At 41.5% G+C, this 144,179-nt stretch overlaps 1 protein-coding gene, 1 long non-coding RNA gene and 2 other non-coding genes across 7 annotated transcripts; all 4 read right to left on the bottom strand.

The window, feature by feature from the left end:
- Positions 1-29,825: 29,825 nt before the first annotated feature.
- On the bottom strand, positions 29,826-34,810 carry LOC102792777 (uncharacterized). The gene is made up of 8 exons (XR_015719049.1): positions 34,609-34,810; positions 34,405-34,522; positions 33,407-33,497; positions 32,982-33,080; positions 32,098-32,203; positions 31,423-31,512; positions 30,168-30,410; positions 29,826-29,998 (listed from the first exon to the last, which is right to left on the bottom strand). It is a non-coding gene; the product is annotated as an uncharacterized LOC102792777 (long non-coding RNA).
- On the bottom strand, positions 31,635-31,748 carry LOC118454423 (small nucleolar RNA SNORD67). The gene has a single exon (XR_004843724.1). It is a non-coding gene; the product is annotated as a small nucleolar RNA SNORD67 (small nucleolar RNA).
- On the bottom strand, positions 32,771-32,875 carry LOC118454422 (small nucleolar RNA SNORD67). Its single transcript, XR_004843723.1, has one exon. It is a non-coding gene; the product is annotated as a small nucleolar RNA SNORD67 (small nucleolar RNA).
- A 1,239-nt stretch (positions 34,811-36,049) lies between the features above and the next one.
- On the bottom strand, positions 36,050-142,318 carry lrp4 (low density lipoprotein receptor-related protein 4). Of its 4 annotated transcripts, XM_035909096.2 has the most exons (39): positions 141,977-142,318; positions 96,549-96,695; positions 74,872-74,988; positions 69,232-69,345; positions 69,007-69,123; positions 68,444-68,572; positions 64,087-64,206; positions 63,795-63,920; positions 63,010-63,135; positions 62,026-62,160; positions 60,907-61,032; positions 60,195-60,425; positions 58,143-58,299; positions 57,330-57,547; positions 52,540-52,716; positions 51,182-51,307; positions 50,327-50,535; positions 49,957-50,038; positions 49,732-49,837; positions 49,447-49,648; positions 49,070-49,259; positions 46,274-46,405; positions 45,853-45,993; positions 45,663-45,749; positions 45,407-45,578; positions 45,145-45,307; positions 44,755-44,980; positions 44,224-44,527; positions 43,867-44,085; positions 43,504-43,638; positions 43,298-43,406; positions 42,813-43,005; positions 42,228-42,341; positions 41,956-42,067; positions 41,574-41,635; positions 40,754-40,841; positions 40,486-40,627; positions 40,195-40,256; positions 39,305-39,363 (listed from the first exon to the last, which is right to left on the bottom strand). In XM_035909096.2, exons 1-38 carry the CDS (start codon positions 142,035-142,037, stop codon positions 40,215-40,217), a joined length of 5,457 nt encoding a protein of 1,818 aa, XP_035764989.2. In that variant the 5' UTR covers positions 142,038-142,318; the 3' UTR covers positions 39,305-39,363; positions 40,195-40,214. The 4 variants fall into 4 exon arrangements, with proteins under 4 accessions (XP_035764987.2, XP_006793835.2, XP_035764989.2 ...); XM_035909094.2 differs by lacking the exon at positions 40,195-40,256 and having other exon boundaries at positions 36,050-39,363; XM_006793772.3 differs by lacking the exon at positions 40,195-40,256 and having other exon boundaries at positions 36,050-39,363; positions 42,813-42,957.
- Between the last annotated feature and the right edge of the window lie 1,861 nt (positions 142,319-144,179).

Below are 144,179 nucleotides of genomic sequence, written 5' to 3'. Positions count from 1 at the left end.
ATCTATGAAGCCCACATCGTTTCTGGGACACCACTCAGACAGCCAGCAATTTAAGGAGAACATGCGGCTAAACATGTCACTCCTGGTCTGATTGGGGAGGGGACCAGAGAAAACTACAGAGTCCGACATTGTTTTGGCAAAGTTGCACACCGATTCAATATTGATTTTAGTGACCTCCGATTGGCGTAACCGGGTGTCATTACTGCCGACGTGAATTATGATTTTACTGAATTTACGTTTACCCTTGGCCAGCAGTTTTAAATTTCCTTCAATGTCGCCTGCTCTGGCCCCTGGAAGACAATTGACTATGGTTGCCGGTGTCTCTAGCTTCACATGTCTGAGAACAGAATCACCAATTACCAGAGTTTGACCACCCGGCGGGTGTGTCGCCGAGTGGGGAAAAACGGTTCGACACATGAACGGGTTGGTGGTGTACCTGGGGCTTCTGTTTAGGACTATGCTTCCTCTTCACCGTCACCCAGCCGCCCTCTTTCCTCAGCTGCTTGGGGTCTGCCGGGGAACAGCTAGCGGGACCTACGCTATCTTCGGCTGCACCAGCTACAGGGGCCTGGCTAGCTACGGGTGAATGAAGGGTGCGAAGCCGAGTCTCCAATTCAGTAATCCTGGCCTCCAGAGCTGCAAATATGCTACATTTGTTACAGATATCATTACTGCTAAAGGAGGCCAAGGAGTAACTAAACATCTGACACAATGAGCAAGAAAGTGCAGGAGGGACAGGTGAAGTAGCCATGGTGCTAACGAGTCGGCTATGAGCTAAGCTAAGCTAGCGAAACAGTACAGAGACAGTGAGTGAATACTTTGGCTATAAATTAGGTAGTGAGTACACAGAAAGTGTGCTTCGGATGAAGCACGTGAAGATTATACTCTGAAAAAAGAATGTATTTTAAAGTTGTTAATTAAATTGCTAAGCAAATAAGCTACTCAGAAACACCACTGTGTTTGAGCAGGAACAGGAAGTGATACTCTACCGCAGAGCGAGCGAACAAGTGACAGCGCCACCAAGAGTGGTAGCCTTTGATTGTTTTAAAATCCAGTGTGGTGATGTAGAGAGGCAAAATTCGAAACCAAACGAGGTTATCCAAAAACTTAAGAAACTCCTTCAGTAACTGGCAAAGCACCAAACACTTGTTGTGAACTTTGTTTGTCTCAAATAAGTGAGACAGGTTTAAAACCAGTAAGATCCCTTTGTAAACAAGCAGTAAGTGAAGAGAATGCTGAGTGAGCAAATGCTTCAGCATGTCATTTATATACACTAACAAACAGTTAGTGTGTGAAAGCGGTTGTTCTTATAGAATCACAGATAATGTTTTCTCTCTGCAGTTCAGCTTTATGACATATTTTTGCATTTTTGAGCTGAAGCATTTGGGTTTTAAGCCTCCATGGTTTGGGATCATTCTGATTGTTCATCAGAAATGTTACCTAAAGCAAAGGCCAGCTAGTTTCAGTTAAACAGCACTGTAAAAAAAGCAAAAAAAACCCCAACTGTGTTAAAAAAAAAAAAGGAGAACATGTTAGGTAATTTCCTGCCGGTACATTATCAATTTAACTGAGGTTTCTGTAAATGGTAAAGCGTAAATGGTAAATGGTCAAATTCATTTTTTGTGGTAAAAAAAATAAATAAATACTGAAAAAAATAACCTTAAAATTTATAGAGAAAATTCCCTCATTTTAAAACAGTACATACTACCATATTTTTTACACATTTCTTTTGTACACTAACTCGGCTGTACACTAACTTCCCATCACCAAATGGCAAAGCTAAACATGAGAGTGAACACAGAGAAGCATCAAGAAGCACATGAACAGAATTTCCTCTGAAACAGCACTATAAGGCGAGTGAATTTGGAGTGGTACTTCTGAAGTGACCATAAATGTGGCTTTAAATGAATGTTAATGTGTCTACTGGATGTAGATACATATTATGATGTGTAAGTACACATATCCATCCAAACACCTTCCATTAAGCATTCAGTGCCCATAACTGAGTCTTTCAGTACCTCAGGTGAGAAACTGTATCACCCTGAGGAACCTTATTAATGAAATCATTGTGTATTGTTTTCAAATGTAACTTACATTATTCAACAACAGGGTTTTGGCAAATTACACTGAAGACTTCTGGGTCTGCCAGAGTCATCAGTGGACAGAATATTATCTTACCTAACCTAAAACGTGCAGAGTTGATAGATGGTGGAGCCTATGGATGAGAAATCAATTAAATATATAAAGCAAGCCCACTGTGAAAAAAAAATGGCAAGAAGAGGCAAGAAATGCTCAAACTAGCCATTTTTATAGACAGTCAGGAGATGAGCATTCTGAATTCATTAAAAAATAAATTTAAAACGATCGCAATTGGCTTCATTCCTGATCTGATTAAATAGGATATGCAGCCAGTGCAGGGCTCCAAAGCTGGACTGGAGTTCGAAAATTAAACTCATTTCTTTTATTTCTGTAGACACAGATTAATTGTAGTGCAGTTTCATTTGATGCATTTCTGGAAATTCTCTTAATATCACACTTCTTTCACTTTCAATGTATTAATATAAATTTCACTCTGTCATGTTGTTGCTTCACCTGCTCCTTTTTTTTACCCACTATGTGAAGCACAGAGACTCTCCAGTAAAGAAGCAACTATAAGTGCAGGTTGTTGTTGGTTAAGACTGGAGGCTACGTTCCTGCTGGTTTCAGTCCTCTGACTCACTCCATGGGCCAATATGTTATAACTGAGACTACACACTCATTAACACACAAAGAAAGTACATGCATCCCTTGCAGGATATCTCACATGCAGTGGTAAGAAAAAGGCTATTGTTTCTAATGTTTATATAAGGTCTTGCTCAAAAGTAACTTTTCTTACTTCCATTTATTTAAATATATAATAAACCATCACATCTGTGATCGGAGATGAACAGTAAGAACATGCAAAAGCCAAACAGAAAGGCCCCAGTTCCAATCAGTCTAACAGATGTCTCCAGTTTTGTTTTTTGTTCTTTTTTTGCTTCTTTTTTAAAAATTCTCTTCTGGGAGCCATTTGTTTCAGTCAGCTCTTCAGATATTTCAGACGTGACCAAAGCAGTGTTGTCACTGATCTTGCCTCAGACTTTAATTGCACTGAACAAACGACTAATCTGGGAGCTCAGACTCACCAAATATTTAAGAGTCGATATATTTAAAATGTCCCAAATCGAGGACATTCATGTTCTGGGGTACAGCCACAAAGAACTTTTTTTCTTTATTTCCATGATTTATGGATATCATGGATCACTTTGAGGTTTCACATTGCAAAGTTAGGCAGTTTAAGATAAAATACTAGACAAGTCTCTTAAAGCTGGCCTGCTTTCACATTTGCTCCAGTGTGTGATAAGTGATTACACTATTGTCTTTTCAGAGAAGTTCACAAGTGTAATTTGGCCTAAAGGTTTGTGTAATGTTCAAATGACCCACAGGAAACCTATCTAAACCTCCAGTTTGACCTTAGAAACACTCACAGGTTGACTGTGTCTTATTTTTAATCACTCAATCTGTCATCTCTGATTACCCTAGAAAAATAAGTCACGGCAATTTAAATGCCACAATCATTAAAGTTGGGTTTAAATGTCATTGTTTATTCATACAATATGGATGAGTAATATGGTTTCTAGTTCTCTTGATAAGAATGCAGCAATTCCCATCGCTGATTAAATATATTCCAGCTCAACTGTGACCAGTTTTTGGAGACAATTTCACTGCCCAAAGGAGTGAGTGTGAGCACCGTAAACGTATACCTCTACTGTCGACTGTACTTGATTTGCTGGGAGTATCCCCACCTCTCATCCAATGCTTGTCGGAGTAGACTTCAGTGGCTTCCAGCTCTGAGTAATACAAGCAGTCTGAGAAATGGATGGATAGCCGGATCTCTTCAATATATCTTCTCACTGTGCAATCTGCTTTCCAGTGTGATGTCACACCTCAGCAGTGTTCAAAGAAAGCTTTTTCCAATTCAGAGTCAATCAGGGAGAAAATGGAAATCTCACTGGGCTGTATTATTTATACAAAGAATCCTGCTTTCTTCATGCTGGGATCAGCATTTTGCCCTGATTATGCACGCACACATGCTAAGACAAAGAAACATATTTTGTATGGATATGATGTCAGATAAGATATCCTGGCACCCTTTTATTTTTGTGTTTCTCTAAAATATTGTTGCTTACCTGTGAGCAGTCCAAGACCTACTCATCACCTTCTCTGTCATTCTTTTAGAATTAAAATTGATTATTCAGTAAAAATAAAAGAATACAGATGGAAAAACAAATAAATATGAAATGTTTTGCCGTCAGTAATGAGAATAAAATCTCACAATATTACTTGAAGATACTGCTATCGCATAGTAACCTGTACCCTTTAGACAAACTTCTCAATCACTTCACAAATGATGAAAAATACTTTATGTTACTGTATTTTTTCTTTTACTATGACAGACAACCTAAAAGCAGTTCTGTCGCTGATGTTAGTCTTTGTATTGTCCTAATATTTATTTTATTTAATGGCTTCTTAGAGGTCAATGCATTCACTTGGCAAGCAGAAGGTCACTGGTTTGATTCCAGCTGACAACACAAATCTGTTTTGGGTTATGTCAAGGGCATCGGGCGTAAAACAAACACATGGAGATACCCGCTGTGGTGACCCCTTTTGGCAAGGGAGCAGGCAAATGTAGCTTAATGCCACTTTTCTCTGTTTTCAACCCACGGTGTCAATTACATTCCTGTGTAACAGTATCAAATCTGAAATTAATATTCAGGTAGTGTGACAACTCTAGTCCTTACTCATTTTTTTAATGCTGACACAACATTGGCTAGTTCAGCGCGTGGTTATTCTAATAGTATTTTTAAGCTGTTTCCACAAATCATATTGTTTGGTGGTCTACATGATTCCATGTCATCGCTAAGCTGCATTTAATACCAACATGTCTCCATTTGGCCTGAATTCTTTTTTCTTTTTTTTTACCCAAATGTTTCCAGCTGTCATCATGACCTACTGTTACTAAGACACTGCAGAGGTTCTGAAATATAGGAGTTTGAAAGGACATTTAGCCAGTCGACTTATGTAAAATGCTGAATGTGTCACAGCTAGAATTACAGCAAAACCCCAGCCATGGCTATAGTCATTATCTCACTGTTATGTCATCCCAAGGCTGAAGTCCATGTCTAATCTATAGTTTAACTTGTCAGACATTGGTGAAAGAACCAGTGAACTATCTCCTTTAGTGGAGACTTGTGTCTGACAAATTTAAAAAAAACTTTACAAAACTTGGTGAGCTAATACAAAAACAGTCCACAGAAAATTCCTTTCACGAACTTTAACGGGATCAATAGGTAAGTAAGAAAATGTGTTATTTGGATGAATCGACCCCTTGGAGGTCAGTTTGGCTCATTCGTTCAGCAGAATCTTTGTTTGCTGCCTCCCAGGCCTGATATTTAGTCAACTGGCACATGAAAGCTAGTTAATAATCGGTCAGCTAATTTGTTCTCCTTGAATGAGCACCATTTCTAATAAGTACCACTGATGGAAAAGTTTGGGGGAAAAAAGTTACCCTAACTGACACTTTAGCCCATTGCGAGGTGAATCGTTACAGCAATTAATTTCATGGATCTGTGTTTCTGCCACATCAACTGGGGATTAAAGAACAAAGGGTGGAATAAAGTAAAGCGAGTGCGGGGTTTAGAGGACGACATGTCACTGCAGCGGGGTCTTAAATTCTGACGAGGAACAGAATATGACAGGCACCATCTCCCTGACACTAGAGAGGTTTAATCATCTCTCATGGTTTCACACATCATCACTCCTTCGTCCAGATTAGATAAATCACTCCTTTTAATAAAGCTTTTCTGGGAGTTTGCAGACTCTAAGAAGAAATTGTGATCTATAGTGTCTCAGACTGCGGTAATGTCAAATATATACATAAGCTCCTTACAAATAATACACTCATGTACCGTTATTACCTTGTTGGTGACAGGAGGTCACAGCACTGATGACTGTTACCACTTTTTTTTCTGCATAAATGAGGCTGGTGGTAGAATCAGACTGGCAGCTCTGACACACAGACTGCGTGCAGTCATCAAACCCCACCTGCTTGCATTTAGGAAAAGCCACTGGTGGAGTTATTAGTTCACGTACTCTTTGTAATCAATAAGGTGACAGGAACCTGTCAGGTGGATTGAAAAGGAAGTCCTGTTTAAGTTCATACTGTTTGCATTGAACTTTTTCTGCCCCAAATCCCATTATAACTCTAACAATGCAACGAGACTGCAAACCGTAAGTGTGCTGTCAGGTAAAGGATGTCAGTGTAAGCTCTCATTTTGCTCTAACTCGTGTCTACCCTCTCTCGTTCATGGAAGGTCATATTCAGGTCAACTGAGTTCCTATTCAGTTACAATTCATCCATCCATTGTATGACACCATACATAGATGGTTTGGCAACAGCTTGTCCAAACGTCCTTTATTTAAGCTGCAACCTCCAGGATCCCTCAGGAAATCCCAAGATCCCCCATCCCTGGATTTTCATACATTATCCCACTGTTTTCAGTTCCATCCACTTGTCTCCTACTAGATACCAAACCACCACATTCAAGTTTGGATAAGCTGCACAGATACTCTGAGCTCCCCATGGATGAGAGCACATAATCTACAACTCAAACAAGTTTTGGCCTTTTACATTTTACAATTTCACTGTTTGTTTGAAGCCAGAGTCAGTGCAGAACAGATACTGATAAATTGAGACTCTCCACTTGAGCTCTCCACTCACAAGCACACTTTGGTACACCACATTCATCACTGCAGACATGGCACCAGTTGTTTAGCAAGAGTAATTCATTCAACAGAATGTCAAAACATGGGCAGGGCAGCCAAGCTGTAAGAAGTTCAACAATTTGAACACTGGTGTAAAAGTTTCACTGTGTGTCTGTAATAGCTGCTCTTCCAGGCAATATCCTTCCCCTTTGGATTTGGAAACGGGATCAACTGTCTTGCAAAGTTTGAGTTCAAATCAAATCAAAAAGTCTTTTGTATTTTTGTAGACTTAGATCTGCCTAAGGCTATATCTGCCTTCAGTTGTATATGTGTCACTTGCGATTTCTCGACAGTTTGTACCACATTCATTTAAAAAGGATGGAAAAACTGCATATCACGCACATTATAATACATTGTCCACCATTCTAAAAACACAGTGCACACAGGGGAATTAACTTTCTACAAAGAAAAAGGGAGAATTAAGATGAAGGTAGGGGTGGTCTGTGACTTGCTTTAATTTTGAAGGATTTGTACTTGTGGGTGCAGTTAAAATTATTATTACAAATGAGAAACAGATTAAAAATACTTTCTATCTTATACACCTTATTACTATATTATCAGCTACCAGATATTAATACACAAGAAAAATCTATTACTTGATAACTTAGAGTACGGCTAACTCTTTTCTGTCAGCTCCAGCTGTGAGAAGAAGTGCTGTCACTTCAACAATTTTTCACCCTGAGAGAATCTCCACAGCCAAAGAAGGAAGATGTACAGTGAATCATGTCCAACACATGAAATCTGTCTCGCTGTCCCTGAGGAGAGCTTAGACAAGATGAAGGGAAATATGTGAAGCAAACTGCACACTACTGTGGCAGTTTGAAAGACGGTGCACATCTGACAGCAGGTCAGAATAATTCATGTTTTATCATGGCGAGACAAAGGGAGAATAACAGATGAGACCATTGGCTACTCTCCACAAAGTTTTTACAATATTCTTGTTTCTCTCTGAGATTATCAAGACAAACAACTGTCTTTGTTCGCGACTGGAATTTCATGCCAAGTAATTTAAATTTGCAAGGACCCAGTGGGGCAAGTAAAATGTGGATTTTAAGAGCCAGAGCTACATTTTTGTCTGTTCATTTAGCACTGATTAAAAAAATCAAAGTCAAAACTGAATTTTGGAGGTGATATACGTCACAGCTTCATACTGTACATATTAACATTTAAGGGACATAAGCTATAGCTGATTTATTTGTGCAGCGATTTTGTTTGACAATACATTCTGTAACGTTAAGTTTACACATTTGGAAAGAGTGGCAGCACTCGGGCCCACACAAACAGTTCACAGGAACAAAAATCATTCATTTTTACAGTCTGTTTTCACCATCATCTACTAGCAAGTTCTAACATCGAGATGATGGCAAGTTTGATGGTGACAAATTCACCGTCTCGGGAATGTTGCTGATTTGTATATTGCCAGTGTTGTGATAAAATTATTGTAATTTCGAAGCTTATGTCTTCTATGTTGTGAGATGTGATAATTCATGTGCTATGTGCTAAGGTGGGTTTTTTTTATGTTCTCAAACTGAGCTCCCTGTTGGAGCTCAGTCTGGGGGGAGTTGTTTTTTTCTCCTCGTATTTCCTCCTGTTGTGCATTTTCTATGGTTTCGGTTCGGGTCGCTGCTAGTGTGGTCGACCGGCCAGTGCTACCTAGTCTGTCCTGTCTCCCCAATGTGAGGTTTGTGTATTGTATGTATGGTCGGCAAGGTATCATCTATCTTAATTGCCCTTTGGGGATAAATAACGTTTTTTGACTTGACTTTGAAAAGAATGGAGCGTGCATTTGTTCAGACGTGGGTTGTTTGCTGTGCTGTTGCTTAGTCTCACCTCCAGGAGTCAAGATATTTCTGCTGCCAATTTACGTGAAAGGCAGAGAGGTGCGAGACAGACAGTCAAGGATTATGTGAAAAGTCTTTAACTCTACTGTTTCTGTTCATTCAAAACAGACTCATTTTGAGTAGCAGCCTGTAATAAAAGAGGCAACCAGCTGGCAAAGAGAATGGAAAAGACAGATATTTCCTGCAAAGGGGGGGGAAACACGACCAAAAATGAAAGCAAATGTAATATTGTAAATTCTGCTGCAGGTTAGAAACAATGTCAGTGCAAAAAAAAAAAATCGAACAAACAAAAAAATAAAGGATGCATCATTAGTTGTCAGCTGTATATGATGCATGTGGATTCAGGTGAGCTCAGACTGTTATGAAATATGTAAACCATGGAAATGACGACCATGTCGAGGAAGAAAAAAGAAAAGAGGAGAAGCTAAGCCATGGCCTGCAGCCAACCTTACTGTCTTTAAAGATGAAGGTGACGTTGCCCTTCGGTCTGAGACCCAGATGAAAGAAGCATTCGGGCGCTGAGAAAGCTCAGTTGGGAAAAATATCCTCTTCACGTTAACTGTCACAGCTATCACAGCTGTCAGCTGTCATAATTATCACAGAGGCCTTGAACCAGTTGCCATAAGGTGATATGAGGTTTTCTATGTCAGACATATTCAATATGAGACCTATGCTACGAGGGTTGAGTAGGTAGATATATATTTTAAAAATGTAATTATTATTAAAATTATTTCTTTAAAAAACACTCAGAGCTGTAGTTTTTTGTTTATACCGTAGCCGACATCTTCCCCATGTGTTTAAAAATGTTTTACTATGTTATTTATATAATGGCAACAAAGTCGAGGGTAATATTAGTGGTTAAGCTAAGTTACAGCTAGCCATAGCTCTCCACGCCTTAGAGCACTTTTGGCTAGTTAGAAAGCAGCTGTTGAGTCATACGTCTTTGCCATTATATATTTTTTTCATTTATTCTTTAACAAAAATAAACCCCCTTGAGATAACACAGTAAACATTATGGACAACAATAAATGATTAAGTAATCACATTCAGATATTTTGCTAGCAACAACATTAGCAATCCAGCTAGCCATTCTCTGGTTCAGGTTACCAAGGGGACACTCTAAGCAGCTCTGTGAGCAAATCTGTGAGAATGTTTTGCCCATTAAAAACATTTTTTAGACTCACCTATTTTTAATGCAGCTGCTCACACCGCCTAGGTGAAGTCGCTGACAAATGGCATTTCGAACCAAGCATGGATATTGAAGGAAAGATGACAAGCATTCTGCCACAGCTGTCACACTGTCTTCGTTGCTCAGCTGTAGGCAGAGACCAAGCTATCATCACCACCGATGATCGTTCACGTGGAATTTTGATTTAAAATACAAGTTGATGTTTACTCTGCACGTATTTGAGGCAATCAGAGCAGTACTTGAAGGAAATATCTCTTATCTCAAAATAGCAGCTGTGCTGGAAGTTGTCTAGACATTCCTGAGAAGATGACCTTGGACTTTTATGGACCTGTTATCAGAGCCTGTAATCAGGACTTTTAATTTGGGGTTTTGATTTTGCATCTTCTACTTAGGGCTTAGGGGTTAATTGGCATGGAAAGTTTAATGCTGAGGAAAGAAACTCACTTTTACAAACCTGAATACTGGGAATAAAAGCTAAACACACTGCCAGCATCAGGCTCTTGTTTTCATATAAAACAGTGGCCAGTTGCACACTCCTAGCACCCAGTGATGCCTTAATGCGCTGATTGTAACCTGGATGTATTGTTTTAGCATAACCATAGAAAAAATGCATAATTTCTGGCCCCATTTGCCAGAGCCACAGGAGTAACAAAAAGTTTTTATAAAATATGCAGTCAAACCCCAGGTGCTACAGTTACATGGTGTGTGTATAAAATGGACCCACAACTGTATACAAAGCCAATGAGACACCTGAAGATCCACTGAGCACTCAAAGAGCCCAACTGGATGTCTAAAGATACTTAGCTGAAGGGCTGACATGGAAAGAAATATAAGTGACAAAACGTGGACAGACAGCTATAAAGAGTGGAGATGATGTGATGATGAAGTACAAGACACGAAGAAAGGGATCACAAGACAAACTAAAGGTTAAAGAAATTCCATTGTTTCTCATTTTGCAGTCTTATGTTCCTTGATGTTTGCCCGGGCTGTTGATATGGAGTTCAGTAGATGATAATCTAGTTTTCATCTGCAGAACTGAAAGTAATCAAAATGACCTAAGAACAAAGGAAAATGCTCGGAGAATGCATATAGATATATTCTCAATCTTCTTGTGTTCCTTGATCCTGACGTTTCTATCACTTGGTAGCTCATGTTTTGTCCGCTTATGTTTTGTCCCCCCCCGGAGTTTAGATGCTAGTGGTGGCAGAGATGAAGCAGGTGGAGACTTGGACAAGGACCTCGCTCCGGCCAGAATGAGATGAAGATGGAGAAGAGGTGGGTTTGGATGAATGACAGAAGAGCTAATATTTAAAGCACACAGGACAGAGGCTGACTGGCTCGCAGAGGGCAGGCAAGAAAGTGATAACGACAGAATAGAGTTTGACAGAGCATTGTCCTCAGACTTCTTAGGGTCATTTTTAAGGATAACATGGGTTAAACATGTCTATGCTGGATCAAATCCTTATGAAATTATACAAAATTTTGAAATGTATGCCTTTTAGACAATCCTGTTAATAAACGCCAGCATCTCTCAACAAAACAACACAAAGCAACACATGAGGGTCACTTCCTGTCTCAGTAATTTCACTCTGACTTAATAAGGAGACATACAAAAAAAAAGAAATGGCGTTCTTCTGTTAAGCCACAGTCTTTCTTTCACTTACTTCATAAAATGGTTAATTTATTCACTTTATTTGCCTGTTTTCTTGTTTAACATCCCAGCCATGCACAGAACCAGGTCCAAAAATAAATTGTACTCCCACTCTGGTGTGGAAGCATTCAAACAGCCTGCACAGAGCCCTGCTCCAAACACGATCCAGCTCCTTTAGGATGAACTAGAACGCCAACTGTGAGGCTGGCTTTAATGTGCAACATCACTGTCCACCTTAACTAATGCTTCTGGGGCCGACTGGGAGTAAATCCCTACCGCCAAGATCAAAAATCCTTCAGAAAGCCTTTTCAGAGGAATGCAGGCTGTTGTGGCAGGATAGTGATGCTTCCTCGCTGTGTTTGAAAAGTACAACCACCACACAGGCACAGTCATTTTGTACTATTTAGCGTACTTAATATAGTCACTGGAAAAACAATGGCGAGTCATTCCACCAGTCATATTCCATTGCATATGCATTTGCACAATCGCAGTACAATAAATAAATCATCAGAAAGAAGGCCGAACAATGCACTATACAGCATCTGAGTGAATTGCGTGTATCGGCTTTCGCCATGTTTCCCTCTGTCAGAGCAGTTCAATTCTTCTCTAAAGGTCTGGCATCTCATGCTGGAGAGCTCATTCTTATTGACAGTCAGGGCAGCTTCATTTGAGCACATCTCACTGCCAAGCTCAGCAGTTCAGCCCAGATGGCATCAAATATACTGCTTAAAGTCATCATTCACTTTAATGTTGTAGCTGCCTGGCTGGGGGAAGGCTCCTTCTCTCTGTCTTATTCTGGACACTAAAAAAGTTACCTGTGTTTCCCCACTGACTCACAACAACCTGCTCTGTATTCTCAACCAAGGCCGAAGGACAGGAACGCTCACCTCCAAACCGAACAAAGAACAGTCGATTTTCTAGCAGGCAATTCTGCATGTTTGCCTGATATATGGTCAGCAGAAATAACCAGTTGCCCACTAAAAGCTGTCGTGCCCCCTTTGGAGATACACAATGGGTTTTTGTTTTTTTTTTAGAGAAAGGTCTTCCCAACTTTTTGTCTTGTTCAAATACAGTACTTAGTCCATTATTCTCTAGTAGTTAAAGACTTCAGCTTGTATGAAAAAAGAAAAAAAAATCCACAACCTTGGATCTAATTCTTAGAAAAACACTTTTCCATTCTTTCAAAATACTTCAGCTTGTTTTGACCTTGAACTTCATGGCAGCTCTTTTGTTCACAGAAAAATGCGGCGTGCACTTTCTTACAATGCCTTGTAAGACGCACTGCAGCCTCATGAAGGTGTGATATTAGCAGCGTGTGTGACTCAGAGAGATAATCCTCTCTCTGAAGTGATGATTCATCTGGATGTGGGGGGCTTAAAGAAAGAGGGAGAGAGAGAGAGCGAGAGTGCTGGAGTGTCCCCGCAGGGTTTAAAAAGAAGATGTAGGAAGAGAGACCAAACACACCTGCAGTTTGACTTCACTTCCTTCTAATCACTCAGCGTCTGCACCTGGAAACTCAGAATGAAAGAACGTAATTGAACCAAGAGATTGAAAACTAAAATGAAATCCTTTGTGTAATATGCATTTCACACTGGCACATTTTAGGAATCTCAATATCCTTGCCTGTTTTTCACCTGGCCTCTTCGACAGCTCTGTGATCGCTACGTCATGAAAACTCGTAAGGCTGACCAGCTCTTGCCTATCCCAGACTGAGAGCTATCTTCCCGAACAAATCCATTTTTAAACAGAAGAAAAAAGATATATAATGTATTTAAATGGATATTGTGGCTGGTAATTTCAGCCTGCCTCTTTAAATTATCACTGCAGTGGGCAAATCTATTTTAATTCCCCGTGTCTATGACCTTCCCTCCATAAGATCTCCAATCCAATCTACTTAAAAGCTCTAAAGAAACAGACAATACAGTGGTCCAATGAAAATGCTAAGGTGGGTCACCTGCATTATCGGACTGTGATTATAATAATTTAGAGTATATATCATGTCTGAGGGTGGATTCCAAAAAGATTAATAGCCTCTAATTACAAGTAGTGAAAGTAATGAAACCATCACCTGGCTTTATAGTTCATTCAGCTCCATAGAGTACTGCAGGCTCTTTCAGTTTATTGTTTTTATCGTTATTTACTGCTTTGGTTTACCTAGTTCCAGTTCCAGCATAATTACCCACTCAAACCTAAGGCAAAACAGCAACAGAAGCAACTAGCTAGTGAGTAAAGAGGAGCGTTAACTGAAACTAGAAGAAAACTGCTCTGAAAATAAGACAAAATGTTAAATACAATTGTTTCATGTTAATGATGATTTGGTTTAGTATTTGAGGGATGTGGTAGTGACGGGATGTCAAACGGGCTACATGCAACGCACTTTGGTCTATGAGAAGGCCGGACCAGTAAAAATCCAATTTCTGTCAATGTAAAGAAGTTTATCTGCACATTTAATCCCTGCAATAGATCAGTGGGAGAAACCAAGAGCAATTTCAACAGCATGTGACGTCTCAACTTTACTACATAAGAAAGAAACTGTGTTTTATTTAATGAGCATGACTCTTTGGGCTTAAATTATATTAAAAAAACACCCCTGTGTTATCAGCCATATTACCTTGGGTGATAGAAATAATGGCATGTTTACAGGTTCATTACCTTCTGTTGGCTTCTCCTTCACCTGCAAGAGATCATCACAGATAATCAGTGTGTATATTCTAATCTGGACAATTCTTACTCGGTTGCCCAAGGATTCACGTCTCCTCCTGGTCTCAAACTGGGGATCTTTTGCATGGACACAGGATGGAATAGAGCCCTGTGTTTACAGCTTCAGTGAAGCCCACAAATGAAGATTGTCACTCGTCATTTTTTGTTCAGACAATAAACTAACCTTGCTATAGGAGGCCAGTATTGTCGGGTGATGTAATGAATCTGTGATTTATTGTCAGTATAAGAGGTAGTCAGTGTTACACTATTATATCTCCACCACAGAGGTTATGATTTTGGTAACATTTGCAAGCATGTGTGTCATTCTGTCTGTAAGCACGACAGTCTGTAGAATGAATTCTGATAAAAACTTTGTAATGGTGTAGAGTGGACTCATGTTAACGGTCCATTCAATTTTGGTCCAATACATCCACAAAGGTCTTCAAGGTCAGCTCAAAGATGTATTGGACCAAAATTGACAGCAGGCCTTAGACCTTGATTCTCACACCTGTGTATGTATTGTCAACATGTAGAAAGATGTGTAAAGATTTCAAGTATCATGCCACATCTGACCTCTGACCTCTCCTTCAAGGTCAATACATTGATCTAAAAGTCAAAGTGATAATATTTCTATACAGAGCTATTTAAAACTATGTTTCTTACTGCCATTGTCTGTACTGAAAACAATGACATATGAGAAACGATATATGGGGATTCTAAATATCACATTACTTTAGACCTCTGACCTCTTCTTCAAGGTCAAATAGGGTCAAACTTTCCTCTTATCTTTAAAAATATAATGAAAATTCGGCTGTCTTTGTTTGTATTGGGAGCATTTAGGCAATGGTACCTGTATATAGGCAGCACGGTGGCACGGTGGTTAGCACTGTTGCCGCACAGCAAGAAGGTTTGCATGGAGTTTGCATGTTCTCCCCGTGTTTGCGTAGGTTCCCTCCGGGTACTCTGGCTTCCTCCCACCGTCCAAAGACATGCAGTTTGTGGGGATAGGTTAATTGATTGATTAATCCAAATTGCCCATAGGTGTGAATGCGGGAGTGAATGTGAGTGCGAATGGTTGTCTGTCCCTGTGTGTTAGCCCTGCGACAGACTGCCGACCTGTCCAGGGTGTACCCTGCTTCTGGCCCTATGACACCCGCGACCCTGAAAAGGATAATCGGAAGCGAATGGATGGATGGGTACCTATATATGGTGATTCTAAATATATGAGTGCTTCTTGGTTAAATGGTAAATAGTCTCATTCACCTGATCACACAGCGCCTTTATCTATGCGTACGCGCATTCTAACATTTCAACCTACATTCAAACTCAGTATCTTGCTCGAAGATAATTCAGCACATAGTCCAGAGGAATCAGGGATCGACCCACCAACCTTCTGATAAGTAGAATCAGAGTCACAGCGCTTTCTCTGAACCTTTCCCATAACAAGCCTCACTCTATGAGGCTCTCTGATGCATACCGTGCAGCTCAAGAGACCGATGACTGAATGATATACATCTAACTGAGCCACCTTCATTAGTGTTTTGTTTTTTTTCGTGATACAGTTCTGTTGCACATTGCCAAGAGGGGAATTTAATGTGTTTTTATTGTAAATAAACTGTGGACAGTACACATAGGTGACAAACTAAAAGGAAAGCCTGTACCTGCAGTGAGTGAATCTGATGACTCTGTTACACTGTGAGGAGCATTTCACTAACATGATTATGGTCCACTTGGCCTGTAGAGTGAAGGGTCATTTTAAATCAACACAAGTTCTTCGGAGTCACCGTTATCACATATTAAAAGATTTCAGTCCCAGTGACACTGCCTGCATCCATGGGGCAAATAGGAAACCGTGAAACTCATATGAAACCTGCCACAGTGGCCTGATCTCAACACAGTTGAACACCTATGTAAGATTTTAACTGTTTCAGAGAGCGCATTGTCACCATCATCAAAACACCAAAGTGGTAACATCTTTTGAAGTACCAACACACTTTCACAGTAAAGCAGAGTACGTTAGAGCCCACAACCTTGATCCTGACTTCAAAGTCTTTGTTTGAGTCAGACGTGCCTGGCTGGATGTTTCCCAGGTCACCAGCATGGCATGAATGTGCTGTGAGATGGCAACCAGACTGAGCTGAGGGCTCCCGCCGCTGCTGTTTGTGCCGGGGACTGACCTTGAGAAAGCAAGGACGTGAAAAAGCTTAGGACACAGAGCAGGGAGTCAAAGAAATAAAAAATACCAAGAGACTATGTTAGGATATCAGGTAGGCAGCAGCACAGCAGGACTGTGGTGCTGTGTAACAATAGGTAGTGCAGCGATCTGACCACATGACGCAGTGTGAGTGTGTGTGTGTGTGTGTGTGTGTGTATGATTGGCGGAAAAGGTAAGATGGTGCAGGTAGTTGAATAAGTCAGTAAGGGTCAGATTCCCCTGTATAACTTTTCATCCCTTTTCACTGTGAAAGCCTCATTCACAGTCATACAGTTAAATTAAATATTACATGCAAAAAATACAGCATTACACTAATACATACTGCAGGTTTCTTGCTTCATACCATAATCTCATTATCACATTTGAGAGATTTTTTTTTGCTGAAGTCACTGACCTATGAAAGTATGCAATTCGTTTGGACACTGTTGTTGTGACACTGACTTAGACAAGTTGCTTAAATTTTTGCATTTCTTGTTAGCAGTGTTGGGAAGGTTACTTTTAAAATGTATTCCATTACAGAATACAGAATACATGCCCCAAAATGTATTCTGTAACCTATTCCGTTACGTTACTCAATGAGAGTAACGTATTCTGAATACTTTGGATTACTTAATATATTATCATGCTTTTTACAACTACATGAATGTACTATTGCTGTGTGATTTATTACTGTTACTGAAGGTCCGCGGCTCCGAACCGTAGTAAAGGGACCTCTGGCTAATACGGTGGGTTCTGTGTCGGACTCGTAGCCGAAAAATAGCTTTACTTTGTTGTCTGGGTCAACTTTGCCAGCGAGAGACGGAGAGAGGCGTTGAAAGGCTGCTCCAACGGAACTTCTTGTTTTTGGAGGAAAACACGAACACAGCGTACAGTCGAGTCTTAATAGCTTACTTACAACTGGGCTCGTCAGGCACTCTTCTTGGCTGCAGTGGTTATTATTATATTTACATGCTTCCAGCTCCCGTTTTTGCTCAATGACAGCTCGTACTTTTCCTTCTTCTCCCTCCCTCGCTCACAGACACATAACGTGTATGGCAGTCCATTCTCCCTGCAGCACGGACTACACTGCCTATGATTCTACATTCTTTAGAGCTATACCTGTAGCATTCTGCCTATTAGCTTAGCACAACAACAACAAAAAGGCCTCTCTCACCCAGGAAACACGCAGAGAGAGAGCGTCACCCTGTAACCATGGCAACCGTAACGCTGCCACCTGGAACAACAGAACGTAGCTGTCAAACAAAACCCAAACAGGCCTGACCCGCCACAATATGAAACAGGAAGTACCGCCATGTAATCCATTTATTTCAACAAAGTAACTGTATTCTAAATACCACCTTTTTAAACGGTAACTGTAACGGAATACAGTTACTCATATTTTGTATTTTAAATACGTAACGGCGGTACATGTATTCCGTTACTCCCCAACACTGCTTGTTAGCTTAAGCAAAAGAGAGAGCAAGGGAAGCTAGTTGAAGTACAGTCACCTAACAATGGACCGACCCATCGGTTGTATTGACTTTAATTATAGCGTCTTTGATATAGCTTCATTGCTCTTGCATTTAGTTAGGTCTGTTTGTTGAGCAATTTTTTTGTTGTGGTTGAACTGTCTTTTTTTTTTTAAAAAATATTACATTACACCGGTTCAGCTGCTTGTTAACACAAATATCTATTCAGCCAATCATATGGTAGCAACTCAATGCATTTAGGTATGTGGACGTGGTCAAGGACACCTGCTGAGGTTCAAAACGAGCATCAAAATGGGGAGAAAAGGTGATTTCAGTGACTTTGAGTGTTGCACAGTTGTTTCCAGTGGCTCTGTAGCATAGTGGTTTACACATGTACCTCTTAAAGATCCCCAGCTCAATCTTAGGAAGAGGCACAAATCCTTCAGGATTGTGACAGGAATGGTATTCTGTGTAAAACTCTGACAAATCAATCATGCAGACTGACTGTGAATCACTCCTTGTGAGTAAGGGAGCAGCCAAATGGACTGGTTTGAGTGTTTCAGAGATTGCTGATCTACTGGGATTTCCCCACTAAGCCATCCCCGGGGTCTTCAGAGAACGGTCTGAAAAAGAAAAACTGTCCAGTAAGTGTGCTCAACACCTCAAACATCGAAGCAGACGGGCTAAAGTGGCAAAAGACTACCCCTGCCCAACAAATGGACTTAACCGGATGCCACTTCTGTCACCTAAGAACTGAGTCTACAATTTGCGTGGGCTCACCTAAATCAGACAATAAGAGACTGGAAATTTTTTTCTGGTCTGATGTGTCTCCATTTCTCCTGCGACATTCAGACAGTAGGGTTGGGCTGGTGATGCTGTAATAGTGTGGGGAAAACTTTAGGCGACTTAGTACTGACTCAGCATCATTTAAATGACAAAGCCTGCCTGAATATTGTTGCTGACCATGCCCATCCCTTTATAACCACAATGTGCTCATCTTCTGTTGCCTGCATACCACACACTATGTCACAAAGCTCCTGGTGGAACAGGAGATTCATATCATGTGCAGCAACTGTGTGTGTCTTTGTGTGTGTGCATACAGCTGTACATATTATGTGTCTGCTAAACTGTTCCAGTGTGATTTGTTAAAATTCTGCTATTTCCTTACATTCACAGCAGTAAACAATATTGGACGTTCTGAGATTTGGTGCTGTGCAGATCCACTTGCTTTTCTCCCAGTTACTCCTCTCTTGTTCTGTCTTGCCTTCCCTCCGCCTGGTCTGGTCTCACAGCGTGGCTCATAACAAGCTGCAGTCACAGTCTGCTCCCCATCTGGATTCAGAAGGCACCACTGAAGGAGGGTGGGGGCACAAGAAGGAGGAGAGGAGGGCAAAGCGAGAGGGGCAGAGGAAATTTGGGTCACGCTTGAAGCTATAATGATGGCATAATGCACCTGCACAATCTCTGCGGCACCGAATAAATCATGGATGCAACACCCTTCACAGATAATAACTAATGACTCCTCTCGACACCCCAAGCCAGAGCACAATATGAATTTACGCCCAACAAGTTAGACAAATGAATCTGACATGTGACACTGAATATCCACAACCACACGCTTGCACACACCCTCACCTCTCAAACTGCAGCCAATGACATTTCTCAACTACCTCCCAGGCACCCAAACAAAGATTGATCAGAGCAAAACGTATCAAGGAGGAGATTACGGGACCGGGTTCCCTGAGTTTCCATTACTGGCCCCTTAATCCTGTTATAAGGATATGCTCTTAATGGGCATGAGCTGTGAGAATTCCGTGCGTTGTGTGTGAAGGAGAGGTCATCCATCACGGACAGACCTCTGAGCGGGAAAGGGGACAGCCGGGAAGGTTAATGTCAGCCCGGATCTGACTGAAGCTTACATCTATACAACATTCAAATCTCCAGCGACGTCGCTGAGCGGTTTCACTGACTGCTTCTCCTCCTTATGTGGATTTCTGTGATAGATACAGGTATAACCAAAAACTGTTGCCATCTTTGTACCTCACCGCAACAATCCATTGTTCTTCCTACAAATGAGCTGAATTTTAAAAACCCTTTATTTTCAATCATGCAGAGTAAACCATAGATGCTGTAAAACAAGAGAAATTCTATCGCCTTTAGATAAATAGTGAAAGCAGCTTGTTGTGTGTGCTACGCTGAACATGAGCAAGGGAATCAGAATAGAAAAAAACACTTGGCAAGTGTGGTCAAGATAAAGGGCATAAGGGCATCTCCATCTCCTTATGTTCCTGTTACCTAACATTGTTAGGTCATTTCCTGTAGGTTACTGTAGGATCTTCACCACGTTACTTGGAGTAAAGCAATCTGACCCCAGAGTGAATCAGGGGTAGTCTGAATGGTAGAGGACTGCAAAGAAAATTTGAAATAAATACAAACTGAACTCCAAGATCAAGCTGTGCAGCATCATGAGCTGCATTCTGAATCAAAGTCACTCAGTAACATCCAACTTTGAAGGCGAACAGTGCAAAAGAAGTTTACTACAATGCTTGGTGACAAGTCACAATACTTCTGGGAAAATGTCTTTTATACAAATGAAACAAAACTTCAGCGTTTCTGGTAAAGCGCATCAGATTTGCTCACAGAAGGGGAAAAAATGCTTTTAAAAGAAAAAAGCAAAGCACCTCTATGAAGGAAACTCAGTTAACTTGTAGGGTTTCTTTGTGCGTCTGACAAAGATTCCCTCTAATCTATGCCGGACACAATAAAGTTTATCAGTCTGGAGTGACACATAAAGGTCTGAGCTCTGTTCCTTATTGTTCCTTTAAACACACTTAGTAAACACTCACAGGATGTATAAAACATTTACTCTAATGACTGCTATTTAGGCTACTCTTCCAGTTAAGTATTTATTCTCTGGTTTGTAGAGGTGTGTCTATAAATAAAATCCTACAAAGTCAGGTTACTGACAAAGTCGGCTCTGCTCAAGAAAGACAAGCCACAGCGAGCTATGTCTCAAAGCGAGTAAAGGTTACAAATGCAATTTGTGGCTCTTTGGAAATCAATAAAAGAGTTGATGAATCCAACAGCAACACACCTACAGAAATCTCCTCAAAATGCCTAAATCTTTGTTCTTGTAGCCACCATAGGAAAAATTGAGAATAGTGTTATTGAAAGGACAGCATAAAGAAAATCATTGTGCTCCTGCTTTTCTAGGTCCTGATCTTAACCCAGTTGAGATGCTGTGACATCACCTGACAAGTGCTGGTCATTCAAGACTCTCCCAGTAATATTGATCAATGACACCATCTGAAACAGAGGAATGCTCCAAAAACGCTTTTCATTATTGTGCAAGACTCACAAGCAGCTGCATGAAACGCCAGATGGAGGTTAACGCTGCCAAGAAGTTCCACTAAATTCAAGGTTAAACTTTCTTTTCTTTTTCACCATGCCACATGAGTGTTCGCTACAGTAACCCCGAGAGGTCAAATGCAAAACACCAGCAAAGAGAGAAATGCTGCAAAAACACACAAAACAAAAGAGAAACTGATTTAAAAAACAAAAAACAAAACAGAAGTTGAATAAATAGAAACAAATATAACATAAATAGTGAAAAAAACAAAAGTGCAAGTGCTTTTGGGGAGTCAAAAATGTGACGGAAACCAAAACACTGCAAAGAACTGTAGTCAGCCACATTTAGAAAAATCATAGAGTTCATCAGTGTTGTTAGGGACAAAAGGATGCAGGTAATGAGTGTTTTAATACTGTAGATCACTGACTCACTAAGTGTCGGACAGGGCCCCCTGGTGGGCCGTAAAGGTACTGAAGGTCAGCCACGGTCATGATAGAAATCCAGTTTGAAATTGCTCCCAAGCAGGCCCCAGCGCACCGGCCCTACAAGCACTGACAGCAGCCCATTGGTTCAGTTTCATAACTAGCACTGGATTGCCCAATCAAATCTCTTAACACAACTAGGCGCTGGCCTTTCGCTGCACGCTCGTGCAGCTGAAAAGTTTAGAAAGCAAAATAAAAATAGACAAATAACTGCGGCAAAATGTGTCAAATTAACCGACAAGTTAGCTGTCGGAGCTGCTGCTGCTGCACCGTGAACAGTTGTACCAGAAACAATTAATAACTACGCCTTGCAATCACAGGAGCTACTGTTGCTAGCATTAACCTCGGAGAAGCCCCAGTAAGAGAGTAGGAAAGGTGGAGGAAGGTGATATAAAAGTGGAAAGAAAATAGATGAGAGGACAAAATTAGGAACTAGTTCTCAATTCTTTTTTCAACAAAGATATGAAAAGAACATGTGTTGGTGGGCTTTTAGACAAGTACAGTGATGCCATCACTGTATTTGTCTAAAAGCCCACATCTGACCACATTCTGTGACAAATCAGAAATCCAGGTCATTCCACTGAGTTCATAAAGATTTTGTTCCAGCTGTGCATATAAAAGCAGTCAAGGCAGGATTTGAAAACTCCTGATCTTAGTTCATTGGAACATCTATTAAAAAACAATACAAAAAGACAACCATTAAACCTGAGAGAACTGGACCAGTTTGCTTGAGTGTGAACCAGATTAGCTTCGAAATCTCATTAAGAGGTACAAAAAGCATTGAGTGCTACAAAATACTGTGTCCCAGTATTTCTTCGCTTCTGGGTCCATTCCCACCTCTTGTGCTATTTAAGATACGTTCAGTCAGTTCCTTTCAATTTGGCTGCTCTCAAATTCAGAATTTCCTGGGAATACTCGAGTTTCCCAGGCTCCCTCAACTGCCCACTTGCTGTTACTGCTTCACATCTCTGGCCTAAAAACAGATAAGATAAAAACTTATCTGGAGCTGGCCATCTCAACAAACCGCTACCTGCATTTGATAGGTGTCAATTTCACAGATTTCTAAACTCCTTTGTCTCATCATCCTCTCTGCTGAGCTCCTAATCAGTTTATAAACAGACATCCTTATACCTGTAAGAAATCTCAGCCATGTGTCTTCTCCATGTCCGCCCTGCTGTTTTAATCTACCTGTTCACTTTCAGTGTGTTTAAATTTGCCTCCATACTCTGTTTACACTACACATTTTTCAGTGCATCTATGCTGGAACACATTTGTTTTAAAAAAGAAGAAGAAGAAATCCTTTTCTGGCAGCAAACATGTAACTTAACATCTCCAAACTCCCCCATCACCTGTCTGCCTTCACCACGGCACGTGATGCACAGAAAGTCATGTGTGCACAAGCTTTCTTTTAGCAGATCTCGCCATAAAACTACAACCGACACGACACGGTTCCCAGGCAGCGACATGCTGCAGTGTTTCTGAAAGCCTCTTTATGATCTCAGAGCATGCTCTCATGGTTTTCGTTTGCCAAAAGGCATAAGCTTTATGAAAATAAATGGCGTGTCTGTGAGCAGGAATCATGGCAGAACACAGCCTGCTAAATATCAGCCTATTTTAGTTGCATTTTCCTGAGGTGGTATAAACAAACACGCTATTCATTTGTGTGCTCCCTTGTGGTTTTTAGAGCAGCTACACCGGCACGGTGCTTAATACAAATCTGCTGCATGCTGCTTTTATTAAACCAGCAGAACTTGAGCTGAAGGCGTTAGCTGTTCCTAATTATTATTAACATTTTTTTTTACCACTTTCCACTTAGGCTTTTGATGCTTCATATTCAGATAAAAAAGTATCCAGCCTGTGGTCTTGCCCTGTACATGTGGGTCCCAAAATAATATCCCGCTCTGTTTTTCAATTACAGAAAAGAATAAACTACCAATGTGGGAAGATAAAGAAAAAATGCAAAGCAATGACTCATCTGCACATGTCACACATTTCTGTGAGTACAAAAAGAAGTTTCCAATTAAGTTCATCTGCTGCATTCTTTTTTTGCGTGTCATTGTTGCTGAGCAGATACAAATAAAGCATACAGGAAAACATGCAACCACATTAGCATTTCAATCTGTTGCTGTCTGTATTATTTAGATATTTCCATGTATATGGAGAAATGCTTGAGGATATACACTTTACTAAGAACCTTCCAGGTATCTGAAAAACCACCTTATCAGAAGCCGCAGCGTTACACGAGGCAGCAGCATAGCTTAAAAATGGATTGGCTGCAAATTGAATTTTGAAACTGTTATCAAATACACTGAACAAGTATGATACAGAGGGGTGGCGGGCCTGCTGGTGTGTTCAGGCTTTAATGGAAAATCTCCACCTTTGAATAACTGATAACGCAAACATGCTGTTGATGCAAACAGCAGTGTAATGAACTCTTAATTAACAAGTATTTTAGATTACATAAGTCTTCAACAGCTACTTTACTGTCACTTACAGAGTCTTTGTGAAGGCTCCAGCTGAAAAATCCCTGTTCGTTTTACCATAGCAGGGTGGCTGTGGTTCAGGGGGTAGAGCAGGTCATCTACTAATCAGATGCTTGGTGGTTTCCTCCCTGGCTCCTCAGGTCTGCATCCCAAAAATCCTTGGGCAAGATCCTGAACCTTGAGTTGCTCCCAATGCATTTATCAGAGTGGGTGTGTTAGATAGAAAGCACTGAGACATTGAAAAAAAAGTGCTTTTCTAAATGAGACATGTCATATTAAGTACCTTGAGTGCTCAAGTACAGTAGAAAAGTGCTATGTAAGAAGCAGTCCAGTCCATTTACCATAGTGAGAAAGAGCTCCTCAAACCTGTGTAGACATGAATCAATGAAGCGCAAATTGAAATTTGATTTTGGACCAAAAAACCCCTGAATTTTCCAGGCAGGTGTCATTAAAACCACTGTAAAATATATCGGAACAATTTAATTGTGTTGATACAATCCTTGATGACAATAATGAAAGCATGTTGTTGTTGATATGTCTGTTTGTTTGTTTTAAATAACAGATATTTGATGTTCTTATTAGCTGCTCGTTTCTGGTGTCAGTGGAAATTTATCCTAATAAGCTGTTTTATCTCCCTTCCCCCTCTCTATCAGCCAACTTTCCTTTGATTGGCTTCTCCTCACAAACGGAAGAACAGCAGGTGGGTGGGGCTTCTCTGCTCATAGCCAAAGCTGTGCCTCGGGTAAACATATCAGGCACAGTTGTACTTGCCCATACATTTGAAACCTTAGCCATGCTTAATATGAGCATCCACCATTTTTTTATGACCCATATATAGAAAAAAAACCCCACTGATATGTGATTTACTACATCAGACCATTAATGTGAGACTGTGTAGAAGTGTTTTCGTTTTTGGCAATCAAAACCCACTCAAAGACACAGTCAGACTTATCCTGAAGCCACTGCAGCTTTGTCTTGGCTATATGCTTTGGTTTAGTTTCACATATTGAAACTGTTGCTCCTGTTGCAAGCTGCTGGCATCATTCTGGAGCTGCTCTTTAAGGTCCTCTTTATAATTGATACTCAGGGTGAAACAGTGGAGAGAAGATAGCATTACTGAAAATGAAGATGCACACACTCAGTTAAAATGAGACAAGAACATATACATTGTTTAATTTCTTCTTCATGGAGAGGACATTGATAAATTTGAGGTTAGCATTAGATGAAGAACTGCAATAAGATACACACTGACTTCCTTTATCTCACAATAGTAATTTATCCCTAAACCACTGGATTATTTTTTTTATTTGAATGTTACCAGAATTATTCAAATTCAAATCAAGTAATATTTGCAGGTGACTCTATAGTGTAGTTTCCAAAGATGCAGACACAAATCCCATCATAGAGGCATGTGAGGATAAAAATCTGCCAAACTGAATATGCAAAGCTACCCACTGTGGTGACCCTGATTGAAATCACTGTGAAAAGCTTTACCCTTAAATTTAACAGACAAATATGTGTTCTTATAATTATGCTATTAAGTATATGTACAAAAATATCAACGTTCAGTTTGAGTGTCTGCGGTTGAAGAACGCTACAAATGAACTTAATTAAATCAGAAAGCTTCAGATTTTGAGCTTTGCAGTAACTGTTTTTTGTCTTCTTCAGTCTGCCTTTTGTGCCGTACACTTAAATGAACTCTTGGCATGTGGTGGGCTTTTTCAGGGAAACATTTCAACATGAGCATTTTAAATCACGCCCACGATGATGTGGCAGTTTTTCTTTTGCTTTTGACTGCAGTGTGAAAAATGGTGAATATGCTAGCTTTATTGTAGTTTCTCCTGTGATTCAGGTAAATGTTTGCCTGTTGTACGTAGTTCCTGTTCAGACATCAAAACCTGAGCTCTGTCTCATAAAGCAAGATTTGTCAGTTAGCATGTTAGCATTGGGGTTAAACGTCTCTTTTGGCTGGTAGTTAACAACCTGCTGTTGCTATGGTGCTGTCTACATGAGCCAAAAATGTTTAAATGAGAAAATCTGCAATGCAGCCATTACACAAAATGTTCTTCCTGCATTGGTACGATCTTTTAAGGCACTAAACAAACATTTTCGTGCATTCAACCACTTCAGACAAGAAATGTTAATTGGCTTTTCATTACCAGGGAGTATGAGTGCACCGTGACTCACTGACGGGGAAGAAAAAACTACCTCCTACTAATAAACATGTGTTGGTGTAGCATGTGACAACAATGTGTACATATTTATGTGCACACTGGAGCCTGGGATCTGAGATTATCAGTGCCTGAACAAAAGATTATGGCATCATTAGCAAAAAATGATTTCAACTTACAATATAATCCCTTCCTTTTATCTCACATCTACAAAGCATCCTGTAAAAATGTCCTCTGAGGACTGTGACAGAGTTAGTTCCCTCCAGACCTCCGCACTCACAGGATGGCCTCCTCAGGCTACACAAACCTGTTTATCTCTTAAGAGTTCTACCCCTCTCCCTCTGAAGTCTTGGACTTCTCCCTCTAACCAAAACTCTGGAAACATCTGTGAGAAGCTGGATGTTCCTCAATTCCCCTGTGGGTACAGTTAAAAGCAAAACAAGCCCTGCCTCTGGTACCACAGTCTAGTCATTCAGCCATCTATGATCGCTCCCCTCGCTGCTGTCAATCACCGCTCTGAGTCACAGGGAAAGGTGATGCGAGATAGCAGGAGGAAAAAATTATATTTTAAACCCCCGTGGGAATGTGTGAAAGCACTGATTCTTTTTTCCCCTACCTGTAATATATTACATAGTGATTTTAAATATACATATGCAGTGAAACAGGCAATGTGAATCTCAACAATAAATCTGTCAGTAAGAACACAGATTGTCTGTTCCTCAGCTGCAGTGGTTTATATTTGCCAGCTCTGTTCTGAGAGCTCCCTGTTCATGCACAGAAACTCATTGGCAGTGAGAGTAGTAAAAATCCCCTACCTCATACAAAACAGACCTTGGCAATGACATCATGATATCAATCAAGTCATGCATAGCATGGAAAGGTGCTGGGGTGGACGTTGTTTACAAAGCAACTGGCAGGTTAAAGCAACCTAAATATCTGTCCTTTGAGATTTCTCAGTGGGTGGCATAGAAGGGCTATGAACTGACCCATTAGTCTGATTTGCTTAAAATGATAAAAATCCAATTTAATCTTATTCAGTTTATGTACTGCTGATTCCCCTGAATGGTCCTCTAAAGGTACTTTATATATTGTACTGTACAGACCCCAGCAATTCAATGAGCCTATATGAGGTGAAAGTGGGGAGAAAAATGGTCGCTTTAACAGGAAGAAACGTCTGGCAGAGCCAGGGTCAGAGATAGCAGCCATTTACCACATGCACTTAGTAGATGAGGAAGAAGAGAGGGATGAAGAGTGAGCAGGAATGAAAAAGATAGGTGTGAAGGAGAAGAGCTCAGTACATCAAAGGAGATCTCTCAGCAGTCTGGGCCTCAAGGCATCATAACTAATGGCTCAGTCACACTACAGCAAATATAAGACAACTTCCTTGCAACTAGGAAGGAGGTGGCTGCAAGGAGATTCCAATGATTGGAATTAGTGACCAGTTACAAGGAATTCCATGCTTGCACATTTAAATACATGACAATTACACAGATCACCGTGTCGGAGGCAATCTGCTTCCAAACAATCACAGCCTGACTTGGGCTGACTCAGTCGCTCTCCGATTGGTGAAGGTTTACAAATAATTGCCATCTAATTTATGGATACAGATTTTGCAATCTCTTTGCAATAGAGGAGTAGAATAGAATAAAGGATGCCAGCTGGTTGTATTCTGAAAACAAGTTGCAGAGTACCTGTGTAATATTGCAGTTAAATCACTGTCCTTCAGCAACCATGTCACAAAGAGGAATTTGAGTGGTAGGAATTTGCAAGTAGCCGATGTGGAATTCTGTGTATGCAGACAGCAACAGATTTATTAAATTCCATGTAACTGCCAGTTTAAACCCATTCAATCACAAATTGATACATTTTCTTTTTCAATAATGTTCGGTAATCCTGAACACTGTTTTTCTTAATGTGACTGTAGCATAGTGGAAGGTTGAGCCAATCATTTCAATAGCTTCAAAGTTACAATATTTTTTTTAAAAAAATGAATGGATGACATGTAGTGCAACATCCAAACACTTAAAATCATTTGTGTTCAAACTGAGCAAATACCAGGTCACTATGTTCAAAATATATTTGATTACATAAGCATCCCCCAAAACATTTGAATTCATCTGTTTTCCACTTTAAATTGTTAAACTTTTTACTTTAAAAGCTAGAAGTGTAGCAATACAGTTGAGGTAATGGCAGTCTTACACATTTACATTAAAACAATGTTAAAACACGTTTGTGCGAGAGCAATTGTGAAGTTCATTTCCACAGAATCCTACATGGCGAGTGCACCACAGGATACGGATGAAAAACGATGCTGCAGGAGTTATCAGTGTGTGCAGTTTTGAGGCGCTAATTAGTCCAGTAAAATGTGTTACCTCATTATAGGCAACAGACTGGAGGTGATCACTGATATTCAACTGCCACCTGGTGGTTAAAATTCTACTATACAGCAGAGATGGGCAACCATGGAGAACAGCAACTCGTCACATGTCTGAATTTAGTTTATTTAGGTCATGTTGTCATTTCATTCTTCAGTGTTGACTGAAAACCAAACAAAAACAACAGATAGGAATGTGATACTGAGAGGATGTACACATTTTTAATTTAATACCAGGAGCACATCTTTTTTTTTTAATATATATTTATATTCATTTTTTTTTCTTTTTCTTAAAGTGAAGTGGCCCCATCTTCACTTTTCCCCCTTTTCCAATTACGTGTAAATAAAGAAGCCAGTTCTCTATAATCTATTCATATCTGGCCGATACCACAGTAAGATGATGTGTACTAGTGCCAAATACCTACATTACATATGTCGGTTAGCAATTACGGTTTATTCAAAAGAAATCCATGTGTAAACCACTGATACTCTACAGATACACCAAACCTGCAGAGCCAGTGTAAATCAGTATCTAAAGGTGTAAAAATACACCAGTGATTTCATTATCAGTATAGTTACAGCTAACTGGGTGAACAGCAGGATATTGTTAAGTTTAACACCAACCATCTCAAGTTTGCTTCCTGGACAGATGTTGCGGAGAATCTTCGATGTTACAACTATACAGTTACTTTCTCTGTTTCCTGGGTACATAAATATCTGAATACAGATTAATTCAATTCAAAGTTATTTATCTAGCACCAAATCACAACAACAGTCACCTCAAGCCACTTTATATTGTAAGGTAGACCCTCCAATAATACATACACATCATAGTGCCGGGCAAACAAGCTTCTAACCCTGCTGGATGACAAAACAATAGAACAAGCAGATATTTAAAATGAGCTGAAGCCTCTGATGATGCAAGGCATTCACTGAAACTGTAATCGTTCTTAGGAGTCCAGTTGCTGTCACCTCTGCAAAACACTTTCAGCAAAAGTGATTAATGAACCCTCTGCTGCTTTAATTCAGCTATTCGAGAGCTGGATGTTATGACCCCAAAATCAGAACTGCGAGAGATATGATACAAGTTTGTGCCATTTTATTACAGTATTTGCCTGGATGATTGTTGCTGTGGTAAGAGTGAAGGAAAATGTTCAATTTACGCCAATAACACAGATCTTCCAAGGTTGGTCATGATGCTCCCCAACACTTTGGATATTTCTTCTGATGCAAAATCTTGTCCGATTCCTCGCTACAGAAAGGAAAACACTTTAGTAAGTAAAACTGGCCTCTGTAGAGCAACGTATTGGCAAAGCCTAACAGATGAGACAACAGCAAGACAACAAGTAGAGAACTACTTAAGTTTTCCTGTTCATCCGTCATGAGATACATTTAAAAAAAAAATGATAATAATATTTCACCTGTGCACGAGGCTGCAAGCTGATGTTTCAGTCATCAAATAAGAAGGGAGAGGTTTGGATCCTTAGAGAATTCACTACTGGAAATTGTTTTCCAGCATTGGGTAACATTGTAACATGTAGGTCATTCTGCAGCAGCTCAGTGACTGGTGATGTGCACAACTAGTGAAGGTCCACAAAGAGCTGTACCAGTGACTGCAGTGTCTGCTGCTGTAGGGCTGACAGAGTGTTCTGATATTAAGCTGCCTGCAGAGATGAATAAAGGAGAAAGGACAGAAAACTTTAATAGTAGAACCAATGATGACATTATGGCAGGAATCAGGACCCCGCCTCGCCAAAAAAAAGAAAACAAAAAGAGAGAGAGCAGCAGGAAAACTGTTATGGGCAGTCTGGGGTTGAAAGATTCCCTTTATCACAAGGGCCACTGATCAACTGGACTTAGTTTTAACTGGGTCGTCAGTGACAAACAGAGCAAGTGTCTGTTCATCAAAACTGTTAAATTATATAGAAAGAAATCACAATCTTCTAGCTGGCTAGCCTGATACTCTAAGAATGGAGAGCATTTGCTGCACACACCAAAGCTGCTTAATCAAATGTCTCCTTTTCAATAAAGTGAAAAAATACAACTGACTTAAACTTGACTTTATGAAGCTCTGTCATGATCTATTGGGCTTTATGTTTACTGTGACAGTGCAAATCCACTGAGCAAGAAGAAAACACATTTCTTGCATCATGTGTGCGCACCTAAAATGTATGACAAACTAATATGCAACTTTAAACAACAAACTACCAAAAATGTCACAAAAGCAGCAAAACTTAGTAAAGGGGTGACGGTGCTGAAGCTGGAATGAAGTTAAAATGAAGTAAACTAGAGCATGGTTATCACTTCTGTAGGCAAAAGTGATAAAAAGGAAAGGAGGCGATACATGGTATTAAGAACTACAGTATGTAAACCTGATCAGGGTTATTTGGGTAGTTATGATTTTAAAAGGGCAAACAATCATTTAATAAATGGCTTCACCCAACCACTGACCATGAGTGAAAATTGTTTCATATTCTCTGAAAAATGGCCAAAAACAACCCCATTCTGTAAGTGTGACCACAACTGTACACACTTTTATTGCAGCAAGACTGAATCACCATTTGTCTTTTTGATTACATTTGTTAAATAACAACACATGCACGTTTTTAAACTATGATAATCCACTGTAAATTTCACATCTATAAAAGATGTATGATTTATGCCGTTTGTGCTCACCAGTTTTGGGGTCCTTCCTCCTCCACCTACTTTTGCTGGCAGGATATATTTGGGTCATCCCATGTAAGCATAAGCTGTCTATTTTTAAGACTGAGAAAATAAGGAAACAAACAAACAACAAAAAAAGGAGAAAAAGAATTGCAGTTGAAAAAAAATCAAGCGAGAAAATACATTAAGGAGCCAGCCACTATTTTTTTCCTGTCAGGTGGGGAAATGACTCAGATGGCCCCTGTGCACCTTGAGGTGTCACCACAGCTTGTCAGGACAGGCTGGCTGTGCCACTGCAATCACCAGCCTGACTGATAGTGCAACTCATCACTGTCACAACCCCACGTGAGAGAAAAGAAAAAAGTGAGTTTACCTGGTTCATCTCATGGTGAACAGCTGTATTAACTGTCATCACTAAAAAAGCTCAGCTGACCATAGGACAAGTATGATGAAAAAATTTTATAAAAGCAAATAAAGCCAAAACAAACAGGTAAACATAATCTATGACAAACCAATCAGAGTACAGGGCTAATACTTTTTTAAAATGTTATACCAGATGCCATGTTTCTCATAAAACATGACTGATTTAAAGAAACTGTGCAGTTGACTAAAATGACAGCATGCCCTTTGGAAACAAGAGAAAATCATTCCAATAGCTCAGCAAACAGATGACATTCAGACACAGACCTTAAAGAATGAAGGAGCTCATGTCATCAGGTCATGGAGCTCGGAGTTCTGCCTTGGAGAGGGGGAAGAGGACCTTCCATGACATCTACACCACAGCATCTGTTGCCTTGTCAAAAAATAAAATAAAAATCTGAGTTAATACGACAGGTGACATTAATACGGACTTTATTAAACCATGATTTTGTTCTGAAGATGTGACTTTTTTAGAGTATGGCATCATCAGCATTATGTAAAATGGGTATCAAGTTTACGTAATGCTTTCTAGGGTGATCACACCTGCTAATAAACAATGACATATTTGTAAATTAAAGAGTATATTTAATGTAGTACTGCATGAATTCTCATCCCTACAGTCTTCTGTCAGGGTTTACAGTGCATGCCAAATGCTGCATGACTGTGGCTCCATGCAAAACCCATAGATTTCATTATCCAGCACATGGGAAAATAAACACAGACAGTCAAATGTGGAATTATTAAAGCAGGACTGGGGTCTGACCTCAAAATGAGTCATTACATGAAGAGACAGAATTCACACAATGGCAATAAGTGCTCCAGGATGCCTGGGACAACCTGCAGAGAGCTGTAAGCTTTTTGCTATGTGGCCAGTTGTTTCTATGTGTGTGTGTGTTTTAACTTGAAAGAATCATACAACACATGAGTATAGAGGAGCAGGGTTGGGTCAGATGGCCCCTGTGCACATTGCGTGTCCTCAGGTTGGATCAGACTGAGGCAGTCAACTCGACACCCCAGCTGATTAGTGCAACTCATCACTCCCACACCCAGCACCGCTTCCACTTTAACATGCAGTGTTTGTTTTGTGCAGCACACAATCGAACTGGGGACCCAGCAACCCAACCACTAGATAATCGGCACAGTCATCTTACTGGGATTTGTGTCCATGTTCCACGTCGTCATCCACGCGGTATCATTCGCCATTGCCGCTGGCATGGGTCTTCTGTGTGTGACAGGAAGTAGTGCAGAACCTTGAGTTTAGCAGGCACAAAAATGGTCAATCATTTAGATGATAGAGAATGGAAAAGGTTCAAAATGCAAGTTAACTTGGATTCAAGCCCGGATGGCGGATTATGTTACAAACAGTAACGCTGGTCAACGTAAGGTTAAATAAATATAATTCTTTTAAGCAGAGTTAGCTTTACCACTAGCTGTTTAGCAACGTTAGCGTCTAGCATTCGGTTAAAACCTAAGTGACTGTCATAAGTGAAACATTTCAAATCAAAAAAAGTAATTTATCACTGTGCCTCCCATCAAACTACAAAAAATGTCACAAAAGCACCCGAGTAAAACTTACAAAACCAGGTGAACTCTCTTTCTCGTCTAGCTTAGCCGAGTCTCTGCACATTTCAAACCCCGTGTTCACGCAGGGCGCGTCGCTGATTGGCCTAAAAGCCGGAAAAGGTGTGGGCATTTATTGGAGGAGCCACACTCCAGTGCAGCAGGTGGCGGTAATGCACCACTAAGCTGGTTTACCAACCACTATAAACTAAAAAGAAGAAGAAGAAGCCCAGACAACGTCGATGAACAAAAGCGCAAGAAAAACTTGAGCACTAAATCGCGCTAAAGTTTTGTGCGCGTGTCTTCTACATAAATGTTTACTGAATGGTTACATATATGAGCTTGCTGCATGTAGTGATGGGCAGATGAAGCTTCATGAAGTACCGAAGCTTTTCATCCGATTGGTTCACCCCAGCGCAAAGCGTCTTGAAGCTTCATTTGCTCTAGTAGAACATCTACTGGACATAAAAATATTAGTTGGCATGAATTTGAAGAGTGTGGCCTTTTGCACACAGCCTGTAAATGTCAACAACTAAAGGAGTGTATAAAACATCTATATTGTAGTGATGGCAGTATACTGTGTATATTTATACTGGCAGTATGGAAAATGATTATTTGGAAATGCTTAAAATGGAAATGATCATTTACCGTGAGGTAAGGTGTGGACAGTGGTTGTGCTTTTGTAACGTTGAGGTATGGACAACCCACATTTTATTCTGTAAAAACTAAATTTTCACTGCTTTTATGACCTTTTTAGTGGGGAGAACATAGCTAGGATTTAATGATTTAACAAATCTTTTAAATCCTTTGTCCTCCACAATGCTAAATGGCTGGGAGTCCTCAATCACCATGCTAACCAGGTCTTCATCTATTTGAGATTGTTCTCCTGAAAGACAATAAAGACAAAGCACAAATATAAATATCACACACGTAACTTATTACAGTTGTATAATATTGTTATATCATTTAGTAACATTACAGCATGCTATATTATCATTGCATTTGATGGCTCACCTGGTCTTGCTCCACAATCGGTGTTCCCCTTATTCTCATGCAAAGCTCTGTAGTGCCTAAGCATGGATGAGGTGTTGTTGTTATATCCCAGCTCCCTGGCACATAGCAAACACTTCACCTTGTACAAAAGTAAAGACAGCTTAACATAAATTGTATTGCACCATCATTATTATGAAAATACATCTTCTGTAGAAATTTCCATACCTTGTTGGGAGGAAGAAAATCTGGCTGGCTCCATTCTCGTCTGACTTTCTCTCCTCACTCTCCTAAACCTCCAAACTGTCTCCAAACTCTCACTAACCGCAACTCTCCATCAAACACCTACATTTTGAATGAACTCTGAAGGGTTTAAATCGCTGTCATAGCTCGCGGCAAAGTTCGAACCACTTCCTGAACCAGTCACGTGGTACAGCCGGGCAGCGAGGCTTCGGACGTCATCATTTTCAGCTCCTCCCATAAATGAAGCAAGCCTCGATACGCTCATCGCGGAAACGCCCCCTCAATTACTCGACACAAGCTTTGAAGCCTTGATACAGAACGTCACATCACTAGCTGCATGCTCCTCTGCAAAACAAGTGCAAAAATGCCATTTTGATACTGCACATTGCTTGTAATTTGTAACATTTATACATCCCGCATCTTTTATACTGAATACTAATGTCATGAAAGCTCAAGAATGGGTGAAGAAGATCTACATCCACCATACTGATACCTGATAAAATTATAGGCTTGAAAGGATGATGGTGTTGTATAAGATGACTGCTATTTATTTATATTTTGTTACAAAAATGTCCAATGAATTATATAAATAACAGTTAGCACTGTTGCCTCACCGAGAGAAAGTCCTAGGTTCGAACATAGGGTTTTCCACAGTCCAAAGACATGCAGTTAGTGGGGTTAGATTAACTGGGATTCTAAATTGCCCATAGGTGTGAATGATGTGTGTCTCTCTGTATTAGCCCTGCAGTGGACTGACAGCCTGTCCAGGCTCCAGCCCCCTATTGACCCTGAAATGGATAAGTGGGACAGAATGGATGGATGATATGTTTGCAAACATGCATGGAAACCAGAGGGGAAACAATTCTAACCAGTTTGAAAGCCAGTATGTCCACCTTTGCTTCAACACAGCCTGAACTCTCTTAGGCAAGCTTACTTCTCATTTCTTTAGGATCGCCTGGCTTCTTGAAGGACTTTAAAACCTTTTCGTTATATGTTGGCTGTACCTTGTTCCGCTCTCTGTCAACATGATCCTGCATGCTTTGAAAGCATTTGTGCTCAATTAGATTAGAAAAAACACTATTTACCAGTCCACTGTGTGTATTATTATCAATTATGCTTTTACTGCATTGGCAGTGTGTTTGGAATCATTGTCATACTGAAATGTGAAGCTGCTGCCAATCAGACTCATGGCAGATCGAATTCGGACCCAACTTCTCCTCACAACTCTGTTTTGACAAGATCCCCCAAACCACGTGATTAAATCTCCATCACAATAGTGCTGAATTAGCACCTGAAGATTTTAGCATCCCCTTTCATTGCTACACGTCAGACGAGGAAACAAGTTTGTCTAAAAGCAACGAGCGCACAGACGAGTGAGACGAAGGTTTCATTGAAATGCAAATGCAATTTTATATTAAAAGATAGCAAAGGGATAATTCACTATATCACACAACACAGCTTGTTAGTACTGCCATACATATACAGTCTTTTCATATTTACACATCAAGTGACAACGAAAACGAAAATCATAAATATCTCTTTTTGTTAACTTTACAACAGCTATACGTGACCAGTATTTCATAAGATAAAAGAGCACTATTAAATAACTGGCATCTTCCCTATCATTTACAAGGCTTGGGAACACAGTGGTTAAAATAATCCAGCAAAAACAAAACAAAACAAAACAAAAAAACCCAAAAACATTGTTCTTTTCCAGTGAGTAAAATTAATACAAGTCTAAAAACGGTCATGAAATCCCTTTGTACAAAAGACTATACAACTCAACCCAGTATCAACAAAAATGTTTGCTTACATCCGCGTGATAAAATCTGTACAGTTTTAGCATTCCTGCAGCAGAGTTGGAGGGACTGTGAGTGTGGATTACTGGATCCTGGGTCGCTATGATGCTCTGTAGGCCTGCCTTCGACCAACCATCAGAGACTGTAGTCATGTAGCTGCCAAGCCCCTCTCTCATTGGCCTCAGTGCTTCGTCTAGCAGCAGATCAGCATGTTGCTGAGCTTGTAGCAGATACTTCAAAATACACGATTCTATAATGTGTCAAAGATATATTTGTCCATATAGCAATATAGTATTTTCATTTGCGCCACAATCGACAGGCAGAATGGGGCGCTAAAAATAAAGCAATGCGAGATAGCCATTAAATTCACTTCTCAGTAAGCTGTCTGATAAATATTTCAACACACAGTGTGCACAGAGTTACCCCTTTTGTTGCACTGTGCTGTGGCAGACACTGTGAGCGCACCTCACAGAATCCGATATGATGGAGTTAAACTCAAACGACCAAAAGCACAAATTTTCTCATTTACTTCCAAGTGTTTCTGGCCGAGCAGATACTTCTGGTTGTATGTGCCAAGATTTAAATTTTTTTTTTTTTTAAATATATCTTTGCCTCTGAAGCTTGGCTGCTAATAGAAAGTGAAAAGTGGAACTTTGAGGAAGTAAGAAAACTGAATTCACACTAGAAACTTTATATAACACTGGCCACAAATCTATGGGCTAATTTTGAAATGCTAAAGATGGCAGCAGTGCTGCGTCTGCCCCCAAAAAGCTAAACTTCTCATAAGCACTGACCCATGAACATGGTAAAGGTGCAAGCCCCCACAGGCGTATAAGGTGTGGGTAAGATACCTTGTTAAAAATCTTTTATTGGGCTTACTGTATTCATAATCTGAACGAGCAGCAACAGCAGCAGACACGCTGATCGTGTCAGCAGTCAGAAGCAGATAACAGAACAAAGTTAACCAACGTTTTTTCCAGTCAGATCTTCATCAAAAATCTGTTCACATGGCTTTTTACGGCCATATGAACATAGAAGTTAAGGACGAGGGTTTCTCCAGATACATTTACATAGAGTCTTCAAAATAAATGTTCAAAGATGGCTGCTGAGAGGCAAGACTTGCTTCACACTGTTATTTGTGGTGATCTAAAAATCTAAAAAGTTTGTTACTCATGATTTGTTCATCTAATATTTCTGTTATTGTTACCTGCTATCAGTTATCAAGCAGAATAAGAATGAATCTCATATTAGTGGAGAAGGTGAGAGGATATTACACACACTGGTTACAAAAATGTGTTTCGCAAGTACATCAGCAATGGGGGAAAAAAAAAACAAAAAAAAACAAATCACCTACTTAGAAAGTAAACTCTTTTCTTTCGGAAAGACCGACGAAATAAAGTGGTTTCAGAGAAACCCCCGGTGTTTTTGGACAGAAAAAAAAAGAGACATACGTTTAATACCTGGATTCATACAACCTTACAAGTATCTGCATCGCTCACCAGCTTTATCTGTGGAGTATATAAGTGAGAAAATGCCATGTGCATCTGAGGAGAAATAAATATACAGCTGAAGTGGGAAAAAGAATTCAACATTTGGCACTTAGGCTGTTACTTCATCGAGGTGACTTCCGCTCTGCCCGAGGATCAGCGATAACTGAAGTATAACTTTAAACAGAAAATGGAGGGCCTCCTGCAGCCAACTGAGAGAACCTGCTACAGTCATTTCTCGTTTAATCCCTTGGAGGCTGTAAAGAAGCAGATGCCAATACTGAGGTCTCCCACACCAGTGAGGTTGAGGGGGGGCAAGTCAGAGGAAACAAACATCCCAGAATGAGAATAAATCTCTGTTGAAGTGTGAAATGGAGAAAGAAGCATGGAGACTCTGAAGCCCCACCCTTTGGCACTGTCATAAATACAACTCTTGAAAAATAAAATTAATTGAAAAAAAACAAAAAAAACAGGTGCTGCTGCACAAAAATAAAACTTCTAGCTTAGCGCACTCATCATTCTCTGAAAGTCAGCAAACCCACTCTACAAATTTAAAAAAACAAAACAAAAAAACCCACAAACATGTTCATAAATATAGTTCATAAAGACATGAGTGGCATTAGAGGGAACTCTGTGGTTACGTCGTCCGGGGGGTATGTTGCTTTAGCTCCGTCCAGGATGAAAAAGAAAGAAAAAGAAAGGTGAAGTCGTATACAGAGAAGCGTCACACTGAGAGTCTCTATCCTTTAAAAAAAAAAAAAAAGGTTCCACGTTAACGCTTGTGTCTCTCTGTTCACTTCCTCCCCAGAATCCTTTGTTTTTCTTATTCCAGCACGCTCCACTTTTGCCTCGAGGCAGCAGCACTGAGGATACTGCACTGCACGTGTGGACAAATAGGACGGAGCCCCAATTTTAAAGACAGGACATGTGTGTTTTGTAGCTTAGTTGTGTCTAACCAGGTTGATATGTACCATTAGTTTACATATGCAGCTGTTACTGTGTTCTGTACCTATTCATCTTTGTGTGTTTGTACCAGCTCTAAATACAGGTGACTGCATGTGTATATTAGGTAATGATGGTCGAGATAAAGCACAGAGGGCGGGGGGCCTCCTTCACACTTCGCTCTCGGTGGAGGGCTTGCGTACGGAGACCCAGCCGGTGTCGGGCAGGCTGTGCTGGGCGTGACGCTGTGGGGTGATGGCAGAAGGGGTCAGGGTGGTTATGGACGAGCATTCAGACGCCTCCTCCTGGAGGAGCTGCTCCGTCTCGCCGTCGTCTAGCGAAGCGCTGCTGGCCTGCAGGGACACGGTGTCTGTGCGCATGCAGGTGTGCAGGCCGCCTCGAGACGGCTTGATCTGTTTCAGGTCGTCCCAGTAAAGCTCATCATTGGACAGGAGGCACACGCCCTCCACGATGCGGATCTTCTCCTTGGTGTAGCCTCCGTCCACTCCCCCCTGGACAACAACAACACTGTTAGTGATTGACTCTGCGTCGGCAGTTCAGAGAGATCATCCACCTTTGATGTGTCAAGTCATGCTTCTTTCTTTCATCTGTAATGCTAACCCTTTGCTCTTTTTCTTTTTAATTAAAATGTATTAACATCAGGCAGAAAGCTCTCAGCCTGTTAAAAGGTGGACGTACCTCAGGGATAAGTCAGAGAACACTCCAGAACAAAGTGTCACATTCAAACCCACAAAACTCATGCTGCAGGAGCTCTGCTTGCTCCTGGAGTTAGCTTTTTTTTTTTTGTTTTGTTTTTTTACACATTTCTACATACATTTTTAGAATAAGGTGCTACAAGTACGTAATTAGAAGAAACAAAAATCTGGACTGTTTTACAGAATAAAAACAGGAAGTTGGTGCATACTTTTCCAAAGCAAAAAGATTGATGAATACTGGAAACTGCTGCTAGCTTTAGATTTATTTTTACTAAGAAATAACCTTTTTACTTGTAAATTACCAGCAGACTCTATGGGAAATACAGTATGAGCCGAACAACTGCTGTCAGCTTGACACACTGTGTACTTAATGTTACTATTGATACATGTAGCACCTTTAACAAAATCCACCCACACATTTGGCTTTGTTGCCAGTTTCAGTGTCAATTTCACAACACAGTCACTCAGTGGGATAAAAATCATCATGCTGCTGATCACAGAGCTCTGAAACTACATCCAAAGAAGGAGGTTATTCATTAAGATTTTTCAGGCGACATGCTGTGAAAGGCAGAAGTAAAACAAAGAGACGGTTTAGAATTACACGACTCCTTCATGCTGTGTAACTACCTCTCCACAGGACAAGTGGGTCAAAAGATAAAGGGAGAGAGGGAGTTGTAGGGGTGAGAGAGCTGCGGTGAGGGAGAGAAAGGAGGGGAGGAGAAGATGAGCGCTGGTGTCTGTGACCTACTCGTGTCACATGTTACAATCATTCTATTCACAGAGACAAACAGTAAAGGGATTTGTCTCTGTGCTTAGACACAATACAGTCTGTGATCATCCTATGCAAACATCATGGATTCATGTTAAATCCATTATGTGTCCTTTTCAACTTCTCACAGATTGCGGACCGTTCGTTACCTCTTTCTTATATCGAAGCTGGTTGTATATTGGAGGCTTCTGAGATGCCTCGATCTTGACCTCTTGTGTGGACGTCCGGTACGAGGGGTTACTGTAGGTCAGATTGCTCACTCCTGGGTCAGCAAACTTTGACTTTTTGTGTCTGTTGATCAAAAATAAGACAATAAGAGCAATTACAATTTAATTTAATTTACAGGTTTACCTATCCTCTGTGTCAAATGTAGATAATTAAACATTCTTTTTAAGCAATGTTGTGCAGGACACTGACCTGTAAATGATCAAAGCGGCAATGAGGATCAGAATCGCCAGAATGGTCAGAACCCCACCGATAACATAGCTGACATGAAGTCCCTCTCCTACAACAGACAGGACACATGTTATAGGGGTGGTTAACAGGCTTTGCTTAAACTGATTTGCTAGAAAGTTTTACACAAACATTGCAGGTCAGTCATTAACCCAGCTAACCCCATAATACCCAGTGAGAAACGAGCTTGAGATGGTTATTGAATATTATTTTAAGTCTTTCAGACATAGCTGTATGTCTGCGATGTTTGTCTTGAGAAGTAATTTCGTTTAGTAAAAATAGCCAACGCTTATCACTGAATAGCTTTAAAGCAAAAGTAGCTTTCTATTGCTGTTTTTTGTTTTCTTATATCTTACATTTTTATTCACCTTCACAGTCATAACTGGTCTTTGGTTGATGCGAATGATATATTATTTAAGTCCCACATTCAAACATTACTGATGTCCAACTCTGAGTAGGGGGAGAAACTATTAGCCTAGCTTCAGAGCTGTTTTAACATTAGCTAGCTGGCTGGTAACCAACAGCTACAACCGTCTTTGTCTACAAACACATTACATTTACATTTCTGTTCTGAGTCCTTAAACAATACTCTGTCAAGATCCTGTTCAGAGGTGTACTTTATACTAGTCGCACAGCTATGCTAGCAGTCTTTGTGAGCTGCCAGTCTTTGAACCAAGCTCAAGCGTAAACTCAACCTGGATGTACTGTATCTCGCAGAAAGAGTGATGCCTAGCTTTTCTCTTTTCCCTGTAGGCAGACTTTGTGAATGTCTCGGTGTACTGACCGTGAGGAGCTGTCACCACAGTGTTCATACACCCCTCTATGTTTAGGTTCTTGTCAGTGCAGCTGTAACGATAAGGAGGAAAATAAATATTAATTTACCATAGACTGCAACACAGAGGACTTCATATGATTTGTAACAACTTTGCTATATTTACAACTGTGTATTAACATTAAATCTTTCAGATTCTGTGGATTCTAAAAATGTGTAAGGCAGAAACAAGCACACAAAACAGATCCATTGTATTCCAAAGTTAAAATGCCAACATGGCAGATCGACAAGTCTACAACTGTGTTCATTAGTGGGACAATGGGACAATTTCATTTAGATCAAACACAGTTTGGAGCTGGGAATGTGAACCATTTAATGAACACAACAGACTTACTTGACCAGTGAGGGTCCTCTCTGTGGGATGTCTGTGGGAGCTTTAGGGATCTTGTTAGGGACAGGAGTGCTGCTGGGCCCTCTGGCAGGAGAGGTGGGGATGTAACCTGAAACTGATCAAAGCACGAGGAACAAGGGCCTGAGTGGGCATTTCTTGGTTTGTCATTTTAGTGTTCTTCTGCTATATAAAACCTATTTGTGACTTTTTCAGTTAAAAAGTTCAGTTAAAACTTTTTAACTGGTACAGGCTGAGAAATTACAGAGAACACTTACTTGTGGAGCACGGTCGCCCGTCTGGTTCATCAGGGCAGGCGCACACAAAACTGTTGGTCTTGGCAAAGCAAAGGTGAGTGCAACCGCCGTTATTGATCCCACAGAGGTTAGTACCTAAAGGGAAGGAGAGGGGACGTTCACATTTATGTTCAGCTCAAACTAACTGAACATAATTGAAAATAATGAGCGTTTCCTCCGTTACTTTGGTCCATTTATCAGGTTAGAACTGAGAGCTTTTAGTTACGATGGCATCAAGTAACAGCACAGTGATGAAATTAAAATCCAACCCAATTACCAGAATCTGTGTCAAGTAAAATAATTTATCTTTTTTATCTGATTATACTAAATGCGCTGAAAGAAATCCATCAGCCTTATCAACAAGAATCAGATTTCTTGCCATGCTGGAGAAAGGGTTATCTTACTTGCACAAGCAAACCATGTGAACGTCATATTGACAGACCAATTATCTAGCTCTGACAATATTTCATAAATCCACAGTAGCTTTGGCTCCTTCAGCAAAAGGTAATAAACACCTTTGGCCTCTTCCCCGTCAGATGGAGTTGTCAGGAGAAAAATTCTCCTTACCTGTCTGTCTGTTAGGAGATACCACTATAATGTCCATGAGGCCCTCCACGTTGGCCAGCACGGTTTCCTTGTTACGGCCGGTGTGTTTGTCCACCCGCTGGATGGACTTAGTCTGCCAGTCCGTCCAGTAGATCCAGCGGTCTTGCTGCGAGAGTCGGGAGAAAGGAGTTAGAGGGGAGGACACCGGCTTCGACTGGGGAAACGAGGGAGAAGAAGAGAGGGGGAGGAAAAATACACGGACAAGGAGAAGGGGGCGAGAGGAAGAAAGGGAAGGGGGGAAGAAGAAAAATGAGGGTCAGAGTGAAAGCGAAGTAGAAGAAATGGTTACGTCGAATGGGTTCAGTATGAGCTGAAAGATGGAGAGAATCACACGGTGAGCTGATGAGTGAAAGAGCGGGTGATTGGAAGAAGCAGCCAGGGAAGAAAAGGGTCAGCCTAGCATATGACAGCTGAGGGTGAAGAGGAGAGGGGGGGGCTGGGGGTACCTGTGTGAGGGCGAACGGGTGGGACACCGGGCTGACGAGAACCTGACGCAGCTTCCCATTTAGGTCAGAACTCTCAATTCTGTCCAAGTGGGCATCTACCCAGAAGATCCTGCAGGATTCATTACAAGTTATTGCAGAATTCTTACACAATAAACTTTAAAGTCATTTACAGGACATACAGATATCTCAGTCATGCTTCAGCTAACCTTCGTGTGTCGTAGTCTAGTGTTAGGCCGTTGGGCCAACCCAGGTCTGTATTGATCAGAACCTTCCGGTCTGAGCCGTCCAGGTGAGATCGCTCAATCTTCGCGATGTGGCCCCAGTCAGTCCAGAACAGAAACCTGCAGAGGTGAGGTGAGCCTGATAAGCTCATGTCTTTCTATGGTACAAACAATTCTGCAACTATGTGATTCTGTAATTCTGTAGTGTAAAACAATGAAAACTTCGTGTTGACAGTCAGCCTGTTTGTCTGCCTATTTCAGTGCAGTCTATTTCTGACTTTAAGAGTTACGGAGACCAAACATAACCTTTTGTTTGTCAGTGAAGCCCAGTGCACTCCTCTCTCTTACCCTTTGCTTGGAAACACTGCAATAGCTCGGGGTTCATCCAAGCTGTTGTTGACTAGGACTTTGCGGCTAGTTCCATCCAGGCGGGCCACCTCAATGGTGTTGCGCCCGGTGTCGGTCCAGTACATGTTTCTGGCAACCCAGTCCACAGCGAGTCCATCTGTAGTCTTCAGGCCCTGGCTGATCACCGTCTCCATGCCACTGCCATCCAGGTTAGAGCGCCTGAAAAACAAGTTAATGTTGGACGTTGTATGATAAGGGGCTACTTCAACTTTACTGTGCACAACCCTACCACAGTGGCAAACTTTATTCAAAATGTGTGCTTTACAAAATTAATATCTCAAAAATTAGCATTTGCACCTTATAACATCCAGGGTGACATCGGTGTAGTAAAGTTTCCCATCAACGCTGTCATAGTCTAACGAGATGACGTTGTGCAGCTCAAGCACCGGGACGTGTACGTCAGTGTGGTCATTGGTGTCCAGAGAGATTCTGCGCACGCTCACGCGGTTGGAGAAGAGCAGGTATGTCTCCGGGGAATCGTCACATGACCTACCATCTCCCTTGAGCAGAATCCCAGTGGGACAGGCGCAGGAAGTGCCGTTGGGACGAGGAAGGCACAGGTGTGTGCAACCTCCGTTCCTTCTGCCGCACTTATTAAAGCCTTAAAAGGACGCAGGGTGAAGAATTAGTGCAAAGAGACAGGAGTGCACTTAAAACAGGAAGACACACATGCACACTTTGTATGTTGACATTGTTCAATCACCATGTGAGTTGAGAAAAATTCAAAAATTCAGAAGTCAAGGAATCATAAAGATCTTTAATGTGACCTCCACTTGGTTTTAGTTTGATTGGGCAAAATTAAATCCACTTCCTGTCCTCCAGACTCACCGAGTGGCTTCTCCCTGTCTACAGCCTGGATGTCCATCAGGCCTGGAAGGTTGGCTCGCACTGTGATGGTGTTGGCCCCGGAGTTCTTGTCGGCTCGCTGGATGCTTCGGCTCTGCCAGTCGGTCCAGTAGATGTGGGACCCCAGCAGGGTTAAACCGTACGGGTGTTGGACTGGAGTCACAAGGGTGTGGCGGTTCTGCCCATTGAGGTCAGACGCCTCGATACGCTGCAGAGGACCAGTACCACATGTGGGATCACCACCATGACTTCATAACATCTGACGCTTTCATGCTCAAAGCTTTTACATCTTATAAAACTGCATTATTAGCTTTTAAATCTTTAACTGTGACTTGTATCCACTTAATTTTATTCTTGGAAGCATTGAATCACCTCAGTGTGTGCATCAGCCCACAGTAATTGAGAGCCAGCCATATCAATGGCCAGGCCATTAGGCCAGCCCAAGTTGTTACTGATGAGCACCACACGGTCTGAGCCATCCATCGCTGAGCGCTCCAGCTTAGCATGCTCTCCCCAGTCTGTCCAGTACATATATCTGGAGGACGGGAAGATAAAGAGAACACAGAAGATGAAGTAACATAGAACAACCAGAGATTTGCTTTAATTGACAAGGTCGTCAAACTATCAGGCTCACCCCATCTCATGGTAGAGGGCGATTGCTCGAGGGCTGTCAAGATTTTGCCAGACCAGAACCTTCCTCATGGAGCCGTCCAGGTTGGCTACCTCGATGCGGTTGGTTCCTGTATCCGTCCAGTAGATCTTCCTGCCAACAGCATCCACTGCTAAACCATCAGTCGTCATCAGCCCTACAGTGAGACAGTGAGAGATGAAGTCATGACACTCTGACGAGGCGGAGTCACAAGACTTTATACATGTAAGCCATCCTTCACCTGTAGATATGATGTCTTCGTGTGATATCCCATTGATGTTGGCTCTGCTGATTTTCTTCAGCGTACTGTCAGACCAGTAGACTTTTCCTGCATGAGGTGCCACACATGCAAACACATACACACAGCTGAGCACTTTATTCCTACATCGGTTATATTTATGAAACAAAAAAAATTAGGAAGACATACAAACCTTCTTTGGGGTCAACACCAATAGCAATAGTATTTTTCATGGTGCTATTGATGGCCAAAACCACATCGGCATAGTAGGGAATGTCCAGAGAAACCATCCTGATGTCAGTCCTACGTGCAAATATCAGGAAGCTGCTCATGCCTGCACACAAAAGCATCACACATCACAGCGTCTTCCTGTCGCAACACAGAGAGCGGCTGACATACTTTTATCTTCTCGGTCCTTTAAAAATTGATTTTCTTTATCGGATTTCCCTTTGAGATGGACATGTTGTTTAAAGCATTTGTTTCTGACAGAACACATTGTAAAATCTTAACACACGCTTGTACGTGTTAAACTTTTAAACTGTGAAGTGCCGTTCTTTTTTTTGTTTTGTTTTTTACTAAATGTTACTGAGATGTAAACAGAGTTTGTTTTATACCAGGTGTGCAGGTCTTTCCATCCGTCTGCAGGTTGATGCCAGTGGGGCAGGCACAGCTGGAGGCTTTGGGAGCAGGGGCCAGGAGACAGAGGTGGCTGCAGCCTCCATTATTCACCGCACACGGGTTATGCACTACAGGTGGAGAGGCAAACAGACTCGGGTCATTTCCTGTCCTACTTTCTAAGTCAGCTTGAAAGCAATGAATGGGAGATGCATGAAAGAAATTGAGGGGGGGTGAAAGAAACCCAAAACAACATTGGGGAAACAAACAGCAAAAACCCTTCTAGCCACCCAACAGAGCCAAATACATCACCGAGATCAGACAGGCTTCACAGGCTCTGTTCTCTCAGCCAATGATCTGGGTTCAGTTTACCTGTAATTCCCTAGTGTCAGTAGATATATTGGATGTGAGCTCAGAGAAAAGCCAGCACACATCAGAGAGAAGAGCTTCCTTTGTGTAAGATACATATTTTTATTTGTATTTTTTCTGTGTACACACTGCAGCCTTTATACCTTTGTGCCTTTATAATGAAAAGATGATTTACACTTGAAAAACGTGATGTGGCTTTTGACATCTGACTGGCTCGCCCTGGTTTGCACTTTGGCTGCTTTAGCTAACGCTAAAAGAACAAGGCTGGCTCACAAGTCGGCACCCTGCAGTCCCATTTGGCGTCCTACAAATTCCATCAATTAGCTAGAGCAGGGGCGTAGATTTGGCATGGACGGAAGGGACATGTCCCCACCAATATCCAGCGATTATTGAATTGTCCCCACCAATAATTTGATCTCTTCGAGTAAAGAAAAACAAACTCGATAGAAAGAAAAAAACGATCTGTCAGCGTCTCATTCACCCAGCGGTGCAGAAAGAGTTAAATTACGTTCTCTACTGGAGTCCTACCGCATGTGACAAATATGGCCAATGTGATTGGCTGTGCCTTTCAGGGAGCTCTGTTTAGTTTTAGCAGCGGCAAGCCTGCGCTGCGAGGACCTGCAAGTAGGAGAGGAGGATGGCAGCAACAAGGAAGAACCTGGATATAAGAAAGTATTTTTCAAAGAAACCTGTAAGTCACTTAAAGTCAAATTCACTCATAAAATGTGTCCGTCATAATAACGTTACAGGCTATGCTAGGCTTTGAATAACGTATTTTGTAAACTAACTGCACAACAGGCAGCACTATTAGTTATCTCAGTCTCAGAGCAACATTTCTAATTTTGATTGAAGCTGTCAGAGAAAACGGCAGCCTCGAGCAAGCCAGGATATTAGTTTACAGAGGCTGTTAAAATTATATGTCTAACGTTAAAATGTTGGTGACACAATAATTTCATCCTAATGGCACTGACATATTCATAGGGTTGATTTTTGAGACAAAATATCATGAGGTAGTCATGATTTTGCAAATATTCCACCTTGTAGTGCAGTTTGCACAAATTGTTTTAAAAATGCACTCACGCTACAAACATTACTGATGAGTCAAGATCTGCACAAACTGACAGAAACACTGAAGCAGCTACACGTTTTATTCTTATTGTCATGTATGTCCTATTTGTCAGGTGACAGAGGCAGCTCTGCCATGTTGTGGCTCGGACAGAGGTGAAGATGCGAGGTCACAGGTGACTGACTGATGATTTGGTGCTATAGATTAACTAGTATTTATTATCATAAAAATTGTTAGGCTGCTGATGTAAATTGATTCATTAGTGTATATTTCACAAAGAATCTGAATTGACATGTCTCACTTTTTATATGGCACGAATCAATGTGCTATTTTATCAGGTAGCAATATGTCCTAGTGCAGTCAGAGGGGAAGAGCCAGGGCCAAAGGTGAGGCACATCAAGCACATAGTAATAATTTTAATCTGAGGATAAAACGCATGTACTTAGGATGAAAGATACTTCAGTGATCTCAGAAGACTAAAAAGATGGCTAAGGTTAACAATGACTCAAATGAGATTAAACAATGCTGCTGTATGTCCACCAGGAGAGACTGGACAGTATAGATGTAAAACAAATATGCGAGCAGTTTATCTCAGTTAACGAGAGGAGAAGGCATGTGTGTGGCCCCTTCACATAGTGGACATCGAGTTGTTGTGTGGGTCACCAGTAGTCCATGTCTGTTGCTGTAACAGTAGTTCATGTTTAGAATAAAAAGTCCCAGCTCACTGATTTGATCGGAGCAATAGTGCCTAAACTGTTGCATAATTTTGCTGAGAGATCTTTTACTTTGTGGTAATCTTAGATGAGTAGTTTTATGGACAAAAACCACCAGGTCAATCAGTGTTTCCTTAGTGCTAATGTATAAGAGATGTTGGTGTACTATAACTGAAGTAATGTTGTTAAGTCCTTAAAGTCATATTCTTTTATTGCCATGACTGTATTTTAAGGTATTTTTATTTTTGTATGATATCTGATTTATATGGAATGTGGAAGTAAACTAAAGCCTAAAATACTTAGTCAGTCATTTGTTTAATAGTAATTTAACATTATATAATTCACATATAAAACTATGAATTGTAATTTTAAATGGCTTAAAAGCATGTAGAATAGCATATGTAGGCAAGTATATTTCTCCTTTTTTATCAAGAAGCAAAGACAAAAAGGAAAAAAAAAAAAAAAAAAAGAAACGGCAGGGTTTGGTGGTTGAATCATCCGTCCCTAGCAATGCCAAAACCAAATCTACGCCCTTGAGCTAGAGGTTTAACAGTATTCAACACTGTGGTTGTAAATATCTGTTTAAAGCTGCAAGTCCAATTCTCCTTCACACACAAAACTCTATGCTTTAGTGGACAGACACACACCTGTCTCACGGTGTCGATGGAACATATGGATGTCCATTAGATTCTCTAGGTTTTCAGCCAGTGTGTGGCGCCCCAACCCGGTGAGCTTGTCAGCGCTTTGAATGCTCTTGGATTGCCAGTCTGTCCAGTACAGCTTGTCCTCATGTACAGTTAAGCCAAAGGGGTGAGGCAGCTGAGTCCCAATCAAAACCTGTGTGCAAAAACAACAGCAGAGGTCTGATGAGCTCTTTTAGAACATGTCTGAACAGGCATAATCCCAAACACACACACACACACACACACACACACACACAGTGTGAATGATAACAGAATAAATACTTGACATTTCTTCCTTTTCGTACTTCAAATGTTTTCTCAGAAAAAACCTAACACCTTACCTGTCTGTCAGAACCATCAAAGTTGCCATATTCAATAGTTTTCATGCCAGCATCGGCCCAGTACAGGCGTTTGGTCTCATAGTCAATGGCGAGCCCATTGGGCCACGTCAGATTGGATGAAATGATGACAATTCGGTTGGAGGCGTCCATTCCCGCACGCTCGATCTTAGGGTTGGCCCCCCAGTCAGTCCAGTACATGAAGCTGAGGAGAAAGAAGGAACAAGTTAGAACTCCATGTGTTGTCCAGGTTCACAAGCTGTTTCTGTTTAAATGTCATCATCTTACCCTCCGATCGGATCAACTACAATGTCCCGCGGTCGGTCCAGGTTCTCCCATATCAGGACAGTCCGCATGCTCCCATTGGCATTAGAAACCTCGATACGATCAGTACCTGACACCCAAAAACACGAGCAGGTTAAATTGAGGAGCACTCCCTGCTGAACTGGTCAATGAAGAAAATTGATATAAAATGATATTTTAGGTCAGAATACATGAAATGAGACTTTTTACCAGCATCAGTCCAGTAGAGCTTGTTGGTCACCCAGTCAATTGCTAAACCTGCTGGACTTTCAAGACTGGTTTCCACCACCACCTGTTTAAAAAAGAAAAAAAGAAAAAAAGAAAAAGATCAGCTAGGATCCATGCTGACAGTTACTGTTTACTGCTTTCATGGCAATATTTTCATGTCTGAAGGCTGAAGGCTGCTACATTCTACAGAGGATGACCAGCTGTTGCTCTTTCACCTCAGCCCCAGTAGATGGCAGTAATGTATAAACCTAAATCTGCTGCCGTCCTCCTCTGCTCCTTTTTTAAGTATGGGACAGATGAGAAATGACGAGATTGCAGTACTGAGTTCAGTCAACCTGCAGGTATCACTGACCTCTTGCTTGGTGCCGTTCCACAGTGCTCTGTTGATGGAGTCGGTGGTGACGTCTGTCCAGTAGATGTAGCCGTCTTTGGAGTCCCAGTCCAGTGCCACGGCATTGCGCACGTCAGCCAGAGGAATGACATCATCGGACATGTCCTCGGTGTCGAAGCTGATTCGTCGGATGTCCGTCCTTCGGGCAAAAAGCAGGAACTTGTCAAGACCTGATTAAAGACCAAAGGTCTTCTGTCAGTCTTCTAGGTTTAACAGTGGGGTCAGCATTAAACACAGTAAAACAGCTCTACCACAAAGACATGTAACCACTGATTAATATCACAAATCACACCCTCTGCATTAACATAATTAAACAAAGTCATGAGAATACTTGTTATTCAATTTCAAGGAGCATGTCTTTATAGTGGGGAAAAAAATGAAAACGCTGCATTTTAGCTTAAATGTTCTTCAGCTGCTCAACTGTAACATGCACTTGAACTCACTTTAAATGTTCCCTAAATGAGATCTCACTTTACAGGCAGTAGGTGTCTTATAATTGTCTGCACAGGCATTTTTCATCTGAAATTTTGATTCCTCTGACAGCCTACACCTTATTCGTGGGGCTGATCAGATTAACCATGTGTTACAGGATTATTTTCTCTTCATTAGTGTGAACACACGGTTCATTAGTCAAAACAGAAGACAGAGCTTTTTTTTTTTTAAATTTAAGATTCCAATTTATTGGCTATTAAAATGACTTTAGTATGAATAGATGCCGCTAAAAACTACTATAATATTAATATAATATTAATTATAATATAATATAATATTAGCAGTATTTCTGTACTTTCCACAACAAACAGTGGAGGAACTCACCAGTGGCACAGCTGTAACTGTCCACCTTCTTGAAGCCGGTGGGACAAGCACAGGTGTACGTCTTGTTGCTGGGGAGACACAGGTGGCTGCAGCCTCCATTGTTGGTGCCACAGCGGTTCCTGCCACCTAGAGAAGAGACAGGCAGACACAACTCAGTATATCACATGTAAAGTGGTTCAAAAAATAAAAACCCCTCAAATCCACTTTTTCCTCAAACCCAGGGCAACAAGACTGTCACACTTCCAAAAATGTCTGCCTTCTCTTTCGCTAAAAGGTCACAGCGTGTGGGCTCTGTTCACTTATGTTCTGAGTCGGATTTTCTTTTGTTCTGATCAGACATGAACTCACATGACTTGACTAAATCTTGTCTAAAAGTGCCTGACCTCCCCCTGCCAACACGGAGGCAGCTCACAGTTCATGTTAGTGTCGGGGCTGCTGCAGTATTTTATCAGCACGTTAACAAAAACTTTCTCTTGGCCGGACGTCAAGTTCAACACGGTTTGTTAGCAAAGAACACAAGTCTTTGCTATCATGCTGATGAAAAACACACATCAACTGGCCGGTTCACGGCAGGGTCTTGACACTGGTGCAACAAATCATTCTATGGTGGGGTTCGCCACTGTGTGAGGCAAATTTTTCATTTCTGCCTGCAATGATATCCTCAGATAAGTCTCCCATTTCTGCCTTCAACTAGCTCATCTTCCTTCCTCTAATGCTGATATTGTGTTTGATGTTTTGTTGCTCACCATTTAGCACATCATCTACTGCTACAAGCTGCAAACTTGGATACTTTAAAAAGAGAGTCATTGCTCCCAGATCTGAAATAATGGGAAGTAAACGTATCCAAATATAATGAGATTAGACTAGACTCCTTCCTTTTGCTTTTAACTCAAGCTGAAGTTATGTACAAAAGAGCTAGCACAGCTTCCTGTTGCTGCTGTGTGTTACTGTCCAATCCATGAACCCAAAACTGCAGTAACAGTCTCAACTGAGAAAAACCTACACAGGTAAAATGCAACATAATCGATACAGACACTTTACTTTTCTTTGTTTAGACAAGATCAATGCAATGTTTTCTGCTGTTTCACTGTGATGCTATTGATTGTTCTGATTCAAGCTGCTGCTTTGTGACCTTGTAGAAAGTTGTAAACAGCTGTCTGCTGAAAAACGAATAATTCAGAGAGAAAAATGTGAAAAATAGTCTATTTAGTTTGTGTATCTGCAACCCATCCCCAGATAAGGCCTTTATTTAACCAGACAAAAACCTTATTGAGAACAAAAATATCATTTTCAAGTTTTGTACATATGTAACAAACATCAGTCTGAGTATCCAGCTGTTGACCCAGCCCGATACTGACCTGCAGGCTGCCTCTGTGGGTGCAGTGTGTGGATGTCCATGGGAAAGTGCAGCTTGTTGCGGATTATCTCTTGGTTCTTTCCTGTGAATTTGTTAGCGCTGTTGATGCTTTTGGTGTGCCAGTCAGTCCAGTAGAGGCTGTCCTCAAACACTGTGATGGCAAACGGGTGAGGAAGGCCTAAAGAGAGACAAGAACAGAGTTTAGCAAGGCGACAGTCCAAAATGACATTTATGCAAACAAAAAAACAGGAGAGAAAAAAGAACCCCCCCAAACACAGAAGCTGAGTTTGTCACATTTATAATAAGCAAAGTAATGATTCGATGAAGTTTCAGTCCTAACACAAAGAATGGAAAGAGCACATGCTACATTTGGCCTGTTCCACTAACCCTCCAAACATCCTTCCATTCAGAGCTGTGGGCTTGGCTGATGTCATATCATCCCCATTTTAGAACTGCTTTCAATTACACTGCCTCAAACCACTCTGTAGTTGGTTAAGTTGTGGCAAGAGTGTCCAAAACCAGAGGCGCTTCGTAGGTTTTCCATACATAATGTGACTTTTCCATCCGGAAACTAAATGTAAGAGAACACCCTTAAACCAGATCAGACTGATGCAGACTAGTTTTGCTCATGTGTCCACAATAAAACTTTACTCACAGATTTTAAAGTGAAAATTGAACCAGGACAGGACATGTGTCAGATTTCTGAAGGAGAGATCGATGCCTGCTCGATGTTTAACATCTTTAACATTGTTTTTGTATTAACAGAAGTACTCTGGCAATAAGACAAAAAGCTTAGCTTTTTTTTTAACTAACCACTCAGATTCACTGCTTAAATGGAAGATTTTCCTTGAACATCTGCGGCTGAATATTTAAAAATCAAAGTTCAAGCATAGCTGTTTGATGAGGCTTCATCTCTTTGTTTGAGAAAAGCCTCTTCAAAGTTCGTCAAAGCAGAGAAAAGAACAAAGAGAAAATGCAAATGGGATAATCAGTCGTGTCATTTGTTGTTCCAGTCCTCCTTGATATTAATGTTTACACGTGAAAGCTAACTGCTTTTATTAAGATTGGAAAAATTTGCTCCAAGGCTTTAATTCTGTGGCTATTTCTGTTCCTTACACGAATAGTTGATTTGTACAGGGGAACCTGTACAGACATGTCTCCTGTGGGAACATCACCCTAGGGTGACTCCTCCACACTTGTCCAAATCAATGTTCTTTTTCTTTCACCAGCCTTAATCTTCCTCCAGCGCAGAAGCCGCACAGCCCAGTCGGATGGGCACGCCGAACGGATGGAAAAAGTGATTTCTGCTGCCACACAGAGCCTCAAAGTGGTGTGGCGAGTGTGCTGGCGCACAGCTTTTAAAAACAGCGCTGCTAGTTTAATGACAGTGTCGTCACAGCAGAAATGTCAAGTGGTAAACGTCAGAAAACTGGAGCGAGATCACAGCGATAATAAGCCACAAGGATCAGAGTATCTGGGTGCGTTTTGTGTGACTATTCGATGAGGTTTATTCAAGAAAACTGAACAAAATAAATAAAATAAAATAAAACAGCACCTCTACATTTGCCCTCGTCTCTTCTTTTCAAACAGGTCCAGGTGTGTGTGTGTGAAATGATAGTGGCTCAACGTGTGTGTTTTCTGATCTTATCTCAACATGAGGGAGACAATAGTACACCCAGTTCTCTCCTCTTAGTCACCAACATCTCAATGATTGTTTTGATATGATCAGCTTATTCCTTGTCATCTCTGCTCCTGCTCCTTTTTTGTTCTCCCCGGGACAGCTGCAGGAGCAGCTGCAGGAGGACAGGGCATCAAACATCCCACCAAGCCTTCACAGCTATGTCCTCTTTAACCTACACGTGGCACCTCATAGTCCTCTCACAGCTTGCCTGAATATGTCTCACTTCCTGTTATAGGTCACCAGCAACACAGCAAGGCCTCCGGCTGGACAGAATACTGCTCCATAGTGTGATGGGAAGTTTCAGGGTTAGGTTTTTCCAAACAAACAAAAAAATCTATAGTGATATTAGGAATACCACTTTAATGCATTTTATCTGTAAAGCTGAACCATATTATAGCAGAATCTGGTTTGTCTTGCTGAAACAAGTAGGGCCATTGGTTAAAAAGACATCACTTGGACTAGCAACATATATTGCCATGTGCACTAATGCATATCAACACAGATGGATTACACAACAGTAGGAAATACATTTCCTTACAGTAGATGTCTTACTAAAAGTGCTGCAACTAAATTTAATAATACAATTCTTTCGTCTTCAATACCACGTGTCAACACTGTAGAGCAGCTACCTGAAGGCCGATTATCTTGTTGTGTTATATCACAACTGTGTATGACTGTGGATACTGTGCCTCATCTGAAAAAGAAAGCTTCAAATCAGAAGTGCTCGACTTCGTGAGCCTGGTTCTGCCTGAGTTTTCTTCTTGACCATTCCTTCCCATTGTCCCTAAGTGGTTGCTCATAACTCGTAACTGTTGGGGTTTTCTCTGCATTACTGTTGGGTCTTTACCTTACAATTTAAAGCACCCTGAAGTTACTGTAGTTGTGATATAGTGCTATAGATATTAAATCTAATTCATACCTGTGAACTAAAGTGTTGTCCACAGGGGCCATTATTTCATAGTTTCATTTAAGTCTACCTACATATACCCTATTGGGTATATTAAATGTCCAGTCTTCTGCCATACAGCATTTGTCGAGTCCAGACAAAAAATATAAGCACTCCCCCACCAGCACACAAGTATGCAATACCCTATCTCTTCCTGTTCCCTACCTCGTGGTGTACAGGTGTGCAGACAGGATAGTGGTGATTACCGTGACAACCGCCTGTGCTCCAATTCCAGTTACAGAGGAGCTGGCAGAAATCCAGATAGTGTGCGCACACACACACACGCACACACACACACACACGCACACACACACACACCTATAGGTTCAGAGATGCTTGTTAACATTCCTTGACGTAGTGGCTCAGAATGTAACCATGCACACAGTCAAAGACACACACAAATGTCCTATTTTGTCCTGTGTGTTGTCTGAGCAAACAGAGGCTGTGGAGGAAGGACAGGGCCAATTACAGCCTTTTATCCTGAGAGCACACATCATTAAGGAGAGCTCAAAGGGCTGATGGTGTGCACATACACACACACACTCATCAAACAGTCCCCCTGCCACTCTCTCTCTCTCTTTTCAAACTCTTAAACCCTCTTCATCATCACTGATGTGCTTCCACACACTTTTTAGTTCATCAGCGGAAAAAAAATCCCCAAATTGAAAGTGACTGTCAGCTAAGACCTGCACTCATCCTGATTCAACTTGTGTTGTGTAATCGCTGCAAATTGCCTAACCTTTATATTAAAAAAAACAGCAAATTTTGAATCTCATGTCCTATAAAACTGTGACTGTCAAAATGCTTGCGGACTTTAGAGTCCCACCCATAAATCTAATAATTTCTTGTTTTGTTTTTCCACCAAGCTTTACAGAAATCTGCAAGCGCAGATTTGCTTGAATGAAAGGATCATTTTGCAAATACAAAAAAGAACATGGAAGTCAAGACAGCTCTCATCCTGCCTTAAAGTGTTTCTGTCACCCTTTATTTACCGACCCCCATCAAAACCTGATATGGTACCAGTGCCACTCCTGGCACGAGTTTAACATCAAACCACAAATCTGCAGTGTACCAGGGTACTGGCTACTTGTTTGCTGACATAAAAATTACAAATGCAGCAAGAAAGCAACAGAAACCATCATCTAGAACCTGAGAAAACAAACACGAGGTCTTAGAAGCTGGTGTGTGTGCGTGCGTGTGTGTGTGTGTGTGTGTGTGTGTGTATGTGTATGTGTATGTGTATGGGAGTGAGTGAGTGAGAGAGAAAGAGAGAGAGAAAGTATCCTGCCTGCTTACACTGCAAGAGCTCCACTTTTAGTGTGCATATGCACTTCTCAGTTGGAACCAAGAACATAAACAGAGCCACACATTTGGCTTTACGTCGTAATTTATAGATTGTGTGTGTGTGTGTCTACACTTCAGCGGTAACCACATGTGCTCTTTAATGGAAATATGTTTTTGATTAACGCCACATGGCATAATGGAGTAATGAGGCATCAGCGTGCTACATCCGACATCCATCCCTTTGTTTACCGCATGTGTGTTTCTTAGCGTGAGTGTGATAATTAATGAAAATTGAAAATGAGAGCCTGAACTCCAGCCAGACCTCTGCGCACCACATACAGCATCTCTTCTGTTTCTCCAGCCTCTCTCAGAGCTTTTAATAAAAAAAAAGAAAAAAGAATCCTTCAGCAGCTTGTGAGGTTTTACTGTAGGTCACATGAATTATGAGCAGTATGTGAGTCATTCCAGTTTGAAGAACTCCTTTAAAGACTTGTGCATTATCGATCCTATTCACTCTGGTGGCAAAAATGAAAACTTTTTTAATCTGTTGAAGCTTGAATCTACTGTTGAGCTTCTGGTCCAAACATAATGTGTGTGTTTTTCACTTCACACGTACTTACACTTGGAAGTTATGTTGTCTTAACTGCTGAAATTAGTCACTCAAAAGTGCTTAAATGTAAAACGTTGCCATCCTTAAACCTGGTCACTTACAGAGGAAGACGAAAGAGCCACAGCAGGAATAAACAGGTAAGGAGCTGAAAGCAAGGCTGCTCAAGAGGCCCATCATTTTTGGGTAAAGCTTTTGACTTTGCAGCCCCACTCTTTAGGCAACTAAGCTAGCTCCAGCAAACGTGTGTAACAGTCAAGACTAGGAGTGTACCTTGGCTGATGACGGCTTTGCGGTTGCGTCCGTCCAGGTCAGCTCTCTCAATGACATGGTGCTTGGCATCCACCCAGTACATGCGGCGGCCAGCGTAGTCTATGGTGAGGCCGTTGGGCCAGAACAGGTGTGTGTCTGCTATGACACGACGGTTTGAGCCGTCCATGTTGGAGTACTCGATGCGAGGTGTGTTACCCCAGTCGGTCCAGTAGATCTTACTGAAAAGAAAAATGGGGCAATCACGCTCAGTTTGTTTGTTCACAGCGGCAGACTAGATGGGTGTAAATTAGTTGATAGTCATGGTGTCCATTAAAGACAAGCGGCAAGCAGACGGCTGTCAGGATTCTAGACACAACAGATGCCTGATTTAACAAGAAAAGTCTCCTCTGTCCTCATCATTCATGTCCTCCCCATCAGCATTCATCTGTTCTGTCCGGCGTCAGAGGGAGGATACACTTTTTTTTAAAAATATAATTTTCAATTATCCCATGCAAATGAGCAACCTAATAAGCTGAATGAGTTTTCTAGCTTTAAATTTCTCTGGGGGTTCATACAAAACTCTCTCTTGCCACTGCAGCTCATGAAAGCTAGGAAGAAAACACACTTAGCTGCTGCCCCTTTCATGAAAGACTTGTTCCACACAGATGCTTGCCTGTGGGTATGGCTGTTCCGCCAAACGTTAATCCCTGCTCTGCTGCTACACTACAACTGGGACACATCCAGAGGGGATATGTATATATGAGTGTGTGTACATTTGGAGCCATCTGTGGTGAATTATAGACTGCATGTGCGTGCGTGTGTTTGGACTCATACCCCTCTATGGGGTGCAGTGCAATGGCTCTGGGCTTCTCCATGTTCTGCCAGATCAGTACTTTGCGGTGTGTCCCATCCAGGTTTGCCACCTCAATACGGGACGTCCCAGAGTCTGTCCAGTATAACTTGTCATGGATCCAGTCTATGGCCAGTCCACCTTTAAAAGGACAGAAGAACATTCTGAGTTTGGTTTAAGTATGAACCAATATTTTGTTACTAATGTTACAAGTAGAATACAACACAAGCAATGCATACTCTTTAGCTTTTTCAATTTGCTTTGTCTGATAATTATTTGTGTAGCTGTTAGTTCTTATTTTTGAAAGTGTTCTGCTGGTAGAACATCTATCATCTTGCTAGTAATAGTTAATCTAATAAACCTTCATCACCTATTATAATGTCTCTTTTTTTAAATCTCAAAAAACCCCAACAAAGTCAAAGTTGTGGATTTACTGGGATCAAGGTGCAGAACTATTTCTTGATGAGTGGGTTGAAGGACCTGTGTTGGACTGAAGCCAAATGGTGTGAAAAATAATAATAACAACAACAACAACAATAATAATAATGGATTGCATTTATATAGCGCTCTTTGAGACCCTCAAAGCGCTTTACAATTCCACTATTCATTCACTCTCACATTCACACACTGGTGGAGGCAAGCTACAGTTGTAGCCACAGCTGCCCTGGGGCAGACTGACAGAGGCGAGGCTGCCATATCGCGCCATCGGCCCCTCTGGCCAACACCAGTAGGCGGTAGGTGAAGTGTCTTGCCCAAGGACACAATGACCGAGACTGTCCGAACTGGGACTCGAACCGGCAACCTTCCGATTACAAGACAAACTGCCAACTGTTGAGCCAATTTGCATATCATACCAGTTGCAGCAGATGGACGGCCGGAGGTTTCTTCCTGTTAAAAGGGAGTTTTTCCTTCCCAATGTTACCAAAGTGCTTACTCATAGGGGGTCATATGATTGTTGTTTTTTTCTCTTTATGTATTACTGTAGGGTCTACCTTACACCTTGAGCACCTTGAGGCAAGTGTTGCTGTGATTTGGCGCAGTATAAATAAAACTGAATTTAATTGAATTGCTGTGTAAATAAACTGAATTCATAACAATTAAAAACTAATATAGATGGGGACTTTTTAAGCCAATTAAACAAAACTATTAGGCAAATTACTCCTTTCCATGTTTTTTTTCTTTCTCTAAAACCGACTCATACAACCTGTACAGACATCATCTGCTTCTCAGGTGCAAACGCTTTAGCTAGCAAGACATTGTGGTGTCACTAGTGCAGCTTTAAAACCAGCTAAATCAATGTCATGATGTAGCAAAAAAAAAAAGAAAAAAAAAGAAAGGATGTAGCAGCAGATTTGCCTTTGTAGCCTGACTGTAATCACAGCTAACCTCTGGTACAGCGAGAATCACGATACTACTGTATCAGTAGAAAGAATAAATCATAATTAATAAAATAATAATAAATAAATAAAAACTGCATAATTGATACTACTAGGACAAGTTAAATACATAAGATACAGTGTGTTAGCTGGTGAGCTGTAAGCCAGTCAGGCTAGCTTTTTCTCTTTGTTTTAAGCAATTATGGTAGGCTAAGCTAAATCTAATAGGACTCTAGCTACATGCACAACACTTGTGCTAGATGATGATCCTTTTAACTTTAAAGAAAGCAAATAATATATTTTTTAGAAAATTTAGTGGTGAAAGAGATTAAATAGGACAGAATAAGACTAAATGTAACGAAGACAAATATGTATACAAAAAACACAGAGTGAAATAGAAAAGCAGGGTCAGGGTTAGAAATAAAAGGAACCAGAGAGAAACTATAAATTAAAAAGACAAGAAGAAAGCACCAAAGACTTTCAAGTTTCACCAGTATTGATGTTATGTTGCTTAACTCATTTATGAATAAGGTGATGAATGAAGTGAAGTGGGGCAGAGTATAGTTGGACAGAAAGCAGCAGAGTCCAATAATTGGAAACATGATAAATGAGTCTGTTGTCCTACATCTGAACCTGCATCCCATTAGCTGTTGTACCCACCTGGGCTCTCCAGACCGGTGGAGACGACCTCCTCCACATTGGAGCCGTTGAGGTTAGCTTTCATGATGCGGTCCAGAGTCACATCTGACCAGAAGACTAGTTCACGACTGTGATGGAAGTCCAGAGCGATGGCGTTTTCCAGGTTGTTGAGCAGCAAGGTGTACTCGGAGCGATGTGGCAAAACCTGACGGATATCGATGCGGTTGGCAAACAGCAGCACTGGCTCGGGACCTAAAGGGAGGAAGAAAGAGGGACGTGAATGGAGTTGACGTGTGTTAAAGTGAAAAGGAGAAGCAAAGGTTAGCAGGTTAAAATTGGCAAGTAATTATACACAAGAGAGATAAAGAAAATTCAGTTAGGACAAAAGGTCACTTTAAATGAGACAAGGCATTAATCTGACTGGATATAAAGGTCTGGGTTGCAGCAGCTGTGTGACAGACATGTCTGACCTGCATTTAACTCTGGACTGGAGCAGATTGATGTGCTGCTGCACCAGGCCTGCCCTCTACCTATGCTGCATATCTAAATCGAGTCCAGACCCTCCGAATGAGGTGACCTCAATGCAAGTCCAAGACCCGGCAACAGAGCAGCGGATATAGTTACTGCTGAAACACGCACAAACACTATGCAACTGTACTTTTATTAGAAGTCAAACCACGACAGCTCTCTGCGGTCACATGTCAGGGATGAAACACAGTCCAGTCATTCGTACCCAGAGCTTTGCAGCTGCGCTTGTCAGGTCGGAGCTCGTAGCCCTGAACGCACCAGCACTGGAAGCCCCCCTCTGTGTTGGTACAGCCCTGACTGCAGTAGCCTTCTTCAGCACACTCATCCACATCTGGAACAGACCACAGAGACAGAAGAAGGGGGGGGAGGGACATATAGATGTTGGTGTCTTATCTCCCACAGTATTAACAATGACACACATTGTGCAGAAAGGGAAAATTCATTGATGCTTTTGGAGCATATGTACATCATTTTCGTTTTCAAGCCTTTATCTTAATCAGTTTCACAACATGCATGCACACTAACTGTTGGAAGCTGGAAAAAATACATCAAGTAGATTTGAATGTATCTCCATGATTTGGAAGTTCTGGCAAATAAAATGTTTAGCTAGTGGCAGAAATCCAAGATTAGAAGAAGACCAAACAGTCATCAATAACTTTCCAGCCCAAAGAGAAAATTCTTGTGAAATTCCAGCGAAATTTCTTCATACTTTTGGAAAACAACCCTGCTAACAAATTGCAAAACTGACTGACTGGACTAATGAACTTCAATCCCTGGCCGTATTTAGGAAGTTAAAGGCAGGACAAGTAGAGCAAAGTTGTAGTTTTTATAGGTTTGCTTAATTCACTCAGTCAGGATCTGTATTCTACTTTTAGTTTTGGGTTGGTTGCTTATTTGTTGATTCGTTTTCCCCAGACACCTCTAATTCAGTTGATAGCTTGGAGTCTCTCTGTACAATTTAATCATCTATTCTTGGCAAAAGAAAAGGCTTAACTTTACCAAATTATATGACTGGTTTAGTTCCTAATGTGTAAATTATATTACCAATTTCCAAAAGACCATCTTCAGGCTATAAAAGAAGTGCATGTTGAATGAGTGGAGTGAGGAAGTAGCGTTGTAGCAAACTGAGAACAATTCTTAAAGCACTGTCACATGTAGGAAGTCAGTGAAGCTATCAGATGTTTAACACAAAGTAGCAACTGGCCAATTGTCAAACTCTGCAGAGGTCATGAATATTAACACTCGCTACAGCCTGCTCACTCACTTTCACTCTGCTGTCTTTCTCTCCAACACACACACACGCAAGCAAGCAAGCCAGTGTTACCCTGGCAGGTTTTGCCGTCGTCCATCAGTCGGTATCCAGTGTGACAGGTGCACTGGACCAGTCCTCTCACCATCTGACACTTCTGGGAGCAGCCTCCGTTATTCTGGTTACAGTTGCCCTCGTTGGAGCGTGGCCCTGCGCACAACACAGAAACATTACAGGAACATAAACACAGCATCCTAGCTCAGTATAAATACAGCCGCACACTACAAAAAGTGTCTGACTCCTCTACTGTTGGGCCTTAAAATATTTTAGACACACAAGCAGCTAGGCCCGTGGATGGTGATGGCAATCAGGCTGGCCCAGGTTAAAATGTCAACATATACAGTATAAACTGCTGCTAAAATTCATGTGAGCATTTATTATACACCCTCAGCTGTTCCAATGGTTTCTGTTGACAGCGTCATCTCACCGAGTCAGCATTAGGACTACATTTTACGTTGATGAAACCTGGAGTTTATAAAATCTTTTTCTAAGGGTCCAATTAAGACAACATAAGACAATGTAACAGCAATAATCTCTTCAGAGTAAGTGGGTACTTAATATTCAGTGTATTTTAAGGGAAAAAAGGTTTTAAAATTGAGGAACTAAGGCCTACTAGAGGGCCTACATATCAGCTGATATCAGTCATTTGTCAATATATCGGTATTTGTATTCATAATGGCAGACCAATGAATGTAAAAAGTAAAGAGAAGACACGGAAACATCCTTCAAACATGTTATCAGTGTTCAATAATTTATTGTGACAATAAAATAAGATCATTTCTACAATTTAACATTATCTTAGTAAGGACTCATATATAACTTCACATAACAAATGTTAGGTAAATCTGTTTATCATTCTTGTGTTTAAAGAAAAAAAATATCGACTGATGCACTGGATACCAAATGTCGTCATTGCTATCTGCCTTTAAACTCTCTACAAACTATTATGTAATCGTCATATTGGTGTCCAGATGCTGATGTCACCATTCTTACACTTACGGCAGTCATGGTGTGGGTGTTCATCAGTCCCGTCACCGCAATCGTTGACCTCATTGCAAACTTTCCGCAGGCCTATACAACGGCCATTCCCACACTGGAACTGATCAGGAGCACATGGAGGACTGTCTGTGAGGAGATTAACACAGATCTAATAGGTGAAACACTTTTCTACGCCATATTTATCCAAGTAGTTCTCCCTTAAATATCTAAATAGTATGTGCTATGGTTGTGACAGTCAGTTGCCTGGCATGTCTTTAATTCCCTGTTGTGGTTTAAGTCCCATGTATGTACGCATTTAATGCGTGTGTACCCTATGTAACATGAACAACAGGTGACTGTGCATGGATTTTGATGCACATAAGCAGGTTTAAAAATGACACAATGGATTTGAATAGATCATTAAATATGAATAAAATGGTGTGATGAGCAATAATATAAACATTTCAAGTATTCACAGGTTTCCTGCAAAGCTGAACTTCTTTATCGATAGTATCCAAAAACAGAATAAAAAGTTTCCATCGAGCTTTTTTCCCTCGCTGCCTGTTCACTGTTATTTTAATCACAATGCACAGGCCTGTCTCTGCGGTTCGTCTTTCCACAGCACAGTGAAGGAACAGACCAAAAAAGAAAAAAAATCTGAACTTTTTTCCTTTTTTTGAAATGCAACTGTGTTTCCCAACAGAGAAGTTTCTCAGCAGAGGGCTGTTCAGAGCTGTTGTCATGGTTACTGTTGAAGCTTGTACTATTTTTAGCGCCTGAAAACAAGATAACAACCAGAGCCTTACCAGTTTTCTCACAGCCCTCTTCATCGCTGCGATCCGAGCAGTCGTCCTCGCCATCGCATCTCCATGACAACCGGACACAGCGTCCAGTTCCGCAGCGGAACTGGTCGGCCGTGCACATGGACGTGGCTGCAGGAAACACACATAAACATACATTTTACTCTTACAGTCTTAGATCAGTCATTGGGACTTTAGTCATTATGGGTGAATGCTTTTTTTTAAATAATGACGGAAAAAGAAGAAACGATTAATTTTTAACTGATTTGTTCATTAATTCTGGACACCGGCTACTCACTGCAGTTCTTCTCATCTGAACGGTCGTCACAGTCGTGCTCGCCATCGCACCTCCATGCAGCATTGATGCACATCCCGCTGCTGCACATGAATTCCACTGATCTGCATGGCTGATGTGAAGCTAAATAGACACACATATATATATATATATAACTGATTTAGCCTGGAGTTATATATAAATCTAAAAAAATATACACAAACTGTGCAGGTTACAGGTCCACTTCCTTGCTATAGCAAGCATGAATAGGAGGCTCGTTTTTAATGGTATGACAGTCTTTAAACACCCCTGTATTATAACCACTGGTAAGTCCAGCTGTTTAATTTCTTATTAAATAATCACCTTTTTGAGTCATGCCTTTCGTGTGAGACTTACATGTTTTAATTTGATGAGGGCCAAGACACATGTAAGATGCTGTCTCAACATGTGGGATAAAGTTCTAAAAATCCTGCATAGTGACGACACAAAGTGAGACTAGCGACAGCGGATAGGTCACCTTAGCTGTCAGCGGAGTTCTTTTTTTGCGTATTTGTACTTTACTTGCACGCCACAAATGCTCAGTAGCGCCTCAAGGTGGTGCTTTCTTCATTCCTGCTGTGTTCAGCTACAGTCATACAAAGACACTGATGGAAATTTGTTCTGCCACAAATGCAGTGCCACGCAGACCTGACATTGTACAAATGCTGTCAAGTACTGCATAACAAAGCACTAGTTCACTGTCAGAGCCCCTTCTCTGGCTAAAGTAGCCCTCTTATTGTTTCTCCATACTTCCGAGAGGTCGTTCTGCAACCACAACTCTGCAAATATATCAGCAATCACAGGTTCATCGACAAATAATGACACATACTAACAAGCATTGTGGTGTGTTCAGGTTGACCAAATTTTGATCCCATTACCTTTTGGTCTATTCAGATCAGGTCCCTTTTGTTTATTTCGGAAAAGTAAGTCATCTACAAGTTTGCACCATGTCTGATCCCACTTATGCACCTTTGAAGAGTGAAAGTTTTGTCACAAGATCACAGAATAAACATTTTTATCTTCTCTGAGCGCATTCCACATATCTAAACATATATTACTTTTCCCACATATAGTAATTAGATCTGCTTACTTAAGCTGCTGCATGATCATCTCTAAGCGGAGATCCCACCTTTAAATCACCCACCATCATCGCTACATGTGATCAGATCAAAGTGAAGCTCAAACTGGCAGCAGATGACGACGGAGGTGGATGAGAAGATTAAAGCTGAATCAGACATAAGCATCTTAAACCCTTCATCCGTGTGTGAGCGTGTGTGTATTTCTTCGACGCGTTTCCTTATGACAGGACGAGTCGGCTCCCATCGAAGCTACAGCAGGCACGAGATGAGGGAGGAAGCGAGGGTATGTGGGGGAAGACAGTTTCTAGCAACGCTGTGCAGGCCTGTCAGCTGGGCAAGAAACGATCAAAACAGCAGGTGGCTTTCCCACAAGAGAGAAGCAGAGAGAGAGAGACTTATTGGCCAAGGGAATTAGCGTGGGACACCAACTAACACACCGACACCCGCGCACACACCCAAATGATTCATCCCCCCTTTTCTTGTCTCTCTCTTATTCTCTCCCTCGCGCACACACGCACACAAAAACAGCAACTGAGCTCTTTCATCTGCTCAGCCACGCAGCCCAAAGCGGCATCAGTGGTAACGAGGCTTGCAAGTGTGATCTCTTTTGGGGGGGTGTGTGTGTGTGTATTCACATAAGGGGGAGAGAGGGAGTGAGAGAGAGTGTCGACTTCTCTAACAAAGCGCCCTTCATGTGTCTGGAGAGTCCGTGCCAAGGAATGCTGTCTGAGGATGGGCTGTCTTATGCCTCTCAGGAATGCCTTCTCTGTCTAAGTGTGTGTGTGTGTGTGTGTGTTTGTGTACAAACTACAGCATAAAACAGAATTTACTAGGACTTAAATTAATAAAAAAGAAAAAAAGAACGCTCTCGCCCTGAACCATTCGGAGTCAGAAATAAATAAATATAACAGGAAGAATAACAGGCAGTGTGAGAGTGAAGGACAGCCACAGGGGACACGCAATCATCAGCGAGGACCTGAAACAAACCTTGAACAACACTTTGTTCATTTAGATCTGTTATGTGCCTCTGTATTTCCTACACACAGTTATCTCAAGTATTTCTTAAGGTCTTTCTGCTGCCCCTTTTGTGCTTTTTCCCCCCCCCCTTTCAAATACGCTTTGATGCCAGCTCAACTTTCGAAAAAAGTTCAACACTTCAAAAGTGAGGCAGCAATTAAAAAACCTGGATGTGGGAGGAGATGAGAGGAAAAAACAGAGAGCTGCTCAGTTGAATAATTTGACCTTACAGATGATCAAACGATGTTGCAAAACTTTGAAGCCGTGCTTATTGCGCTGCAGATAAACACATCAAAGTGGGGGGAAACCACTGGGCTCGAGCGCATGTGTCTGTGAAAGAGCTGGATGTGGTGGGCAGTTAAAAGATGATGAGCAAATGAACGTGAGAAATCGGAGACAAGGGAACAGGGAGTGGAGAAGCCGAGAGATTAGTCAGCAGCAGGCAGCGTCTCTGGAGCGAGGCGAACGAAACATGATAGTTTATGTCAGGACTGTGGCTTCACTCTGCGTGTGTGTGTGTGTGTGTGGGTGCATGTGAGTGAGAAAGAGAGAGAGATACAGTGACAGCACAGATCTAACAGAGTGCTTTCCAGTTATGACACAGGCTGTCGAGCAACAGCTGTTCCTGAGCCCAACCTGCCATCAACAGAACGTCGGGACGTGAAATCAGCACTCAAAGCTCAATTTTCGTGCAACTACCAGAGGGCCTTTCTCACAACACATAAACACTATTATCAATGAATCAGCTTTCAAGATTACAGACAGTGAATCAGCAATTCACATTTTTTTCTTCTTCTGTAGAGTCACTTTGCATCAAATCCAATGGTAAAATACCCACCTTATCAACCTCAACTATAGCAAAAATGCCACTTCCTAACAACTCTTTAGTGTTTCTGGGGACACAATAACATCATGGAAGTGAGAAGCTAACAGTAAATGGCTGAAAGAAAATGTGTATCTACAGTACTATATGACTCATGTGATTAAAAGATACATTTGATACCCTGCGCTTCTTTTAAGCGTCTCAGCGCAATCATTCACATGCTTTGGTTTCTGTCACTTCTGCAGATGGTCCGTCGCATTCACGTGTCCCCACAAACACTTCAATTTTGTTTTTGTTTTCAATTTCCCCCCCCCCCTTTTTTTTTTTTATATATTTGTTGGTGTTTTCTTAAGTTGCGGCCCGTGTGACCTCTCAGGGCCACCATATATTTGGCTGCTTTGAGCAACAGGTGCAGGTAGAGCAGTGGTAGCTGCTGGCGGTGTGAAAGGCATCACCTTGACCAATTTGAGTTAAATGGACTGAAACTTTATGGCTGTTTGTGGTTTCAGTGCCTTCTGGGACAACTTCAGTGCAATTACACAAGATGGCAATAAGATGGCTTGCTGGGCAGTTCATTGTACAAACAGCCCAAGTCAAAGCGGTGTGTTATTACTTAACAGATAGAAATCTTTGTAGATGCTGCTAATCAAGCTTAGCACTCTGCTATATATAAAAGGTAGCATACTGCTATCTTTTATATATAGCCTATCCTGGCATATTCTCACTTATGAATGGGAAATCATTTGATTCTTAGACAGCCATCATTTTCTGTTATTAGTATTAATGGACAAAAACAAATAATACTCGAGTCAAATTATCAAAATAACCAGTAGTTGAAGCAACATCAGTTACATGCTGCATCTCTTTTACAGATGTTTTACTGCACCATGCTTTAACTGTCAGCGTTCAGTATCTGAGCCCAGTTTGGAACAGACTCGGTCGGTGTAACCACTAAAAATGATGGATGTTTAACTTCCTGTTCGGATGAGCCTTTAATGTACTGAAGCTGTAACACATGAATCTGAGTTGCACTCAGAGGAAAAGCGGAGAATAAAAGGAAGGAGAGGCAAGAGAAAACGTAACTCTCATCTAACGTAACAGAGCTAATCTCCCAAAAGAGCTTTGTCTTAATCCACCACGCACAACACAGTCTAGTGAGAGCCACGATCACTGGCAGGGATCCTAAGAAATGTTTATCTGTGCCTGTGTGTGTAATCAGATGACAGCAATTCTTTACACCAGCCGGAGAGGCTCGATTGGTCTGGATCACCTAGCTATTCACTGAGTGTGTTTCCTGTCAAATCTTTACTTCTGCCCAAAACTTGTCTAAGAAGTACACTTTTTCCCCCCTGGAGGTTTGAGACTAGACCCTGACGTCCACAGTGCTGGAGGTGTGTTTCTAGCTATGTGACGGGGAACTCACAGCAGTCCGATTCATCCGACCAGTCTCCGCAGTCATCGTCTCCGTCGCAGTGGTAGATGTCCAGGATACAGCGGCCATATGCGCACTGGAACTCCTCCACGCTGCAGGTGGCTGTCATCACATCTGAAGCTGCACAGACACGCAGACATGTTAAACAGATGCTGGAAAAGATGGTGCAGCAGTTGGCTGTCGGAGGCACTTTGAAGTTTTGATGCTACTTTGCTGAGTCTGTCAGAAACTATACATGAAATTAAGCAGAAGCTCAGCTCTACATTGAGACAGTGAACACATTTACAAGGTCTGGAGTAAACTTGTTACTGTGAGATCTTGGTTTACATACAGCTTTACTGGTAAGCATATTTGCCCCTTTCCGAGGCCACAATTTTGACCTTACATGCTGCAGTGTACCATCACTCTGACCTGAGTTGAGTTATCGTGGATGATTCCCTGCAAATATAAGCTGGCCTGTCAATGTGTCTACAAAACAAAGTACTGTACTCAAAACGGCCAAGCTTTACTGTCTATATTTTAAAAAGCTTGTGCATACTCTCTCAGTAACTTACGGCAATTTTCCTCATCTGATCCATCTTTACAGTCCGTGTCTCCATCACAGTACCAGTGCTCAGCAATGCAACTCCCGTCCGTGCAGCGGAACTCCTTGTCTGAGCATTTACGCATGTCTGCCATGGAAAGAACACACAGGCTCATATACTACTACAAATACTGTTGGAATGAATAAAGGCCTTGCATGCTCGGGCTTAGGTGAGCCTCTTCGTGTGTGTACCCACCACATTGTTCATCACTGTTGTCCCCACAGTCGTTGTCGCCATCACAGTGCCAGAGGCTGCGAATACAGTAGCCGTTTTGACAGTGAAACTCGTCCTCCTCACACTCCCTGGGAGCTATGCAGGCAGAAAAAAGTGACAGATTTCAGAACACCATATAACACAGACACAATGAAAAGACACTAAAGCTACCACGAAATCTGGGCAACTCTAATTCTTTGAGTCAAACTAAGAGCGAAAAGCTGTGCAGAAAATAAAAATGCCCTCCATAAACAGGCAGATCTTTCAGAACACTGCAGGTCTGTGACTGCGAAGCTTTCAGGCTGAATGTCTTGTTGCTCAATATGAAAACCTCTCATTTACAGCCACTGCAACACAGTAAGCGATAAGGTTGTATAAAGTGGTCTGTGTTACAGCTATAATAAATTTCCTTTTACAAAGCACATTTTCAACACCTCACAAAAGGCACAAAATAAAACCTTAAAAATAAAAAAAAAATAAAAAAATTGGCTCTAGCTGAATACATGATGGTTAAAGTGGATGTTAATAGAGACGAGCTTTCATGGAAGAAAAAAGTCAAATGTTTGATTTATTACTCAAACCGCATAAAAGCCTTAAAATGATTGTTGCATTTCAACCTAAAAATACCAAGCTAACAAAAAGGCTACTTCCTTATTTGTTAGGAAACATTCAGAGAGGCTGTGAAGCTGCAACTGAAGAACTTTTTTTCTGTCTAAAAATCCAGGACTGGATGTGTTATGTCAAGCAGGCACCAGAAAAAGAAGCCAGCGTGAATGTGCCAAAAGCTGCCATTTCTCAACCAACTACTTGGGACGGGCTCCAAAAACGAGACGGCCCCCAAACACTCCCGTCCTACAACATGTTTACAGCCTGGTACTGAAAAATAGTTTTGATAATCTGGCTTGTTCTGTATTACAGAGCATCCAAGAAGTTTGTGTTTCAGTCAAGTTTTGGTATTTTATAGCCTGTTACTAATACAATTCAAAGTATGTTTGTCTGTGCGTTGGAACTGAACACTTTACTGATTTAACCCACGTTTATCTGACTCAGAGGCAGATCTGAAGCATTATGGTTGTGGGCATTAAAACCTGCTAGAAGACGTGACCAGGAGAACCATCGTTTACTGCTGTAAAGTTGCTTTAATGCATACCATATTCTTCTAGTCCAGCTCAAATTTTGGATTGATTTCTTTCACCAAGCTCTAGCAGCGTGCTTTATATCTTAATTACACATAGTGCTGGCTGTACATTAGGAAGTGTTTCATTATGCAGTTAACCTTTAGACTGGAGATAAAAGGAACATTAGTCATTCGTACAAACAGTTGACACAACAGAGAGACAAAGTCACTCCCTCTTGTTCAGCCCTGTGACAGTGTTTTACTTTCATACCCTTTCATTTATCGAAACAACTGGTTCGCCTTGCTTCTTTAATCACACTTCCAAAGCGCCGCCTTCTACCGTTACCGCTGCAGTCGATGGCAAAGCACGGCTGGAGCCGAGCAAACAGGTTCGTCAAAGAAAACCAGTGATGTCTGGCCCCTGGCATTAGGCAATCTATAATTTATCACTGCTGTGTGTGAGTGTTATACAGCTACGACAAAGCAAGAGAGATAAGAAGAGACAAAAACAGAAGGACGCCCACAGAAGAGACGACCCGACAAAAAGGAAAAGGGTAACGCTCGTCTTTTTTCCACTGAAAGCTTTCATCTTTTCTCAAGAGTATTACAGCACCACACAAACACACCTGAGAACCACACTTCACTTCTCAGATGAGTGACATGACATAAGAACCCAGAACCATTGCACGTATATATTCTCTGAGTCCAAATTAATGTTTAACAAAGATCCAAAAAGGAAGCATCTTTCTAGAATGTTTTCCATATAAAAACGTGACATATTTAGAAAGTTCTGACAGGGATCCTCTACATTTGGGAATTATTACACTAATTTCCATCTCATAATTTCACTGGATTCTTCTAGCATACATCTGAATGATCTACAGGTCAAATTCATCCTCCTTTATTTTATAATGGAACTTGCTTTAGACTACAAAAATCATCCACTTTCTAAAATTAGTTGTTTTAGCTCCCTTCTCCCTTCCTTTAAGCCAATCCTCTTCTGATTGGCTGCCCTTCGCAAACAGAAGATTCGCATAACAGATGGGTGGAGCTTTTATGCTCAAAGCTTAGGGCTGTGTGCCTTAAATGACCATCTACTCTCAGTGACATCATACAGAGCCAAGTGTATTAAAATAAATATCTAAACATTCATGAGCATGCTATTCATTCAACTGCTAAATTTCCGCTGACCTCGCCCCCACCAGTCTCTTCTCAGCCAGTTCGCCCTCCCCCTTTAAAAAAAAAAGTCTTTTGGTGGGTTCCAATGAAAATTTAATTTTACTTGGACAATTGACAATCAAACTCGTTCCATTATTCAGGTTGCAAGAAAATAATTGATTTGCCCCCTATTCTCTGCCTCTCCCATGCTCTAGCTCCCTTCCCATAAGCGAAGTAAACAGAGTAAGGTCAGAGGTCAACAAGCCCTCAAGAAACTCATCATTCACACAGCAGCCAAAAGTCAAAGGGCAAAGAGCACTGGGAGTCGATACCACGCTCTCTACATGTGCATATGAGCTGAGACAGGTGTCGAAATATTTATTTGCCAGATTAAAATATCTTTTGAACGTCAAGATTTCAAACAACCCCTTTTTTAACACACACACACACACACACACACACACACACACACACACACGCACACGCACACATGCACGCACGCACACACTGCTCTGCACCGAGGCACACCTCACTCTCCATGTTTGTCTGAAATCTTGACAGCTACTTCGGTTCCAGCCAAGCGTGGAGGATTGTCTCCCCAGGCCTAAATAATGCAATGAAACCACCTCATCTTAGGGAGAAACCTATACTGGCCAGCCCATATTGGGAACGGAGAGCCAAACCAGGTAGGGGGAAAGAAATGGAGAAAGAAACAAGCATGAAATAATAAGTATGGGAAACAGAGGAGGGAGGAAAATTTACTGGGCATGAAGATGAAAAATTCATAGCACCCTCATTGCAGACAGACACCCCCACCCCCATCAGTAAGTGATTCAGTGTCTGGCTGCTCATGCTATATGTGGGTCAGCACAGGAGGAGGAGAAATCACCAGGTGACAGAAAAATCATTCGCAAGCTATCCTCTACCTGCTGCACCTATAAACTACTTGAATTTTGAGAAAACAGTGAAAGTGGCGTCTGTGCATAGGCCATTAAACAGATTCTACTGTATTTAAATACAGTTAGAGCAAGATGGTCCCTGTAATCCTATGCACATGTCCAACATTTAATTGGCTAGAGTGACCAAATGCTTCACAAGACTCAGTGCTATAATCAACAGATTAGCTCTACAGATTTAATGCTAGTGGTTTGGTGGGGAGTTACATATTCATTTTATTGGCTTCAAAAGCATAAGAAGGTGGTTCCAGTTTATTTTTTAATCAACATGAAAAGAAAACACGCCAAACTGAGCAAAAATATTCATACACTTTTGCTTGCCAAAATAAGAACCTCATTTACTATCACCATGACCCTATGCGTCATGTTATCAAGCTATCCAGCCAACACTAGCATTAGTCATATATCACTTTTTCTTACAAAAACATGCCTCGCTTGCATTAAAATAAAAACAAAATGGGAAGGCCAGATTTCTACCATACAGAATTTATAATAGCAGTTCCCAATCAAGATATGAGGTCATGGTCATCTTTGATATCCAATATATATGGAACTAAAATACTGTTAAAACCTTTGATGTGTATAAACTAAAAATGCACAGTTTCAAGCTACTGCTACCAAGACCAGGAGCTACCAATAGGACTGTCACTCTGGTCTATAGTTACTAACCTGCTGACTCAGAAGCTTACTAAGCCAGCCAAAAACAAAAACGTTCCTTCTTTTGATTAATAGCTACCTTCCATCAAAAGCCTACCCAACCCAGCTACCACTCCTCTGCAGAGCCAGAATCACAATACAGATTTTGTGATCTACTCTTAATTCCACATTAGCCAAAATATGATGAAAGACAAGTTGTTCCCGATCTGATGTACAGAATTATCAAGTGGAGTTACTTTTGCCCTTATTTTGTTTTTTCTACTTTTCTAGTTCTACCACAATGGTGAATGATCATACAGTTTCAAATAATGAGCCCAGCATAAATGTGAGTTCAAATACTTACAGCTCTGGCAGGAAATATCTGTCCGGGCCCCACCCACCTAACGTTCTGTTTGTGAGGGGCAGCCAATCAGAAGAAAAGCTGAAATTGATCACCCCTAGGTGATTAATTTTAAAAGAAGAGTTCTTTAAATGGCTTGTTCAGAACTGGTTTAGGGGCGGCATAATAACAAAATATACAACAACCAGGATTATTATGAACTGTGAATCAATCAAAGTTACTGTAGCTGAGTCCAAGAAAGAAGGTTTATGGTTGCAAAGAAGCATAAGAGGTCTATGTCAAGTTCACCTTAATACCACTTTTATTGGGGCCAAAGTAAAAAATAAAGCCACGCAATACAATCGCCAATAATTGATATGAACTGTATAATTTAAGCAACATGTTGTTGGTTGAAGATCCTTCACAGATCTAGAAGTGAGTTACTTGAAGGACACTGCCTAACTGCCATGTGTCGACTCCATCAAGGACATGTCACTGCTTGTAACTATTCCAGTCCTCCGCACAGAGTGTTAAAGTTGATCGAACTGAATCGCCGAACTTGCTTCTGATGCTGTGATAGAATGTCCGGCCTGCAGCATGCATCCACCCCGATCAGGTTGCACACACAGAGCCTTCTGAGTTGTCATGGGTAAATATAGAGACTAAATGTGAATTCAGAATCTGACCACTGGCCACACCTCAAATAAAGAAAAAAAACTCCACACAGACGAGCAGTTGTACTCCTCTACTTCTGATGACCTCTTTTAAAGATCACAACTCCTATTCTTAACCTCAAATGAATCTAAAACTGCCCTTCGTTAAAAGGGCAAGCACATTGTTGAGTTAGTAAAATAGGATGGTTTCCTTATCATGTTTATCTGACAATTTTCTGAAGGCTGCATTAACCCCTTAAAAAAAAAAAGACGGAAGTGAGAACAGAGAAATTACCCTCCTCTCTCAAGAATGTCCTCAAAATCAAGCAAAATGTCTCACATAGCAACACAGAGACCACAAATACCCTCACTGTAGCGGTCAAAGTTTCAGGTTTTTCCTTTTAGTTTAAGTGTGAGCTGAGGATACTTCAGCAAGAACACACGACTTAGAACACAGATAACTCCTCAAAACAAAAGAGGAGCAAAATAAAGTCAAGTCAAAGGTCAAACAAAGTCTTGTGCTGTGACCGTGGGAGAGCTGACCTTTTGCCACAATGTTTTCGTGTGCACGTGCGATTGCCCGTGTGTTTGTGAGTGCAACAGACAGGCAACGCTTTTAGACTCTAAACAAACACCTCATTGCACATGGCTGCCTCAAACATCTGTTCACTTTAATAAGTCATCCCCTTGAGTATAACGGAGCAGGTCGAGTGTATGTCTTTGCTACTGTTTGTGTTTTCAAGAAAGACAAAGTGTACTTACGGCAGTCTTGTTCGTCGGAGTCATCCTCGCAGTCGTTGTCTCCATCACACACCCAAGAGCGACGGATACATTTGCCATTGTCACAGTGGAAGTCCAGCGGTGAGCAGGTGGGGAGCACTGCAAGTAAACGAGAGCAGACAACAAGGCTGTCAGCAGAGAAAACAAACAAACAAACACACTGAGCAGCTGAGAGAAGAGGACCACAAAAGAAAAAAACTCGAACAACATGGATGGGACGTGCTAATGTCTTTATGAGGATATTATAAGCAGTGTTGCTGACCAATAAATTTTGACAGTTTGCGTCAACGTCCTCTTTTTCTGACAACTACAAGACAATAACTAAATAAAAACTAATGCATGAGGACAAAAACTACGATGAAATGTATTCACACTTTTGTCAACAAATAAAAACGAGATGAAAATATTCTGACGTAATCTGCGGTACGGTTAGACACGGACATTTGAACTACCCCTGGGAAACTCCCATGCTCCGCGTTTCTCATGAAAACACTAAATGTCAGCACTCGTGAGGATGAGAAGAGCAGACACATGACACATTTGATGTCAGCAAATGACGCTTTGTAAACTGTGTGGAGCAACTATCACAGCTAAAAACATTTTTTTACTCCATAAAACTAAAAGAACTTAGATTATGACAAAAATCAAATGACATTTCATTCAAAAGACTGCGACTAAATTTAAATGAAAATTGTCTGTCAAAATGAAAACTAATTATAAGTACTTTCAAAATACCTACTAAACTGTAGGCCAGATACTGTTGAGGCTTCAAGTGTGCTAGCATGGACAGCTACAGCATTTAGCTGCATCTAATCTGGACCTCTGTGCTGTTAGTATGAACTTCAGCATTTTAATAGAACTATCTAACAAATACCATAGTGTGCTATGTGGTAAAAACAATTTTAGTAGTTTATACTTTGATTTTGGTGAGTAAAATTCTAGTATTTGATTATAATGCGATTCGTGTGTATGCCATATTCCAGTTTGCTAACTATTCTCGCTAGTTAGCTGCTAATTTCTGGCTCCAAGACACCAATATGGCAGCAGGCTGAACACAAATCCCGAGGCTTCAAAATGCAGAGTCTAGAAGCAACGATCATTTTTATTTGCAGTTTAAAAGGTTTTACCTCTGTCTGTTCCATTTGGGCTTGTGTAATTATCTAGATGTTTGAGGGAGCTTGATAAGAGCATGTTTTCCTGCTGCAATCCTAATGATTGACGAGTAGTAACACATTTGTGCTCTCACTGTGCGACACAGGCCCACAGTTTTGGAGACACGCACAAAGATATAGCCTCCATTCTTCCACCCTGGTCATATTTCATCTGGGTCAGCCCCGAATAGCAAAGTGTGTATGCAGCTTCAGATGAAAAAACAAACAAACAAACATACAAATATGCTAACTTAGACAGTGTAATGCTGCAGCAGGCATTTTAAAACAATTTCCAACATTATTTTGACCATGCCACAGATGGGACAAGTACTCATCACAACTAAAAATAATTATTAATCATAACCTAAATTCGCAGTCATCACTCTTGCGAGGCTACTAGGTGCCCTAAAGGTCAGTTTGCCAAACAGCTGAAATAAAAAATCTTCACTCTGTATCTGGTCTAAGTTCATTGCGTGAGGCAGGCCTGGATCCAGGCATCCTCTTCTTCCCCACCTTTTTTCCCCTAACAGAGGTACTGAGCTCAGCTCAGCGCATTCCTCCTTAACTTCATATCCGCTCTACAGAGTGCAGCTACTTGCTATCTAAGCACCACCCGAATGACTGGCCCTTTGTCATCTGCAGACAGAGCTAATTTAATTACAGGCCAGAGAGGGATGGAAGGAGGAGGGAGAGAAGGCGAAGGGAAAAGAGGGAGCAGCGGTTCTTTACTATGGACTCTCACCCGACTGTCAATAGCAGATATGAAATATTGACCAAGCAATGCAGACTTTATGAAAAATGTATGACGTCACGCAGCCAGTTAACCAGCCAGGCAGACGAGCCAGGACTCGGGGAGTCAATTAAGCAAGTGTGCATCTGTGTGTGTGCTGGGGTGTGCCTTTGGTCTCCAGGGGGAAGTAAAGCCCCACTGACCCATATACCCCAACATGGATACTACATTATTCAGAGAGAGAATCATAAGCAAAGAGAACCTGTCTCCCTCTTGGTCTACACCTCACATTCTCTTCACATTCTGAAGATCTCTGTCTAAATCACACAGTCACCCCCCCACCACCACCACCACCACCACCATTCAGACAGCCACTGGATTCAGTTCAATATAAGATGTAAAATCACCTTACAGAGACATCACATTAATTTGGTATGTGTCACTTTATCGCAGGAAGACATTTTAAGCATCTTTACATTTTTGTCAGCTAACAACATATTTTATAGAATCTGTGAGCCCCTTTCATAAAGGTGGTCCTTTCAGGTAATCTGACAGCATCTTAACATATCAGCTTCATGTCTGAATGCTCACACCGGCTACTTTTTCTGTAAAAGTTGAGATGGCAATCTTACTGAGGTGGATCCAGTTTTTTGCCGTCGCTTATCATGGTACAAATGTCAAATCACGCTGCTCGCACGAGAATGCAACTGCCTATGGATCTAAACCAAATGTGTTGCACTAGACACTAAAACACACAACGGTTTTTGAGAATACTCTAAACAAGAATAATTTGAGGAGGAAAGAAACCAAAAAACACTAGTCCATAAAGATCACAGAGCACCAAAGACACTCGCCTTTAAAGGCCAGAGACACATGTTTTCTGACTTTTCCAACAAAACCACAAAACTCCTTTCATGTATGTTGAAATCTAAAATCTCACGTCTTATAAGACTGACATGTCTTTAAAAGACTTTAAGTACAAGTTTTTACTGTGATGAAGACAGAGTCTGTGACATGTCAGAATAATAATGTTCACCAGTAATGACTATAATCTACATTTTGACAAAGTGTTCGCAGGAGCTGAAGTTTGCTTGTTGCTTGCATCTGTGTGTAGAAGTCATCATTTTGAGTTTATTACATATCTGTAAAATCAGAAAACAGGAGAAACCATCCATAAACATTTCCTAACAAAGAAAGCTTTGTAAATCTACAAAGGCAGTACAACAGTGTTTACTTTATTATAATAAATTATTCCTGAAATGGAGACATGGTCCGTCACGATCTAAGAGCCATACTTTATGAACCACAGTAAAATTGTTTATCTGTTTCATGTGCAACATCTCTTACAACATTACTGAAATACAGCCAATGAATTATGAGAACTACAGTACAGCCAAAAGAGTCTTGTTTCAATGTACTGAGTCACCCTTAATTTCTTTATACTTTCCCAGGAAATTGGTAAATAAATGCAACTAAAACATGCAAACATACATGCAAATATAGTCTATAAGGCAACACTAGACTTAATACAATTCTAATATTATCTTTATTAGTTCTCCAGGCTTCTTGAACGACATCTGAAGCTCTTCTTTGGATGTTTGATGCCTTTAGTTCTGTTCTCTGTCAAAATGATCCCACACGGCTTTAATAATGTTGAATCCACGTTCTGTGGATTCAACATTATAAGTTATAAGTTTCCATTGTGTGTTTTTTTTTTTTTTTTTTTTTTTTTAAATTCCAGTATGCTTTTACTGCATTGGCAGTGTGTTTAAGCTTTGGACCAAAGCCATTGCTAGTTGGAAGCTTTCCAGTTGGTATTGCAGGGCGGTTCAAAATCTGATCTGATTTAGTAGTCAAGTCACTTTTGATAAGATTCCCTACACCATTGCCTGAAATGCAGCCCCAAACCACGATACAGTCTCCACCTGAAATTTAAAACGGCCAATTCTTGTATGTTCTACCAGTTCAGTTTCGCTGCACACTATGGCAAAGTATGTTCAATTTTGGGCTAACAACAATTTGGGAATTACTTTGTTGGTGCAAAAATATTACTTTACGCCTGTCAAATTGTGTATTTTCCATAGATTGAGCTAAAAGAAATGGTTTAAATTGAAAGATTTTACAGCAGGGTATTAGTAACAAAGTGGCTGAAAATACAATTTAAATATGGTTCTTTAATAAGTTGTCTGTTATGTGAGACACAAGTCTGGTTTATCCTTTGAATCAGGAACCTCACCGATTCCTCTGGAAATGGTCTGTTACAAGAACTGAACTGAAATTGAGAGAAAAAGCAGCAAATGTCCAAACAAATATTGAAAGACCTTCAGAATGCAAGCAACACTGTAAAACTAAATAATAATGTAATAGTATACAATTTTAAAGCTTAGTAAGCTTTTATTTGTTGTATTTGAGTGTTTCTTGATAGTTAGGGTTAGGAGTTGAAACCACTAGAGAAAGTAAACAGGAAATGACATTTTGTGAAGACTTCTATGGTGTGGCTGAAGGGAGTGATGGCTAGATCAAGTACAAAATTTAAAAAACAGGTCAAGTAGTGCCGTTTAGAATAAATTTTACAAGATTCACTCTTAAAAGAAAATCTCAGCTTAGATAAAAAAAAGAGTTTAATTCATAATGTCCCAAACAAGCAGAAACTCAGCATTGGCACAAATGTATTTAAACTTGTGATATCCTGAGAGCCTATCAGAAGACTGATAACAGCTGTGAAAACCTCTTTTTTTGTTAACTGAAGTGATCGAGCTGCATTCCTGTACATTTCCTGGTCAGGCGTCAGCAGATTTATGGCCTCGAACAACAAAAGGAGGAAAAATGCTGCGTCGGAAACGTTTCAATAAATAATTCAGCTTATCTGAAGACTTAGAGATTGTAGTGTTAACACGCACGCAAAAAAGCACACATGCAGACATAAGCAAACCATCACTGCACTGGCTAAATAAACATATTCTGCTTAAGTGCGGGATTGTTTAAGCACATGAATTGGGAGATATACAAAATGCATGCAAATAAAGAGTCCAGGACGAGTCAGCGACAGAGACAGAGAGGGAGAGTATGTAGGTGTGGCCTGCTCCAGGTATCAGGTGGATCAACGGGGAGCTTGCTAGGTAAGTTGATGAGGTCTCCTGGAGCTTTGATCTCTCTTATCACATGGATTCTGCTCTGCTCGGCGCTGCTCTTCTCTCGACCGCTGCATTCCTCAGAGGCTGACACTCACGTATGTGCGCGCACAGACACACACACACACACACTTCAACACTCACAAGACCCTCCATCCGCTGTGTCATCTTGTGCATTCCAGTTATCACTTCATGATGAACTCAACTAATATGAACTCCACCTGCTACACTCCTACATTTCCCAGGATTGTGCGCATATTATTAATAGCTGCAATGATGTACATGCTTCCCTCAGCCCCACAATAAAGTAAGACAGCTCAGAGAATGATGTCTTAGCAAAACCCCGGTTAAAGATGGCATCTGACTTCAAAACGGGTGCACAGCACATTGTGATCAAGAGCGGCCTCATGAGCATCTTCACATTTGCAGTTGGATAACAGTTGCAGCTGATATCCATTTACCCCCCACCCCCACCACCACAAACTTCTTTTTTTTTTCCTTTTGAAATTTATATACTTGTTTGACCAGTTCATTCACCTCCCATAGTTACACTCTGAAGTGTTCCAATAGTACAAAAATGTTTGTCCCAGTCATGCTTCAAAGCCTTTCAAAAATATTGCTCCTGAACATTTTCCATTTATTCTTCTGTGCGATGCTGGCCTCACACGTGTAATAGAACACACACACACACCCTGACCTTCACCAATGAGCTTTTCTCATCCGAGCTAAAGAATTCCCACTTGCATACTATGTGTTATTCCCACACAAACACAGATACACACACCTGCAAGTCTCATCATCAACACCAGCCTCATTCCTTTCCCCAGTTATTCTCCGGTGCACACGCACACATACATACACGCAGTGACGAAACAAGAGTGTAAGTGTAAAAGTTGACCTCTTTAGCTACACTGAGAGTTTACCTGCATTAAATATTACAGTACAAAGTTAAGTCAATTCTTAAAGCCTTGTTTTTCCATGAATATGTGCAGTATTATTTTAGTCTCCGTATTCTGTAACCATGTAGCCAAACAGATATTGCTTGATTACGCTGCTTTAACTTTTAACAAAGAAATGTGTGTGAATGCATGCAGTCATTTCCTTATGTCAAACCTAGAGCCAAAAGACTAAAAAAAGTAACCATGGGTCTCCACTGTGAGTAAATGTTTCCTGTTGAGAAAATAGTAACATGGAGATGGAATGACCTGTTTTGAGATGAAAGAGAGGGGAAAAAATAGAAAAGACATCATCAAAGGTGAACTATACTTGTTAGATGTGCAGGCACATCAGTCTTGCTGTGAGATTTCTGCCTCCAGCCCCAATCAAATGGGAGGATGAAATATTTGTGGAAAGTCTGAATTCTGAACAGTTTCTTAGTTATTATCTTTTAAGTTTTTTTCTTTTTCTGCTTTCCAATGCAACTTTCAGGGCAGTAAGCACCGCAAGGGTTCAGTGACCTTCATCACAACAGGGTGAAGGCGCAAATCTCAGAAACAGACATTTAAAATACAGCCAAAGCTGTTTGCACGGCTAGATATCCATAGAGATAACAAGAAAATGGAACCGTTTTCACACAAGCTCTGAAGCCCTAAACTTTTCCATTAGACTTTAGCCAACAGAGCAGAGTGTGAGAATGCAACTGTCACACAGTTCTTGGTCTTTTAGGGTTTCTGTGCCTCCTTTTGCTTTGCCTTTTCCTCCCTTTCTTCTTTCTTTAGACACATGATCTAAGAGAACTTGTACGCTGTTACATTATGTTACAAGTGATAATAATGAGCTCTGTTAAGTGTGCACGCTTACTGACTGCATGTCCGACTTGCATATGCATGTGTGTCTTTGTGTGTGTGCGCGTCTTTAGGAAGATGTATGTGGCCGTCTTTAAATGGCCTTGAGTTAATGGCCTGCCTCCTCACTGTAGAGTAGCTGAATCAAGTGGCTCTAATGGGACCAATATATCTGCCTAAGCGCCGCTTATCACACCAGCTCGACGGATGGGAGGATGAAAACATGAGGGAGAGAGGGAGACTGAAAAACAGATGTGCACTCCAGAGAGCGACAAAAAAGTGCAAGGATGTGCACACGCATGTCACAAATGTAAGGGTGTAACGGTGAAAATTGATGACAGTCTTTAAAGTGTTATATAGTCGCTTCAGAGGACGAGTCACTGGGATGTCCTGCCTTGGTGTCTCTACACTGTTTGTTTGTTTCTATTGGCTACTGTACAGCATCTAGCTGGTAAACCTGTGTTCTAATCAAAGCGCTTGTATCCCATTTGGAAAACGCCTTTCCCAACGCCAGATGACATGTGAATCCACCCAAAGCCGAGATGGTCCAGTTTCCACCGGCACTTAAACGCAGCATGTATTTGTAGATCCGTGTGGAGCTGCACATGTGTTTATTTGCCAAGTTGTTTTGCACGTGTTCAGATTGCTTGGCTTTTGCGTGTAGACTGGCACGTGCATTTGTGAGAACTAAAATTGCTGCACACATCAGTAAATCTTTGTTTTTCTCTGTGAATCATGTAGCGTGCATCTGTGTCTACTTGGGAACTACAGCTTTTTTCTTCTAAAAGGATTCATGGTCAGACGGTGTGAAAGTCCCGTCTTTCATTGCTTAACCCACTCTGGACTTGTGACATGGCGGCAAAAGTAATTGTGAAACTGTGCATAACCTTGTGTCTTTAATTTTGTTTCTGCAGGCTATATGACGATGATGATTATGATAAAAAAATAAATAAATTCAGCCTTTTCACTGCTGAATGGAACAAACTCAATTTACATTTGTTTCAGTAGAAATTCCTTAATGAAGCCCTGAATACAACCGGTGGCATAAAAAGAACCGTTAACAGTCTGGAGCTGCCATACTTCTGATTCATTTCCAATCTAAATGCAGGAAGCACACATTGAAAAATAATACAAAAATGTCTCAAAATGTAATTGTACGTCCCTCGCCCTTCCTTAAACCCAGACTAATCCCCTCTGTCCATCTCTTTATTTTCCTCTCACAGCCGATCCCGACAGAGGTGGCTTATCTGATTCTGGGCAGCTCTGGTTGCTATCCAGCGCATATTTGAGCCCGTCAGAGCACAGTGGTGCTGCCAGCACAGTTTTTTCCAGGAGTGTGTCTGGCGGCTGCTTGTGTAATGGACTTTTTCCTCCTCCTCCACCTATACAGTAAACAGACCTCGCCCTGTCCACAACGCCACTTTGCATTCATAAAACCCACTGAAAACTCACAGCAGAATTGTGTTTAGTGCCTGTCTGAGGCAACATAATCAACTCTGTCCAGTGTTTATCATAGTCTGCTGTATAAAGCAAACCCTCATAACCAGTCACCAACGACTGTTTATTCCTGTTTTTATTAACTTATTTATCACCGGCTCTTTTGTACAAACTACAAAATAAAGTGCAAGACGAGGGAATTATGCACTACAGTGGCAGAGAAATTATTTGAATCTAATACTTGCTGCAAAAACAGCATCCCGGGAGTATTAAAGCAATCCATCACAAATATAGTTACAGAACAAACTAAAATATTTCTTATTTAAAAAGCCCCTATTCAAAGAGCCATTCTACAGCATATTTAGCATATTTTCTATGCTTAATGCAAAGAGATTAATGCTTATGTGGCATTTTAAATGTTGCTGAGTCTATAATATATCCTCTGATACATCAAGATTAAAATGTTAAACTTCCAACAATAATAGTCTCCATTATGAATGAGCATGATCAAGTAAAACGCATGCTCGACCAATTAAAGGATGAAGCAAATCCAGCCCTCCCAACCACAGCTGTTCACTCCATCATTCTGCCTGAACTTTCCTGGACTGGTCTGGACCAACAAGACTACCGGTATGTTAAAAGGCAGATATACAACAAAATTCACAGCAGGAGACGCTCATCCTCTGAAGCAAATCGTTGTTCGTTATATGGAAATACTTTGGATTTACTTCAAATGATGTGATGAACCAAGAATAAACACATGCAAACAGTGCTTAGAGTCGCGTCTGTGCCGCAAAGTAACAAAGCCAACTTATCCAACCACCTGAAAACACGCCACAAACTGCAATACGATGACTATGAAGTATGAAAGCAAAGACAAACGATGCAATGGTTGCTTACTTAAATCGTCCAACTTCAACTCAAGACGTCCATGAAAGCGACCTGTACAGCTCCTCGGAGTATCGAGCACAGTCACAATTCATTTGGTCAAGAATCAGCAGCATCCACTAAAAACAATGAGTTACAAATGTAATAGGAAAATGGCCAACATACTGAACAAAAGATGCGTTATCCTCCAACTATTTTTCCATGTTTTGTATCTAAAGGTACAAAATAAATAAATTAAACAAAATTAAAATAAATAAATCACTCAAAGTACAAATGAATCATAAGAGTGGCTTTCCTGAATGACCTACAAGTGTGTGTAAGATTAGTAGTGATACAGCACATTGACAGGACATTTTACCGTCCATTATGGCAGATTAATGCTGAAGCGTTTGCTTGTTGCCATGACAAATCTCTGCGGAGCGCTTGACACCAGTGAGTAACACTTAAGCGCTGTCATCCTCACAGCCCACATATTTTCCTCTTAAGAAACTGAATGACAGGAAATACTCTGGTGCAGGCTAATTCAGCATTATATGACTATTAGGATCATCAGGCTCCAGCTGAATGAATGCATCCATTTTCTTATGTTAGCTTTCTTGAAATGTTATATTTAACTATCATATTCAGCTCAAAATACACAGGAAAGTGCTTGTGGAAACATGACCACAATTTGGGTGAAGACCCATTAGGCGATCACTGTGTGTAAGTTTCACTAAAATCTGAGAAATATTCTAGAGAGATCCTTTAAAGCAATTCTTAGGACCGTGGATAGAGAGATGGATGCGTCATCATGCCGTAAGCTTATCAGCTCTCTGGAAGGATGAGCTAAAAAGGATAATAAACAAAGTTAAAATAAAAGAAACAGGTTTACAAAGATGCAAAAACACACTGTGGGGGGTGGGGGGGGGGGGGGGTAGTGTAATTGTGTTAGGTCCTGGAGGATCAAAGAAGAAGTGAAAGAAGAAACACATATGTACCTGGGGAAACTAAAAGAGAAGAGGGTAAACGGAACTATTGTAGCAACTATTGTAAGAAATTGGTATAGGCATTTTTAATTTTTTTTTTTTTTTGGGTGGGGATTCGGGGGTGGGATTGGTAAAACCTTTGCAGTATCATTTTACGAATGTAGTGCTGTGACACTTCGAGAGTTTAACTTGTTAATGATAACATGTGAGGTGACAGCTGATTCTTACATCATATTACAAGTGTGGAAACCTGCCACTGTCTGGTTCATGGCCCAACAAATTTCTCTCTTTTTTTTTTTTTTTTTTTTTTTTTTTTTTTAACACACACACGGCACCATAGAACCCATACTAGGTAAGCTAGCCCCTTATTGCTCTCTCTCTCCACCTATATCACATTTGATTAATGCAAACGTGTGCTTGAGCCATCAGCAAAATCAACTATTATTCTGGCATTTATTCAGAAAAAAAATGAAAAAGCCGCTCCAAGATGTAGAGCATTAGAACCTTTAGTAGAAAAATCAAGAAGCCCAACTACCAGGTGAAGTACATGTGAGCACCAAAACACACGTGTTAGCTAAATAACAACAACAACAAAAAAACTACAACTACAATACCGTTCCACCTGGAAAGAACTAAATAGGATCTATAAACCCTCCTTTGTTTTTCTTTACTTTTTACCAGCACCCACCAATCTATCATTCCCTACTTTCAATTATTCTATTAATTGTGCAAACCACACGCGCTCACAGCCTGAGGTGATGTCTGCAAAATGTTTATTTTGTCTGGCTGTCAAAAAAGTTCAGCAGAACTGCTATAATTGTGCAATTCATTATGTATCAATGCAATTTAATTAAGTGCAGCGACGCAACAGCACTCTGTGTTTGTAAAACTATTTTCAGTTCTGGCTGCCATTTTCTTCACATAAAACGCAACGCCAGGATCTGCGGCCATTCCCTTATTGTTTGGCACCAAGCCCAAACGCTGCAGCAAACATATTCTTTTCAGCAGGCGGCTCTTTTCAATCTCTCTGATTTGAGCTGCCATGTGAAAAATATACTATTGCGCCACTTAAACACCCCTGTGTACCCCAGTTTTGGACAGCACAAAAGCTCTTATTGATTTTTAAAATCAACAAATCAGACCCACATTTTGTTTTCCTCCAAATGACTTAAAGCCAGCTGTAAACCACACCAGCTAAACTCTCGCTGGGGTAACGTACAGAAGTTGAAACTGTGTCAGATTAAGATGTAAGCCAGCAGATTTGGGCAGCATTTATTAAACATTAGGACTGCATCAACACAGCACTCCTATTTCTTTTCATGAAACTAAAGCGTGGGCAGAATCTCTGACAAAACAACACAGGGTTGGCAAGGGAACAAAAAGAAATGTTTCTTCTGCCAATAAAATCAATATCAGCTGGCAAAGCACAGCATAGGCTAAGACATGTAAAACAATGTTAATATGAAACTCACCGAAATCCAGATAAATGTGATGGGGTAACACTTGCCCAGCTTCAGCTTGAGGCATACAAATCACAAGTACTGTGACTTTTTTTGCATCAAAATGAAGATTCATAAACTATATGCTAAACCAAATAAATACTTTAAAAAGAAAAAAAACTACCACTGTTAATGCAAAAGAAAATATCTATATAAGCAGTATTTTCTTTTAACGAGGGCTGCAAAACATCAATTCTTAAATGTGCTGGCTTACATAGTTAAGCCCTCTAATATGATCGTGCACTGATTACACTTTTAAAGACTTTTAAAGCTTAAATCCACAACCTCTGCTGTAGTTAACATTGAAAACCTACTCAGACAAGTTTGTACAAGATTTAAAAAGAAAGTGAAGCCTGGCCTCAGTCCAATAACCCCTTTGTCTCTCCCTCTTGCTTCTATTACTTTCCTCTACCCTCGATCACCCTCTAATCATGCCCTCTTCTGTGTGAACAAGTGTGTCCGCCTGGTTTACAGAGCAGGGAGTAAATATTTAGGAGGGAGGTGGAGGAGAGGACCAAGCGAGTGTTGGATAAATCAGAGAGGAGGAGGATTATGTTAATGTGTCCAAACAACTACGGTCAAATCCTGGGACAGAAAGAAAGAGCCTGATGAGCCAACAACGAGGGAAAGGAAGGGGAAGGGAGATGAACTGAGCGATGCTAGAAATGCAACCGCTTAGTGAGATATAAATGAGAAAGTCTTGGATGAAAAACAAAAAAGCAAAGGGAGTTGGGCGTGCAGGATTCCTGTGGTCAGAGGGCAGAGACAAGGAGGCTAAGGAGGCTGCAAGGACAGAGGGGTTCAGACAGAGAGAAAAAAAACATGAGGGGGACGCAGATAGAAAATCAACACATAGAGAAGGAGGGAATGGGGTCCTAATCTTCTTCGCTCCCACCTTCAGATCAGCTGAGCTCCTGCGGTCACAGCTGCTCTCTGATTGGCTAAGACTACAGAGAGTGGTGGATTAAAGGACAGAAGGGGGTACTTCTTAGTTTTTGGTGGTTTGTGTGTGTGTGTGTGTGTGTGGGGGGGGGGGGGGGTCGTCTATATATGAATGCCCTTGTGAGAATCACTTTAATGCAAGGACACGGTGGTCACTCCTCACTTATTTTTGTTGAGAGGATTTGATCTTGAGTTAAAGGTCAGGATTAGACCATTAAGTCCTGCACATATCTGAGGCCTTCCAGTATTTATCAATTCCCTTTAAAGTGTAGATTAGACTTGTCTGCACTTTTTTTCAAGTTCAACTGGAAAAAGTTCATTTGAAAAATACAAAAAGACCAGACTTCAAACTGAAGCTCAAAATAAAAAAAAAAAAGACAAAAAGCAAGACATTTTAATATTTTTAAAGACTTAGATGACAAATATTTGATAACTCTAACTGAACTCAATAACTCTAAAAGACACTTGGATAAAAGGTTTCATTAAAACATTTACTGGTGGCAGTTCCAGAGGTCTTTTAAAACATTTACACTCACAAAGTCGTGAATACCAAGTCAGTGAGTTGTTCAAATGACTTCTTCTCATGAATATGGTAAACATTACACCACCTGGAGGCCCAGTTATACCCGACAGGAGGGTCCTCACAAGTTGGAATGCCAAACGTGTGTGTGTGTGTGTGTGTGTGTGTGTGTGTGTGTGTGTGTGTGTGTGTGTGTGTGTGTGTGTGTGTGTGTGTGTGTGTGTGTGTGTACATATACCTGTGAATGTGTGCGTTTGAGTTTTTAGTACACACACCCGCTTCCCAAACCTCACACACTTGTGTGAGCTGACAGCAGAGGAAGCCAAGTCTCATGCAGCGCTTTCAATCTCACTCAACAGAGATTTTCCTCTTCCATTTCATTTTACATTCACGGTCAACACACACACACACACACACACACACATATATATATCTCCTCTGCACCCCCTGTCTTCTCACTAGCTGAAATCATTTACTCTTTCACAACCTCGGCCGCTTTCAACTCAGCAGGACTCCAACACTGTTGCAACGCATCAGTGTGTGTGTGTGTGTGTGTGTGTGTGTGAGTGTGTGTGTGTGTGTGTGTGAGTGTGTGAGAGAGAGAGAGAGAGAGAGAGAGAGAGAGAGAGAGAGAGAGAGAGAGAGAGAGAGAGAGAGAGAGAGAGAGAGAGTGCGCTTAGCTCAGTGTAAGTGAAATGCAGAGAGAGAAATAACTTGAAGGATGACCTATAACAGTGAGGGAGGATGATGCAGTAGGAGGAGATGAATGGTGAAATAACACATGATGTATTAGTTGTCCCAGGTTATCTTGTCTTATCTGCTGTTGTTATGAATATCCACTGTTACTGTGTGCTAATAAATTGTATTGCCTTGAACTGGGAAAAGAGGTCAGAGAAATTGAAAGCCTGATAAGATATGATTGAAGACAGAAAAATGAGTCATACTGCAGCTGTTGGACGGGGTTTTTACAAAGGGAACAGTCGCAGTCAAAAGGTGAGCACGGCTCTATGCCAATCACATTCACTGTGAGAGAGGATAGTCACAGCAAGGCTTGATCACTTGAACATTAACAGGCTTGCAGCATGAAGTGCAGCAAAGAAGCCAATGTGGGAAAACGCTACTGTAACTGTAAGAAGGTCAAAACTACAAGGATAACATCAGGGTTACTAAAATAAAAAGAATGGCAGCTTTTCTGAAAGTTTTAGGAGCTTTTTGGTGTCATGTGCACTCAAGGTACTTGGCACATGATTTGGTAGTCCAGAAAGTGCTACGCAGAGCTTTCTAGGCCCATGTTTGCATGTTACAGCTGTGCACTGTCACCAAGGGCCAATGTCTAAAATATTAACAACAACTAATGTGGGCAATCCTTGATTATGTTTATGCTGTTGTTAGCTGTTTAGCTTAGCCCCTGAAAAATTGATAATATACAATGATGGGGTTTTTTTTTTTCCTGCCATCATTTCCTTTTGTTTTCAAGCCTACTTTCCAACCAGTCAGCAATTGAGCTACACAAGGAGACATCCTAAATGGGCAATTTGCTGATGGCTTTTGGACTGCACACAAGTGCGTCTCTGTAGCCTCTGTGGGCACTGAATCCTTCTTTCTACCACAGGGCTGCACCTTTCTGGTCCCCCTCAAGAATATGACCCAGTCTCTTTAATGTCTCCCTTAATCATTGCTCATGCTGCCTGTGTGCATGCCCAAAGTTTAAAACTCATCATAAATGTCATAATCTTTTTTTTCTATTTTTTTTCCTCTTAAATCTTTCCGAATTCCTAAACTAAGGTTTGAAAACTTTAAAAGCAGGATCAAATAAGAAATGTAAAAACACCATTTTAGCAATTATTACATGAAATCAATTATTACACTCAAACAGAACAGAATCATCCAAGGACATGATCTTGCATGACAAATCACTAAGTGCGATGAGAACTGTGAAAACATGAAAATCCACTTTGACATATTTTCACAGTTCGCACCACACACTTATTCTTCATTCTACATAAACTTTGTGTACTTTTTCACACAGAGTGCAACTCTTCCCCTCACTTCTTGACACAAGAGTTTCAGTGAGGTAGTGAGTGGATTTATGAAGAGAGCAGTAGGAAGGTTAGGTGAACGCGCTGACCTCAACACGAGGCAAGTGTCATTCTTTTCAGATATTATGATGTACTTCCTCTTTATTCACTTTCTGCTTCAGTTTGCCCTCATCTCGCTGTGAAAACCTTCAACACAATAAGCCCTTACAGCCATTTCCATAGGAACCACACTCACAAAGTATGCCCTTCCTTCTCTTGTGTGATTGTATGGATGTGAAACAAGAGTGCCAAGAACACAAACACATTCCTCCAATGGAGCAGCACTTCATGCTTCTTACAGCTCATACTTACACCCTGCAATCAAACATAGTAAAATGTGCCTATGTTGCCACATTTAGACGAGCACACCCCCTGAGCTCAGACAGCTCTGTCAATGAAAGAATGGGGGTGTTATTAATTTGATTAAACGTCTGTGAGTTATGCCTTCATTAAACTTCATCAAGGCTAATTAGTATCCTGGCATTGAGATGTGCGACCCACTAAAACGCTCTTCAACTAAACACTCTGATGACACTGTCATAAAAGTCACCCACTTTGAACATGTAACATAATCATGCTCAGTTATTAGTTAAATCTTTAGTTAGTTTTACGATCATTTCTACACAATAGCTCAAAATCATCCATGCAGATATTTTGTCTTTATTCTGAAGTTTGAGAAACTAGCACAGACTTTAATTTACTGATCGCCACTTACAAACCTGTTAAACTTAGAGCTAAATAACTGTTGGTAAAATAAAGCAGTACAACTTCAGGGAAAGTATCTCCTTTAATGTGGGCATTTGTACCAGACTGTCACTGTGAAAAAGTACCGAGGATGAAGTCCTCAACTTGATTTACCAGCTGATGTTCCAATTCTCAGATACTGCTATGAACTCTATTGCTATTATGCAACCAATTCAGTATGCGACCAGATGTGAAATATAGACACAACCTTTCCATCTGTGAAAAACAGCCAGGAAACAGTCTTTGGAGAACACAATGAGGGACAAGGCTTCTGGGACATGGCTGAGAAGATGAAAGGCAGGAGCTGTCTAGGTTACTTTAGTGGCTTTTTTTTTTTTTTTTTAATTCTTCTGGTACCTGACTGGGTTGACTAGTGTACTTCTAATAATAGTTACAAATCTTGTTTAATGACTCCAGTATCAATGCCAGTATCCAAGTGAATGAGTAATACAACTCACCCACTCAGAGCAGTTATAAAGGGGCAAAATATCCATAGAGGTCAAAACCGTCTCCTGTACCAGGCTGTAACTAAGCGTTTTGTTTACTTGTAATGCCCCAATTTACAACCTAATAAAAGGAAAGTGAAGCAGCAAATCTTGCAAACTAACTGGTACAACTTGAGAAGTGTTCTTATAAAAAAGGGGAAATTTATGATAACACACCCTCCCCAGTAAGGTCCAGTATAAACAGGCCAAAGTAATGGGAGGTGAAGAGGAAACCCATAGCTGTAAAGTCAATTTCCTTCTCACCTTCATGCAACAGCAGCTCCTTCAGACTAAAGTTACAGCACTGACATTCACAAGTCCACATATTTTATCCAACACACACGCACGCACGCATACAACCACAACAAGGATTTTTACATGCTCCTCTTAGTCCCCTGTGTTCCCCTCTGCTCTCTCTTTGGTCTCTGTGCAGCTATGAAACTTTATCTGGGGGAACACAAGTGCAAGATACACACACACACACACACACTTACTTATGTATACACACACACACACACACACACTTATGTATACACACACACACACACACACTTATGTATACACACACACACACACGCACACACACACACAGACAGCCACAGCTGAACTGCAGTTTCCACATGATCTCCACATTGTAATTAGATCAGACGTTTACATACAGTGGGGCAAAAAAGTATTTAGTCAGCCACCGATTGTGCAAGTTCCCCCACTTAAAATGATGACAGAGGTCAGTAATTTGCACCAGAGGTACACTTCAACTGTGAGAGACAGAATGTGAAAAAAAAATCCATGAATTCACATGGTAGGATTTGTAAAGAATTTCTTCGTAAATCAGGGTGGAAAATAAGTATTTGGTCAATAACAAAAATACAACTCAATACTTTGTAACATAACCTTTGTTGGCAATAACAGAGGTCAAACATTTACTATAGTTCTTTACCAGGTTTGCACACACAGTAGCTGGTATTTTGGCCCATTCCTCCATGCAGATCTTCTCAAGAGCAGTGATGTTTTGGGGCTGTCGCCGAGCAACACGGACTTTCAACTCCCGCCACAGATTTTCTATGGGGTTGAGGTCTGGAGACTGGCTAGGCCACTCCAGGACTTTCAAATGCTTCTTACGGAGCCACTCCTTTGTTGCCCGGGCGGTGTGTTTTGGATCATTGTCATGTTGGAAGACCCAGCCTCGTTTCATCTTCAAAGTTCTCACTGATGGAAGGAGGTTTTGGCTCAAAATCTCACGATACTTGGCCCCATTCATTCTGTCCTTAACACGGATCAGTCGTCCTGTCCCCTTGGCAGAAAAACAGCCCCATAGCATGATGTTTCCACCCCCATGCTTCACAGTAGGTATGGTGTTCTTGGGATGCAACTCAGTATTCTTCTTCCTCCAAACACGACGAGTTGAGTTTATACCAAAAAGTTCTACTTTGGTTTCATCTGACCACATGACATTCTCCCAATCCTCTGCTGTATCATCCATGTGCTCTCTGGCAAACTTCAGACGGGCCTGGACATGCACTGGCTTCAGCAGCGGAACACGTCTGGCACTGCGGGATTTGATTCCCTGCCGTTGTAGTGTGTTACTGATGGTGACCTTTGTTACTTTGGTCCCAGCTCTCTGCAGGTCATTCACCAGGTCCCCCCATGTGGTTCTGGGATCTTTGCTCACCGTTCTCATGATCATTTTGACCCCACGGGATGAGATCTTGCGTGGAGCCCCAGATCGAGGGAGATTATCAGTGGTCTTGTATGTCTTCCATTTTCTGATGATTGCTCCCACAGTTGATTTTTTCACACCAAGCTGCTTGCCTATTGTAGATTCACTCTTCCCAGTCTGGTGCAGGTCTACAATTCTTTTCCTGGTGTCCTTCGAAAGCTCTTTGGTCTTGGCCATGGCGGAGTTTGGAGTCTGACTGGTTGAGGCTGTGGACAGGTGTCTTTTATACAGATGATGAGGTCAAACAGGTGCCATTCATACAGGTAACAAGTGGGGGAATGAAAAGCTTCTTACAGAAGACGTTACAGGTCTGTGAGAGCCAGGGATTTTCCTTGTTTGAGGTGACCAAATACTTATTTTCCACCCTGATTTACGAATAAATTCTTTACAAATCCGACCATGTGAATTCATGGATTTTTTTTTCACATTCTGTCTCTCACAGTTGAAGTGTACCTCTGGTGCAAATTACTGACCTCTGTCATCATTTTAAGTGGGGGAACTTGCACAATCGGTGGCTGACTAAATACTTTTTTGCCCCACTGTAGATAGTTTCATAGGCACAGTCCACTAGGCCACTTTGCCTCCACTCCCATCTTCATGAGTTTCTCTCAGACACACACAGACACACACACACACACACAGATTCCTCCAGCGTGATTCAGGAGAACTCTGCTTTGTCTGAAAATTGCTGAGAAATTAGTTAAGGTTCAAACAACACAAACTATAATGCAACAATTCTGCAGGGAGGACAATGTATCTTTCTGTGTTTATCTGTGTGGCTACTGTCATTCTGGATTCTCACGGTCACACACAGACACGCGCACACACACACACACACACACACACACACACACCTGCAGATCAAGCACAGTCGAGAAAACCAACTTGGAAAATGTTGTTAAATAACATAAAAATTTCTCTTCTCAGTTTTACGATCCATTTCCCTTAATCCAATCAGTCTAATAGAGGCAGCGTAACATGACACATGAACACAAATACACGTGCAAACACTTGCTTCTAAGTGGCCTGCACTGTGGGGTTTTCAGCCACACAAAAACATGTTATTACATTTCAAAAAGTAGTTGAAATCTTACTTTACTTGAGAAAATGCATAATTTAGTTAGCAGAACAATAATCTAAGAACTGGAAGACACTCTAAGACAAATATGCTCTTTATCTGAGGGAGTGAGTGTAAGCGCCTGTCTTTGATGAATGTACTCTCGTCTGATATTTACAGATACAGATCAGATTTCAATAAAGACGAAACAATAAATTTAATGTCAGAATTTGGGAGTTGTGATTGCTTAAAGCTGTAACACTTGCGGTGCTTGTGGAGACGCAGCCAATCAGGACACATTCTTGTTAACACAACTCATCAACTATGTGTTATTTCAAAGTATTCATTTAAGTAGACAACTTTCCATGGATGTATGCGTTTCTTCCAGCTATCAAACAGTTTGGACCACTCGTACCGGCTTCAGCTGCTAGAGAAACTGAAGCAGGCTGAGCAGAGGTGCTAAATAAACTACAAATAAACCTAAACTGACAAGGGAGGAACTTACACAAAGAAGGAGGAAATAGTATTATTGTAGGGTCTTTACCTTGCAATGTAAAGTGTGTTGTTGCCATTTGGTGCTATAGAAATAAATTAGTGGCTATCCCAGCTGACATAGGTAGGCGTGGTACACCCTGGACAGGTCACTAATCTGTTGCAGTGCTAACACAACATGACTTAAGTATAAGTCTAATAATTGTTAAGACTTGTTGCAGTGCCAAGGAGAAAATAGATTCTAAATATTATAAAGTATTCAGTATTTCTAAACTATAAATACAGGCATATATCAAGGGAAAAAAGTGATACTTTGTTTCATGATTTGTAGTCTTCACTGTTGGAAAACTGAACTGCATTAAGTTGATATGTGATGTGATCATTGATCTAGTGGATGCAGTAGCAAGAAGAAGCGGCGCGTTTGCTTGACAGTATCTACGGTTTTTAATGGCTGACTACTACAACAATACAAAATCTATGTGATATGAGAATTGCGATTATGATATTGACTGGACAGAATCCAAGAGAACCAGCGTGGAACTACAGAGCGGTGGAGCAGAGGATCGATCAGACAGTACTAATGGATTAGAAAGGTCCAGCTAGATGCTCTGATATCTGTCAGCTGCTTCCATGCGTCTCCTTAAATAAGTAACAAGATGCAGATCAATACACGGCAATCTGACACACTGAATATTCAACTGGCCAGAGATCAATAACGCTTTGCATCCCCTCTCCCAACCTCTAACTAGCTTAATATGACAGAGGAAGACTGATGGAGAAAGCATATCAGCACATACACAAACACAACCACGCAGCTCTAAAGGAGGTTGGGGAAGTGTCAAATAAAAGGGCAGCTTGCTTTTTTCCGCTGTGAGCAGGCGAGGAGAAAGAAAAAAAGAAGACTCGCATTGACATTTCACACCGATACACCGGTGTTTAAAAAAAGAAAAAAGTGCTGTGGAGATCTCCTCCACTTGACAAACTGACATGCTCTACAAGAGAATACTCCTGTCTGCCTCAGCTGCCAAGACTTCCCCTCCAGCCAAACTTCATCTGTTGCCAAAAGTCACTCAAGCATTTTTCTGCACGGGGCATACACCAAGCAGAGCGTCTGGCTCACAAGTACTACCCCACCTGACCAGTGACCCATTCACTGTTTCAGCGGGTGATGATGGGATCCATATGGGTTCAATTACAGATTTTTTTTTTTTTAAAAAAACCTCTGCCTGAGAACATTTCTACATTTATACCAAAATTCAGAAGTCATCCAGTTATGTGAAATTAGTGCCAGAGACCTGCCAAGAACAACCAGAGTCTTGGTTAAGTGATGGGATTTTAATGCCTTGCTCATGGGGCTCATGCATAATATTCAGCCGGGAATAGCTGATTTACTCTTTAGAACCGCATCTGGCTCGCTGGTTGATGTAACAGCTTAGAAAATTGATCTAGATTTAAATTAAACCTTTAAAAGGGAAATTACATTACAACAAATTGCGTAAATACAAGTTCATTACAATGGAAAAAAGAAATGTTTTAAGAAAAGTATCAAAAATGTTCAAGTGCTCAAAGTATTGAGAATGTCTTTTTATTTCAATTAATTTAATAATTAGGTAAAAATCTTCTTCAGATGCTTGTTAAGATTTCAGAAGTTTGGCTACCCAAGGAAAGCATTTGAGGAAAAAACATGTTATGGTAAGTATAAAAAAATAACACAGGCTTAAATTAAAAACTGACACATTGTATAAAATATATTTTGGCAGATTTTACAGTGTCTTTGAAATGAAAAACTCAGAAGGACACACTTGGATTACGGTCACAGGCGACTTACTAAACATGCGGTGGTTTTACTTCAATGCCTCCTCATCAACAACCACATGCCCATCAGTGAGGTGAGTTTAACACGGTCATTGAGTCTTTATGCGATTTTATTTATGTTTCTTTTTCCTCCTCATGGTAGATGAATGAGCAGAGAGAGAAAAGAGAAACTGAGGATGATACCAAAAGCAAAAAAAAGGAAGTGAGAAACAAAGACTCACTGCATCCGTCCTCGTCACTGTGGTCCCCGCAATCGTTGTCTCCGTCACACTGCCACTGGGCTGGGATGCAGGTACACTCCCCGAATGCACTGACTGCACACGTAAAGTGGTTCCTCCCACATGAGCACTCAGTGCTGCCCTGAACTCCTGCGCGCACACACACACACACACAAAGGAAGAGAAGATTAGAGCTTATCGCACATGCTCAGGTTAACTCAGGCACTGGAATTCATATTACCACAAAATGATTCTGCCAGATATACATAATAACTGTAAAGTATTGAGACAGGGACTTTTATCCCTGCCTGTGACCTCCTGCTTTGTTTCTCGCTTTAATCTTGACACTCCTCAGCTACTCCCTGCTGAGTATGTTGGATAAAAGCCTGAGAATGCCGCCGTTTTTTGTTATAAACAAAAACAGTTTCTTTCACTTTAATGTAATTTTCTGTTTCATAACTCTCAACAGTAAACTTTAACAGTAAACCCAGTAAACTGGGACTCTGAATAGATTCAATATAACCTTGCTTCTGAATATTTTGCTCTGATATCTGTCATATCTATTTTACAGAGTGATCGAAAGACTGAGCTGCTCATGTAAAAAGACGCTCCTTAGCTACAGAAACACATCAGCGCCTTGGTACACACATACAGCACTGCAATGGTTAGTCACTCAGTTATTCAACACATACTGAATGCATTTGTTGTTTTTAGTGTTTTAATATCCTTGATTTGGAAAAGGTTTCACGTGTAAATCTTTAGTCCTCCCTCTCACAAACCACTTTGATATAGAATAAAGTAAAATAAGCTAAAAGGGTTGTGTTATATCAAGTCAGCAAGGCCAAGCATCTCAAAGATTTTCAGCTCCCAAAATGACAGAGTAATTATACTTTTCAAGGATGTGTGATTGTGCATTTGAAAAGCTGAGACCATCTCCTTTCAACACACATGCCTTACTGAAATATCTAAGCTATGTGGTGATGCAGAGGCCACGTGTTGCTTTCAGTTTAACTGGGCTTAATATGCGGGAGCGAGTCTCGGGGTGTAAAGTCTGAGTTCATGAGTTAAACAACAACAAAACAAGCTATGATACACAGAAAGTCTGATTCATTTTAGCTCCTGAGAGCAATGATGTTTAGAACATCTGTATGTGTACACATGTCCTGTGGTGTTTCCAACTCAAATCCTCTGTGATAAGTAGGATGGGTGTCTTTTAAAAGCATCAGCAAGTGACTGATTGAGTAAATTTTCCCCCTGAAGTTTCTTCCTCAAAAAACAAAACAAAACCCCTGACAGTGAAATATGCATTGTTGCTGGACTGTACTGACACTAATGATTAACAAAGTGATTGATAAGTTCTGTGTGCTAAAAACTGATAATTTAGTCAATTTACTCATCTGACAGAGAAATCACTAAGATGTGACTAAAGACTGAAGATTATTATTTTTTTTGGTTTTTCTTTTTAGGTCGACTATCAGTGAAATAAGCACGTTCTGAAATATTGAATCCCCATTCAGTGGACTGAGACAGCCTTCCAGTGTTTATGACCAATCTCTTGTAACAAGCTAAACTTTTATTGTTACAAAACATATGCTGTAAAAAGAGTAATAAATAAATATGCAAATAACATACGAGAAATGTAAATGTGAAATTTACATTTCTATTTAGAACACAACTGAACACTGAACTGTAATACCAAGCTAATGTGTAGCATTACAGTATTATACCGTGGCTTTTCTCTCAAGTCAGAGTTGAGTTTCCACCTTCAGTCCACCCATTATTCAAATGATACATTCCCTCAAATATCCCTGCGTAAATAAACACCAAACATTTAAAAGAACATTATAGCAAACCAAGCAGGCGGTTGCTTCGACTGTGGAAACTTACACACTGCCGAGTGCAAAAAACTTTTGCATATTTTTTGCAAAAAGTTGCAAAAGTTATACTTCAAATAATTTACTCATCAATATTTTTTTTTCAGTTACATGGCATTTAGCTAGCTTACATTTAGTTAGCAATTTGCCAGCGTGACCCCTACAGCAATTTATCACAGCAGCCAGTTTATTTTTAGGGTGGTTACTGCAATGTTGAATACACCAGTGGTCCCACACACGAGTCAAAGAGAATGTCAAAGCTTGTATCTTGTGGCAGTCCAAGAATGAAAAAGAATCATATTTTACGGTACACTGAATGTAGACATGCTGATTCAGAACATTGTTAAGCACGGGAATAGGCATTTTTATCAATATAGGCATACAGCAATTAAAATATTAAATAGTAATAACATTTTTATGAAAAAATAACATTGAAATACTAAAATAACAATACAGTAGTAAGCAGATGACGGTATTATACTGTAAAGCTCAGAATCTACAAGTAAACTACAAAATAACCAATAAAATCTACACTGAACTTAAAAAGAAAAGCAAAGAAAATTTTGATCTATAAAACATCTTCAATTTATCTCTGCTGCAACACGGTTGATTAGATGGATCGAATATAAATATCAGTTACTAGCCTTTTATGTCATACACTTGGCATCTGTATACCAGTAAACACTGGGTCTGATTTACTACCACAAAAAAGGAAAAGAAGGAAGAAAAAAAAGACACCACATCTTCAGACACATCACAGCAAACCATAACCAGGGGAGGAAATAAATAAAGGTTTCCCGTTTTGCTCTCACTTTGAAGCCCATTAATGGCCATCTGTGTGTGTGTGTGTGTGTGTGTGTGTGCATGTGCGTGCGTGTGTGCGTGTGCATGTGTGTGTGTGTACACGTCTGTTTTGCTGAAGCTGGCCTGCCGCAACAAACCCAAAGTTTCTTGGAGCACGCATACGAATGTGTGTGCGTATGTGTGTGTGTGGTTCCTGGCCTCCTCACAAAGGCATCAGTCAACCCAGGAGGGCCTGGCAGAGAGAGCTCAGTAACCTTCAGATCCCTCCCACAGCACTAAATTAATGGCCTCTTTCTTTTCATTTCCCTCTCTCCCTTTCTTTCTCCTCATTCTTGTCTTTCCATCATCTCCTCTTCACACTTTCCCCTCAGATACCTCCATTATTCTCCTTACCCTCTACTAGACAACTCTTCATTTACATCCCGTTAAATTTGTTTTCATTTTCATGAATGCTCTATAATTCCTACAGTCCTCAGACCCTAGGGAGTGGGACATTTACTCTCAGGAAAAAAACCGGAGCTATCAAAGACAGACTACCTGTCTGCTGGACAGACTGAGGTCTGAAACTCCCCGTGTTAAACTTTTCAGGTTGACACAGACCGCTTCTATTGGCTTTGTAGCGTTAAGCTTATGCGTATTTTACTCAGATGTGAGTGTGGGCTTGCACTGAGCTAAATTAAAGTGTGCGAGCTGGAGCAGAAGTCTTGTCAACATGAAACCACATCACAGGCCGCACATTTGTCAAACATACTTTAAAAAGCATAGGTCACTGGCTTCAACCGCAGCCAAAGAAACTTATTGACTATAGCAGGAAGCAATCAACCACACTGTCTTACACAGTCTCACATATTTCCAACCGCTTAGATCAGGGGTGGGCAATCTCACTCCACTAAGGCCGGTGTCCCTGCAGGTTTTAGATCTCACCTTGGGTCAACACACCTGAATCACATGATTAGTTCGTTACCAGGCCTCTGGAGAACTTCAGGACATGTTGAGGAGCTAATTTAGCCATTTAAATCAGCTGTGTTGGTTCGAGGACACATCTAAAACCTGCAGGGACACCGGCCCTCGTGGACTGAGATTGCCCACCCCTGGCTTAGATGGTGTGGCGGTCTAGAAAATGTTCAGATACAGACACAGTAACATCAATATTTCACTGTCAAACTGGACAAAAGCTGCCTGTAGACTGAAAGAGTTCTGGTGAAGGAAAGACTGTATCACATGTTCCTGTAATATAAGAGCTGTTGTTTTACAATGTTGCCAACACTATGTCACGAACAAAAAGTCACACTGCTGAGGTGTAGCAAATGTGCTTTATGGTACTAATACCCTTGACACACAAAGCTATCAAACCAGAAAATCGAGTCATCTAATGTTCGTCCTGTGAACTGATGTGAACATGGAGCAAAATGGAAACAATAAAATCTTAAGGGTTAAATGCCAGTAAATACAGCAAACGTTCGTGTAACCCCGTCAGTGAAAGTAATCACAACTTTAAAACCAAAAATGTATGAAGCAAAGAAGATGCCGATGTTCCTCGATGAGGCTTATGATGACGGGTAAATGCTCGGTCAGAGGGCATACAAAAAGACATTTATACCGTCTATAATGAGAGGGTGAACCTAGCAGGAAAATAAAGAGGGAATCATCACCCCTAGATTGTTATGTAAGGCTGCAGACAAAAAAAAGCCACAAAACAAACACAAACACTATGCAGCAGCCAGGCCTAGCAGGCCGGTGCTTTCAAGAGCGCCAGCATGACAAGCCTCTGATGAATCACACAGATAGCAGATCACAAGCTGGGCTGTTTTCTAAAGACAGAGGATCACTTTGAGTTGTAAGCACAAGTTTAGCAACAATACATCATCTGAATAAAGGCTGAGGAGCACGTACACTATAATCACCTGAAATGTGAGTTTGGAAAACCGATAGCAACAAGTTTCAGACACAAAAAGCTCCAAAACCAGTATCAACTTTTTTGGGGGGGAAATTCCTTGATATTATCAAACGTGTAGACTTTCCAAAGGTTTCCAACAAAGAGAATCTGGATTGTGACTGTAATTGTGAGTGTGTGTGTGTAGCAGAAGCTTTGCTTTGTTTAGTGTTACTCAAGGATAGACGTTGGTCTAAATGTACATGTAGATATTTTTAAGCTATATCCCGCTCTGTGGATTGGTTTGACAGTCATTTTTAAGCAGAGACACAGATAATCAATCTCTCCCATCACCTACTGCTGGTAGAGGTAGTGTGTGAGTTGTGACTCAGGAAAGAAAAGAAAAAAAAAAACCTCAGGCAGAGAAAAAGAAACCAAAGACCACCAAAGATCCTCCACTGCCGGTCACTATGGCCTTACACTGTCTAAACAGGCCTGGTATGGAACAAGACAGGTGGTCCCCAAAAAGGTAAACACAGACAAAATCCCACAAACCAACGTGGATGCCATGTTTAAACCCAGACCCACCTACAGCAAGGACCGAGCCGGAAGCTGGGGTGGCGCGAGAGCCTCAGATCTAACCAGGTGGTATATTCAAGCTATGTTTCACCATTTTACAATTTGCTGTTGTTAAATAGCTCAATGACGAGTGTGAAGTGTTGAAGAGAGAGCAGTTGGGCCAAAACACACAATGGTAACTCTGGCCTGGAGAGCGGGTGGCCGCATGCTTTGAACAATGTCAAAAGGCTGCCAGTTAATTAGGCGTGGACCTCCCTGGAGTCTACCTGGAGGGTCGGCGCGGTATCTTTTTTGCAGTGCGCGAGTGCGTGGCTGTAAAAAAGTGATAAGTAGGAAATTGGGTTTGGGCGGAGGGATGGGGGTTGGTGGGGGTGAATCATCTGATGCAGAGTACAGGAGGGGAGCGCACAAGGAAGGAGTCCGGCCTTTTGTGTGCGTCTTCTGTTCTTCCTGCTACCCTTCGGCTGCTGGTGCCGAGCTGTAAAAGCACAGCCTAAGAGAGAAACAGCTGCGACTCAGCGTGTCAGCAACTGTTCAGCCCGAACCATCCAAAACCGGCCACATTCATGCAGCACTGCGCAGCACTGCATACTGAGAATGGACACAACTGGCGTCCCGGCTCGCTGTCGGCCAACAGCGTCCAGCATTCGTCACTCCTCGCCGCGTGAGACTGCTGACAGAATGAGACGCCTGACTGCTTGCATACACGGAAAAGCTGTTCACCTGCAGTGGTTCTCATTCATGACTGACAGAGAACAAGAGAGCTGCAATGCTGTTTTGGCTTTCTGAGGGAGACAAACTTCATTATCAGTATATTCGGATTTTCCTAGGCCTAAATGACCCATCCTTAGTACACAGTAATATTTCTGCAGTACATAATCTTTTTTCTAGCATATACAAGCTTATCCGAGTTTTAATTTCATCCCATTTCAATCCTATCTTCTATTTAAATTGGCTTTATATCCCAATACAAAAGTGCCTGAAAGAACATAAATCAAATTTACACGCTCTACAGATTCAACCAGATGGTTATTACCTTTAAAAGAAAAAAAATCTGAATGTCTATAATTTGATAATCTGTGAACAAGACAAGATCAGAGCAGAAAGGTACCGTAGTTTTCGGGTCATAAGCCGCTACTTTTCCCCCACACTGTGAACACTGCGGCTTATACTGATGTGCGGCTAATGCATTTTTTTTTTCATGCAGCCAAAAACATTTTGCCTGGTAACAGTAGACCAATAAAATTGATAAGTAGTATATATACGGTATATATTTTTAAGAGACGTAATGTTGTTTGTGCACTGTTCCGTAAAAAAAACATAAGCAACGTAATTTGTGTGTTAAGTATACGTATGTGTCGGTAAAGGTAGCCGTGTTACAGGCGCTGTTCGAGGAAAAAAAGCATTTTTTGTATGTTAACATAACGTTTATGTTACCTTACGGATTAAATTAAATGTTAAAAATCCTCGCGTGTAATATTTCTGTGTAAATATCTCATATTACGAGTGAAACGCATACAGCTTAAAATCCGGTGCGGTCTGTACAAGTACAAAATTGATTTTCTTTCTAAAATTGGAGCATGCGACTTTTAATTAGGTGCTCTCTGTAGTCCGGGAATTACGGTAATATTTTCTGCTACAAAGCGTTGTTTCTTTTCCCACCTTTCTGCAAAAGGAAAGCTTCTTCAGTACAACAGATTGTCTGCGTGACACCTTGTAACAGCTCGACCAATCAATTCAGCTTCTTCCTGCCCATGTGATGATAGTAAATCAGATAACAGCTGCCCTTTCAGCTCCGCTTTGGTCTCGTCCGCTTTTCTGGCTATCTGGTAACTTTCCGCCGCCTGGTCTGGGACAGGTGGCTCATACTTTTTGTTTTCTGCGGCCGCTGCTGAAAACACGGCCGATGACAGTGGTGAAACTGAACCGCACATTAAATGGCCCGTAAAACCAAAACAATACGCTTAAAAAGTTCACAATGGTCCATAAAGACTTGATGATCATTCTCAGAGGATTTATTACCTTTCAGTTTTTAGACTCATAGAAAGAAATCGATTAGTGGTGCATTTATGAATATAAACTGCGTACCTCAGGCTATGAGCCCTTTCTCGTGATCTGGATCTCTCTTTCATGGCATATGGAAGCTGTAAAGCTGCTACCAACGCTCAAGGAACACATTCACTGAATTCTCTGTGGTCACCATGGCTCCGGGTTATGCTGACCTGGCTTCATGATGCCGAACAGCTCATCATCCCTGCCAGTACCTCTCCTTAACATCCACCTACTAATTTGCCGACTGTAGGTCAGACCGCCCTGATGTGGTAAGCCGTAACCACAGCAACACATGTTGAACCGTGCATGGGAAAGGAAAAAACAAGTGTGGGGAACAACATGTTTGAGAAGTCGTATATATGCAAAGCTTTATAAGCTTAAAATGCTGCCAACATCCAATTTGTGCACTCGAGTATGTAAACAAAGTAGCAGACAAACAAGCTTAGAGCTGACGTCAAATCTTTCTGGACAGCTCCGTCATCACCAGCTCATCCTCCTGGTAGCGCACACACACACACACACACACACACACACACACACACACACACACACACAGGCAGGCAGGACTGTCTGAAAACGAGGCAGTTGGTCCAGCAGCGGGGTTCTTTTCGCGCCTGCTCATCTCAGACTTTCATTAAAAACACCAGTCTTATCACACTGCAGCTCTCAGTCACTTTTTTATAACATAACTCAGCAAGAGGGTGTGTGTGTGTGTGTACACTTAGCCAATCATTGCCTAATAACTACATGTCACCTAAAAGCATGTGGGTGGATACTGTCCTTCATTCCCTTAAAATGAACCAATTCAACTTATTGACACACACGGTGAACATTAGCCTGTTGCCGGTGAAGTTTTATAAATTAAAGGCTATAGAGGGAAGCTGTGTACAGTACATTCACCCACAAACACACACACACAGACAATGTCATGCAAGGCCAGTCGGCAGTCTCCCTCTGAAGTCACTTCAAAGATAACTCTATCTTGGCCCGGGATGAGTGGACGGCCGCTGAACAGGCATGTGAGTGGACATGAGGTGGGGGAGGATACATGTAAGTTTGTTTTCTTCACTGAAAAAGAGAAAAGGAGATTTCCTTTTACAGGGAGTGTGTGCAGTACTATACATTTCATTTTCTGAGGCTGAAACCCTACTGTGAGGACTCCGGCTGCTCGGCACTGCACTTATGTGGTTTGGGGTCCCAATAACTGTGTGCATGCGTACATGCGTATGTGTTATATACAGGATTTGAATGACAGAAGGATTCAGTGCAGTAATCAAAGCAAAAACACTTGAAAAATCCATCAGGACAACCTCCATTTCCTCCATTTTCTTCACTACAAAGATGTTTTTGAGGCTTGATGGGAAACCGGATGAGAGTTTCTCCACAAGGTTGACACACGTGTGCTGAAAGGAGTTGACGGTGATAATGAAGCCGTTGCACAGAATGGTGGAAACACAGGCAAGGCAGAAGAAGAGCTGCAGGTCTGACAGTTGTAGGCCTGTGTGGGAGGACTCCTGTGGTGTTTTTATGAAGAGTGGGTGAGAAAGCAACAGTGTTGTGTGTGGAGTCATAGAGGAGGGCAAAGACACAGAGAGAGTGAAAATCTGGTTGGCTTGTTTAAAAGCAGCAGTGTGAACAATTCCGCTGAGATGAAAAGGTTGCACAAAAGAAAGGGCACTTGCAGTGCTTTCAAATAATTGAAACCATATAAAAAAGATGCTCCTGTGGAAATAACAATCAATAATTGCTGCCTGTCTCTCATTGCATGCCATCTCCACCAGCAGCTAGCGACAATAGTCTTTGTTCTCCTCTGCAGCCGGGGTCAGCTCTGAGGAACCCCTCGTGAAGTCGTTCAGCAGTTGCGATCCAAGCTGGTGCAGGTGGAGCACATCAAGTCAGAGGATGAGAGAAACTACAGAGAAGGGCCAAGGCTAGCTACATAGGAGCAACTGAACCTTCAAAATAAAAGCAAGAGGCAGTATCCACTAGTAGACCAATCATGCAGGTTTTCATTCTCAGAAAATGAGAGGTTAAATATACCTGGACAAGTATAATCAATAATTTTCTGACACTAAATGAAAGGTTTGAAGAAAAGGTTCAGCAGTTTCTCGTGTCTACAGATTAAAGAGCATCGCTGCAGTTAGAGTGAGAACATAAAATCGTGTCGTGGCTTTAGCACCGATAGGACTGTTTGAATGTGCGTGCGTCTGTGCATGTGTGCATGCATGTGTCAAGTCCGACAGTGTAAACACAGCAGAGCTCTGAGCTCTGTCTCTGGCTGTGAACGCTGCACTTGCTGGGTAATGTGCTGAGCTAGCACTTGGTGTCCAAGCCTGCTCTAATCCACAGATTGACTCTTTGGCCAACTGACATGCCTCCCTCTTCCCATTGTTACAACCACACACACACAGACACACACACACACACACACACAAAATTCAAACCATACTCACTCCAAACACCAAAATCCCCCAACAGGGGCCTCTGCCAGTGATTCACAGGTCACAGCATCAAATGAGCCCATCTTTCCTTCCTGAGAAGAGTTCCATTTTCTAGCCGGGGTTCAATTTTTAATAGCCATTCCAGTATATATGTGGTTTTCCACTAATCATTATATGTAGAGGTTCTCCCTACAGGCCTCTGAGTTGGCATTATTACCAGTGTTCATTAGTCAATTCAACAGTTAATCAACTGAAATATTTTAATGATCATGGCTCCTGAGTACCCACAGCATTTTAAACTGGTAGCCTTCAAGCCATTGGCTGGCTAAAGAACTAGGGTTTGATGGTTAAGAAAATATTAACCCTTCTTCAGTACCAGTTTCACAGCTCTCCTGACAAAGTTCAAAGATTGGACTCTGGCAGCGTGAGGAATTTTTCAGTACTATATTACATCTGTCAGGTGAAAAACAGTACACCAAGTTGTGAAACTCGCTAAATATTTGCAGAATGACAACTGAAGCCAAGACGAGATAAGACGGGACGTCAGGGCCAAAGTCTGGCCCTGAGGGGAACAGAATGACATCCGGCCAGTGCTGTGTTCATGGTGCATACATTACTACTCAAAACAAAATTTAACAGAATAATATATCTATACCAAAGTATGCAAATCTGAAAAAACAAACAAAAAACAAACAAACCCTGAAGCTAAACCAAGTGATCCACTTTCCAAGACCCTACTTAGCTCAAATCAAAATAGCTGAACCCACTGTTGTAGGTAATCCAGAGTATAGGCAGAATATACTCAGATATGCGGACGACGTAAAATGGCTGTCTAAAGTCTGAAAACTCTCAGCAGAAGTTTTACATATTTTTATTTCTGCTTGTATGCAATGAGATCACATCCAATCCAGTGGAGTCAGTTTCTTTGTGCTACACGAGTTGCCTGGAGAAAAACACCTGATCTTCACCCTTCTGTGCAACACCCCCAATTCATCAAACTCTACACGCAGATCATATTTTACCCATGCCCCATTTAATTCTGCCGCTGCACACATCAGAGCACCTGAATAAATTACACATGTAGCCAGTGCCAGCTAATTTTGTCATCTGCACAAACATTCATTTGAGCTGTGTAACGCACCAAACAAGCACAGCGCTCTCTCGAACAGACTTCAAGGCAGTGCCTCATGCCAGATCAGTATTAGCAGCTCAGTTCTGTCCATGTCTGTGAATGTGAACTCACACTGAAGGGATAAGTGTAATAAGAGGAGATTATTCCATGTGGGCAAGCTGTAACTCACTTTATGGGCTTTGACTGGATGAGGAGAGCAGGCGCTGGGGTCCAGCTCTGTAATATCCAGTTATAAACTGACGCAGCATGAAGGGCTCCACTAACCTCCCCCACACTGGCACCAGAGCCTCTATGATGTTAACATTTGGGATTTGGGGCAAAAATTGGGCTTGTAAAATTTCAGATCTCCGAGTGAGAGTTTGCCAGACTCCGTAAATTCAACTCTTTGTTTTCTACATCACTCCAGTGGTCGGCCATTAAAGTGAGCTGCCATATTAGGAGGCTTCAAACAAAGACACACATGTAAAAGACACTTATTTCTGGGCAAGACTCAGTGTGGCAATTAAATCTCTATCTGATTACCAGTCATACTAGTCAACACAGATTTGAAAACAGCTGGACCCCCCCCCCCCCCCCCATGAAAATAACACTATCCATGGTTTTATTGCACAATAAATCAATGCTCTTATTTTGAAAGTTTAGTTCAGTAAACATAGGCCCTTCCCGTTGCACATTGCCATACTGGCAGGCTAACCAGTGGTGGTTCTAGATATCATTCAGCATCTGCGCCAGCCAATGAAATCTCTAGTTATTAGTGAAATAAAGAGTTTAATGTAAACTAGACAGACTAAGTAGAAATCACTCTCACTAGGTAGGCCAAAAATTTGTTGACAATATCGGTGATTCTCTGAATATCATTTGGATTTAGGGCTGTTCGATATAACGATATATATCGGATGATATATCGTTTCATTTTACGCTATCGTTTGTTTCGTGGTGTCGCAAAATAAACTGTATACGGCAATATTTTTTTTTATCGTTTTGATGGTCACTGTAGTGGCTATATTAATTTCTCTCTCTTTCTCTTATATTTAATATAACCACACTACGGACGGACAAGCGCCTGTTTTTAAGCGTTGTCGTTAGCAACAACGACGGTAAAGGCTTTTCCCCGCAGCACGCCGTGTAATAAATACTCACAAAGAAAACAGTGGCCGTTACAACTTATGTCTAAAAATGTATAGTTTGATGCATCAGTTAAAACACTCGACTCCAGCTACATGACGCCCAGCTGGAAACACTTCACGCAAGTCGAGCTGCCCGAGATTCACAGAATTTACAGAAAATGTTAAATTTTTGTGATTTATATCGTTATCGGGACGATAGACGTCTTATATTGGGATATGAGATTTTGGTCATATTGCACAGCCCTATTTGGATTCATTTTCTATCCTCCTCTTCTCCAACGAAGCAGATCTTAAATGTTAAGAAACCTTGTAGGACAGCCACCCTGGACCCTACGGGACAACAAACCCCTGAAGCATTCCAGAGGCGGTGGGAGAGCGGAGAGTTTTTTAGGGCGATGGGGGTGGAGGGATGTTAAATTGGTGACTTGGAAGGCAGAGGCTTTCCAGAAGCGAAGCGGACAACCTGTGGTTGAGGTTGAATTCTTTCCCTCTCTGGCTCCTTTTAGAAAAGAGGAGAAAACGGCAAACACAGACCCCTCCATTCACAGCAATTTATCCCTATGACCAGGCCTTCTTTACCGGCAGCAATAGCCCCCTTCCGGGGCTGCCCAGCAGGATGCCTGCGAGTGGCGTGTGAAACTCTCCTGTCTCCTTCAGCTCAAAAGGGAAGGATGAACAATGGCCCTCGCCAGGCACTGGCTCTGAACAATCCCTCACTCTGCTTCACTCTCTGCTTTACTTTCTCTGTCTCTAAAAGCAACCACAAGCTATTCCCTCAGAGCACACATTCCTTTATCCATCCAATATACTGTCCAGCAGAGGCTGGTTCCTGTTACCTGAAAGTCCTCGCCTGCATTTATCCCATCCACTTGTCTTTGCCTCAAACTTTATCATCTCTCTTGTTGGTTGACACACAGAGACACCCTGTGTATCAACATGAAAGGGAGCAAGAAGCTCCCCACGTTTTTCGGGGTTCTCAGGACCTCATGTGACCCTCCCACTAACCCAATCATCAAAACGTGGGCAGCTCACCATCGCTGTGCCTTAGCCCAACCATCTTTCCACCTTTGAATAAAGCCCTGCTGGATCTTTCCAGCCTGAAGGCGTTTGGATCTGACTCAGAGAGCAAGTGAACAAAGCAATTATTGGTTTGATCAGAAGCATATTTGCCTGAGACGAAATTACGACTGATTTTGATTTACTGTACCCCATGTGAGATTTCCACAACACATGGAACTCAATAGTGAAAACAAAGAAAATGAGTGTGGACAGTGAGGCAGCTTTGTGCCATTACAATAAACGCCACACCAAGTCTTTCTCCCCAAGGCCGAGGATGTTAGCGAGTAAGCTGGGCCTCTGCGGAACATGTGGCTCATCACTTCATAGGGCGACTGTCCAACTGGCTCCAAGCTGAGAAACAGGCAAACTGCATGTCAGTCTGATCAATCAAAAAGAAAAAGAAGTGTTTCTGAACCCCTCTGTAGGAGCCAGCAGTTGGGGGAAAGAAATGTGGACAGTTTCCCGACAGAAAAGCGCCTCAGAAACAATCTGCACAACTATTGCGGGAAGCCATTTTCTCCCCAGCACTCAACCATTCACCAGCGGCTCCTACAGAGCTATTGAGCATTCACCAGGCACCTCCACATCCCCGACAAGCGCAACAAAAAGCATTTTAAAGTAACACTCCCCGCAGTTCCCACACTATTTCACCTGTCAAATGCTTACAAAACAGTCGAGGAAGGCCAAATTCTCCTCAGGGGCACTACAGCGCACCTCTTGCCAACCTCAGCCCCACTAAAGATGTTGTTACTTCTCCTAAAGAAAGAATACACTATAAATCTTTCCCACCTACTATCACGAACAACTATTCTGAGCCTCAAGGCCCAGACGGGACCTTGCACCTTGACAAGCATCACCTAAAGTAGAACAGGAAACCTAAAGAAAGCATTTCCTCATGGAGCCAGACTGTCAGTGCTCAGAGAAAAAAAAAAAAGATGAGTCATCTTGGGAATGATGCTCAGGAAATCAATAGAAACCAATTGTCTGTTTGAGGAAGGAGACAACAGAAAAAGGCAAAGAGAGGGCAGTGCTAGAAATGTGTTGTTGTGTTGTAGGAAATTAGAGGCATCTGCAGAGTCAGAACCTTGTCCAGCTGACTGATCTTAAACTAGAAAGATATCAGGGTCTGATAGAGAGAGTAAGAGCAACTGTTGGCATCAATCATTTACTCGAGCCTTCATTCGGAATTCATAAGAACACATCTCTGCAGGCGAAGGGTGAAGATGATACAGTCAGCTTCCAATTCAAAGGCGGTGTTGCCCTGCGTGAAACAAACTGATTACTCCTATGGGCATGAAATGGGATCATCAGAGAGAGAAAACTATGGTTATGGAGTTTTAACTTCTTAACTCAAACGCACTTAGCATTGTTCAACTTTTCAATGCAAATAGTCAAATACACATATTGGAACCCTAATGTCTAAGAAATCATCTGAGGCAGCTGTATGTTATGTTATTTGTTTACCTCACTGGTCACAGCTTCTCAGTAAATGTGCAGCCCTCAATTTAACACTGATAGCAAAACTCCCACTGAAGATACTTTTTTTTTTTTCCAATTTTCCACTGTGTGTGTAGGATGGAGAGGTACAGCTTCACTTAAGCTAATTATAGACATCTCTAACTGGTTTTGTTGCTATGCTGTGCATGTTCCATTTTCTGTGTAGCAGGGATGTGAGAGCACTTGATGTCTATAAACTAGAATTTGTTTTCTTTGAATGCAAATAATAGTAATGAAGAAAAAAAAACAGTAGATGCAGAGGTTATTTAATAATAAGGTTTAATAATGTTGTTCTGAAACAAGGTATTCAGCGTCTGTCCTAATTCATGCCACCAGAGCATTCTACAGCACGACAGTTCGGATTAACTCCGGGAGGGAAAGTTGAACATGACAGAAAGCTTTTCACACGTCTGGAAGGAGAAATGACAGCAGCCCACTCCGCTGCCCTAATAGACCTCCCGTTTAAAGAGACGACACAAATATTTGCTTTGTCAGTCTGCGGCGCTTAACCTGCCACAGCCTTCACATCACACTGCAGTGAAGATGCGAGTTATGGATCCCCCGAGGTTGGAGAATAATTACGCACCTGCACGATAACAACTGTCAATAGAGCATCAACGCCCATCAGAAAGCGAAAGAACAATGCCCATCAGAGTCCTGGTTTGTAGATGCCGCAGTCATCAAATTAGAACCTGATCCTATTTTTCGATTTTAGCTCCCCACCTTGATCAACAATAAAAGCTAAAACAATGAAGGGTTTTCGTGTCCCAAGCCGTTCTCCGTCATTCAATATCTGCCTTGGATGCTGTGGTCCTATTTTAGACTCTCATAAAAGCAAAATTTGGATGTAACTCAATAAATGTTAATTTGGCCCGGGGCATTTCAGAAAATGAAGACATCAATCTTCATGCAGCAGCCCCCCCCCCCCCCACACACACACACCACCCCCAAAGACCCAAAAACAGCAGCAGTATAATGAAAGCGAGAGAGAGGAAATAACACAAGAGGAGAGTTTTATCAACATCACTCTTGTTTTAAAAGTCCAGGCCCTCTGTACACTTTTATTAAATCCATCTTTCAGGATGACAGGAAAAGAACGGGCCAGATCGCTAAACACAGATCCAACGAGGCAAGAAAGGAAACATTTACAAAATGTTTTAAACAGAGAAATGGTTTTGGCAAATCTATTTGGAGTAGGAAATCAAGACAACAAGACAAATATAGCTAAAGCTTTTTTTACCTGATATAACCCAAGTGATAAAGACCTACTTTATGTAACTTGATCTAAAGCTGGGTGGTTGTGGCTCTTTACAGAGAATTTGTGGTTTGATCCCTGGCTGTATCCTTGAGCAAGATACTGAACCCTGATTGGCTCTGCAATGTAGTCATCAGTGCAAATGTTAAACATGTTAATATGTAGAAAAAAAGTGCCATGTCCCCACATCAATGACAGAGTGACACAAAGTGTTTACATTCCCTAACACTGACACAAGCCCAAACACGCCTGAGAGCAAAAGCCACGTGCAAACCTCCGCTGACAATTTAGTGCCTAAAGATGGAGATACTTCAATAACATGGAAGTGATTTGGCAACAAAAGGTAAAAACCCCAACAGCAGCGCAGCACAATACTTTCCAAAATATCCAAGAAAGCTGTTCCTGCTGAAGATGGAAACAACAAAACTTGTTTCACTCCTCTAGGCACAAAAAACACACTAGAGTAGAACCAGGCTGTGACGGCACGTGAGGAAGGAGGAAATGCCAACGGCTGGTGATGTGGGACCCAAATATAAACAAATGACCTGACCAGACATCTCTGGAGCACCTGATAGATGCCCTCTATCTGACAGGAAGAGCAAATAGTGGATGCTAGATACCAGTTCGGTTACATGGTGGAAAAGGAGCACTCTCAGCAGCTCAAGCCAGGATATAGAATTCCAGGTAAAAAATATTTTACAGTTTTACAATGTGACAACACAGGCCCACCCTAAATCATACCCTACTTTATCATCCTGGTGGACACTAATGCCAAGTGTAAAATACAAAATGAAGAGCATGTTGAACACAAAAACACCTGAAACTGAGGCTATAAAGCCATTAGGAAAGTGTTTACTAAGGTCATAGATTTAGGCAGCTGAGTCCCATACACTTTTATTTAACCAAACTTCATTAAGCAATCAGAGGATCTGCCCCACACTGGTCATAAGAAAGAAAATACAGGTTTAACACATTTTTCACTGGATATATATATGTAGAAGTAATACTGAAAAATCTGTTAGGTGCTAATGAATTCAGAACACTGATTTGAGTCCCAGCTGATCTTTTGCTATTTTCATGCAAAGCAAAATATTTTCCCACGAGCCCTAGCTGCAAGACGAGAAGTTAAAGGTCAATCTTCCTCATTTTATTTTTACTGTATTTGCACTGTGAGCCCAACAAGTCTGTCTTGCGGTCTTGACATGTCTCACTTTAGGTCCATTTGTTTTGGGCTTAGCCATAACAAACACCTGAGAGACAGCCTGCCTTTCGGACAAATGGACTGACGGCGTAATATTTTACTCTTAGGACAGAGTGGATCGTTCTCCCGACACATACATGCCTCAATTATCTGCTCTGCTCTGTACTTGCCACACCTCCATCTCACTGTCCTAAATTTCCTTATTCGTGCCACAGCTCCTTCCCACCAGTCCTCTTCATTCTTCCTCCCTCCTTCTTATGCCGTCTCTATGCTCCCTCTGAAGCTCTTCCCACAAGTATGTTATCGGTCCTGACTGATTTCAGACACCCGTGATTAAAAGAACGGCCCTGTCTGGGCCACTTTGACTCACACACACACCATGCAGGCAGAAGACCGGCAGAAGAAAGAGACGCTGCCCGAGGTCTGATCTTAGCGCCGGGCCTGTTTGGGCCTGCCTGCCAGCTTAGATGGCTGCAGGGTGCTGGCCGCCATGCTTGAGAACACACACTCTGAAACACATGCAGCTTCCCCTGTTCCCATCAGTGAGCTGAATGTGGCATAACAATCATTTGTTAAGCGAAACTGTAATAACTGCCTGTTATTGTTGGCTGTTGTTGTTGCAAAGCAGAGAAGTTTTGGGGAAAAGTGATAATGACAGAGTACGCTGCAGAGTATGTTACAAAACACACAGATAAGACACAGATCAGGGTTATAAACTGACAGTGTTACTTTCAAGAATCAAATGTAACCTTTTTTTTTCCTCTTTTTTTTGCCACTTCAGATTTTCATTGGCTGGCTGTCATGTTTTTTACTTAAGAAACAATTCTAAACTGAAAAGCTCTTCATCTGTTTCTGCTGGCAAAAGCTGCAGACAAACAGAGCTTCTGTTGTCTGGAAGTGAGAGACAATGAACGTAACCCCCAGACGTGCCTAAAGAATTCAATCCGTAATGATTAAAGCAGTTTTTGGTAACTCATCGGCTTGATTTTGGTAATAGCACCCTCTGAAGCTGCCTGAAATGTCTTCCATCCATTCATGCACACACACACACACACACACACACACACACACATTCAATTTAACATATAAAGCATGTGTTAGCACAGACAATAGCGATTTTCTTTTTACTTTTGCATTTTGTCTACTGCACTTTCCCCCGTCCTCCTGCCTCGTTGTCACAATTCGTACTGCCGTGTCTCTTCCTCGTTCTGCTGCATTTGAAGATTCTCCACACAACGTGAACGCGGCCCACTTTAGAGATGAAATGAAAGGGAGGAAAAAAACAAGACGATAAGTGCAGAGAGAGTTACAAACCACTGTGCTTTGGAAGAGAGGAATGTGGAGGAGGAACACTGGCAGCAATCGCTACTGATGGAATATTCTAGACTTTGATTAAAGACGGAATCAAAGGAGAAACTCAGACTTTCTCTTTTTGTTCTTCTTCTTCTATTCTACCAGCCTCCGACCTCGCCATCCCTCAGCCGCAGATTTTTTTTAAGTCAAAGAAGTGAATGAAGCAGAGGATTGTGGGGAAGCAGGCAAGTTAAGAGATGCAAAAAAAAAAAAAAAAAAAAAGCAATCCTTTCATGACTGCAGTGAGCTGGGAGATCAGATGTGTGCTGAAAGCAAGCATCATGTATTCACTGTATTCACAGCATCTGCGGGTGCTAAACAGAAGGAAGATGATGGTGATGAAGCGGCTGGGAGAGGAGGCTGGGGACGTAAACAAATTTGCTTTCTTTCTCTCTTTACAGATGATGCCGTTTGCTTTCTGACTTTTTTTGTCTTTTCTTTTTTTAAGTAATGAGGCTTTGAGGCAGACAGGTTTCAGCAGGATGCCAGCTTCATTGCTGGTTTTTTTCCTAAAACAAATAAATAAATAAATGAAATATTCTTTTGTGGATCTCTTTCCTGCCCTTTCTTCAGTGACAGAACAGCATCTGCAGCGCACATTCTGCTGGAACATGAAACAGCTGAGATTGGGAGCGATGTTTAATGAACAACCTGCTGATCCTCATCGGACCTGCAGGCAGATGAGCCCAGAGTTCTAAACTCTCCTCCTCTCTCTGCTGTCAACAACCTGATGACAAACAGAGTTCCTTTTGTGTAAGGAGAAAAAAATAGAAAAGAAATGCAACAATGAGACTGACCTCCAGACAGGCCAGAGAAATAAAACCTGTAATGATTAAAGGACCTTTTAGTAAATCATTGCCTGCTTTGCACTGCAAAACCCTCTCAAGTCTCCTGAAAGAATGGTAAAAGTGGAGGCGGAGGAACAGATAAAGAGAAGGGCAAGCTTTTCCCTTTTTCTTTTTTTAAGTGCAGCAGCCGGTGAAATGATATGTGCTTCAGGCTCATTAAGACGAGAGGCGCTGGATTCATTTAATCTCCCTGTACCCACAAAAAAAAGAAAAACGCTTCACAATCGATCAGCTGTGGCCATCTAGGTCCTGATGGCAAAACAGACAGGCGCTCGTGCACGTGCGCACGCACACAGCTCTCGTTAACTTAACAAAACTGTTGCATCGGTCGTTCTCATTAAGTGAAAGACAGACGGACGTGTGATGTTCATTTAAGCTTTAAGACGAGGATTTAGATACACTCTCCCTCCTTGGTTTCATTTGCCTGCCTGACATCATGCTCCTGCACTTCTGATCCGATTAGGATGTTTGGAGGTGTACAGCGCTGCCGCAATGAGATTTGGATTAGCGGCAGCTGAGGAGTCGGGTCGGGAAGCATACATCAGACCTCGACTGGGGGGAGAAAAAAAAAAAAAAAGGGAACAGAAGTTCAGTTTAAATGAGGAAGCAGTTGTGTGCCAACTAATCTCACATCAGATAAAGACATAAGACAAGCTCAGCACTACTAAAATAATGAGATTTGGGAGTGCAGCAAACATTCCTGCAATGGACTCCAAAGGAACAGGAAAAACCACAGAGTCTACACAGCTGCAAACAGACACGTTCTTCTGAACTGTCTGAGAACTAAAGTGAAAACACTGAGCCTGCACAATCTCCCAATCCTAAGGAATCAACACACACACACACACACACACACACACACACACACACACACACACACACACACACACACACACACACACACACACACACACACACACACACACACACACACACACAGGTTGTGAAAACAGCCTGGGGGTGTCTGATTGACTATAGGTCTAACATGCAGCACACTCGGTTCATTAATACATGTGAGCAGGATGCTCAGGTGTTTAAGAGGCGTCCCAGAATGATGTGGTTCAGAAACCAAACCCACAGATTAAGGAAATGAAGCTGAGGCCTCTTTGTCCGTCTTCACACTTCAACACTGAGCTGGGAGCAATTAGCTACTTACGGCAATTGTGGTGAAACACACACACACACACAAACACACACTCACTCACTCACTCAGGACTGACTGAGAAACACATGTTCTTTCTCCCGTATCTTGTATTCACGATCTGTCCCTGTCCGATGCACACATACACCTCAGGTCTATCCCATTACATGAGCCCCCAGGCCCAGCTTGCAGGCTGAAAAGCCCAATTTGTTTATTCCTGTGGGGATTACGGGGAGGGAGGGTAGAAGGGGTGAAATGCATCTAACAGAGCGCAGGGGCCCCCTCAACCAAAGCTCTTTAATTACTGCTCCTCCTTGCCACCACCCCCCCATCCCTCCCCAACACCACAGCCTCCCGGAACTCAGCCACAATGAACTTGAGCTACAGTTAACTGCACAGCCACTCTCGGGGTGTGTGTGTGTGTGTGTGTGTGTGAGTGAGAGAGAGAGAGCTATATGGACAGAAAAGGAGTAAGAAAGATCACCAGCAAAACTCCCATCCCCCATAATACTCCTTTCCTCCTCAAAGCATTCCAGCTTGGCAGAGGCCAGCACAGAGCAGCGAGCTGGGACTAAACCAACATCATCCAGCTCATCACACCAACACCACTGCTTTACCTGTACAGTTCATACACCTGTGTAAAGAGCAACAAGAAGACCGTCTCAAAAAGACACTTCTTTATTCACATATTAATGAGAGTTTTAGTTTTGGAAAGGTTGGAAGATGCAGCTTCCAATGCAACTTTTTCCTCAGCGCAGAATCCCTCATAATTGATCCGTGCCAGCCAAACAACCAGCAAGAACACCTCCTAAAGGGATAATAACAAGGAATGTTTACAATATTATTATAAATATTAATATTTATAACCTGCTTACAAGGAATCGATCTAAACGCTGATGCAGTACTATAGTATGTAAAGAACATTTCTTTCACAATGGTAAGTAAATCCCAAAAGAAAAAAAAAACACAATTTAAATAAATCACTCATCTTTAAAAATATATCAGAAACTGGAATGCAAATAAATAAAAAAACTATAACAAAAGAAAAAATCTGAAAACTCAGACATCATCTTTCTACAATAGGTTACTTTTGTAGAAGCAGGACTGTGTTGGGTTATAGTTGTGCTTCACAGATGGTGACTGATTTAAAAAGAGCACCAACCTAACCAGCATCACAATCGTCTAATTAACTAGCCCAAAGCTTATTTCAGCTCCTCCCACACAAAGGGTCGCCACAGTGTATGGATCCAAGTATTTGCTTTGGCAGATTTGTACATCAGAGGCTCTTCCTGGATTCGTGTCACCAGGGATCTTTCCCATGTTAGATGAATCTGTCTAACCACTATACTATGGCACCACAGACAAACAGACCTGCCTGAAAGTGACAAAAATAGTCGGAAACAGAAAACAGAGAACAGAAAGTCGGAAATAGAAAACAGTGTTTTTAAGATTCAGGTGTCAGATAATTTCAGCTATCATCTCCTAAGTTAGCAGTGGTAGCACCTGCAGCATTCTTTCCTTGCAGACTGATATCTGAACTGCTCAGCTTGCTCTGGTGTCGTGGTCAGTCTACTGTGACACAGTTTAAATGCAACCGTTCCTTCTTTGGATCAAAGTACTGCTGAACTGTGCTGTTTGCACCACTGTCGTGTGTATTTGTTTACAACTGCCCATCATTGAGACACAGACAGAGAAGGATGCTGTCATCTGTCTGTGTCTAGATAACATCTCAGACCCAACAGCTAGCTGAGATTTTACAAAAACAAACTATGGCTAATTCGTTCAACTAGTGGTACCAAATTTTGTGTCCCACAGACAAAAACAATTCTGCTTTATCTCCAAAACTGACATCAATCAGATACATGATGCCCGTAAAAGATTATATAAATTTCCCTCTGCAGTGCTGTGCTGTTCCCACAATGCCTGGTGGGGTTCCAAACAAAAAGACCCCAGGCAGCCTCGACCACAGTTAACCATGTTAAAGAAACAGTGGAGCAACTCTTTTTCTTCTTTGTGCACTCATTTCTCTGTATTTCACTCACTCTCCCCCTTTCTTTTCTTCACCCCACCATCACTACCACCAACCTCCTCTCACACGAGGAGGTACAGAGGAGAGAGGAGAAAGAAAAACAGAGGGTGGGGGGTAGGCTCGAAGATTGATTAGAGGCAGAGAGGAGAAATGGTTGAGTTGCACATGAAACACAGAAGCAGCCAGAGATGACTCTATTCACACTCATTAAAGAGCACCTTTCAAAGACCTCCTTCCCACACAGATATATAGAAAACAATTGGTTCTTCTCTTAAAGGCACTCTGTCAGCATGAAAGTTGCTTATTTTGTTTGTTTGCTTTTTTTTTTTTTTTTTTGGGGGGGGGGGGGGGGGGGGGGTCCTGGAAAGACTCCAAATATTGCCGCACCTCACCAAAAATCTCAATGTGGTAGACTTTCTTCTTATAGACAATCACTAAGCTTAACTTTGATACCAAGTTTATCACCTAGAAAGAAATAAAAGGCGTACTGCTAAACGACACGGCTCAGATCTTTCGGCCACTTAGACATCAAATGATTGGTCACTGCCTTTTTGAGCTTACCATGAAAACACATTTAAACTAACTTTAGCAATAAATCTCTCTTTTTCTGTAAGTACATTTATTATTGCTGCTCTTTTAATACATCTGACACTAATTTGACACATCTGACACAACATTGTCTTTGTCAAGAGCACTTGGTGAACCCCAAATCTACTACTGTTTTCAGCTCAAACTATTTCAAAACTGTAAAAAACTCCAAACAGTGGCAACCTCCTGTCCCCATGCCAGGCTCCCACCACGATTTTGATGATGAAGGAATGAGAACAGGTGGCCCAGTGGCTCCAGACGCATTGACACGCAAGTAATCATCATGACAGGGGGATTTGGACCCGGAGCAGACCGCCATAGGAAACATGATATCCCCTGACATCATGCTGGACGATTGTCTGTTCCACAATGACACGTTTTTCTGTGCTTGGGCACACATTGCAAATACATAGGGTTTTTTAATAGTTTGTTTTTATTTTTTAACCTCTGATTATATCACATTTTCACAATACACAGTATTCTGAAGTGTTATGTGTGAAAAATATTTGGCGTTATTTCCTGTGATTGTTAAGTGAAAGTATAAAAATAATGCTGGAAGAACTCCTTGGTCACATTTTCACTCCTACAGCCTGGCAGTTATCTACAGTATACAAACTTCACCAACACCAACGGAGGAAACAATCACAGTCCTGCCCCGAGTGCTTTCTAGGAAGCGTAGAGACACTACAATGAGGAGCACTGGGAGAAAAACACGAGAACAACTTTGGACAAGAACACAACTTCTTCCAGGATTTCATCATTTGGCCTCTTTTTGTTCTTCAATGTGCGTACTTTAGACTTCTTTACAAATACCAGCTCAGGGCTCAGCATCTTTGAACGTAGTTAACTAAGCTGCCACTGATAGTGTATAAGCTCAACTTCCCCTCAACTAATCCCCTCGTAACGGTTTGCCTTGATAACCTTTTCCCTTCCTCTCTTTGCAGGCCCTTTGGCCTTTCCATAATTTCGTCGTACATGTACAATGACAATAAAGGGCTATTCTATTCCTCTCTTTCAGTTGGTTTTTCTCTGCCTTCTGCAGCAACTGGACCTTTAACCTTGCTCTATTTGTTATTCTCTTCAGTGTTCAAGTTCCTCCTCTCTGACCCTGGCTCAATTATTCCTTACTTGTTCCTTAGTGCGTCGTCAAAGAGTAAAGACCGCAGTTTTATGGGACTGGCTATGTTTTTTTCCCCTCATCGAACAGACATGCGGTGGCCTCCAGCTTTAGGACATCTCATCCTGACGCCAGCAGAGTAGCCCATCTCTTTTTTATTTGCCTCTTCAGTTACAAGAGAGACGATTGTTTAAGCAGATCTCTGTTCCAGCCAAGACCTGCTATAAATCTGGGCTGATTTAGACTGCAGCAGCTTCCCGGAGAAGGCCATGGCTTTGGGCATACACTGAGATTTGATGTGCTTGATGGTCTGCCAGGGGATTTAGCTTAAGCTAGTGTAAGGATTTCAGTCATAACATTAATAATACAAATGCTGCATCAATGTTGAAGCACATATAGTTACGGTTTGTGTGTCTAGGTGAGATGCAGGGTAAAAAAAAAAATCTTCTACCTGGCTATATGTATTATTCAGGTTTTTTTTACATTATTTTATTTATAAAAAACTGTAAGGCAATGAAATCCTAGAAAACTAATGTCATTTCCCACTGACGCTGTCCAGAGCCAGTCTGACATAAATAATGGAGAAAAAGACACACTTATGTTACATTATACACATTGTCAAACCACCCAAGATTAACACCGGAGCTACCAGCTAAAAGTGTATGCATCCATAAGCTCCAAGTAGCATATCAGCCATCAGGGCATTTGCAAAGCTGGTCAACGTCCTGGGAGGAGCTTTGGGATCAATGGGCCTGCCAAGCGGCATTAGTCCTCCTAGCCCACAGGATCCGTCTCTGCACACAAGAGCACAGGGACTTTAACTCTGATCTTATTTATGTGCACACAAAGGGCAGCACAAGGGGTCTTTTGGTGGGGCCTGTTCAAACAGAAGGCCGATGCGGATGGCTCTTTAAGGGGGCCGGCCTACATTGACTCTGGGGAAGAGAGAGTGGCTGACAGGTCAGTCTTAAAGCTTTAAAAAATGGGGCCGGGATCAGGGGGTACCGAGGAAAGGGAGAGAGAGGGAGCCTCAGCCTTCTCCCTCTGCTCCCCAGAGACCGGAGGGGGCTTAAAAACAATGAGTCTGTGCTGTCGAGCTAAGAGGAGCCAAGAGTGAGTGCTGGCTAGGGGGACGTTAAGGCAGGGAAGGCTGCCTTGGCTGGTGGGGCACAGGGGACGGATGATCTAGAAAAAGGGCCTCCACCTTGTCCCAGCTGTCGCAAAACCCGGCACAAGTATGCGTCACATCTCTCCAACACTTTTGCCTCCACAGGCCTCTGTCCCCTGTGCAGTGCTAAATCAAGAAATGACCCAGCCCCTCTCCAGGCTGGCAGGGCAGGCAATGCTTTGGGGGATGAAGGGCAAAAGATCAAAGCCCTGAGGAGAGCACCACAACAGCTCCATCCAGCTGGACGCTTCACTCCTGTCACCTTAGTGTGGGGGGTGCTGACTAGGGAGCTGTTTTGTGGGTGGGGGTGGGCTTCAGAATCATAAACCAGCATGGCACTAGGTTGTATAGCATGTGGGTGTATATGTGTGTTTATGAGGGAAAGAAAGGGGGGTTGGCTAAAGTCAGATGTGACACTGTGTGAGCCAAAGCAGAGATCTGTCATGGCTGCCATTGTTGCTTAGCAATGAGACGAAGACAAGGAGATAGATCCAGAAAAGAAGTATGCGGGGGCAAAAAACTAACAGGAGGAAGAGAAGAGGGCAGAAAAGTAGACTGAGTGGAAAGAAAACCTCAAAACATAAGTCGAATGGTGACCTGGATCAACATAAGTCAAGAGGTACATAAGTCACGTGTTCTCTCAGCTCTGAATCCTAAGAAACCCACGTTCCTATATTTTTATGCACGTGCCACGCACATCTGCCCATGTGGTTGCGTGTGTGTGTGCGCTCACCACAAAAGGCTCCCAAATTCAAGCAACACAAAAAAAGTTGCCAAGTCGTTCGTTTTATGACTGCTACAACCCAAACGTGACCCACTCACCCCACGTCCACTGACCTGGAAGTTACGTCCATTTGGGGCAGCCATTTCCTGAGTCTATAAAGGAGAAAGCGGAACTGAAGGAGACCGGGGGTGAAAATGGAGGGGCAAAATCATTAACTGCCAGCACAATGACCGTAGCTGTGTCCGAGTCCAACCCAGTGTTTTGGAGAGGTCAACCTCTAAAGATCTGACAGTCCCACAAGCAACACTGAGCCTTCACTAAGGGGAAAAACAGCCCTCTGACAAGACTACAGACAGAGGCGAAGAAAGTCTATAAACAGCTGGCTGCTCACAGACAACAAAGGAAAAAACTGCCAGAGGCACCGGCTGCTTTCCAATGAGTTAAAAACTGAGCCAAACTGAATGAGTTGCTGCTTTGAAAATCATGCATGATAATTCTGGTGTATCAGACAAAAAAAACAGAAAAAGCTTGGTGTGTGTCAAGATCTCCGACCTCAGCTACCGTCATTGGAACGTTTCCTCGTTCTTGCAGCTATCAGCCCTTGGTCCCATAGCATCAGCATCCAGCCCCAGGGGCCATGAGGTAAGGCCATGCTGGAGTCAGAAACTCTTGTCTGGGCACGACAGTCTGGCGCGGTTGGTCCTGGCTTGGAACAGATCTAGAACTTGAAGTCTGCCGGTAAAGCAAGCTCCAGAGCAGTCAAGGTTACATCAAGGACCAGACAGTCAGACTCAACTGAGAAACTCTGGCAAAGCTCCAATCTTCTTTTCAGTGCCAACTACTGCTTAAATCTAAGCTACGTTCAAGCCCAAGTCCGGTATGGCCGGTAACATTCATGGTACTCTATCGGTGTTGCTGTCCCTCATCCCCAAGTCACCCCGTGGTGCTGTCCCAATGTTCCTGCAAGGGTTACCAAATATAAGACGTGCTTGGAAATAGTTCAGATTAGCCTTTGGCAAAGTCAACTGTGTGTTAGAAGAGATGGGTGTGTGTGTGTGTGTGTGTGTGTTGGATAAGGAAATAATCAAGTGGCTGGATAGGAGACATGGAAGAGAAACAAATTCAATAAATAACAGCAAAGAATCACAGGTGAGGCACTATTACTCTTACCCTTCGTTCACCTTCAATTTTTCTGATTTCTTTTGGGGTTTACTATCTATCATCACTTCAATACTTGACAGTTCGTCCGGTGCTGTCTGACAGAGCCACATCTGAAGTGGTTATAAAAAACTATCAAGAATAATAAACCTATTTATATTTCAAAGTAAATGGAAGACCGTAAACTAAAGCACAACACAGCCTGGTAAGAAGCTAGTATCGCAGCTGTGTTATGTGCAGGTTGAATCCAACACTGAATTAGAAATCAATTCCTACTCAAAAAGGCACCTTACGGCGGAAACGCTTCTATGTCGAGAACCTCTCAGCGGAGTGAATCAGTTACACGTTGATGGTTCAGCTTCCTCTCGTGAAGCCCACACACTGAGATATAGATGCACATGTAGAGCCAAAAAAAGGGATGAGTATATTTAGCATCTCTTCCTTTTGATGTTCACCCCTTCTCCTCCCCCAGCCTGCATCTCGCTTTCGCACTCTCTCTCCCTTTCTAGTGCCATTGCTCTGCAGATAAGAAGCGCTTCTTCTCTCCCAGAGGAATGGAAATATCTGCAAGGACATTGTAAACACAGTAAACAGGGCACAACACCATTAAGTTGTCCGTGACTCAGCGCTGGCACAGACATCCTGAGCTGCTGCTGCTGCTTTTAACAGGAGCAGCAGCAGCGGCACACTTGTCTTTAGGAAAGATGAAGCAATTTCAGTGCAGAATGGGAAGCATATTTGATGTAGCTGCTTTCATGTCACTATTCTTTGGTCTCGCTGACCCATAATGCCTTTCTGCAAAGTGATCCAAGTTAAGCCGATCTTTAGAAACTAAACTGCTTGATAGGTCAGCAGCCTTTCAAAGCACTAAAGCAATGAGACGAGTAAAGAGATGCTGATGTGTGTTGTGAATGATTTTTTTTTTTTTACTTTTTGATTTTAAATACTATTTAATAGACTTGTCAAACATTTTAATAGACCGGGCAGCAGCAGAACAGGACGTGCTGTGTTTTAACTAAAAGTGTTTGGATCAAGAGTAGTTTGACAAGAAAGCATCGGCACTTCTCTCCTGCTATTCATCACAATTAGTGCAAGCATTGTTCTCAGGAAGAACACAACAAAGCACTGTTGAATTCAACATGTCTGGGCTCCTTCTCTTCAAGAGGAAAACTAAGACAACTGTAAGCCTAAACGGTATAAAGAACATAAAATCAATTTCTGAACATTACCATTTGCTAAATAAATACACCAGTTTTGTTTCAAAAAAAATAATCAATGCTAGCTGAAAACATGGAACGACAAAAGGATTAGGTCCTAATTTGGTCTGAAGCACTTCCTTCATACTCTCTGTACAATGCTGCACGTTTCAAGTGGATCTGAACAAATTAGTGGTGCATCATGTGTTGCATCAGCGTTAGCCACTCTGACGCTGCACTGAATGGTGGCTCTGTTGCAGAGCAGTGAGCCCTGAGCCGTCTGGCTGATAAAGAGCACGAGGTCAGCACTTGATGTCCCCTGGACATTGTCTTACTTTTTATCTCAGTGCTCTGTCAGTAGTCCGTTCGGGTAAAAGAAGGAATTAAGGAAATGGAAAAACTACCATTTTTGTGTCTCATACCATATGACCTGACCGACAACTTTGCTGAGAAGAGACACAAAAACTAATTATTTGAATTAAAAACAGGTTATTTCAGGTTCTCGCTGCCTTTGTTCTCTGTGAAGTTATTTAGGTCAACTTTCCATTTATTAGTGATCAAAGATTTTGCAAGGAGTATCAGATGGAGTGTAGCTGTGCCAAAATAGCAGAGGCCCATCCAGGATATTATTCGCATATCAAGTGAGAGTTCTACAAAAGCCATGGCTCATCTTTTCATGCTGCAAACACCATTCCTAATTCTTGCTGGTGCCGACCACACCACTGTGTATTTTTGTGCTGGAGTAACAGCTGTGACGCAAAATGATACGGAAGAATTGACTCCAACCTACACTGGGCCGCATGAAGGACATTTCACACTCCAGTTGCTCCTACTGAGAAGGCACCAGAAGGTGGATGACAGGTACAGCATCCACCCATCATCCTGACTGTCGCTCCCTTCCTGAACACGAGCAAAGGTTAGAAGCAGTTCAAGGGTAGGGGGAGGATTTGTTTGCATTCCTGGGCCGTTTCTGTGCTGCCTAAGTGGTCAGACAGGTGTTTGTGCATCCTGGAGGCACATAACCTCTGTGTCCTCCTTGGAAGGGGGACAGGTCACTCGATGTGGGGGAAGAGAGCATTTGTGCACGGGGGGGGGGGCGAAATGATCAAGCACACTCCTCCGTCAAGAATAGCCTTCACCCAAAATCCCCAAGGCAGGAAGAGGAGGAGGCAGGGTGCTGACACCCTACACCTGAGCCCGAGTGGGTAGTGGGGGCAGTATGCAAGTGGCATTTGAGAGACTGTGTAGCATCAAGCCTTCAAGTAGACACCGAAATGGTCACAAGGGTTTCATTCCAATAGCTAGTTCATTTTAAATGTGGTTAAAAATAAAATCTTGAATAGGTTTGAAATTGGATTTGAGATCCTGATTCATTTGTTTCAAAAAGATAAAATAAAAACAGTCTCATCCCAAAACTTAAACATCGGCTCCTTCGCTAGTTTGAAAAAACAGGGCCAGCAGAACAACTAAAACTGACTTCTAATCAGCTTACAGATAAGAGTGAGTAATAAAATTATATCACATTTGCTAATCTAAATTAGTAGAAGTCACAGCGCCACACAGCTTGGTGTCAGAGGGGAAGCTAGCACAGAACAAAGCCGTCAGAGCAGTGCACTGCTTGTATGGCTCCGTCACATACAAACTCGCAGGCCTCACTCATAAATCAATTCTATCCGGCTGGGGTGGCAGAAGAGAGCCAACACTAAATCCAATTATAAAAGGAGCTGGCACCACTCAGCTTGATGACAGTATCCACCTTAACGCCCGAGGGGAACGGCCGTACGAGGGGTGCCAGCTTCAGCTGTGGCACCAGAGACGAAGGCAAACAACAGGGGGGGAAGATGTTGGGGGTACATATGCGCATTTATTACAATCAACAGGCTCAGTTGAGTGGTTTCTAGCTGGTGTGAGTATGTTTTTGTGGCACTCTGCCAGAGGCACATATCTAAGGGCTGGACGACGATCACCAGGCACCAGCTGAACCTTTTTATTCCCGCAACTGCTGGGCAATAAGACTGCACCCTGGCACCTGTCTCACATACACGCACACACCCATAACATAAAAACGAACACAACAGAGGCAAATGCAAGCGGCATGAGAGAGACTCACATTTGAGATGCAGCACCTGTCGAGGATTTGCTATGAATGAATGCAAATGTACAGGAAGGAGACACCTCTGATTTCCTAAAGCCACATGTCGTGACCTTTCTTTCCCTGCTACAGGATTAAGCTCATCTCAGAGTCCACCCATGCACCTAAAGCTGAGCGTAAAGTTAATGCAAAGTTATTATGAGTACTGCAAAGAGTAAAAAGCCTTCAGCCTTTTCCACTGCTCTAACTGAAAAAGGACCAAAACAGCAACCCTATTATATGAGCATTTTCAGAAGCAAATGTGTTTTTTTAAACACCACCCTAAAACGTGATTTTGTCTTTGTTTAGCTGCCAAGGTTACAGCAATCAGTCGAGCATCTAAAGTCATCAGCGGGAGGACACGCAGTCACAAGGGCCGCTGACTGATATTGTCAGGAGCTCTTTAGAAGTTTTCTCCAAATGCGGTTTATATCAAGTGAACACACTCTGCAGGAAATTTATGTTCCACAAGCCACTGTATACAGTCCTTAGGTTGAAGGCTAAAGACCCCGGGCTACAATTCCAGTCTTATTACCAATTGAAGTATAGAAGCAGGTAAGAGAGATGAGATTAATAGCAAGGCTACGATATGTCTCATTATAATTTACATATGACGGTAACATGGACATGTGTGTATAGCGTGTGCTTTTAGCTGATCTGGGTCATATGTATAACCAGTATTTAAATATCTTAATATTGTATGCACAACAAACTCGACAAAATCCAACAAAATCAACCTTTGACATCATCAATGTCAAATTACATTTTCTGACACTACAAATCCAAGATTGGCAACAATGCTATCTGCAGTAGCAGGCCTGCTTCTAATCCAATTTGCGTTTTCTCTTTGGATTTGTTGATGAAATTTGATATATTACTTGCTTATCTAATCTTTTATATGTTTTCTGCATATTTAAAATGCAGGAAAAGTAAGGCTTTCACTGGAAAGTGAGCTATTACCCTTTACCCTTCATTCTAATTTGTGTTGTACAGTTATCTCATTCTTAACTTAATTTTTTATATTTTATTTTATTTTATTCCTTCCTGGTTAAATTTACCCCTTTTTTATTTTTTCATATTTATTTATTTATTTCCTATCTTATTCATAGCCTTTTTTTTTTTTTTTTTTTTTTTTTAAGGTCACGAGCAGTTGTCCAAGCATTTCACTGCATATCGTACTGTGTATGACTGTGTATGTGACAAATAAAATTTGATTTGATTTGATTTGATTATTCATTTCAGTGTGGTCTGTATGGTAACAGTTGTGCCTCTTGGTGAGATTGAAGCCATCCGACTAACAAAGTTGGATAAAGACTGAAAAATCAATGTGCAAACCCTGGACACAAACCATCGTCTTAAAACAGTCTTGCATGCTGCTCCATTCAATAGGACTGAGTCCAGTCCTGGCTATGCTTTATGCTTAATTGAAGCTACCGCAATTGTGACCATTTGTGAAGCATTTGCCCACAGAGAGGTGTTTGCAATCACCGCAAACTCCAAAATCCTAACTTCACATTGCTCAGCATGGATGATGTGCGTCGGTTGAAAACTGATTTGCTGACAAGTGGGCCGGAACACAGAAGGGCACAACAACGGAAGAAAAAATACAATATCAAGAGTACAGACAGTGGCTGCAGTGTTTTCAGTTGTTTAACACTCAGTTTCACTTCGGGTCTTCGGCTGTCGGAGCAACAACAGAACAAAAAAAAAAAGAGGCCCACGGACAGTCTTTTTCTTAGAACTGATTCGCAGATATGTGTTGCAGAGTTTATATGTGCAATATTCTAGCCTTAGCTGACAACTTAGCTCTCCACCTCCTTGTCCATATGTGGTCACTTCTGGCTCCAAATGAGCAAAATAGTGGCAGTCAAATGCTAATATCGAGCCTTCAAAACATGGAGGCCAGAACAATCAGGGCTGCCACAATGACTACATATTTTACCAACAGTCTGTGATGTGGACCCCAAAATTGTATCTGCTCTATTCCCAATGACTTCATAGCTTAGTAACAATGAACACTCTAGTAATCTGGCACCAAAGCGATACTCACAATGTCTTCCTTTGTCCATGCAGGAAATGGCATGAAAAAACCTTTACTGGTAAACATTGTCTTGAATGTAGATATACTATAAGGATTGGCTTTAAGAAAACCACATAACCCATCACTGTTACCAGCAACAATCAAGTTGGACCAGCAATCAAATCCTTAGTTCTCACATAAAACAACAATTATGCCCATATGGGCTTGTAGCGTCATTGCCATTTCTGTCGAAAGAACACAGGCACACAAGCCCAAGGCCTCCCGGGTTGAAGACCATTTATACACAAAAATTACGAAAGACAAAGTCAAGCAAGTCTTTTAGAGAACCCTTTTGGGCCACGACTGATATGGAACAAGATCTCTAAAATAAACGTGAGCTAAGTTAAAATGAGGACAATGTGAGACGATGGACTTTGCCCAACATAGACTGGTTTGTCTCTTGATGGCCAACGGAATAACTTTAGTAGGCGATTCTCAGAATAGAAACCCCATAGATCAACCACCTAGCAACAAAAGTGGAAAATCATGCTGACCCAATTAGTGTCGACTCTCAGCAGAATATTGTTATGGCCCGCTTCAGTTCACTACCATTCAGGCAGATGGCTCCCCTGGTTCTGGATGGGAGTTTTGTTGTTGTTGCTTTTCTTGTTATACTCTTCCATTAATTTTGGCTCATGGCCTAAAGGATAACTTTGGCCCCTGGGAGTGCTAGCGTAGCTCTCAGCTCTCTTTTATTCTTCCTGTATGTCTATGCCTTTTCTTTTTTTTTTTTTTAAATGACAAAATATATGGGCTGTGATCCATCTATTGAACTTTTCAAAATACATTTAAAAGTACAAGGCACCAAAAATATTTGCAATTCTCTGTTTTTCAAAACTCCATTGTTTACTTATGATTTTTTTTTTCAGGATTTTCCAATAATGTGGCCCATCAGTACAATACTGTTTGGCAGCCGACACAAAATCTCTGTACATTTTCCTTCGTTTTGAAAGCAACATTATAGTCAAGACATATAAAAATAAAAAGCCAGAACTCCAAGATAGACATTCACATGAACTTCAACCTTCCCAACAAGTATGAGCCAAATCACTTTAATACATCAGTATCATATCACTTCGATAAAGAGATCTGAGCTTCAAAAGCCTTGACAGACTCGACTTTTCAAACATTCCTTTAGCTCTTGTTGACCCCTGTTGTAATCACACTGCTTTATTCGAGACATTCAATGCATGTGATTAAGACAGGGAGATGCAAGTTAAATCAGAAATTTAAGTGCAACCTTGCAAGCAGACAACACCGAGATAGACAGCCTTTATTTGTGAGAAAGCTTTCAGTGTTTGGTGAGAGAAGAAACATGTTCATCTGACACTTTGTGTAGCGAACACAATCATGCATGCCTACCGACAGACAGTGGGTCAAATGAGGATCACTCTGCTACTGAATAATGTATTGCTACTTTAACCATAGCAAGTGCCACATATAATTCCAACGAATGTCTCACAGTTTCCACAAAAAGCAGGCATGAGTTTACATTTGAGCTGTGATTTGACTGTTTGCTTCAGCAACGGTTAAGCCACCGTTGCCTCGACAGTCCTTTAGCCCTGTTTATTTTTTTTTTACCAGTCAGTAAATGTAATAAACATGAATACAACACTGTCTGCTACTTATTATAAACTCTGTCCATAAAACAATAGCGGACTTTTATGGCACTGACTCTCAATCAGTGCACGGTAAACAAGGCCCGTTATCATGCCCTGCTAAGCTCAGCTCTGTTCTGATGGCGTTGTTATGAAACAGAGTGGGAGTTGTAGTATTATACATAGCTGCCTGTGTGTAGGCCAACTCTTTAATCAGTCACTGTAATTGCCGGGATGGACTTTGAACCACAGACATATTTGTCTCCGCTTTTCATCCATGGCTAAACAACTCGGGGCCCGGCAGTGCGCGGCTCCTGTCCCAGCCCCGCAAGCAGCCAAGCATGGAGGAGGAATGGAGGGGTCACAAGAAGAAGAAAAGAGTTTTGGCTGAGAGTGGAAAGAAGAGGGAGAGAAGAGGAATAGAGGGGGTGGAGAGGTACAGAAAAGAAGGAAGACAGCAGAGTAGAGGCGGTGAACGGAGAGGACATGATGGTACACAAGTCCCTAGTGGCAGATTGAGTGCTTTGAGGAGCCCAAACAGAGCTCTCCTCTGAATACTAAGACTTTTCATAGAGGCAACACTGCTACAGAGATGCAAAGCCTCTCCTCTGAGGCCCCTGCGATATATGGGGGCTTTCAATTGCTTGTGCAAGAGCAGGTCTAATTGGAAGCTGAGGCGATATTAGAAGGGGAGCTGAGGAAAAGAAGAGAAGCAAGGAGGGGTGCTTGATTTAAGGGCCCATTGTTTTAACAAGTACATTCTGCCTCCTCCTCCTTTCTCCTCATGGCCTCCGCTTCAGATGCCCACACTCCACAGAGTCAAAAGGCGGCGTTTAGCCCCTCTGAACGAAAAGGGGCTGGGCTTGTTTTGACACTTTGTCCTTCTTGGCTTCTGTGAAAAGGCCCTTGCTTCTATGGGCCACTCAAGTTCATTAGGAAGTGCTGCTCTTTCAGTCGCGTCCCCATTCCGGCTCCAGGTTTCAATGGGGCCTCCACAGCCCTTCACTGTTTGTTTAATAAAGACCCTTACCACCTCCACAGCTACCTCCTCCATTTCCCTCATCACAAGCTTAGCTGAGTTGGTGCCTGCAGGGTAGGGGTCCACTGACAGAAAATAGCGAAGAACAAAGAGCGTTGGATAGGACGTGAAGAACAAGAGCAAAGACATAGCAGTGGTGGGAAATGAGGGAGAAACACTTTTCCCCTGAACCCATACCGAGCTTCACCTTCATCACAGCGGCAAAGCAACCACTCTCTTGCAGGTTATGTGTGTTTGTGTGTGTGTGTGTGTGTGTGTCTAGAATTAGATTTCAGCTCTCGCACTTTCGGGTGACATCACTGTGCGTCAGTATCGATGGGACAAAAGTGTGAGATGTCACTCTAGAAGGGCAAAAGCACTCTGAGATCATATGAGCCCCAAGGAAGCTTCTCTCTGTGAGTGTGTGTCTGTGTGTACATGGAGATAATTGCTGTGGGAGAAGTAAAAATGGTGTGACTATATACCTGAGCTATTACAGACAGACAGTGTTTGCACAGTCACACATCTTATACAATTGTTCTTATGTACATCAGCAAATTAATGAGAAATACAGCAATCGTGATTTGACAAAACTTTTGGCTTTAATTCAAAGGCTTTACTAAAAATAGTTCCTTAAACATTTAGATTAAGTGGCTCGAAAGTAACAAACTGACATAACTATACAATTTTTTTGATGATTTTAAAACCTCCAAACTATCTGAAACTTTTAGTTTTATCTTTAGTGAATGTAAAACAGGATCTGTTGAGTTGACTGATTCAGACATTTAAAAATGTTACATTTCTTTATCTTGAGGAGGTCTTGGGGTTCTTTTGCATTATGTTTTTGGTTATTATTCATGTATACAATGAGGGACAGCCCGTCAGCTTTGCACCATTTAATTATGTCTGCACAGTGAAATACCATCACTCCAGAAACCTCAGAGTTCACTCTCCTGCTTCTATCAGAAGTACCATCAGCAATAAACGTAACAGACCCAGGTCCACTGGGAACTCTACATGTCCATACCATAACACTGACTCTGCCATGTTTGACAGATGATACTGTACACTTTGCTTTTCTACTCTACACGCTCTTTTCTTCCCCCCTTTATTTCAGTCAACCTTGCATTCATCTGTCTAAAGAATTTTCTTCCAGAACAATGCAGGCATTTTTAGATGTTTTTTTGCTGTTTATTCCTGGTTTGCATCTTGGTGTAGACCCTCTGTATTTACACTCTCAAAGGCATGTGTTGAGTGCAGACTCCGACAATGAAATGTCTACTTCCTCGACAGTTCTTGACCTCACTAGATGTTCTAAACGATTCCTTTTTACAGCATCTTGCCAAGTCCACAAAGATCACTCTGCAATCATCCAATTTAGTAGCCTGCCATTTCCTTTGAGGCTTGTTGGTGTTGCTTTGCTCTCAAATCCATTCTTTGTTTTGAGGATTTAAAAAATAGTTGATATGGGCATTCCTAAAGCCTCTGCTCTCTTTCTGCTAGGTCTTCTAGCCTGATAATAGCCTCCTTCAATTACATCCACACTGCTATCACTGATAGAAAAAAACAAGACCGCACATTTACAGTTTCCATGAACAACTATGGAAAACTCCAGACCTTTAATGTAGGTTTCAAACCAAAATGTGGTTTTAGTGTTACAGTTAGGTTTAGGCTGAGGGTTAGATCAGGCATTCATTTTTGACGCTTAGGGTTAAGGTTAGAGTAAGCATCTAGGGAAAACATATTTAAGTCAATGAGATGTCCTCACTAAGATATGAAAAGGAATGTGTGTGTGTGTGTGTGTGTAGATTTAATTCAATAGGTGGTACAGCATATGCCTGCTCCTGGTTTCAACAGCTAGGAGGACATCAGATATGTAACAGGTGCCTCACTGCAGCTGCACAAGCCAAGGGATGGATATATATATATATATATATATATATATATATATATATATATATATATGTATGTATGTATGTATGTATGTATGTGTGTGTGTGTGTGTGTATGCTCATACTGTACGCACTGTGATCACAAAAGTCACCCAACTTCATTCAGCTGCTTTTGCAGCTCTGTTGACAGAGCTGCAAAAGCAACTAACCATGCGATTTGGGTTAAACTGCTGGGCATCGCTGAGCGTAATTACAGTCATAAGCCATTAATAACAGTTGCTCAGTTATGGTAAAATGTAAAAACAAAGGACAGAGGTAACAAGGATTGTGCTAGTGACAAAATTAAGACTACCAAGGAGTCACCCACGGGTACATCTTTGCAGGAAGTCTTTTAAATCCGTTTTTGTCCTGGTGACAAGAACAGGAAAGGCGTTCACTTTCAAAACCCTCCCATGTATCCCTAATCAATAGAGCTCACTTTATTCTTATGGTTGTAAAGTAATTATAGAGTGAATTTTATTTATGACTTTTATTTAATTTGCCTTTTGTTGTCATTTGTTTTTTTCGTGTGCTTTAAACGTAGGACTTAATGTAAAGAATTGACTGAATGTGCGTGGGGTCTAAGTAAACTCATATCTAACCCTAATCTTATCTAAAGCTAGAGATGGAAGCTGCGAGTGTGTGTGTTCCTAAAAGCAATGTCTGAACAGGTCGTTTGTGCATGCAGGCATGTTGAGTGAGGTGAAGAGCCTTCATTAAAGCACTTTTTTGGAGGTAATCTAAGAGACAGCTGCCGTCTCCCATCTGCAGGACCCCCACTGGCAAACAGGGAGGGTGACTGAGTAATCTCAGAGTATAAGATGCTCAGCAGAAGAGGAAGAGAAGATATGATCTGAAAAACATCAAAAGACGCTCGGAGCTGCTTTTTCAGCCAAAACGCTATCTTTTTAGAGTCTAATACAAACCAGGTTTACAGCTTACCCGAAGCATAAAATAGTGCAAAATATGATAGGCATTAACAGAAAAGCACAATGGAAATTTTACAGTACACTGTCCTCAGTAATTTTCAGTTTACGGATTAAAAAAGGACAGTTAATTGATATGCTGTAGTAGCCATTTAAAAGTAAGATCTTCTCTGCAAAAGTGGACAAAGACGAATGGAAAGGAAGCTAAGGGGGTGTGTGTTCAAACAAACTTGGTGGGCTGAAGATGAATCTTGTGGAGTACAACAAAAACCAGAGTCACGGCTTTGACATCAATTAAGAGAAAAATCTCCCTCAATCCATAAACCGCATTGATGCCGGGCTGTTTGTGAGCTGCCAAGCAGTCTAGAACAAAACATGTGCACATGCACACACACAAACAAACTTAGTCCATGACCTCAGCGTAGTGAATGAGGTCATATTCAGTTAATAAAGAAGCATGTCTTTCACTGTTTATAATTATTTATATCTTCAACTCTCACCCAGTCTGCTTTCGGTCTACTGTCTAAATGGTGAGAGGAGGACAAAGACAAAGTGGTTCTTCTATAGTGTTGGCAAACATTAATCAAACAGAGAAACACTGAGCTCTTGTTGGAGACCATATTCCAGGCCAGATCCATTCAGTGCTATACTATAGTATTTATTGATAACGATGTATGTGAAATTGAGTCAAGATAAACTACAGTGGCTGCATACTGAGTATTGACTGAACATGTCCCCCAGTGTGGTTCACTGATGTATTTTTTTAAGTAAAAGATGTCCTATAGCAATGAGTAATAAACCACCTAAATCCCCCATTCTAGACAAGAAACAACGTCCCTTGGGGGTTGCATCAAGAAACGCATCCAAAATAAAATCGGCCACATCAAAATATGCAGGGCAGCCTGCTGTGTTGACCTCTTATTATTAGCTTCAGTCCCGTTGACAGTTATTATTGCACTAATACATTTGTGGGTCTATTTATCTGTTAGGAAAGCAACGCTGCCTTATACATTTCCCTGAAAGTGGAATGCAGCTCATTGATCGATCATCAGATCTTTACTTGGCATCAGCAGCCACATCAAGCAGAGGTCTCTGTATGATACGGAAACTGGAAAAAGGTACAGTACATTCCTAGTAATCTTTTTTTTTTTTTTTTTTTAAACCACACACACACACACAACACAACAAAGACATTGTCCAGTCCTCAAAACTTTGTCAGACGTTTCTCAACCCAAAAGCCAAAAGTCATTTCAAAACCATATGTTTGTATGGGCCCTGCACTCTGCAGTTAACCCATTAGACACGGTGAGTATACGCCTGCACAAATTTCCCTTCGTGCCCCCGCTAAAGACTGAAACCATGCAGACACTGGCCACAGACAAACGTCCTCTTTTTGTCTGGAAAGAGTGTCCCATGATGTCTCGGTTACCCAGATAATGCATAAGAATGAGTGGCTTATTTCAAATTCGTGGCTAAAACCAGATTTAGGGATGGCAAGAGGCCTTTCATGACAACAATCCATTGATGCCACAATCATTTCACACTAATGTCTTCCACCAAATTTGACAGAATGTCATTAATGTCCCTGTGGACATTTTCCCTATGTCACAGCAAGAAAGGATGGAGAATTAAGTTACTATGGATCCGAACGTGTGAGTGTCCTTCAGAATGTCTTTGTGTCCCTGCCCCCCTCCCCTGGTTGTGCTCAGACAGTGAGTCTCCAGCCCTGCTTATCTTTCTGTCCTCTACAGCAGACCCCCGCTGAGACAGAGAAGTAGAGTTTATTACAGTCCCCAATAATCTGCAACCCCCAAGGAACTCAGATTCATACTACATGGCCTAAAAAATGTATTTTTTTATTTTCAGACCTGTGTGGTGACAGGGCATGAATTTTATGCCAGAAAAATTATAAAAGACAGCAGATGCTACGAGTTTTGCACTACTTTCAGATTCAAAGAATCACTGTGAAACAATGATGGGAACTTTTTTTGTTCCTAGCACTTAAACATGAAACTAACATTTGTATTAAAACTTTTTTGCTGTCAATGTATCGATTGTATCACATGGATGACCAGTTTCTCAAATGAGTCACTTGGGGGTTTGGTTTTGGGGTCCAAGGATTCAACAGTCAAGCACAGATTGCGATGTGCTTGACTGTTGGACAGACAGTAAGCCTGATCTGTTCACATATATGTTACCTTATCAGTCAGAAAGCTATGCATTCTCATTTATGAAAAGCAGAAAAAAGAAAATGTGTATTATGGTTGATTTAGTGAAACCCTAATCTATACAAACACATATCTAACATTAATATGTAGATAGAGGCAAGACTTTTGGTACTAAAACCTTTATGGTTTCCATTTGTACTTCACCGGTAGTCCAAGTGCTACTGGCCATCATGTTTGAGCAAGCTTTGGTTACATGCGATGCAGACAGAAGGTGGAGAGCAAAGGAGGGCTGATATTTGCCTAAATGTGCTGGGTAACATAAGCTAGTGAATGGAAATCTTTCCATTTCCAATGGAAAGGACATGAAAATCGTGCCTCAGATATCTACTAACTATACTGAGAGTTCCCTAGCACCAGAAAATAAACAAACAAACAAAAACCTCGGTGGGTTAACCATTGTGTTTCAAGACTCGTGGAATCACAGCTAACAAAACATGTTAAAAATTCTAATTCCATAGCAAAACTGGTGAAATTCACTTGGCTTTGACAAAAATGAACGCGGTGGGTGAATGAACGCCTGAATGTCAAAACTGAAAACCAAAAAACCAACATTCAAGGAGTTTTCTGCTTTAAAATCACTGGGTAAAGCACAACCCACAGCTGTCAATCATCCATCCATTTATCCAGTTCAGGATTGACACCTATTCCATAGGGCAAGAGGCATGGTACAACCTGGACAGGTGCCAGTCTGTTGCAGGGCTGACAATCAACTATATGAAATGTAATGCAAATCACAGAAACCCTAATTGTGCTGATCTCATATTTGCTCCAGTGGATGGAGCTGAATATTTTGATCTGACACAGCTTTTTATATCAGTTGCTCTTCCTGATGCAGTCCTTCCAGGGATTTGTGTCTCCTCCCAATGATGAACTGGGGATCTTTTGCATGTTAAGAATACATGTTAACCATTACACCATGGATACAAATGAAACGCTAATAAAATACATTTTAAGATCTGTCCAACCTGGACAGATCTTAAAATGTATTTTGACAGATCAAAGTGTGCACTTTAAATTCCACCAAATGTCATTACAAATATCACAAACAAAGACACACAGATCTTTTTAGCACGCAAAAGAAGCAGCAAAAGCAGAACAAGTCACAACTTTGCACAGAGTTCCACCAGTGGATCATTTCTGCTGTTAAACTGGGAACCAATCTCCAGAGTGCTGCCAGCAGTTGACTTTGTTTGTTTGCTTGCTTGTGCGCTGTAAGACCTCACATGTGTAACACTGAATATTAGTGCGCTGAGCATAAGTGAAATGGGCCCAGAGGCAGTAGCATCATGTTCTGAAATCTGAAACGGCCCTGAAGACGAAAGCCACCCTCAGGGGTCTCTCTGAATGGAGTCAGGTCTTGCAGGGAGAGAAGCCGGTGATTTATAGGAAAGCAGAAGGACACGAGGAGAAAAAGGAGAGGGGTTAGAAGTCTGACATTTATCCTTACGAGAATGTTGGAAGGGGGGCTGGGAATCAAGTAATCACAGGTTACCTCCACTGCTACCTTGGAGGTGCAATTCCATCCCCTCAGCAGCGACAGACAAAGCACAGTGGGGGTATCAGGTGGCCCACTTTACCTTCCCCTGGTGAAAGCAAAAGGCTGGCCTACACCAACCTAATGAGCTAGACCAGAGGAGGGCACACACAAACACACTCATTTAGGCCACAAAAATCATATGCACTCATCTAACACAGCAGCTCTAGTCTCACATCCATTAATGAAACTCTCAATTCCCCCCAAAAAGCTTCTGCCAAAACAATCAAACCTTGCCAAGACTAAAGACAAAGCAGTCGAATTTACTGACCCAAACCACGGCCACATCCTCCACATCAACCATTCCCCGTCAGAGAAAAGTCGTCTACAGAGTGGAATCCGTACCAAAAACAACTTATGGCATGCCATCAATCTGTCTCTAGGCTGAGTTATTTGGAAATATCAACGTTGCAACACCATTAATACCAACACAATTACTCTGAGGACATTTAATCAAATGTGGTGTTGGAGGCATTTTGCAAGACAAAGCCATAAATTTTTTGCTGCAAATCCATGCCTGCAGGTTGTGTGAAAAGGCCACTAGTGAGACTGCATTTAAATATGTGTGTGTGTTTGTTGGTCCAGGATGAGAAGCGGCAATGTCAAGGGACTAATCAATCTGACAAGGCAATACAGGTGGCAGGGAAGGGCACTGAGGCTGGCAGACGAGAACAAGCATGGGGCCAAACTCCCCACCTCCCTTTTCAGGCCGCCACCATCCACTGGTCTTAGGATTGTTTGACTTTCTTCTCTAAACTTCTACCTGCTTCAAAAATCTGTGCCAAAATCATCTGCTGTTTGATGAAACACGAATAAAGAACAGTACAACATCATATTTTATTACCAAATTTGTGTGTGCCATGCCTGCCATAATAACCTGCTGCCAACCAACTTTAGCCATTCAGCAAAACCAAACTGAAGATGAATCCCCGACTAACTGGATATTGCAAAGTACATTTTTACTTGAAAGGGGGGAGGGGAATAAAATTTTTCAGACCAAATCTTTTTCTCGTATTTTACTGTCATCGTTGCCTTTCTTTTTTATCCTCTTTGTTTGGCTGCTGCAGCAAATAAGACAAAAAAAAAAACACTCAAGGAAGGAGGTTTTTTCTTGGATGGCTGCCCAGCTGTCAGATTCATACAGAAGCACCGTCTCACTTTAGTCCTGTTCACTTCTGCAGTGTACGGATCATCGTGTAAGAAGAGCATTTCATCCCATTCCCAAAGGGTCATGGATTTTACATTTTAATGAGGCTTTATTGCCCACACAACAGTGATCGAATGTTTGGCGATCTTCAGTGGAATAACACCACAGCCTCTGACTCAAACTGCAAGTCTGATTGATAGTTGATCAGTAAATGGAGAGGGCACAGTGGAGATCGTGGGAGTTTGTGAGGGGGTGTGGGGGGTTACTGTCCCAGAGCACATAATTAAAGAGTGTAACACTCTCTCCAGCAGTCCAACACAGCCTATTACTGCGAAGCCACTAGACTTAGCTGAGAAGGCATCTTGACCTCAAACACGTTGAGACGCAGTTACCCACACACCCACACACTCAGTTTGATAAATTATAGCCCTGGGGCATCTTCTGTCAAATGGGACCAGCAGCTGGCCTTCATGATGTCATTTACTGTACACAGCGTAGAAATTATAGCCTTTCCCATTTTATTCATCTCCACATGAACCCATAATGTATATCTTAAAATACAACAGTCAAAAGGGAGAAACTCATATGTCAATGATAGACTGGTGCATCACTTGGACAATATTTATGGCCAAGATGATGAACATTTCATGGTTTAGACCCACTGGAATTGAATTTACTGTCCCCGTATGAAGATGCATTTATCGATGTCAGGCTTTCATTCATCCTGGAGTTTCCCCAACCACTGGATGGCTGTGGTATGAGATCCTGCCCTCAAAGAGCCACTAGTCTTAAAATAATCATTCATTAAGTGCAAGTCTTAGCTGTCCGAGTCAAATTACAGTTTGAAAGCTATTTCAGAGCCTTTTCCCCACTGACAAAAAAATGAAGAAAATAAACCAGAGAGGAAATAAATACTAAATTTTTGGGATTCCCAAAAGGAAAGTGCTCAGATTTAAGGATCTTCAATTAAAGACTGGAATGCAAAACCACTATCAAGCAGAAGAATTACATAGTACTGGAGCTGTGGTGTTTGCTACTCGCCACAATGGAAAATGCCAACAGCAGCAGCTTCCATTCATACCCAGCGCACAATGAAATGTTTAAGACATGATACAGGCCCGGCAGGCTTAATTGCTTTATGACAGAACAAGACTATAATCAAAGGAGCGCAGGCCTCCGCCCCAGATAAAGTGGGAAGGTGTGAGGGGGGTGGGGGCATTGATAACCATATCTGGAAGGATGAAAGGACCCGCTATATATAGGATGTCATCCAGGGTGACTTTTGTTTTCAATTGGATATTGACTCTTATCAGGTTGACATTTTAGATACAGTCTTCTGGTGACATTTAGAACTTGTTACAATTACACCAACCTCCATTTGATGTCCAACCAGCCAATTACAGATGTCATTTTCGCTATTCCTGTCAGGTAAATCTTTTCACAGCATGTCAGAGTGCACAGCACCCATGTGTGTATGACACTAAGCTCAGTGTGTGCTTGTGCACGTGTCTGTTCAGACATTGCCTCTGCTGGGTCCTTGCATTCCAGCGGCTGTTCTAACATGTTGTAAATACAAGGTGTTAGAGAAACATAGAAAGAGAGTAGTGGAAATATAGCAAATACTGCTGGTTATGGTGTGTCGGTGGGGGTGTGACAGAATCTAAAATATCATATATAAAGAGCATGGTTCACCTGCAATCAGGGCGCAGAGGAGTGTGATCCAAATTTGCTTCTTTCTCAGAAGTTATCAGACAAATAAGAGCATGAAGGTCACGTGGCAATTACTCAAATGGATATTTGCACAAAATAAAAGGAGATTTTTTTTAAAGGCACTGTGCATCAGCTTATATGCCAGCCAAAAAGCAAATATTCTCTTAAAAATTAAAACCCTTTCATAAGTTACATGACCAACTTTCAGCTTCTAGGTATCCAAGACAACAGACAGATTAGAAAAGCAACAACATCTGGTTGCTTATTCCAGCATCAGCTAAGAAATGTGTCAGATCTGACAGAACATTCCCACCATTCACCCACCCCGTACTGTACCAGCCCACGTCCTCAACCTCCATAAAACACCAAACAGTAAATAAATAAATAAGACTGATGAAACCCCATTTAAGCCTAAATCAAAGCGGCACGCTAACATTTAACACACGCGCGCACAAAATAAACAGGGTACGTGAAGGTAAACAAAAATAAAGAAACTAAAATAAGTAATAAAAATAATAAGCTTCACATATACAAAACGAAATGAGTGCTAAAAAATGAATATATATACACATTTTCACAAGTTTCAGGTATTACCATCCAAAGGACTGCTGCTACAGATCTGTGGCACACAGGCATGTTTGTCAAACAAGACTTTAAGAAAACAATGAAAACACACTCGAGCATATTTTCCACTGTTTTAACCACCTACATGGCCCCTTCTCTGTTACAGGGAAACTTGGCTGTAGTTTGAATGCGCTTATGAGAAGCAGAAAAAAAACAACCTAAAACTAAATTCTAGTGCCAAATAACAGCGGTGCAAAAAAAAAAACCCTCCGTCCACCTCTTGCTCGGACCCACTGACATGCAGATTCAAGCCCGGTTCGCGCCGTTGTTGTCCGTGCATTTTCTTACCTGGACTCCGGCTGAGAAGCAAAGTTAGGAGGGCGCCCCACAGCACCGCGGCCAGCTGCATCGTGTACCCCGCTTTTTTCTCGCTTCTCTGGGCTTCCCTTCCCCTTCTTCCCTCCTCCTCCTCTTCTTCTTCTCCTCTTCTTCTTCTCCTGTGCACAATTAAATATCAACGGGCTTCTTTTACAAGAAGACGCTCCGGCTTTCACCCTAACCTCATAGCATGACTGGCTTTTTATCCCCCTTTCTCTCGGCGACCTCCTCCGCCTCCTCCTCTTGTGTGCGATAACGCGACAAAACCGGGATTAAAAAGTTAACTCTGAGCTGAACGGCTCGGCTACGGTCTCCAACATGTTGTGCTGTGGTTCCCGACTCTGTGGACACGAAAAGGAGCTGTGGACTGTACCATGAGAAGGTTTAAGGGGGTGCTCCGTATGTATGATTCGGTTCCGCTAAATTAAAGTAAAGGTAATTTGCTGAAAATGATTTATTATTATCGTATAATAAGTTTTATGACAGAATAAAGCAATAGTCTCCCTCAAGTTCTTTCTTTTCTAAGTGTTATTTTTCTTCATACCGCTTTCTGTTCCCCTATCCCGAAAGAAATCGCATCGACCAAAAAAAAAGAAAAATCTCTGCTCTCTGTGTCACATTGTAAAGTTGCGTCTTTTTAAAAGGCTGGTGGTCCACAGAGGCGAAAGAAAGAAAGAAAGAAAGAAAGAAAGAAAGAAAGAAAGAACAACAACCTGCATTCGGGGCAATGAGTGAACAGCTTTTTTCTCTTTGGGTTTCCTCATTCTTACTTTGCTTTCCTTTTTTCTTTTTTCTCTCTTTTTTCTTTAGACATTTGGTTGCAGCGGGGGGGGGGGGACTTCCCTGTTGTCACTTCAGTCATTGGAGGCAAATGACAGAGCAGTGGTTTTTACAGTGTGGTGTAATGACCATGAGATGAGGTCATTACACAGTCATTATTCAGTAGGCCTACCACAGATTTACAAAAGTTGCTGGAGGGAAGTAATGGCTATATTAAAAGGTAATTAATTCCAAAATAAGGTCGCTGTGGAAGCATTATTTCTTTCCCCTGAATTAGCTTACAAAACGTTCCAGTGGGGATGACATAGTTACACCACAAATTGATACCATGCAGTTCTGTCCAAAAAAAAGGTCACAAAACTCATTAGGAGACACACATTGCACAACGCTGTGGTAACATGAAAGAGATTCCACCAAGCATAGAGAGGTTTTTAAACAAAATAAAGCGATTTTACCTCAGACTGCAAAACTAGATAGTATATTGTAGCAATTGCACATGCACTGAATTACATTCAGACGAGCTTGTAATCTGAAACATGTGACATGTTTTGGAAATATTTATTTATATGTAAAAGTCATAAAAAGGCTGATGGTAGAAAAAAAACAGCTTCCCTCATTCTGCAGTGATTCTCTTCTATTTTCTTCTATTTTGTTAGAAATGTATAAAAAGAGAAGAAAAAAAATCACTGTTTTGTAAATATCCCAATCACACCCTTGTTAAGGGGTCCCAAATTGAACACAAATTACATTTGCGGTGGTTGAAAATCAAGGCTAATTGTAAACTTTGTGTATTTTTTTTTTATTTTGCTTCAGCCTGACATTCATTATGTGTCTGCACTGCAGAGAGAGCTGGTGCCAGCGGCGGCAGAAAAGAAGGACAAATAGCTCTACAGAAGATGCTCAAAGTGCAGAGAGTCAGTGCAGAACGTGGCTTTAGTGTCAGTGAAAAGTTATGAAAAGCTTACAGTAAGCCTCTAAAAAACACTCATGAAAAAAGCAAGGTTTGCAGCATGACTGTAACCACTGGGTACTTGTTATCTGCAGTGAGTTGTGATACTCAGAATTTGGTTGGAATTTATTATAAGAGTGTGACTGCATATTTACAATATGAAGATCAAATTTTAAACATACCGCCCAGCACACTCACATGTCCGCAGTCTCTTTGACTGGAAGCAAGGCTTTAGACTCCACTTTCTAATTATGAGGCAGCTTTAGTTGGGATGTGAGCTCCCGCCTTCCTAAACAGGACATCATCATTCAGCACACGCATCCCCTCCACTCTCCTGCGGCGTATCCATCAGAGTATTACATTTCATCCCAATAAAAGTGCTCTGCAATGTCACTTATTCTTGATTCGATGCAGAGCATTTTAATGAACAATGCTTTGGACAAA

The sequence above is a fragment of the Neolamprologus brichardi genome, chromosome 1 (genome assembly GCF_056152115.1).
Source record: "Neolamprologus brichardi isolate AB-2024 chromosome 1, ASM5615211v1, whole genome shotgun sequence".
NCBI lineage: Eukaryota > Metazoa > Chordata > Actinopteri > Cichliformes > Cichlidae > Neolamprologus > Neolamprologus brichardi.
Note: the sequence above shows the minus strand (reverse complement) of the source record. Positions and strands in the feature narration are given on the sequence as shown.

Coding starts and splice junctions, on each gene's coding strand:
- lrp4 (XM_035909094.2), bottom strand. CDS start 142,037: ATGCAGCTGGCCGCGGTGCTGTGGGGCGCCCTCCTAACTTTGCTTCTC. Junction 74,989..96,548: donor CAGTGACGAGGACGGATGCA/GTGAGTCTTTGT, acceptor GTTTACTTGCAG/TGCTCCCCACCTGCTCACCG. Junction 40,842..41,573: donor TGTGGTGACAGCTCCTCACG/GTCAGTACACCG, acceptor TGTCTGTTGTAG/GAGAGGGACTTCATGTCAGC.